The 107,763-nt window shown below is 43.1% G+C and overlaps 2 protein-coding genes across 10 annotated transcripts; one reads left to right on the forward strand and one right to left on the reverse strand.

The window, feature by feature from the left end:
• The first annotated feature begins 13,098 nt into the window (after positions 1–13,098).
• LOC102446807 (integrator complex subunit 6-like) lies at positions 13,099–85,920 on the forward strand. 9 transcript variants are annotated; one of them, XR_012906937.1, is made up of 19 exons: positions 13,099–13,713; positions 13,797–13,874; positions 44,033–44,182; positions 46,249–46,338; positions 46,725–46,908; positions 48,873–49,001; positions 52,278–52,441; positions 53,663–53,815; positions 57,451–57,583; positions 71,297–71,391; positions 72,119–72,229; positions 74,778–74,993; positions 75,447–75,570; positions 76,197–76,339; positions 76,782–77,013; positions 81,353–81,745; positions 83,213–83,306; positions 84,597–84,971; positions 85,329–85,563. XR_012906937.1 is itself a non-coding variant. In XM_075941022.1 (19 exons), the coding sequence occupies exons 3-19, from the start codon at positions 29,983–29,985 to the stop codon at positions 85,501–85,503; spliced, it is 2,691 nt and encodes an 896-aa protein (XP_075797137.1). In that variant the 5' UTR covers positions 13,662–13,713; positions 13,797–13,874; positions 29,963–29,982; the 3' UTR covers positions 85,504–85,920. The 9 variants fall into 9 exon arrangements, 6 of the variants coding, with proteins under 6 accessions (XP_075797135.1, XP_075797136.1, XP_075797138.1 ...); XR_012906938.1 differs by having other exon boundaries at positions 84,597–84,895; XM_075941022.1 differs by lacking the exon at positions 84,597–84,971 and adding an exon at positions 29,963–30,087 and having other exon boundaries at positions 13,662–13,713; positions 85,329–85,920.
• Positions 85,921–99,322: 13,402 nt separating this feature from the next.
• Positions 99,323–107,063, reverse strand: MMGT1 (membrane magnesium transporter 1). The gene is made up of 4 exons (XM_075941027.1): positions 106,863–107,063; positions 103,643–103,695; positions 102,616–102,719; positions 99,323–101,598 (listed from the first exon to the last, which is right to left on the reverse strand). The coding sequence occupies exons 1-4, from the start codon at positions 106,942–106,944 to the stop codon at positions 101,439–101,441; spliced, it is 399 nt and encodes a 132-aa protein (XP_075797142.1). The 5' UTR covers positions 106,945–107,063; the 3' UTR covers positions 99,323–101,438.
• Between the last annotated feature and the right edge of the window lie 700 nt (positions 107,064–107,763).

Here is a 107,763-nt window from a genome sequence, read left to right on the forward strand (position 1 = left end):
GCCCAGACGCGCCGTGGCTATCCTGCTGCCCCCGGGCTCCGCGGCTTTGCTCTGCTCTGCTCCCCGTCCCCCAGGTCTGCATACCAGGGGGAGGGGGAGCAGAGTAGAGCAGAGCGGCGGAACGCGCGGCCAGCTGACAGCCCAGACGCGTCTGGGCTGTCAGCTGGCCGCGTGCTCCGCTCTGCTTCCCCCCCCCCCCCCATGGTTTGCAGACCAGGGGGAGGGGGAGCAGAGCAGAGCGGCAGAACGCGTGGCCAGCTGACAGCCCAGAAGCGTCTGGGCTGTCAGCTGGCCGCGCGCTCCGCTCTGCTCCCCCCCCCCTGCAGATCAGGGGGAGGGGGAGCAGAGTGGAGCACAGCAGAGCGGCGGAACGCGCGGCCAGCTGACAGCCCAGACGCTTCTGGGCTGTCAGCTGGCCGCGTGCTCCGCTCTGCTCCCCCTCCCCCTGGTCTGCAGACCAGGGGGAGGGGGAGCGGAGCGGAGCAGAGCAGAGCAGAGCGGCAGAACGCGTGGCCAGCTGACAGCTGGCTGCGCGTTCCGCCGCTCTGCTCTGCTCCGCTCTGCTCCCCCTCCCCCTGGTCTGCAGGGGGGGTGGGGGGGAGCAGAGCGGAGCGCGCGGCCAGCTGACAGCCCAGACGCTTCTGGGCTGTCAGCTGGCCGCCCGTTCCGCCTCCGCTTTGCTTCCTCTCCCTGGTCTGCTCGAGACCAGGGAGAGGAAGTGCCCCGTTCGTAACTGCGGATCCGACGTAAGTCGGATCCGCGTAACTCGGGGACTGCCTGTATACACGTTAGGCCTCCTCACAATACCTCTGTGAGGTAGGAGAGTATTGTATCTCTTCTCAAATCTATGCAAGAAGTTTCTGGTAAGATCATCTTGCTTCTCTTTCAGTCTAACCCATATTACCTGCCTCCACACCTCTGCTGCTCTGTTTTTTATACTATATCAAGTTCAAGTTACCTTCAGGGCCCTACATAACTCTTCCTTTCCTTGCTTTTCCTTAGTCCCTTACCAGTTTGAGCCTCAGTACCTGTTAATGTCAGCTTCATCACCCTGTTTAACTGTTTCTCCCGCGACTTTCCTTATGACAACCCACATGTGGAACACAGCCCTGAACTGTTTCCAATAAGGCACCACCCTATCCCCATTTAAATTCTTCTTGGTGACCCATTTCTTCTACAGGTCTTCAAGAAACTGCTTCCTCTTTATTTATCTAGTAATATTTTAAAAATAAATCAACTGAGAAAACCTTTTTTTTTTCCCATCCCATGCATGAGCCTTTGTTGAGTTTCCAGATTATCTTATTCTCCTGTCCTCCTCCTCTGTCTACTTACATCCATTCATTTTGGGATGTCTGAAATTAGCATACAAACTCTTTAGGGCAGGTCTCAAGTCTTTTATCTTTGTTGGGAGGTGCCCAATACAGTGTTGTTAAAATGATAAATAACATTGTGCAAATGGAGAATCTGAGGTTCTGAGGTTCTGTAACTTGGCTGAGGTCATATGGCAAATCTGTAGCAGAGTCAGGGCTGGAACTCAGATTGCTTGACTCCTAGACTTGTGCTCTCGCCATTAATTCTCTGAGCTATTTTCATCCTCTCCCAAGACTTTTCTTTTTCCAAAATAATCTAATTTTAATCCAACAGAGACCTTTTGAAAGAAGTGCTGATGATAAATCACAGTTCTATTGAACACTGGTTTTTATGATGGGCATTTTTCTTGCAGCCATAGTGGTGATATATATTTATTGCTGAGGTCACAAAGGTTTAATTTCAGTGAATCCTGACATTGCCTGTTATGGTATTGGAGAATTTGGGACATTCGTCCCTACATTAAGTCACACAGCAATTTGCTGATACCAGACTAGGAATCTTTCAATTTGAGAACCTTCCAGAATATATCAGATAACACCTACGCCATAGCTGGCTTCCAGGTATTTGGCGTGAGCCAGTCCACCAACAGGCTGCACAGGGGCCCGGCATTTCAAAAAGGCCCAGAGCTCCCAGCCGCTGCTACTTTGAAAGCAATGGCAGCTGGAGCACTGGGCCCCTTTGAACTGCTGTGGAAGCACCGCTTTGCCACACAGGGTGGCTTTGAGAGCTCACTGGGGGAAGGAGGTGTCCAGTACCACAGTCTGAGTGGCGCTAAAGGCTGACTGCCTTAGGCCCCACCCCTTCTGCCTTTGGCCCCGCCCCTTCTGGGGATGTGGAGCTGGGTCCCCCTCTCACCTTGCCCCAGGGCCCACAGTGACTGTTGACCCCACTGGGTGTGAGTTTTGTGTTTGTCTAACTTAGGGATGTAAAATTTCAATTTAATTGGCTAATCAAATAGTCAATGTGATTTGCATCGAGTGTTCACAGTTGCTTCCGCCTTTCAAGTGTAGCAACAGCCCCAGGGACACCTCCTGACCAGGTAGACAGATTTGTGCTCAAGTTCATGCACTAAAAACAGCAGTGTGGTGTTCTGGCTCATGCTGGAGCTCCCAGGCTTCATAGTCTAGGGTTTCTGGTGGCCTTGGAAGCCTGAGCTTCCTCTTAAGCTGGAATATCCATGTTGCAATTGCTATTTTTACCAAGCTTGAGGCCCTTCTACTGTGAATCTGTCTCCCAGCTGCAGTGTAGATGTTCCCAGATAAACCTATATCCTCTGTGAATCAGCTACAGAAGGGGATGTAACACAGACTGAGGAGCAGGTTACATAGGCTGCTTCCTTAGGGTCAATTTCAAACTCCACCAAGGAGCATTTTTACTATAGTCATAGGGCCTGTCTACAGCACAGCATTGCTCACAGTCATGTGGAAACACAGTCCAATCAAGTTAGGGTGGGGCTGTCCTTGGCTACATGCCTTTGCAGTTCCTAGTACAATGGGGCCCTGACCTGGTTGGGGCTGCTAAGCGCTGAGCTGTAAATACTGAATAATAATTATGATGGCACTCTGTGGTTTAAATTCAGAGCTCTGGTTAAGGGTGGGGTGACCATATTTCCCTATGCTGAATACAGGGCAACTGGTAAAATTACTCTTGCTCAGGTGAATTCAATGGCAATCAATTGTACAAATGTTCAAATTCACATCAAGATGACTGAAGCCTGTTCAAAAGGAACTCTGCACAGTTGGATTCTGTTTATTTACCTTATCTTTAAGGGTTTAGGGGTCACAAAGCGAAGGGTGACACCCCCTCTCCTCAGACATGAGGAGAGGTGACATGCACACACTGCTGTACACCTCTCTCTCAGTGGGGAGACCAACTGACCAAATCCTCCCTGCCTTGTGCATTGCACCCCTAGGATGGACCTGCCTCTAATGGTACCTGGCACTGTATCGACCCAAGGCAACATTCGCACCTCCCCGATTTCTGCCAGGGTTCATACCAAAATGGAGCCAGCAGCAGCCTTTCTGCAATGTGCAGGAAGGAGGTTGATGGGAAATGCTTCCAGCTGCAGGTAAAGAGAAGCGGGAGGGAAGACCCATGTCTCAGAGTGGCCACCAGGGAAAGGTGGGGAGGGCTAGCCTCCCACTAGTTCAAATTAAGGGGCTACACACCCCTTAATTCGAACTAACTAGTTCGAACTAGGCTTAATCCTCGTAAAATGAGGATTACCTAGTTCGAACTAAGCGCTCCGCTAGTTCGAATTAAGTTCGAACTAGCGGAGCGCTAGTGTAGCGCCTATGAAAGTTAGTTCGAACTAACGTCCGTTAGTTCGAACTAACTCTGTAGTGTAGACATACCCTGAGAGGGGGAGCATGGAAAGGGCCAATGTGTGGGCAGCAAAGGGGACACGTCACTGGGGCCTCCCTGCATTAACCAACCATTACAGCGTGCAGCCAATGCAGGCAGGAAACGGGACGGGACGGGGCAGTACCCTGCCTTCATGCAATAGCTGTGCTGACAGACCTGCAGGGGAGTGGCTGACCCCACATGCTGCATCTTTACTCTGCACACCCACCCCCCTCATTGGCTACTGGACCTTCTCCCTCCCCAACACTAGTGGGTGGATGCATGGCAAGCGGCAGGACCAGCTAGTAATGATGGTGGGGAGACAGAAAATACAGACAATTTGCTCATTATTAGGAAAAAGTCAGGATACCTGCAGGAGGGTTTAAATATACAACAGTTGCTTTAAAAAACAGGGCATCGGGTCACCCCCTGAAAGGAAATGCCTTTTCCAACACCATACAACAGAGCTTTGTTGGCTGTAGGCTCTTCAAAGCTCTTTTCCTAGTTTCAGGGATCCATTAGGGTACTGATGTACTATTGGTTGTGTCTCCCACTCAGAAATGTAGGGTGTGTCTAGACTACCTAGTTTTGTCGACAAAAGTGGACTTTTGTCGACAAAACTATACCAGTGTCTACACTACCGCTGAGTTCTGTCGACATAACGTCGACAGAACTTGGCAGTTTTGTCGACGCTGGTAAACCTCATTCTACGAGGCATAACACCTTCTGTCGACAGAACTCTGTCGACAGAAGGTGTTATTGCCTGTAACATTGCGTCCAGACTACGGAGTTCTGTCGACAAAGCAGCTTGCTTTGTCGACAGAACTCAATGTGTCTGGACACTCTTTGTCGACGGAAGTTTTGTCGACAGTATCTGTCGACAAAACTTCCGTCGACAAAACGCGGTAGTCTAGACATACCCGTAGAGAGAAGTAGGTAGCTTTTCTTGCCATAGGATATATTGAGTTATCTCTTACATTGTAGCTTTGAATAATGTCACCAAAAATATGCAAATTCATTTGATTTTAAATGATTGCTTTCCAGTAGGTAACAGTACTTCATGCTTCTACTACATCCGACTACCCCAAAGCCCATTGGCTGCACTTGAGGGACTATAGAGGAGGAAGGACAGTGGCTTTGTACAATTCTGAAGCTATGTCTACACTGCCTCTTTTTTGCGGAAGAGGCAATGCAAATGAAGCGCTCATTAGCAACTTCTCATGCTTCATTTGCGTAATCTCTGCCCGAGGCTTTTTGCGCAAGAGGTTTTTGTGCAAAAACAAGCAGTGTAGATGGGTCTGTTTTGTGCAAACCTCCCCTTTTTGCACAAGATCCTTATGCTTCAAAAAAGGAGATATACAGATCTTGCGCAAAAGGTGGGTTTTTTTGTGCAAAACGGACCTGTCTGCACTGTTTTACGCAAAAAACTCTTGCGCAAAAAGCCACGGGCAGAGATTATGCAGATGAAGCACAAGAAGTTGCCAATGAGCATTTCATTAGCATACTCTCTGCCAGCAAAAGAGGCAGTGTAGATGTAGCCCTAATGTGGCTGGAAATCAGTTCAGACCCTGGCCACCTTAGGAATACTGTAATGTGTGCCTTGCTTTCCATGGTTCCTAAAGTCTGTTCCAACAGCCAAGAATAGCTGGAACATAGATGCACTCTGACCAAGCCTCTTTTCCCTGAATGCTCCTGTCCTAAGGATTGTAAGGCAGGTAATGCAGATCTGTTACATTGGTACTACACTGATCAGGATTGTTTTGTACACAGGAGAAATTCTCAGCTGGCTTTGCAGCCCCTTTGTCAAAGGCCAAGCCAGTTTTGTGTTGACAAAGGTGGTGACAAGGAACAACAGTGGACCCAAGAATTGGGTCCATCAACTCCCGATGTCCCTGAGAGAGGAGGAGGAGGAGTTACTTAGGGGGTTTACACAAGGATACTGAGTGAGAAAATAGTGGCTGAGCGGAAGTAGAAGAGACACATTAATCTGACATTAGGTGCAGTCAGATAATGGAGATATAGTACAACTGGAACAGACACTTTCTGGTTTCATTTTTGTATGTTCCTTTGCCTTTATCTTCTCACATCTGACATCCTAGTTAAATGTAATTTCTAAAGAGGGTTTCAATTTCTTTTTGTCGAGAAACCACTGAACTTTTCAGTTCCATTCTCATCAGCTCTCAACAATTTTTTAAATGCTGATTTTTTTTCCCCTCCTGAAGGGATGTTCTCTTGTACTTTGAGGCTAACTCTTCACACAAAGTTTTCCATGTCCGGGTAGCTGCTGCTTGTTTTGAAATCCTGCTATTTGGATTATTTTTTATTTCCTCGTGGGATATCTGGTCAAGGCTTTGCTTGTCTGCCTATAAAAATTATAGCACAATGACCTCAGCACATGGAACTGCCAATCTTTTTCCTATCCCTTTGTCACAGGTCTTTAAATCTAACTTGAAATTAGAGGGTTTGCTGTTATGCAGGCTGCAGTGATCTGACTTTTGCCTTTGGGCCAGGAGCAATGTCAGCCCCTTTCATGCAAAAAATATGTGGGAATGAGCTGTAGAAAAATCCTCTACTGTGGTATCCCATGTAGGAGAAGGAGTTGGCAGCTATACAAGGTCATTCATGGTTCCTCTCCTAACTGTGAAATTCAGGAAACTGATAGCAAATATATTCTCAACCATGTTGATCTCTAATTTGGGCAGTCAGTCCGTCCGTCCATATTTTCCCCTGGTAGCTCTTCAGGGACTGTGCTGTCATTAGCAGACTGGTTTATAGCTGTATATTGACCATTCCCTTCACTGGTTTGTCTGATCGGCTGAACATGTACCTGATTTCACACCAAGAAAGTGGCTTCCAATATTCCTGGACAAGGAGGGGATAACGCTGTGTACTCTCTGATCCCCCTGTTCATATGACCATTTTAGGCTGCATTTTCACTAGTGTGTGGAAGGGATGATAGCCAGTATGAAAATCTCAGTCTTTCTTTGAATTATTTACCTTGTTATATTGCTTCCATCATTTGTGGATAAATATGACAGTAACCAACGGTAGGCAGCAAATGTATGATCTGCCTATAAATCACTATAAAATGTGCTGAATTCAGGATATATTTAAACCTGCAGTTGAATCTGTCAAAAATCAGAGCTGAAAATGGAGTTTACTCTAGCTTGTGAGACCAAACTCAAAAATAGATGCATAACTCCCATGGAAGTCTATGGGAGACTTGCACGTGAAAGGTCTTCAGGACAATGTTAATTTGTGATTTGTCTCCAGCCTTTACCTGCTACCATGTACTATTATCTAAAACCTATTGAAATCAATGGGAAAAACTCACATTGACTTTAATGAGGTTTTGGATCAGGTCCTGAGTTTTTAATCAGTGTACAATGAGGTTAAGGTCTGAAGCAAATAAAGGAAAGTAAAAATCTTTTAAAGAATAAAACCTATTTCCAAATTAGGTGCAGAACGCTAATTGTTTGGAGGTCTGTAGTGTAATTACAAAGCCAGTAAAATGAGTGCAGGCAGCATGACCTGGGTCACAGTCCGGGCACACCCAGGAAACATAAGGGCCTGCTTTTCAATAGGGCCTGCATAACACACTGGCATAATGGGGCATTTCCCCTTCAACTGCCTGGTCTATAAGTGGCTAACTATCTACTGCTACTATCAGATAATAGAACACAGTGCTTTTCATCAGTCTCAGAAGCATTTCATAAAGGAGGTCAGTATCCATTATCTCCATTATGTAGATAGGGAAATAGAAGCCCAGAAAGGTGAAGTGACTTGTATGAGATCATCCAGCAAGTCAGTGGCAGAGCTGGAAATATAACCCAGGTCCCCTGCATCCCAGTCCAGTGCTCTATCCACTCAACAACACTACTGGAGTTCAAGTAGCAAGGCCCTGTGACTTTGGTGCTACAGACTCCAAGGTCAAGTCCTACTGATGTCACATGCAGGATCACTAGTTATGTGCAGTTTATGCAAGATCCCATTGGGTGCATCTACACTGCAGGGCTTACCTTGAAGTAAACTATGCAATTTGAGCTAAGTCAGTTGGGTAGCTTGTTTAAAAATTGGGAGCGGCTACACAGCACTTATTTTGAAATAGAGCACTCTTCCTTCGACTTCCCTTACTCCTCGTACAATGAGGGTTACGGGAGTCAGAGTAAGAAGTCCTCCAGCTTGATAGTATTTCGATGTTATTTCAAAATAACTGCCTGCTGTGTAGGTGCAGACTAAGTTATTTCGAAACAACACTAATTATTTGAAAATAATGTTGCTGTGTAGACGTACCCATTGTGCTTGTGCTGTTCACGCCCCAGAGAGTTGATAGTTTAAATACACGACACATAAAGAATGAGAAAATATTTTCCCCATTTTGCTGATGGGAGAACTGAAACACAGAGGGCTCGTCTACACTGGCCCCTTTTCCGGAAGGGGCATGTAAATTTCATGAGTCGTAGTAGGGAAATGCGCGGGGGATTTAAATATCCCCCGCGGCATTTAAATAAAAATGTCCGCCGCTTTTTTCCGGCTATTAAAAAAGCCGGAAAAGAGCGTCTACACTGGCCCCGATCCTCCGGAAAAAGTTCAAAGTAGGAATAAGATCCTCCGGAAAAGGGCACTTTTTCCGGAGGATCGGGGCCAGTGTAGACGCTCTTTTCCGGCTTTTTTAAAAGCCGGAAAAAAGCGGCGGACATTTTTATTTAAATGCCGCGGGGGATATTTAAATCCCCCGCGCATTTCCCTACTACGACTCATGAAATTTACATGCCCCTTCCGGAAAAGGGGCCAGTGTAGACGTAGCCAGAGCAATTAAGTGACTTCCCCAACTCACACAGGAAATCTGTGGCAGTGCCATAGAATGGAATGTTGATATTCTGAGACACAATCTAATATAACAAGATCATCCTTCCTCTCTGGTTTGCTTACTGTCACTAGTAGCTTCTTTGTAGTCTTTAAATACTCCAGAATGGGCTGCTTTGTATTCTCCTCGTTGCTAGAATTGAGGGAAGAGGTATTAGCTAATTTTTTTGTTCTTGCTCCTCAAATGGGAGAAGCTTGTTCAGCCACAAACAAATCTTTTAGTTCACTTTGTGTAAATGTATGATTTCATCCTCCCATAGAGGAGACAGAAACAGGCCTCTAATGACTATAGTAGTGGGAGTGAGAGACTTCTGAATTCTAATTCTGGCATTGATGCTAGTATCTTGAGCAAGTCACTTATTTTCTGTTGGCTTCCCCATCCTCATGAAAGGAATAATACCTACCTCAGAGAGGCACTGTGAGGATTAATTAATATGTTTAAAGTGATTTAAAGATTAAAAGTTCTACATAAATGGTCTACGTGTTAATTGTTTAGGGCCACTGGACCATACAAGTGGTTGGGGTGATTGGATTGTAAGGCCAAGATTCGGAGCATAGAGCAGTAACTGGCTGCAAAAGGAGATTTAAATTAGAATATTTCTTCCTGAGTGATCCATCAAATACTCTTCAAACACTAATTGCTCATCAGGTGCCAAAGTTGGGCTCCTTTAATACTCAAGTGTATGGCTCATGACTTTCAGAGCTTTTGATCTTGTTGGTGTCGCTGTCAGAGAGCAACTTAGCTGAGAACAAAATATCCTATGAAGCAATACAAATGTTGAAAAGCAGGGAAAGTTTAGAGCTAAAATCTTGTTGAATGTTAGGATAGGGAATAGAAAAATAAGAGCTTGTCTGTGTGGCTAAATGGACAAGAATAAAGCACACTAAATTATTCTGGAATAAGGTACCCACATGCTGCTGCTGTTGTCTCTGTGCACATTAGCAACCATAGTGTCCATTATGTTCAGCTATTATCAAAGTCATATCAATCTAAACCAACTCCTTGCATTGTGCCTGAGTGTTGTTAGACTTCAGCTCAGATGGATTTCCCACTTGAGCAAATTCCAAATGCTGTAGCTCTTATCTCAGAAACTAAGAGCAAGATGCTTGTGACTTGACTCATAACTGCTGTGATGAGGGAAGATGGGACAGGTCTCTGAGAAATGAGTTCCTGTCCACTCAAAGTCAAAGGAATCATGGGAGTTATGTTTTATGGTATCTTCTAGCATCTTACTTGACCTATAGATCATTACAAACATAGAACCTTTAACCATTAGCTTGTTAGTTTAAATTGCTTGAGGTCGTCTGTGACCAAAGTTTACCATCTGATTGCTATTCATTGGTGTGAGCAATTAGTATGTGGTCAGTCATATTTTTGGTGAATGAATGTGTACATTGCAGTAGGCACTAGCTAATATCTTCTAGAGAAATTAAGGACTGAATCAAGACTAAACTGTCCTTTTCATGCCTAAAATGTGTCCTTGTAGATCAAGGCTGAGAAATGTTGGCAGGGAAGTGTGTGAAAGTGTGCACTATGGCTGCTTGTGTTGAATTTGAATCCCAAATTATGCAAGCAAAATACTGGCTCTATCAGTCTAGCTCCACTGATGTGTGCTAAATTTCCATCCTCTTCTGTGTTTTCATCATGATTGCTAAAATTCAGAAACTGTAATGATAGTTGAACTTCTATTGCACATGTGACTATTGGGTAAGATTCTTGAAAATGGGGCATCCAAGTCACAAGTTTGAATGTAACCTGTTTTTGTTGCTGTTGTTGTTTTCATCATACAAGCTTTTTCATTGGTTTTCCCTCTAATGGTCCATGACTGTTAAAATTACTCGCTAAATTATGTGTACAACACAGAAGCTAAGCTAGTTATTGAAAAAAGCTGTGTGTGGGAGTGGGTGGTGGTGGGGACACATCTATAAAACCAGTATATAGACAGGAATGACATTTACCAGTTTTAGGTCCAAAATGTAGATTGTGTGTGAGGAGATGAAGAGGGAATTTACAATACAAAGCAGGCCAAATTCATCCCTGAACTTAATGGTATTACACTAGATATGATTCTGATCAATAGAAATGCATATTCATGAACAATATTTGCCAATTAAAATAGCTTTGGAGGGGATTAACTCCTCTCCATCATGCCATTGGTATTGGTGAAACTAAACATTGTTCAGTCACATCAGAAAAGCCAACTGAAATGGGCTAGAAAAAGTGAAGCTGACTGCGCTATTTTAATTGTGCAGGCTGTGTGATAAGGGGATGTATATTGTGACACGAACATTTGACTCTAAACATTACTTTCATTCAGTGGAAGTGTTAACTGAATTATTTCTTTTGAAATGAGATTAGTTGACAGTACCTCTTCAATATTTTTTGCAAGCACTTATTAGTGGGCTTATCTGGGACCATAAGTGCTACATAGCTTCATGTGGAAGCTATGCATGCTAGTTAGCACACATGGGTAGCAGTGTTTGGTAGCATCAGGGTCTGAACTACTGCTAAGTTCCAGTCAGGGGGAATGCATGCATAAGGGTCCAACTGCGCAGAGTTTATTGCAGAATGGTGTCCGCAGCAGCATTTTCTTCTCTTTAATCAAGCATTTCATCCCTTCTCCTACAGAAGTTTTTCCTCTCCCTCTTAATTGAATCTCCTTGCTTTCTGATACCATTGTAGTTGCCAATTGCATGCATAAATTCAGTACATGCAGTAAGATATATCTGGCAGCTTTTGGTAGCCCAGATAAACACTATATGAACAAATGGAAGCAATAAGGATTCTTTTAAAAGCTTTTAGAATACAAAAAAATCTCCTGGTCCTGAAATCCCATGTTTAATTCAACTGCTCTGGGCATGCTCATGGGCCAGTGCATAGCTCATTGCCTTCATTTGGAGCCAGAGATGAAAGTAAGCAGGTGTGTCCTGGTGTGCAGCTCCGGCTAAAGCTGGCTGAGTTGTGGCAAAAGCCAGTAGGGAGTTATTTAAAGAGCAGGCAGGAACCCAATTTGCAATAGGACAGTGCCTGTAAGAAATTGTTACTTTCACCATGTGGCGGCTTTGCTACTCAAACAGCATAAAATGGTTGAAACCATCATGAATTCTACCAAGGCAGAAGAGCTCACAGGGTTCTTGGAAGGTTGGCATATTAGACGTCTATCACACTTGCATGCAATGCAGGGAAGGGTCAGAGTATTCTACATCCTTGCTCTTCTGGCCTCTCAGGTGGCTCAGTGGAAGCAATGTGTAGATGGCATAAATATCAGTGGTGACCAGGTTCAGAATTGGAGAGATGTAAAGGTTGCTTACCCAACATTGGTTCAGAGTTGGGGCCAGGGTTTGTACTCTAGAGCTGTGTCTAGACTGCCCCGTTTTTCCGGAAAATTAGCCACTTTTCCAGAAAAACTTGCCAGCTGTCTACACTGGCCGCTTGAATTTCCGCAAAAGCACTGACTTCCTACTGTTAAGAAATCAGTGCGTCTTGCGGAAATACTATTCTGCTCCTGTTCAGGCAAAAGTCTCTTTTGTGCAAAGCTTTTGCGCAAAAGGGCCAGTGTAGACAGCTCAGATTTGTTTTCCGTGCAAAAGTCCCAATCGCGAAAATGGCAATTGGGGCTTTTTTGTGGAAAAGCATGTCTAGATTGACACGGACGCTTTTCCGCAAAAAGTGCTTTAGCAGAAAAGTGTCCATGCCAATCTAGACGCTCTGTTCCGAAAATGCTTTTAACAGAAAACTTTTCCGTTGAAAGCATTTCTGGAAAATCATACCAATCTAGACGCAGCCTATATTTTTAAAAGTTTGAGAGACCACTCTGACTTGTAAGAAAATATAAATAATAATTAAATTGATCAGTTTTTCCAAATTAACATTTATTTCCTTTTTCTTTGAGGACTTTAAATGGAATCAAGTTTCTAATTGTAAAGCTGGGAAAGTTGCACTTTTTCTTTGGAAGTGCTGTTTGTGAGTGCTCTGAGCCATCTGCCATATCCTGCCTTAGCAGTTCATGTCAATATCCAGTCCCTACTGTAACACCAGATCTAAATTGAAGAGGGGATTTTCTCGATAGGGCACTGGTGAGATCAATACTAGAACAGTGTGTTCAATTCTGGTGTCTCTTTTTTAAAAGATAACTTAAAGATGGAGACAGTGCAGAGTCACAAAAAAACTCCACCTGTTTATGGAACAGAGGATTGACAGATGACTAGAGTCTAAGTACCCACAAAGGGAGAAAATACCAGATATTAAGGGCTTTTTACTCTAGTAGGGAAAGACATAAGCAAGCAGCAATGGCTGAAATCCCAAGCAAGACATTCAAATCAGATGCAATATTTAACATTGAGGATAACTAACCATTGGGATCGACTACCAAAGGAAGCTAGAGGTTCTCCATCTCTTGGCGTCTTCATCTCAAGATGGATGCCTTTCTGGAAGGCATGCGTTAGCCAGCCACCGGTTATGCTCTCATGAGCAGACAAGTTATTGGATTCAAGCCAAGGCTGACTGGTGACATATAATGGGGCCTTACTGGCCTTCATGGTGAAGCTACCCTCCTGCTAGGAACGCATGTCGTTCTGCAACCCTAGGAATAGCTGAGCCCCTGCAAAGGGGCAGGGGAGATGCCCACTGCCTGGAGCAGAAGCGCCTCTGTCCGGGAGCGTGGCATTGCTGCCCGCCTGGCCAACGCGGCGGCACTGCTGGGGGAAGTTCCCAGCACAGCCCCAGCCAGTGCCTCGCCGTGCGCAGTCTGCTGCTGCTTCCTCGGCCCATCGCCGCCCGCCCCGCCGCCGCCAAGCTCCCCCTCCTCATGAATATGCAAACGATGGAATAATGGCCAGCCAATGGCGTGCGGGCTGGTCACATGGTGCCGCCGGAGGCTGAGGGGAGAGAAGTTGGGTCTCAGTGAAGCCAGGCAGCTCAGGCGGCGGCCACGGGCGGGGAGCGCTCGGGCTGCAGGCGGCGGGGGAGGCTGAGCCGCTCCCCCCGCGGGGCGCCCGGCCGGCCAGGGCGCTGCCAGGACCATGCCGATCCTCCTCTTCCTCATAGACACGTCGGCCTCCATGAACCAGCGGGCGCACCTGGGCACCAGCTACCTGGACATCGCCAAGGGCGCCGTGGAGCTCTTCATGAAGGTGAGTGCGGGCCGGGCCCCGCGCCCGCCTCGCGCCCCCGCCGCCCAGCGCCGCCTAACGCCGCCTCTCTGCTCTCTCCGCAGCTGCGGGCCCGGGACCCGGCCAGCCGCGGGGACCGCTACATGCTGGTCACCTTCGACGAGCCGCCCTACTGCATCAAGGTAACGCCCGCCCCCGCGCGCCGGCCCGCGGGGCGCAGCCGCCGGCGGCAGCAGCCCGTGAAGATGGCGGACATTTTGCTTTTGTATGGAGGAGCGAGGCTGGCGGAGGGCGCTGCTGAGATGGAGGAGGGGGCGGGGCGTCAGGCGCCGCCCCGACGTGGGGCGGGGCCGCTACCGGGAGCCCGGGCCGCGCCGCTCCGCCCCCGCCGCGCCGCCGCCCTGCGCGGTTCCTCGGCCGGGTCCCGCCCTTCCCCCTTCTCCTCCCGCCCGGCACCGGGGCGGGGTCCTCCAGCCCTTCCCCCGTGCGCCAGGACCCCCTAGATAGGACAGCGTGGTTCCTGCTTGTCCCTGCGGCCAGGACAGGGGTTCCTGTCTGTCCCACCCGCTACTGGGTCCTGCAGCCGGGGGCCACGGGACAAAACAGCCTTGGACCTCTGTACACACAACAGGGCACTGTGTATCCCGTCTCCCTCTCCCCACTATCCCTCTCCCGGCACGGGGACCACATAGACCAGGTCCGTATGGGTCCTTTCCCCCCCTCACACTGAGCTGCTACTACACAAGGGTTGGAGGAAGGGCTTTCTGAAGCTTTTTTTCCCCCCTCCTCTCTCCCATGATCCCCTGCTTTTTCGTTGCTGCTTTCCCCCTCCTTTAGCTGAGTTTGCTTCTGTCTTCAATTCCATTGCTGTAGTGAGTAGTAGACTAGTATGCACGTCTCTTTATTATCTCTGTCACATTGCAGTGCCTAGTGCACAAGGATGAGGGCAAAAAGTGGTGTGTCTTCACTCGCTTGCCCTATTTTGTGCATCAGCATTAATCCTATGTATTGGAGCAGCAGCCTGGATGTGATCCTTTTCACTGTATGCATGTATAGCTTCTGTTGCAGCACAAAGATTGGGGCAACTGACTATCTCTTCCCGACATTTGCTGCTGCTTTTCCATGCCTCACCTTGGAGTGTCTACCTCGCTAGTGACTGAAGCAACAGACTGGGCCTGTCTCTTCCTTCCCTGGCCACACCTACTGCTAAACATGTATCTCAGGAATTGGGGAGACAATATAATGCTGCATTGTCATGGGTTGTGACTTGTAGCTGTTCAACATGGGTGTAAAACATTACCATTCTGATTTGATATTCTGATTTGATAGTGTTACTTTACATAGGTGTATGTGATGAGACACGACGGTGCTGAATTTGGCCCAGTGTGTCTCTTTCTCTTGCCCTATTTTTATAATTTCTCACGATTGAGGCAAGACAGTGTCTCTGGCTCTCTATGGCTGCTGTTCCCCATAAAATAGACCACCTTACTGATATTTCTGTTTCTCTGACCATGAACTTGCAAGTAGCTGAGAGCCAAATGAACATAATTTTAAATGTCTTGTTAAAGCACACCACAGAAGTCTTCATTGAGAGGTTCTGAACACTCCTAAAATGGATCTATTGAATGACACTTGGCACATAGGTATTCCATTACTGTTCTTTTCTAGTTTAACATGTCATCCATTACCAGTATTTATCTGGCATCAGCCCAGCGTAAATTGGGAGATGTCCACATAACAAAACCCATCATCTGTTGGCAGTTCCAGCAAAAAAGCTACAACCGATGGTCTCTGCAGATTATGACCAAACCATGTTGGTGGGACATGGGTATGCTTGTGCTGATGTTATCTATGTTGCACAACTTCTGTGTGAACAGAAATTGCTTATCTGGGGCCATAAGTCTTCCACCTTTAATCACTAAATTCATACACTTGAAATATAGTCTGCTCTCTGAAATGCTGATAACACTTGTATATTTTGTGCTAACTACACCACACCTTTCCTCCTCCTTCTCAGAAGAGGTCATTCTGATGTGTCTGCATTCTTGAAGATCCATCCTGACCTCTGGGTTAAAATTTCATTAACTCTGGCAAAGAGATGTTAGCTGGCATGCTAGTCAGAAAATCTTTCAGTGTTAGCAGCAGCACAGCATGAAATACATTTCCCTCCTCTTTTCCACTCAGGACTAAAGACAGCAATCCCAGTCCTGGTTATGGCAGCCTTAGCTGTGAGAACATATCTTGCTATTTCTGCTGTATTGCATACAACATGATGTACTTAAAACATTTATGGTTTTCCAATGTCAGTGCATCTACTTGTAACTCTGCCATTAAAAATACTGTATAGGCTATTATCGCATCATGCCAAATCTCACACAAGAAAATCCCTATATTTGGAGTATTGTACCAGTGAGTGGTGTTTTACTATGTACTAATATTGGTACAGTAGCAATTGAAATAGGTGGGAGCTGGTGTGTTTTGTCCGTAGAGATGTGACACAGAAAATGTATAGTCTAAAACAAAAATAACATGAATTAGGTGTTTTCATATGTACAATAGTTTCTGAAAGCTTGCAAAGATAGTAAGAGGGAAGAAAAGGAATAAGCAGACTTATAATTTTAAGGATCCACCTGCAGGTATTTATTTTTTATTTCAATAGTTTGCATATCATCAAAAGCATCTGGAATATGGTCATAGTAGTTAGATGGGAAATCTAAGGACTTAGATCAAGTCTGTTTTCCTTGATCTATAGATCAAAAGTAGCCAGATTTGTGTGTTACAGAAACTGCTTGTAAAGGAAATACTAATATCAAACTACAATAATAATGGTAGATAGGCTTAGTTACCCTTTTTCTGGGTTGGGGAAGAAGTAAATTTATGAATGGAAAAAGTAAGCTTACTAAATATATTCCAGTATCTCCGCAGTAGCAGATGATGTCCCTTGTCAACTGCTTTGCTCTCTTGTTTGTATCTTTTATTGAGTGTGAATCACTATCTTGTGTCATTGGTAATTTCGGGAAGTAATTGTTTAGCTCTTTTCATCAACTCCAGCTGAGTTGTCCCCACCATTAGTGGACAAAAGGCCATGGAAACAGTTCCTTTGGTTATAGGAGGGCTGTCACTTGTGTGTAACTTAATTTTACTTAAAAGTACTTAAAATCAACTACCTTGCATGACCCTGCTCAAAGTGGGTGCCTGTTATAAAAGTACTGCCATGGTCTATAATGCTTGTACCAGTATAGGCTTCCCAATAAGCAGAAAAGGTCACCTGCTGAAATCAGTGGAACTTGCTTTCTTTTCCATGCCCCATGTGTTGTACAGAAAGCAATGCAGTCTAAATATGATCTAAAATAGATGTAGCAATCTGTTGGGTTTAATAAAGACTAACGTTTTAATTTTTCATATCCAGTTTTTGGGTCCCCAGAGATGCATAAAACGGCACCTAAAATATCTTGTCAATAGATTTTGTCCTAAATTCACTAGAATCTGTGGAAAAGCACACCTGATTTCCTTCAACATTGGATCAGGTTCTTTGGCAGGCTTTCTCTTGGAAAATTACAAGTTATTTATTTTAAGAACAAGGTACAGTAAACTTCCGATAATCCGGCACCTTTAGGACCCAGGGGGTGCCGGATTATCAGATATGCCGGACTATCAGAAGGGGGGGGGGCTATGAGGGGTCTGGAGTGGGGTGGGAGGGGATGCCACCCCAGACCCCTCATAGCCCCCCCTTATGATAGTCCGGCTCTGCCCCAGGCGTCCCTGATTCAGCCACTGCTGGTCAGTTTCAGCAGCAGCTGAATCGGGGATGCCTGCAGTAGAGCAGCTGGGGTACTGGGGCACTTCAGCTGCTCTTGGGGATGCCTGGGACAGAGCAGCTGGAGTGTTGCCGGGTTGGTCCTGCAGCACCAAAGGACGGTGCTGCGGGACCAACCCGGCAGGACCCCAGTTGCTCTGCCCCAGGGTTCCCCGATTCAGCCGCTGCTGAAACAGATCAGCAGCTGATTCCAGGAAGCCCGGGGCAGAGCTGCTCTGTCCCAGGCGTCCAGATTCAGCCTGCTGGTGAAACTGACGCTGCTGGTGTCAGCAAGAGCAGCTGGGGTGCTGCCGGGTTAGTCCCGCAGCCCCGAGGGGCAGCGCTACGAGACCAACCCGGCAGCACCCCAGCTGCTCTGCTCCCGGCTTCCTGGATTCGGCTGCTGATCAGTTTCAGCAGCAGCTGAATGGGTGAAGCCTGTCCGGCTGCCCCAGCACTTCTGGGTTCCTGGTGGTGCCGGACCATCAGGAGTCCCAGAGCATTGGTTGCCGGACTAATGGAGTTTTACTGTAGCAAGGTTTATTTTTAGTACTTCAAAAATGTATAAAATTTATTGAGAAAATCACTAATTTCCAGATTAAAAACCTTTAATGAGATTCTAAGTGAGTTGCTAATAACACTGCTAGACAGGCTGGTAGCTATGCAGAGACAATAGTGCAAATTAGGTTAATTCTAATTTACTGTGTCATGTCCAGGATTTGGTTACACTTAATTTGAGGAATCTCGTGCAACCCCCACACACTTATTACCAGTTTGATAGAATGGAATGTGTGTGTTTGTGGTTCCTACTTGTAGATCTCCCCATTGTCCAAAGCCAGTACAACCAATTGAAGCAGTTATTTTAATCAGTTTTATCTGACTGTTACTGATCTGGCTGCGCTTTGAGTAGTAGTATAAATCTCTCCTGGAAGAAGAGGATGAGAGAAATTTCTTCCCATACCTCCAGCAACTACTTTTCCCACTTTCCCTGATGGTATAGAGAAGTAAGTTGAACATTGATCAAAGCTTACCAAAAATGGCTACAGACATAGGTTCTGTAGGATGCTGAGATCTCCAAATTGTTGTCCAATCATGCAATCCCTGGGCATATGTATAGACTTGTTTCCTTTTTTTCCCCTACTAATAATATTTGTTAATAACTCATCCTACACTTTGTGACAGTCCCAGATTATTTTTGTGGCCTGTGCTGTGGGTAACCAGTCTCAGGATAAAGTACTAATGCAGTCTTATCCAGGCTTACTAGTTTCATGTAGGGATGTAAGCAAGTAGCTGACTCCTCTCGACTTATTGGGTAGTCGAGTGGAGTACTCAGCTATCGCTTTCTCCTCCCCGCTGCTTGCTATGAGAAGGCAGCAAGGAGGGGAGAGGAAACAGGAACTGTTCTCTTGCCCCCCCGCACCATCTCTGTGGTGCTGCCTGTGCCCTCTTCTCTCCCTTACCCCCCAGCCCTGGCTGCTTCTGTCAGAGGCAGCATGGGGGCGGGAATAGGGGGAGGCTGCTGCAATTACCTCAAATTAAGTGTAAGCAAATCTTGGCCATGTTGTATCAACTACACGATTAGCCAAATAACCACTCTTTAACATCCTTAGTTTCATGGACTCTTACTCACTTGTGACTCATAATTTCAGTGGGGCAGATGACCATAAAGTTTGCCTTCCCTTGGTTCTTTGGTAGTATTCTATATATTTCCCCAGAAATGGTGGTTTTGCGAAGGGGATTACAGCATGTGACCTTGTTTTGACATGAGCTTTTCCATAAATGATATGTTCACAAGTCTGAGTATTGGGACAACTTAAAATTGATTGATTAATTTCAGGGACTGAAGTTGGGAGCTCTGTATTCCTGTTTGTTTGTGATATCGGGTATTATATTGACTTCAGTGAGTAATCTAATATGTTGCGCCAATAGTTGGTGTCCAGAGACTTACTGCAGTAATATGTACATATGATTTTAGAGCTGCTTCTAAATTCCCTTAGTTTTAACTGCAGCACTACCGTCCTACTAAATTGATCTTGTATATAGCCCAAAATTCTAACTAGCGCTTTTTGCTCACCTTCCTCCCCCACTCTGACTGACTGTTTTGTAGATGAGCTCTCTAGCCTTGGTGGATGGTGACTTCTCTGACTAGACTTCCTGGGTCTTTCATTGGTTAACCTCTTTTGACTCGTTGAAACCATTACATAAGGGTATATGACCTTTGTCAAGGTTGTTTGTGTGTTTGGCTGGAGGTGGTAGAAATATTTGGAAGGCTTCTATGTAAGTGTGTATTGAAGGGTACCGGACATCCCTTGCAGGTTGATTACTTTTTCAGGAGGCTGTTGAGGCTTGTAATTGGTTTCACTATTGTCAGTAGTCTGCCTTCTGATATGAAGTCTGTACACTTAATTGTGTTAAGCTAATTAGCTGATAATTCTCTTTGAAATGATTGCTGCATGAAGACAGTGGACACTACCATCCTCTGCCTGTCTCTGTGGTGGAAAGTAACTGAATGTACTGTGGTGCAGACAAAGACCTTTGTAAAATTTTGGAGGCAGAGAATTCAGAATTACAGTTGTTGGGTCAGAACTTGCTCTACCTTGTGAAAACTGTTGGGCCTGAAGGTGGAGAACAGCTGGAAAGCTGTTCCAGATGGCAGGTGCTGCACTGAATAAAGGCTATTGTGTTGGCAGTAGCCAACTTGTGTAGAGTCAAAGGAGGTTTGTGTGGAGGTCAACAGAGAGATAATCTATATGGGTAGGTTTTAGCAAATCCATGCAAGGCTTTTAATTTTGAGTAGCCTGACCAGGATCTTGTGAATGGAGTTAGGAAGTGGCAAGTGAAATAGTTATGCTTCTCTGTACACCTAAGTTTCTAAGCTGCATAGCAGTGTGGCCCGGCAGTTTCCCATTAAGCCCTGTACAGAGGCTCAGGGCTGCAGTAGGGTGAGAGAGATCTCTCCCCAAGCCCCAAAGCTGCCTGGCCAGCAGGGAGCTGCCAGGAAAGCCTACCCCACCCTCCTGCACCCTAAAGCCCTCATCCTTTGCCAACACCCTCATCCCAGAGCCTATAATCCTCTTGCACGTCAGCCCGAGCCCCTCCCCAAACCTGGCTCCTTGCTCCTGCGCTCAGGCTCCTTATCTTCAATCCCACCCCAGATCCCGCACCTCCAACTAGATCCCTTGCACTCTGACCCCATCCTAGAGCCTTCATTCCCCCAACACTCACCTGGAGCTCTCTTACTCCTGCAGCTCAGCCCTCTCCCATAGCCTTAAGCCTCCTCCCATGCTCAGAACTTCTTGGCCCTACTCCTGCCACATGAATCTTATTACATGCACCCATATGAAGGTGATGTGTTGCATATCACTTCCTCATTGGTACACATAAGAAAACTCATTCTGCTCAGGGATGGGGAAAAAAAATTAGAAGGAACAATACACATATAAGAAATCTGGCAGAAGCAGTGTGCTCATGTGGGCATGTGGAGCTCTGATTTAGAGCCAGGGAGAAAGGAGAGCCAATATTCTGAAGTAAGAGGAGATGAAGGATGGTGATTTCAGCAGAGTTGTGGCAGTGTTGTAAATGGGCAGCATTGTGCAGATGGTCCTAGACAGGCTACCAGTTAAAGATATGGAAGGAGTATTTTGGATCAAAGATTAGGCTGAATTGAGAGTGAGTTGAGAGAAATGGAGTTCTGAGTTGGGGTGAGAAGAGGAATTTGTTTCCCTTGGGCAAGAGGAACATTTTTCTCTTCAGTTACAGCTGAAGTAATATGACTTCAAAATTATCTAATCAAGAAGCTGGTCAGATTTGTGAGTAGAAAGAATCATGCATCTTAATAAAGTATTTGTTATAAGGGTGTATAAAAGGGAAAATGTAGAGACACGACTTCTGATTTGTTCAGTTAGTCAAAAGTTGCCTTGTGCCATTATTGAAGTGCCTTAATATTTTCCATCATGTGCAAAATCTTCAGCCAGCCCTTAAAAACAAGTCCTAAATTCAGTGAAGAATCTTGCTCTTTCTATTTATTCATTGTAGCTTCCATTACCCTGGCATTTTTTTACATAGTCTTTTTTTTCTCATTGGTGACTTTGAGCACAAACAAATAAATTACAGTAGGTAGTTCTTGCTCTGTTCTCTTAAGCAAATGAATTTAACAGAAGTAACTTGGTGTGAAGGAAGATTGGGGCAGATCCCTAATGACTATTAGCCTTTGAGAACAAAATAGGTTTGGAACCACTTGCTGTTACTTGGGAATAATTTGTCTGCTAGCTGAAATAGTTTTCCCCCATAGTTATTTCTTCCTCTCCAAGTTAATTCTCAGTATATTTTTGGTAGATGGATTCATTATTCCTAAATAAAGGTGATCAAGTAGTGCATCTTCTTAATTTTATTTTTGGTTGGGCAACTAAGATGAAAGCAACATAAAATGGTGAGTGTTTTTGGTCAGAGGGGAGGGAGACTTGTACATGCTGAATCCTGATGGATGTATTTAAAAATCTAAAACTGCCTACTATTTCTCTAGAACTTTGGAAGGATTATGAAGTTCTCTCTAGTGGAAATGTCATGGAATAATGACCACTTTCAATGTAAAGATATAGTACTTGATTTAAAAAAAAATGTTTCTGGTATAGTAGCCCTTTTTAAAAGTGCTGCGTGTGTTTTATGATCAATACCAAATGTTGTAGGGTTCTTTTTCCCTATTTTCAGTACACATTCCTTCTTGCTATTCCTATCTCCACACTCAGTAGTGGTTTCTAGTAAATACCCTCTTCTAGAACTTGGGGAAAAGGTACAATTGAAAACAATGGTAAATTAGACATACACAGTGCTGACAATTAGAAAAGGTAGAATTTTTTTCTTACAATATGAGTTAGGATTACTTCTAGCAATATTACATTACTTTTAGATGGAAATCTGAGGATTTATTTTAATTGATGGATTTCTCTAAATTCCAGTTTCTTCAGGAAATGTGAAAAAGCACTGTGTTCTCATAAGGACTTGAATTCTAAATGGAAAGAGCAGTGTAGAAATGACACTGGTTCCTTGATGTAGTTATATCCATGCATATTCAGTCAGCTGTCAAAAGTGTTGTCATTCGTCTAACTCAGGGTGGGCAAGAATTTTTTGGTGGGGACCACTTCAAAAATTTCTGGAAGGGGTGGGGCCAGAATACTTCCCTGCTTCCCCACCCCCAGAATAATTATGGTCTGGGGGGGTGGGGGAGCAGGTGAAGTCTTTGCCCTCATAGGCGCCCATGCCCCTGGAAGTGGGAGGACTTTGTGCACTGCCCGGTCTGCCCCCAGGCCAATCATGGCTTGGGGGGGGGAAGGGGAAGGAGAGCGCACAAAGTCTTTTCCCCACTCTGCCAGGAGTGTGTGCTATTTCTAAATGCTGTGTGCTCCTTGCAGGGTGGAGGAAATGCTCCCCCCCCCCCCCACCCCCAGGCTCTGATTGGCCAGGCTCTCCAGTTAGATTTAGTTTTCATTGTCTGTTTATAATCTGTGAAAAGGAGAGTCTGTAGATTGCCACACTAGTCTTATTTAAAGAATCTAAGCAGCTCTGTGTATCTACTTGAATTTGCAAATTAAGGCCCTGATCCTGCATACGCTTATGAGACACTGATGATATAAAATGGTAGGATTCCTTGGAGAAGTCAGATTTGACACTAATCCCTTCCACTAATAACTACTATGGCCATTTATTTTTTTGTCTTTTTACTTGAGTCTGTATTCTTATTTTAGGTCTATAGACAACCTGATGTCTTTAAGAGCTTACTAGGTAAAAGCAGTAATGCCTGTATTAAAGAGGCTTAAACAAATCACAAATGCTGAAGTCACTTGTTATAACAAGTTTTAAATTGTAAAACCATAATACATATTTCTACCTATGACTGTCTGTAAATAAGTGGAAAAGCCTCTGTTCTAATTAGATAGTTGGTCCAAGCTTCTTTTTCCAAGTGCTCTTTTTCTTGTTACATGCTGTCTTTCATCAAAATACAGGGGTGACATCCACAAGAAATGATTAAATTATGATCTAGGCTTCAGAGCATGGTTTAAAATTTATATAAATATGTACATAGCTTAGATGTACATAGCTCTTTGGGGCAGGATCTCTATCATTATGTTGACTGATAAAACATGAGTATGTGTATGTATTAGCTTTTGCAATAAGGAATAGTAAATGATTGCAAAGACTTCTTATTCTTAATTGCTTATAGTATGTTCATTCTAATTTATTGGGTTTTAGAAAAATTTCTCCCTGAGGAGAGTAGTCTAATTTTGAACTAGGATAGAAAAATCATATTCTGAACTTAGCGTAACAAGTATACACAGAATATAAGGCTGCCTGTGTTTGCATGCAATGGTAATATTGTTAGTGTGAAAAGCTGCTTCCCTGACAAACTTGTTTCATGACTTTAGCGACTCCAGATATGCACTACTTTTACACAAGAATATAGTGACTTAATTATCTAACATACTCTGGTTTCAGCTTTAACTGTGGAGCATAATAAATACACAAATGGCTATTTATTGCTAAGAATGTGATATACAGAATAGTTAGCGAGAGCTCCACTATCCAGTGATTCATTGTCTTCATACAGTGTTATAAAACTAGATGAACTTGTTGAGTAACTTGCATTAGGAAAACCAACAGGGGAGGAGAAATACTTCCATTTTAAATCAATTTTTTTTCAACTTTATTTTAACTTACACTTAAAACTAACCATTTGATTACTAATGTGGACAGAGTTTGGGAACTTGCTACTGTTCTCTCTCCCTAGGGATGTTAAATTGTATTTAATCAGCTAAACAAGTAGTCTATGGAATTCCATCAACTAGTCAATAAGGGAGGAAATTGCAGAGCTGCAGTGGGGGGTCCCCCGTTAAGCCTCTCCTGGTTCACACCCAGTCCCCCCTTTATGCCTCTGCCTCTCCGACCCCCCACAAAGATGGTGGTAGGGAGAACCGACTTTTAAGCCAGCTCCCCCCCAACACTGGCTCCTGCTCTTCCTCCCCCTCCCCTTGCTGCTTCTCTCTGACAGAAGCAGCAAGGGGAAGCGACTAGTCAAGTCATTATTCAACTACCTGATAAGCATATGCTTATCAGGTAGTTGACTAGTCTCTTACATCCCTATCTCTCTCTACTTCCTGTCTTCTCTGCCTTATTAATGAGTTCGCTAATCAAATATTGTGATATGTCCACCACACAATACTACTATTTCCAGCATCTATAACATCACCTTATAATGGTATGTATAGATCCATGGTGTCCAACTAGTGGCTACTGCTGAAGAGCTGTAGTGGCAACTGCTATAGTGAACTAGCCACACTCACTGGCCAAATGGCCACATGTGGCTAGCATGTTGGATTCCACGAGTACAGATGATTTATTAGCACTATCACTTAATTATATGCCAACTGTCACTTTAATCTTTGTGTTGAACATCTTGAGTAGAATTTGAATACTTAACTGCATTTGATAAGAGTATAGTTTTTTTCATAGATTTTGCTTAATATTTGCTGGAGACTCAACCTAAAGGTGAAAAGGATCACTGGGGAGCTGTTCTAAACATAAGCAAGTTAGAGACGAAGTTTAGTGAAGCGCTTGGTTCATGTCTACAAAGATACCATTTAGAAAGCATATTCTAATCTCATTCTGTGTGCAATTAAAAATCTGTATTTGCCTTGATATTTGTATTGATCTCTCCATTTCTCTTAATTCTCTATAGAGATTAAGGTACTTGCATTTTCTGTTTAAGGCAGGGGTGGGGAACCTAAGGATTTTCTAGGATCAGCAACCCCAACCCCAAAAATCCCCCCTCCCACTTTAAATGTTAAGAAGATATGTCTCTGGGATCAGTAGTTTTAGTTTCATACTGAGCATCTACATTTTTCTTTCAAATATTGATTTTATTTTTTAATTGGCTCCAAAACAAGGTATTAAAGTTGTACATTCCTGTTTAGGTTAAAAAAAAATTAACTAGAGAGTATTGAGGTAAACAGTTTCAAATTCAGTTGCCCTGCACTTCTCTGTTCTTTAATGTTACAGCTGTGCTCTTTTTTAAACAAAAAGTGATATTAACAGTGTTACTCAAAGGGTGTAAAGCAAGTATCATCCTCATACTAGTTATTGAAGATAATGGCACTTGAAATTAATTTTTAACAACTTTTTCAAAGGTGCTATTTAAAGTTCAAACAAAACCATATAAAGATTGCAGGTTTTTTTTAAATTTGTGTTGCCTAATGACCTTTTTTAGTGTAAGAAAAGGGCAGCAGTTTAATAGTATTGTTAGTTTTCAGTGGAACTAACCAGTGGCCAGTTTCCGGTCGATCAGAGCTGAGAAATTTTGCTGAAGGCAGGGGCAACAAAGTAAGCCTCTTAGCTCTCTTCCCCCCCCCCCCCCCCCCCCATGGTGAAGCAGAGCCCCGTGGAGCAACCTGGTCAGCACACAGGCAGGGGGAGCATGTCTCAGGTTGCAGAGCTGCTGGCTGGGAGCTGCCTAGATAAGTGCCTCCCAGCCAGAGCCTGCCTCAGGCCATCACCCAAACCCTCTGTATGCCCTCTCCCCACCTTCTCCAGGTCATAACTCCCTCCCAGATCCTGTATCCCCTTCTACATCCCTCCCCCCTGGCCAGAATCCTCTCCTGCACCCCTAATTCTTTCTGGACCCTGCATCCTAAGCCCCTGTCTCAGCTCGTAACCTCCTCCTTCACCCAAACTCCCTTTCAAACCCACACTTCCTCCTGCACCCCAGTCCCTTTATCCCAAGCTCCTTTCTACAACCCATCCCAGATCCCGTGTCCCCTCCACAGAAGTGCAGCTCTTGACCACTTACCAAAATCTTGACATGGCCCCCCCCATTAAAAATTACTGCCCACTCCTGTTTATAGAGAGTTGTGCAGAGTACCTTCTTCTTACAACAAAACTGAAGTGGAGTATGAGGCTCTCCTCCATTTCCTCCTGATGCCTTATAATGAGATGGTCCCAGAAAGCTTCCTGATGTCTTTCATGTAATTCTCACCACTACTGCTTCCTTATTAAAAAGGAGTGAGTGTGTGTGTGTGTGTGTGTGTGTGTGTGTGTGTGGAGGGGGGGGGGGGAGAGTTCCCAAAAACTCAGTGCACTTGACATTCTGGAAGAGTACAAGGCATTGTTGAGCAACCTTGACTTTGTTTAAAGATTTTGTTCGGTGAATGTTATGTGCACTATTGGGAGTGTACTTTGATAAGTAAAGTTTCTAATACATAATAATGAAACACTTAGCTGGTTTAAATACAGAAATGAAGGTAGGTACTGTAAATTTCATACTACAAAATCATACTGATATGGCCGCTTGTTTACTGAATGGAACAAATTCTTGATCTTTTTGTGTTCCTTGTTTAAATACAAATGAATTTTGAAATGATGGGTTACGATTACCTCTTTATGTTTATATTCTTTTTCATTTATTTAAGCATGTATGTATGGTGGCCTTGATGCAGTAAAAATATAGCCATCTAAATGTCTAAAATTGCAGATTAAACTGTGGAAATACGTTATATTTAAAAAAGAAGATACTAAACAGGTAACAACACTTGTCTCACTGACACTTTGCTCTTTGATGGCATTTATTTACTTTCCTAAGTAATATTTGAATATAATACTTTAAGACATACATATATTATAAACAAATTGGACAGCCATATGGTATCTGTTCTGCTTTCCTTGGTGCTGTGTTCTACTCTGAATACCTGCAGTTTCCATTAATCTGTTTCAAACTTGAATTTTACAGTATGATCTAATGATCAGAAGCTTTTTAATAATAGATTTATGCATGTCAGTACATTCGAGGATTAACTTTAATGCATGGAAACAAATGTTTAGATAAATTAGAACAAGTTGCGAATCAATTAGGATTTTGAGAATATAGCTTGTATTTCAGTATTGCAGAAGAGGTAGCTTTTACAAATGAATCAACATGTTTAACTCTTCTGATAGAAATTAATATTTTAAATGTCTCGTACCTTAATGCCATAGGTCCCTCTGAGAAGGGGGACCATGTGTACTGTGTTTTGTTCACAGCAGAGCAGGGTTTAAGTGGCTGCAGCAACTTGAGTTAGTGTATGTTGTGTGACTTTTGAAATGTCATGAAAAACAATAAAACAGAATTAGTAAAAAGAATCCGCACTGAAAGAGAGCCTATTGACAGGCTACCAATCACAGTAACCAGTATTTATGTGCTCTGATGTTAAAACCCTGCTTTTGATCTGTTGTCACCCATTCAAGAAAGACTGTCTTGAAAAAGCAAAGCCTGTCTGGCCTTTTTTGTATTTTGTATAACCATAATTTTGTAGGTAGGAATCAGCACACTTTTTTTAAAAAAACTTGAAATTACTAGGGGGATGTGCCCCTTTCTTGATACGCTCACCAACTCCCCTCTTGCGGCAGGTAGGCAACCCTGGCTCTCCCCCAGCTCCTGGGGGAGGGTTAGGCTGCGGCCCTGCCAGCTCAGGCCCCTTCCCTTCCTCCTGCCTTCCTGTGCCCACACTGCCCAGGCCCCTCCTTCCCTTCCCAGCTGTGCCAGCATAGGCCCTTTCTCTCTCCCAGCCACGGACTAAACCTGATCTCCCCCCCCCCGTCCCCCAGGTGAGGAGAAGCTGCAGTGCAGCCATGCCCGGCTCTTCCCTTTCTGTCCCAGCTCTTGGAGGGGGTTAGATTGGGCCAGGCCCTCAACCTCTGAGTGGGGGGTGGGGTCTGTGGCTGGCAGCTCCATGGGGGTTCATTCAGCTGAGGGTGGAGGGAGGAGGGTCTGCAGGAGGCAGAGTGATGCATGATGTCTCGCTGTCATCCCACAGGAAAAGTGTGGTGTGTGCGTGTTGTTTTTTGAGAGAAAGATTTAAAGAGTTTCCATTGGTTTCTGGAAGAAGGAGAGATTGTGAGGCAGAGCTTTTCCACCATGGAAAAATTCAAGCTAAGCTCTTAGGTTCTGTAACATCAGAGTCAAAGAATATACAGATGTTATGGGAGGAGTTTGAAAATAAATGAAGTTTCTGCTGAGAGGAAGAGAAGGACAAGTGTCTGGGATGTCTTGGTACAATCCCTGATGTAACAAAATGGGTGGCTAGGCTGGCTGGCTGGCTGCTTCAGTGTGCTGAGAAGTTTTTTAAAGACCTATGCAAGTTGTTTATACTTGTGCATTTTTGGAACAGAGGTGAAATCTTACAATTACTAATAGAAATATTTTCAGTTAAGTGAAGTTGATTTCAGTTATTGAAAGCATCATAGGAGTGCAGTAGTGAGTAAAGAATTTAAATAGAAATCTTTTAATATTGGAATTAAAGGCAACAACATTGTGCTGTAAGATGGGAACCCAAAGATGAAACTGACTGATGTAATTTCACTATTCCTAGTTGAGTGCCTAACCAAAAGCAAGATCTTAGGAGTAGTGAAAAATAGAAGGTTAAAACTGAAATATTTTCCATGTCTAGAAATCCTGTAAATAGCATAGGCAAACTATTTGGTCTATAGGGTACTTGGCCCTGCTATGAGAGCAGGGGACTGGACTTGATCATTTCTCGTGGCTCCTTCCAGTTCTGTGATTTTGTTTATATTGACTTTCTCTTAAGACCATTTTTAAAGCAAATGACTCTTCTGCAGATCTTTTTATTGTGCGAGTGTGTGAATACATTGTGGAGATTAAATCAAATTATTTCAATCTGTGAATTTACTACACTTTTTTTGGCACATTAAAATTTAAATGTGCAGTGCTTCCAGATGGCAGTTACTCTAAGGTGTATAAGCATGTGTCCTGGAGAAGCACCTCTCTTGACTGGCCTAGTAATGAAGGTCACTACAAGCCTGCCAATATATTTGGGAAGCCTGTAGTCATTTCTCTGTGGGTAGGTATATAACTTAAAAAATTATTACCTCTTGCTGCTTTTGAATGTCATTTTTTAAGGGATAATTCAAAGATACACTAGATCACCATCTAAACTGTTTTTTGTTCTAAGGCAGGGGTGGCCAACCAATTAGAGACAAAGAGCCAAAATAGCTGTGGATAGAGTGCGAAGTGCCACGTATTATATATTTATTTTTATATATTTAGCTATAGTACACAAAATGTACTGATAAAAATATCACAGGACGTTTCGGACAAAAACCAATAAAATAGTCCCATGTCACTTAACTTCATGGCTAGTCCATAGATCTTCAGAGAACTTGAAAAGGAACAAATACCAAATTTAAAAAAAAAACAAAACCCTTAAATAGAGTAATATTCTCACACTTAAAAAAAAAATCCCCACCATGTGTATTTAATTTAACACTACTGCCCTATTATGTCCTGAGTTTCTTAAAATTAAACTGAACTGACAAGTAAATTAGCACAATTTAAGGGCCTGTTTCACTCCAACTTGTTGATCTCTGTTATGGTTTCCTCATTTTTATTGTTTTACTTATGAAAATTATTGCTTTTTTATTGTTCTAAAAATTTAGGTCTGTCCCAGACTGCAAATATGAGAGGTTCAAAAACAATGAGAGACTCATATCTCAGAATAATTGCTTCAGCCTGGCAAACAATAGCCTTTGAATTTTCTTTAAAGAAACACAGTGTAAACCAGGTACATGCTGATTCTTTTTTTGCCCTGCAATTTAAATATGACATGTGTTGGCTGCCTTAATCTGCATGCTACAGCTTCCTCCTCTTCCCCCTGCTCTAACCCAGTCCACCTCCTCTTCACCAGAGCCAGGCACCCCCAGCCCCTCTGCTTTAATCCAATGCCCTCCTCCTCCCCCCGCAGAGCCAGGCATTCCCATCCCCCTGTTCTAATCCAATCCCTCTCCCCTCGGCCAGAGCCAGGCACTCCCAACCCCCTCTCCTCCCCTCTGCAAGAGCCAGGCACCCCGGCCCCTGCTCTAACCTAATGCCTGGGTCCTGAAGCTGCTGCTACGCTCTTCTCCCTCCAGGCAGTGGGGCATTTGCACAGAGCAGCCAGCCGTGAGCAGGCACTGGAGCGCGTGCTCAGAACTAGGAAGAGACACATTTCTTTATGCAAAGAGCTGCATGCGGGCTACCCCTGTTCTAAGGAATAGTAGGTGGGTTTAGGTTGTAGTGTTTAGGGCTCAGTATGGAGTGTTCACCATTAGCACCTGGTGAGTGCAGCTCTTGGGTGCTGAGTGTTCCAAATGCTGGCTTGTGTGAAGATCACAGGCAGAGTAAATGGTAGGTAGTTTAGCACCCCAAATTAAATTGCTTGCTATCTCGAAGAAAGCCTTTGTGTAGTGTCAAAGAACTGATTTTAGAAATTGGTTCTAAATTGAGAGAGAAGGACTGGAGTCCTTGCATTCCAGTGGAATAAAGAATATATACTTACACAGTGAAGCTTTATCTTGCAATTTTGTGATCTAACGTTAATACCTTCTCAGGTAACGTTACTTAAATTCCTACTTTATATTACATTTATTTTTGGCTTTATATTTAGAAAGCCCTATATCTTTGGGGTGGTCTGAACCTAAAACTTAAGTTACCCTGGCTACCTTGCTCAGAGATGTGAAAAGAGATGTAGTTGAATGTTTAAGGGTGTTTTGTTTCCTAAAAATGTTGTATGCCATTTTATGTATTTAAATTCTGGTTAATACTCTTAATGCAGCTTGGCACAAATCATGAGCAAAAAAATAAGCAGTTTATCTAAAAGTATGTCATTCACTGTTGTTTAACATACTGAAATGTACAATTAACAGGAATTTGAAAATACTAAGTTTATAATTGCTTAAATGTATGTAGTTACAGCATATCCTGCTAGATAGCAAAAAGATGCACAAATCTAGTGTAAAGCCTCTGTTTAGTTGTAAATCAACATGTTTTAATGGTTTTATCAACCAGTGAAAGAGCACCTTTTGTTAGGAAATAACTGAAGTATGCAACTAGAAAAATTTATTAAAATCAGTTATTTAAATCAAGGTTTTCCACCTAGTTATTTAAATTGCTTTAAATCAATTCCTCCTGCTCTGTACAGAACTAAAATCCATGGACTTTCTCTGCTTGCTATTACAGATTGAGAAATGAGGATAGTGCATGTTGTCTTAACTTATAAAGTGAACAACTAGGAAAACCCACTTTTTAATTTTAAGTCAAACATTTGTTTTGGAGATTCTCCAAGCCTCTGAACTGAATCCTACACCAGTTACCTTTCCTGGTTATTAAAACTATTTGTTTAAATTGACTTTTAATTTCTTATCTTTGCTGTACTGCTTAGTTCTGCTCCTTTTTCTGTTCACTTAAGCTGGTGGGATCAAAAAGTCCTTCTCTGGAGAGACGTTGGCTTTTGTCTGGAAGGAGACAGGATAGTTGTTCTGTGTGTTCAGATGTCTTTGAAGAATTATACTGCATAAGACAGACTTCATAATTCCAGAGGATGATATTTGAAAGTTCTGTTTATTTCCATGGCAGTCTGTGTCCCTTTTGCCCAGGAATGGCTTGGGGCAGCAGGTGTGTGATATTTCTCATAGTCACCAGAAAGTAGTCCCGTTACAATTCAGTTTTCAGTTTTTCCTCTAAATTCTACGGTAATGGCAGATAAACTGAAGTGTCAGTTTGCCAACATGTAGTCTACTCCATGTTAAATTCTTCATATGAAAATGATCCAGTAGGAATATGGTACTCAAAGACCTGGAAAAACTGAAGTCTCACAAGTGGAATTTATGTATAAGAAATCCAGAGAATAGCCATTTTGGCTTTTTTTATTGTCCATTTCCACACATAGACTCCTTGTTGCTCCTTGTTTCTGTGCTTGCATCTCCAACTCCCTTTCTTTCTATGGTATTCCTACCAGCAGCTGACAATAACAGCACAGGTGCAACTATTTCCCCTCACAATAGCATTTTCCAAGGCAGCAATTTATAATCCTAACCACTTTGAAAGGCTGCTGCTGACATAAGAGCACAGAGATGATTACACTGAATAATTCTAAAGGATTCCTTTAACAGTATATTGAGGGGAAGGAAGAGCAGGAATATAAAAATCCTTAATCTCTCTGGTCCAATTTCAACTCCTGGAGTACTTTGAATAGCACTGTCATTTTTTCAGTGTTCTACTCTTAGGGCAAAGTCATGAAGAGAACCTTATTACTTGAAGTGATTTTTTTTTTTGTACTATTCACATTGATTTTTTTTTAACGTCCTCCAAAGCTAGTCTTGCACTAGCTGATGGAAAACATTACTTTCACTTCCACAGACATTTATTTAACTGAAACATAGTTAGGGGAATACCGTATACCCTGCCCCCTGCACTCACATGTAATAGTCCAATTGAATCACTCATTACAAAAGAGAAATATACAAGAGACTTGCTTTATAAATTGAAGGAAATCTAGCTGGGCTCTCAAGTTCATATCTCTTTTGTGAGGGTGAGGGATAAAACAGCAAAGAAAAAGTAGGCTGCTTGGAGGACAAATAATGGAGATGAACTGTTTCTCACCTATATTTGCTAAATTATGTTGCTGAGAAGTAGAAGTAGTGTTCTTAAGAATCCCTGGTTTCAAGAGGCAGCTTTTTGAGGGTTCTTACAGCAACTAGTCTAATTGCTTATCATTTCTCATTATCTACATGCATCTCTCTCTCAAAGCCTTTATTAAAAATAAAAGCATGAAAATCATGGCATCTATAAGTTCCATGACACAAAGCATCCATAACTTGTTGAAATAGCTGCGGGCCACTGGATAATGCCATTCAGCATTATAATTAGAAAAATGTCAGTTGTTTTAATTGCACTTTCTTTCAACTGACCAAACCGCTGCTGGAAAAGTAATATGACTGTAGTTCTCACCTGGGGGGAGGAGAAGAAAAGGGGGGCTCAAAGAAAAAGCTTGAGAATCCCTGATCTAAGAGAAATCCTGGAATGAAGAATGTTAAGTCACAGTATTGTTTTCAGAAACAGAAAACCTTTGAACTCAGCATTGAAGAGGGTGTGTAAACAGAGGTGGTTACCATTAGTATTTCCTCTAAACTTTCCCATCCATGCATGAATTTTTTCCATCCAGGTGCGGAATACACTTTTCCATGTGCATCAAGGCATGTGTGACTGTGCACCACCTGTACAAACAAAAAACCTAGCTATGAGCACTCTTCTGATCAGCTGGGTGTCATTTGAATCTTTCCTAAGTGGCTGCACAAGCTCAGAGTTTACAGGAAACACTGGTTACCATGCAGTTCAATTATGTTTGTTGTCATATTTCATTTGGAAGTTATGACATGAAATAATTATGTGTGTTTTGTCACTTTCCTAATCTATATGTTAAAGGAGACTAGGAACTCCTTGCATGTATGACACCATTCCTCAGAAAACATATCTTGAGCTGCGACCTGGTTTACTACCTGAAGTTTAGCTCATTTGGCAGATATTTCTACCAGATGACATTTAGCAGTTCTGAAGAGTTGGGAGGATTGAGAGATCCTTTATAATCGTTCAGTTAAGTCAAAAGAAGTGGAATTAATTTCAACTCCCCTTCTCTCCCAAAAAAACTCTTTGTTCAACATTAAAGGTGAAAAAACTATTGGACAAATAGCTTGTTTAGAAGCAGCAAACCAGGGGATTTTGAAAGATGGGGATTCTTCTAGCTGTTTGTTAGACTATCTTCAAATATCTGTGGGGCAGATCTTGGAATGCAGGATGACTCTTTGTATTGTTAAGTTTGGGAATCTGTACCCAATTCATACTCTCCCTCCACTTTTGATGCACAGAATGGTGACTTTAAAGACACCAAGGAGTTCAGAATAGGTCTGAAAGTTATTAGCCTTGGTCTTTCCCTGAGCTTTTTATTGACCTACCACTAAAGACAAATTTAGTTTATTAAAGAAGATGCATAGATGCTGCTCCTTCTCATAGGTCTTCTAATATAGTGCTTTAGGGCACATAATCCAGTGGAGATTTCTGCTTCGAAGAATAGCAGGTAGGGTAATAGCATCTCTTGGGGAGTTCCCTTATGACACCTTAAGATCATTTGCAACGCTTACATTACATCAGAACACAAACACCTTTGGGGGACCCTGAAGTATGGAAATGAGCGTGAAAGGATGAAATCTTCAGTTGCAGTCAGTTCTACAAAAGTTACTGTACCAAAACCTGCTTCTTTCAAAGGCTCTGGTATTTTAGCTCTGCTGTCTTTAAGACACCGTACCATCTACAAGTTTGTTAATGCATCTGTGCAATAACAGAGCGCCAAACATGAAGGCTGTGTCTACACTGGGCCACTTATTCCGGAAAATCAGCCGCTTTTCCGGAATAAGCTGCGAGCTGTTTACACTGGCCCTTGAATTTCCGGAAAAGCAATGATGCTCTACTGTACAAAATCAGCCGCTATTCCGGAAAAACTATTCTGCTTCCGCTCGGGCATAAGTCCTTATTCTGGAACACTGTTCCGGAAAAGGGCCAGTGTAGACAGCCCAGTTGTCATTTTCGCGATCGGGGCTCTTTTCCGGAAAAGTGCGTCTACATTGGCCACAGATGCTTTTCTGGAAAAAGGGCTTTTCTGGAAAAGCAGCCTGCCAATGTAGACGCTCCTTTTCCGGAAAAACTTAAAATGGAATAGTATTCCGTTTTAAGCAGTTCCGGAAATTCATGCCAGTGTAGGGTGATTCACAGCTGAAATGTGTAGGGTGGCTAGGTGGAGTTCAGGGTAGGGAAGTTTGTCACCAAAATCTATGCACATTTGAGGAAAATTCCCACGCTGCAGTGCCTGGCATATTTCTGTGTGGGTGTAAATCTGCTTTGTACCAGCAGTTTGTTTAGGGAATGGTAGAAGTCCCAAACTTGTTTTACCCTCTAAAATATTTTGTAAGTTAAGTGAGTTTTTTGGGCCTCATCCCTTTTTTAGTCCAAACGAATGACACTTAATGCTTCAACTTAATGTGGTTTCTGTTTAGAAAACAGATTATCCTGTGGATAATTTTTCTTTGCAGAACAGGTACATCGCAGGCTAGTAAGCTTCCCTGTGTGGCCTGCCAGTGTGCTGCAGTTTCTGTAATGGGGAACTGCTGTTAGCGAACTGCTGTTAACCATGCCACAGAAGCTCAGGCTCTTCTTCCATTTAGTTCTAACCCTTTTTAAGACTGAGGGCTTCAGCCATGGTGGGGAGCTTAACTCTCTTCATATAGGCGTGGGGTTCTCCAACTTTTTGTTTGAGCACTCCCCTCCTCCAACGTGTATAATATAGTTTGAGTAGTTTGTGGATTTGTGCAAAATAAAGTGATACTTTGGGATTCCTTTCAGATATAAAATGTTGCATACACAATCCTGACAAATTATCTGAATGCACTACTTTTTACACTGGAATATGCTGAGTGAAAGGTTTAAATAATTATTTTTGTTTTTCATTGGAAAAAAGGCACAACTATTATGATTAGAGTTCATAAAAATACTAGTTAACACATTTAAAACCAAGTTACCTATTCAACTATCATGTTTGTGGAAAGAAAATTTTTACTTTTACAAATCACAAAATATTTCAAATTAGTTATGGGAAGAGTACTGGAAGCTTCTGATTCAGATGTACAGTAATGAGTTTCTGATTCAGATGTACAGGTCAAACCTCCCTTGCTTGGGAGCTGAATGGTCCCGAACCACAGAATTTGCTGGACGAGGAGAGGTCAAGGGCTCCCTATCTGGGTGTAGGGTTCTGCTCATGGCTGGGGCTGCCCTTTGTATGGGCTGCACTCTGTACCACCTGCCCCGCTGCCTCCAGCATCCTGCCCCCTGTTGCCTTCAGCCCTGGACAGGGGCCATCCTGCCGCCTGCTGTGCCTCCCACAGCTTCGGCCTGGGCTGCTCGCTCTGGTGCTGGCCATGTTGACTCCAGCCCTGTCTGAGGCTGCTCTCCCCGCCCCAAGCTGGGACTGCTCACAGCCACTGCACTGGGGCTGACCAGCCTGGGGCGCTCTGGTCCAGAGAGTTTTGGATTGTAGAGGTTCAACCTGTACTATGTATGGTATTTATTCAATAAAATGAATAGTGTTTGAAGTTGAAATCCTACAAATTTAAAACTTCTTTTGCTTCCCTTTTGCAAGCACAGTAATAAATTCTATTACATATTTAATTTCTTTCCTGTAAGTGTAGTGTATGCAAAATGACTTCGCCTGGTCAATGATGGGCCTCACAAGCTAGTGTTCTATAAAAGCCAGGGCTGATATTACAGGGTAGCAAGAAGGGCATTTGTCTGGGGCCTCATGCCACACAGGCCCCCACAAAGCTATATTTCTCAGGGTTCCACTTCAGCCTCATGAGGTGTGGTTTTGGCTTTCTGCCTTGGATCCCAGAAAGTCTAATGCTGGCCCTGCTTGGTAGATCCCTGAAACCAAGAGAGCCCCAGATGCCTGGTTGAGATTCACTGATATTGGCCGACAAATAGTCCTTTAAGATAATCAGGACAAGGAGAAAGTTATGCTCATTCATTTAGGGCCATGTACGTTATCACCTCTTTTAAAATAGCTTCTTACAGACTGTCCCCTGCATGTTGTATAACACACTCACTTTGATGCTACGTAGAATTACTCTGAAGCAGTAGTGCTCAAGCGTCTGTATCCCTTTCACGAGCTGATTAGTCTTGCATTTCACTCATTTTTAATTATTCTCATATAATTATAGAATAGTACACACACATGCCTCCTTCCCGGCTGAGAAACACTAATAAAGTATATAGAACAGTTTAAGCAAGTCTTGGTCAGTTTGAAATTTTATATTGCTTTTGTAAAACTAGATTAATATTTAGAAGAGCTGATATACCCCATGGAAGATCTCTGCCCCAGTTGATATGCATACCCTGGTTAAGTGCCACTTCTCTAAAGAAGTTAGTGACTCTTTTGTTTACATATAACATATTTCATCTAAACAGATCTTGCATTTAAAGTTAAGGATGAAACTAAATTCTTTATTCTTCCTGTTGTGGCTGGGGGATACAGCAGATAAAGATCTCAGAACATGGTTACCGCATATACAATATTTGCTCTTTTCTCCAAAGTGCTCTACAAACAGATACTTGAATGTGACCTCACTTTGAAGTAGAGTATTTCACTTTGAACCTGCAGTAAGAACTTACTTAGGGCAGAGTGTAAATGCCCTTGTTGAAGTTTGGTGCCTACTTTGCTGAAAGAGGAGTTTTCCAGGACATCAGCACTCAGTTTAATTTTAAGATTTTAACTATTTCTAAAAACTCCTAAGGCCTTCGCAGCGCACAGATTCAGTCTGCCCTTTTTAAATTGCTTACACCTTTCCTGCTGCAGCTAGATGTTGCATTAAAATGATCACCTAGGAGCTGAACCCTGTGAGGTTTGAGTGAACTGAAGCTAGTACGACTGCTGGCTTATCTTCCCTTTATTGATTGATTGCTGCAACATTGCTATTTATAGGTTTGTTTTAGATTCTTTTTGGAGCATTTAGGGTTAACACAGTTCAACCATAATTTGTCAATGCCATTCAGATTTTTAAATAGCCCCCAGAATCTTATTTTGAAAGGTAATTTAAGACACTTGAGATGAATTATTCTCCATGCTGTTCAATGGTTCCTTTCTGATATGAAAATTTGTAGTTACTCGGGTTTTTTTAGAATTTGAACTTTAGAATTGTTTCAGTAAGAGTACTGAAGATAGTTTGAACATCAGTTTTTTAATCTGGTAAGAGTGGTTGAACTCAGCAGTGATGGGGCCCTTTACACCAACTCTGAATTCTGATCCATTGCTGACCACTTCGTAAAATGTGAACTTGGCATCTGTATTGTATTGGAATTAGCAAATGCTAATTGGAAGTCAACAGTTACTCAACTAGTCGCTTCCCCCCCACTCCTTGCTCCCTCTATCAGAGAGGTGCAGCAAAGGGGGCGGGAGGGGGGAGCAGGATCCGGTGCCGGGGGAGCTGGCTTAAAAGCTGGTTCCCTCCAGCACCATGTATGTGGGGAGAAGGAGCAGGGGTGCAGTGGGGAACTGACGGTGCTTCCACCTTTGAAATGTAGCAAGAGCAGGGGTCTTGCTACATTTCAAAAGCAGAAGCACTGCCAGGAGCCTGGGGCTAGCTGGGGACTCAAACAGTCCCCTGCTGGCCCCACGCTCCCTGCTTCTGAAATGTACAAGAGTCCCAGCAGCGCTCTGCTTTTGAAATGTACAAGATCACTCTCGGGACTCTTGTACATTTTAAAAGCAGGGAGCGCAGGGTAGTTGGGGACTGTTTGAGTCCTCCGCTGGCCATGCTCCCTGTGGCGCTTCCACCTTTGAAATGTAGCAGGAGCTGGAGGTACCCTTATTGACTAATTGAATAGTCGATGCAAATTACATCGACTGTTTGATTAGTTGATTAATCTAAATGTAACATCCTTAATTGGAATGTGGGTGGTGTGCTGCTCTTGAATGATTACTACTGTTTAAGCAAGTATCCCAAGAGATCATGCATTTCTGTGGTGTTGCTGAAGGATAAATTACTGTTTCCATCCTCATCCTTGGGAATTGGAACTGGATATGCTCAGGGTGCCTGGCGTGCAATAGTAATAACCACCCAAATATATGGTTTTCTCCTTCAGTACCCCATTAAGAAATTGTTCCAGCACCACTGACCCCACTCCGTGCTGGAAGCAAGCTGAAATTGTTCAGTGTTACAGAGAAACAAACAGGATGAATCTTTCTAGTTTGGCACCCTTTAGACCTGACCAGTGCTGAACCAGAGAATTTGCTGGACCATGAGAGGTCAATGTTGTCTAGCAGTATTACCAACCCTTCTACTGCTTATTGGGCTCTTAGAAGACATTTGGGATAAATCAGAACTAAATAACAGCACAGAATGCTGAGAGCCAGTGCTAGTAGCTGTAAAACTTTATGGGACCATAGGAAACTTGGCCACACCCATGATAAGTGGACATCCAGTTAACTAAAATCATGCCGGACCACAGATGTTGCTGGCCCAGAGAGTGCCGAACTAGAGAGGTTCAATCTGCACTCCTCACTTCAGTTTAAACATGCTCAGAAGTATTACTAAAAATATTGTCATGTTTTTGTGGAGGTTAGAGACTGGAAGATAGTGCCCTAATGGAGAGAATAGTACTGAAGATTTGTTTTTAAAAAAAAGTGTGGATACACTTGGTTGTTGATAGTAATGAAGGTTTAGACCTGGGCTATATTTATTCAAAGATCGGTGCTCCAGAGATTGATCTTCTGGGGTTTGATTTAGTGGGTCTAGTAAGGACCACTGAATCAACTCCTGACTGCCCCCAGCAACCCCAGTATTCCACAGGGTTGTGAGGAATAAGGTAATTTGGTAGGAGAGTTTCTCCCATTGACCTCCCACAATGGGGGTGCCACAGAGTTTCGACTTAAAGTATGCCCACTCCAGTTACAGTATTTTCGTATCTGGAGTTGCATCTGGAATTGCATCTCTTCAGTTCACTTTTTCCCCCAAGTATAAACCTGGCCTTAGTTCTTTGGAAATGCAGAAACTGAACCATTCAATAATGTGTTGCAACTAAAGTGAATTTAAATTGTCTGTAATAACCAATTAAGAGCCTGATGTTAGCCAAAAGCTAACATGCCAGTATCTTGAAAGTACCAAATGATGCCTGGAGTGGGGACTTTAAAGTTTTAATCTGAATGCTTTACCCAGCTGCACTCCAAAACTTTTAACTCTCCAACATAACAAAAAGACAAGAGAAAATAACCTTTATTCCTATATAAAACTTCTTATTAGTGGATTTCAGTGTCTGGTAAGCATGCAGCTCATCTGAGGCATAGAGGACAGTTGCAGAATCAGGAATAGAAACTGAATTTTTTTGCTTCCCAACCTAGTGCTCTGATCATGCTGCCTCTCTGCAGTATTCATTTGACTAGTTTTTTTTTTTGTAAGTGCACACACAAATACACGATACTTATTTTGTTTCTATTACAGCATGGATCTGTAGTTGCTCAAGCCTTGTGTCTTGAAACTATTTTTATCAAAAATCTGTAGTGTTCTAGATATTTAACCAAGTAGTGGAAAGATGTAATCAATTTAAAAGTTGTAGAAAATGACTTTTCCAGAGTTTTCAGCTCAAAAGAGAGATCTTGTGTGATTATTACAAGATTTTGTTTCTTCAAGTTTTCTATAGATCTTTGTAAATGCCTTGTTAATTATTGAAATGCTAGTCATTCAACTAGTCATGCCCAGTGCTTATCAGTTGAAAAACTCTGCTATACAAGTACCAAGAAGGAAATGAACTCAGAAGCAACTGAAGTTCTATTGCAAGCTGATGACAAATGCAAGTCTCTCTCTCTCTCTCTCTCTCTCTGAGAGAGAGAGAGAGAGCTTTTGTTTAGAGGAATGGTCTGAGCATACAGAAATGGGAGCCACGTTTCTGATTTCCTTCTCTGGCACTGACTTCTGAGAGTTTAGGCAAGTTACTTAACTCTATCTCAGTGCTCCATTTTGTGTTTGCCTCTCAAAACAAAAACGATATCACCTGATTTTTTTAAAATTATTATTCTTGTGCACCCATCCCTATATATAAATATTAATCAGACCTGGAACTTCACAATAACTGACTAAAATTTACACCTATTACAGAACACTTGAAAAATAACTGAAGATACTATAGATTTATTAAATCCCCTAACTTTGCAGGTGAACAAGCATATTAAAAATGTCTCTACAGTCCCTTACATGTGCATATATGCTCCGTTACTCTTAAGATCAGGGCTTGAAAAGTTATTTGAACAAAGAGTCCAGCCTTTCTAGTTATAAAGGTAAGTTTCCAAGTCATAGTGTAACTGGAATAATGCTGGTTTCTGATATCTGCTGGCAGTTCTAGTATGTCTCATATTGGTCTGAGCTCTAAGTTACAGCGGCATAAACTAACAGAAGTCATTAGTTTTCATAGACTGTAAGGTCAGGAGGAATCATTACAATCATTTAATCCGACCTGCATAACACAGGCCACAGAATTCCACAGAAAGTGTTGAATTAAGCTCAATTTCTTGTTGAGCTAGTGTGCATCTTCTAGAAAGAAATCCAAATTGGGTATACAAGTGACTGAGAAACCCAGCACATCCTAAGTCATGTCAGTTATTCTCACTGTTAGAATTGTGTACCTTTATTTCTAATCTGAATGTTTGTACCTTTGTTTCCACCCACTGGATCTTCTTTTGCCTTTCCTGGTGAGATTTTCTCCCTGTATATACATAGTGATTGAGTTGCCTCTTATCTATCTTAGATAAATTAAATTTAGCTTCTTAGTCTCTCCCTGGAAATTGCAGCTCTTTTTGGAATCTTTTTCAATTAGCGTATGTCCTTTAAAAAATAATGAACATCATTTTAAAACACAATATTCTAGTAATGATCTCCTGCCACCCTTCTACTTTTACTCTACATTCCCTGGCTTAATGTGTGTAAATGGGGATAATGATACTGACCTCCTTTTCAAAGTGCTTTGAGATCTGCTGATGAGAAAAGATAGGTTGTTACTGTTCTCCCTGAGGATTGCATTTGCTCTCTTCACTACTGCATCACATTGAGATCTTATGTTTGGTTGGCTGTCCACTGTGATCAGCCTGTTAGTCCTTTTGAGTTGCTGCTTTCTAACTTGTCTACCATCTTTATAAATGTGATCTACGTTCTTGATTTCTAAAATGTATGGCTTGCATTTAGCTATATTAAAATGCATGATGATTAAGTTAACCCAGTTTGCCACGTGACCTAGATTGTTCTATAGGATAAACCTGTCCCTATCACTATTGCATTTTGGCAGTGAGTCATCTGTGAACTCTACAATTATTTTACAGTTTCTTCAGTGCCTCTCTTCAAAGTTTTGGCTGGTTGCTGATGGGCCAGTATATGAGCTGGGGAATGTGAAATCCTACTGCTTAGCCCTTTTTCTCAAGGCTTAACTTGGAAGGAAAGCGCCAAAACCAAAGCAACTCAAACAAGTCCTCTGTCCTTAGGGACTTCCCTTAGCCCTCATCACCAAGATTTCCCAATCCTTACAGCTCTTCCCAAAAGCTTTACAGTCCTCTTCCGCTGAGTCTTTCTTCCACAGTCAGCTCTTGCAGCTATCTCCCACTCTGGCTTTCTGATGAATAGCTTTAGAGATCCTTCCTCTCTTCTTACGTCAGGAAGCCTTATATGCAAGTTTCTCTAGATCACATGACTAGGAGCAGGCCTACAATCACTTTGGAGTTTCAAAGGGCAATAATAGGTGCAGTGGGGCACAAGCATGCCTTCCAAGGCCCGGCACTTTTTTAGGTGGGCAGTCTTGACACTAACAAATTTAGTTTCATTCTGCTGCTACTCATATTAAACATGAATACCAAAGGCAGGGGAGTGAACACAGGAGCTGCTCTTGTGGTACCCTGTGGGGAGCAGGGATTGGAGCTATTTAGTGTAGCTGATTCAAAACTGAGGCTTAGGGTAAGAGGTGTAATAACACTTGCACATGCACACACCTGCCTCCCTTGGCCAGAGAGCTGAGGGAGTGAACTATAAATACAGGAGAGATGTTCTCTATTCCCCATTTCAGCAATCAGGAGTCTCAAGGGTGCAGAGGACAAGACAATGTCCCTTCTCCCATACAGCAGTGGTGTTTGGGGGATTGGGACCTTGCAATTATCAGTTTTCAGTTTCAGGGTAGCTGCCTGGCAGGAATCTGAGCCAGTTTTCAGTAGTAAGGAAGAAATTGCAAAAGCAGAGTTAGAAATTAAAGGGTAGGACATAGGAAACCAGGGTAGGAGAAAAGTGTGTTTTACAATATGGGTCTGGAGGAAGAGAATAGAGGAAAGCATAAAAGAGACATGATCTTTAACATAAAGGAAGCACAAGAAAAGAGAGTGAGTCACATTTCTGAAACTTGTCTCAGTTGGTTGACTATTCAGTTTTTTTAAAAAAGTCCCTAGTAAGTAGTATACAACTGATATCTTTTGAGTTGTGGAGTGGACATCGAGTTGGGAGAGAGAATGTGTTGGCACTGGTATCTTTCCCTGGCTACTAGGATTAGTCCTTGAGCATGTGTTGCTTATGTTTTTTTCTAGCCCTGGGTGAGGCAGGTTCGGAGCGGAATTGCAGGATCCCACAAGTGTAGCTCCTTGTGTTCTCCCTGCCTCTCCTTCGTCCCCCCCCCCCCCTGTATTAGGTATTCATGTGTGATTACTAAATGCCATTCATTTGACACACTTTTTAAATCAGATGTTCTCGTTCTCATGGAAGTACCTAAATAGTTCCATTAGTCACTTCTGTTCTGCTGCATCTTTCATAAAAAGAGCTAAATAGACACAGTCACTGTTTCAAAACCTTAATACTGTGTGAATACCTGTCAGTCTTCCACTTTGTACTTCATATTCTTTACACATCACAGTTATGTGGGAAGATACTTGTGTGACTCCTGTGTGTGGTGTTTTTGTTTTTTTTAAATGTGTGCTTCATACAAGCACAACAGCATCTACCTGCTGATGAGAAATGTAATTTGCCTTTGAGAGGAAAGGTAATAATCAAACCTTTCAGTTGATGATTGCCAGATCACTACTAAAATGACCAATAATCTGTCATTTTGTGTCTCTTTGCATAACTGCATAACAGGCTGGATGGAAGGAAAATCATGCAACCTTCATGAATGAACTGAAAAACCTGCAAGCTTCAGGTTTGACTACCCTCGGGCAGGCTCTCAGATCCTCGTTTGACTTGCTAAATCTCAATAGATTAGTGTCTGGAATAGACAATTATGGACAGGTAAGAAATGTGTGTTCTTTCTTCAAATAGTATCAGCACTCTTTATAACCATTTTTGCTTTGTGGCTGTTATTAAATATCGGGAGATGGGGAGAGTGATAGAGAATGAGTAAAATGAGGGGTCTGCTTTGATCTGTAAAATGGGTACTTTCAATCAGATCAAAGGTCCATCTAGCCCAGTATCGTGTCTTCCAACAGTGGTCAGTGCTAAGCACATCAGAAGGAATGAGCAGAACAGGCACTCATCAAGTGATCCATTCCCTGTCACCCACTCCCAGCTTCTGTCAAACAGAAGTTAGAGCAGGCCTGGGCAAAATACAGCCTGTGGGCTGTATCTGGCCCACCAAGCCACCAGATCTGGCCTGTGGAGGCAGCAGGGAGCCCCAGGCAGGCTCGCCTGCTTGTCCCGCAGCCCTGTGCACAGTGCAGAAATGTGGCTGCAGGACTTCCTTTCTGTTTCAGAACTGGAGGGAAGGAGGAAGTCACAGGAGCTATCCTACTCCCATCACAATCCCATTGGCCGGTTTCTGGCCAGAAACCAGCTAATGAGAGCTGCTTGTTTGAATAAAAGGCAGCCAGGAAGAACCATGCCCCCTCTCCTTGGTTCAGTTATTAAGTGAAGCACATAGCCAGCCTGCCAGCTTGCCTGGCTGGGAAATGTTTTAAGCTCTGCAAGCCTTTGCTTTGGAGGCAGATAGGCTGATTTGGCTGCTGGCTGGTAAATCTCCTGACCACAGCCTACCTCTGGCACCCCAGCTCCTCCCTGCCTCAACCCCTCTCCTACCACTTAACATACCAAACCTTCTTCTTTCTCCTTCTTGCAGCCATACCCCTCCCAGATCTGGCTCCCCAATCTCCTGCCTCAGATCACAGTCCCCTTCTACCCTAGGTCTCATCCTAAATCCTTGCACTCCAGTCCCCTGCCCTAGGTCACAACTGCCTCCGTCACCCAAATTCCCTCCCAGCCTCCAGTCTCCCCCCAGATCCCTTACCCTAAGCTCCCTTCTGCACCCAGCCTCTCCTCCATTAATATCATGGAAGAGTGCGACCCTCAACCACTTTCCAAAATCTTGGAGTGGGCTCCCCCCAACCCCCATCAAAAATTATTGTCCACCCCTGAGCTAGAGCCACTCAAAGCGTGGGATTTCATCCTGGCTAATAGCCATTGATTGACCTATCCTCCATGAACTTATCTAGTTCTTTTTTGAACTCTGTTACAGTTCTGGCTTTTGCAACTTCTTTTGCCAACGAGTTCCAAAGGTTGACTGTGTGTTGTGTCAAGAAATACTTCCTTTAGTTTGTTTTAAACCTGCTGGCTATTAATTACATTTGGTTACCTCCGGTTCTTGTGTTATGTACTATCAGTCTTCATAAACTACACATTATAAAAATAGAGATTTGATTTTTAAAACTCAAGTTCTCGTGTCAACAGCAAGCCACATGCAAACATTTCATGCATATATTTATGTTCATTTTGTATGTGCGGGCCCATACACTTGGAATCTTAAAATTTTAGTCGTTTCTCAAATATCTACTCCAAACTCTGTGTTTGTTTGACTTCTCAGTTTGGTATTTTAATAACGTGTTACCATCTGTGTGTTTTAAAAACAACAAAAAAAACTCAGTTTGAAAGATTACTTTTTCCTCTAAGTCAAGTCTCCGGAATGTATTTTACAGTGTACTGATCTTTTTATTTTTTTCCCTGCAAGGAGAACCAGCTAAAATACAAATGCTAGGTAGTGTCACAGAGGTTCTGTTCCTAACCCTCACCTTTTGCATAAGTGCTAGTAATCTGTGACTCTGTGGGTGGGGTATCTGAGTTCTGTCCTAGTGGTCAGACTGAAGTATAAGTGGCTTTGATGTTCAGTATTCTCAGCTGTGAAGTTCTCCATGTCCACAGATTTGTCAACAACATCTCAAGCTTTTTTAAGGATTGTTTGAGAACTTAGTATCTGCCTTTGGCATCTTGTGTTTTATGTGCTGTAAATTGTGTTAGTTTGTAAATGTACTCATCAAGTTTAACTGAAGTATAGTTACTGTTTTACATGGTTTTTATTCTTTCTCTAGGGAAGGAACCCTTTCTTTTTAGAGCCATCTATATTAATTACCATCACAGATGGAAACAAGTTAACAAATACTGCTGGTGTTCAAGAGGAGGTAAGACATTGTATTTGTTTTACTTTTTAAAATGATTACAGAGAAATATTAACTTTTTTAGGTATCTTGTTAACTATTGACAAGTATTTCCATTTTAACATCTGTGAACTTGGCAATATGCTTAAAGAATTCTGAACTAGATATATATTGGTGATTGTTTAGCTTCATTCTGCAGACAACTTCTTAAGAAAGGTGGACCAGCTTCCCTCCCAGTGTCCTCCTGCCTGTTTGCTTAGGTGCTGGGAGTCCAAAGGCCACAGGTTGAGAACACTACTTAAGAAAACTGGTCCTTCTGTTTCCCTTGTTTTGATGATGATTAGTTTGGGTACATGTCTTCAAATGAGTATCTGATCCCTTTCAGCTTTCTTCAAATCTCTCTTTATTAGCTTCATCTTCCTTTGAATTCTCCTTTACCTGGAAGTGAACTAACCAAAGAACCATTTCGCTGGGATCAAAGGCTGTTTGCTCTAGTACTGCGTCTGCCAGGAGCCTCTTCTGTGGAACCAGAGCAACTAGGGAGCGTACCCACTGATGAATCTGCAATCACACAGATGTGTGAGGTGACAGGAGGTAATTGGATATTGTTTTGCTTTGATTTTAATATGGAATTTGCCTTTCTAAATTGTCTTAATGGGATACTGGCGGGGGAGGGGGAGAAAGGAGGACGAGAAGTAACTTTGCATCTAAATTTTCTCACCATATACACAACGTTCCACTCACCTGTTTAATGTGTCAGCATAGCACTGCTGAGTTTGGGTTTCTACCTTGTAAGATAATTTTTAAGTTTAAAAAAATATGGCTCTTTTAAATCTTAGACAGCTTTTTTTTTTTTTTTTTTTTTTTTTTTTCATGTTCAGCTTTGTAATCCCTTCTGCTTTCTTTATAAAAGGCTGGTCTTCTTCGAAGAATGACTAAAAATGAAACCACATCACCCATCAGATCTATTCCTTATGTAGTCAATAAAATCTACTTCCTTTAATAACTATTTACTTCATTAACCCTCTGGTGCTAACGCAGCTAAAAGGAATGAATTACACATGAATGAGCAAAAGTATCAACCACAGTATTGAGCTGTGCAAATTCATGGCCATGAAAAATGCATCACAGACTGAGATGTCTGGCGTGTCGTGCATCATCCCCCTCCCCTCCAGTGAAATCGGGTCATTTGTGTGCTTTTACCCTATATTATATAGCTGTGATGGGCAATCACTAATAATAAGTGGGCTGCATGAGTGGCCCTTCTTTCATCTCAGTGGACCACAGACTGGCCACAGCAGTCTGCAGCCCACTGCAGTTCCACCGGTGGCCCCAATGAGCTCCTCTCCCATCCCCCACAGTCTGCCTGTGGGGCACTGGAGCCCCACTTAGCACCTTCTCCTCTCCCTCCCAGCACTGATTCATATTCTTCCTTGCTCCTCCCTCTTCCTTCCGTAGCTGGAATGCTGTGAACAGGTGAGCTGGTCCCTTGGCAGGTGGAGCCCTAAGTGATCTACAGGTTGCCTACCTCTTATATAGAGTTCATAGGGGAGACTAATGTTTTTAAATTGAGGGTACTGACCCAAAAGAGAGTTGCAGGGAGGTTGCAATGTTATTTTAAGGAGGCTGCAGTATTGCCACCCTTACATCAGCAGTGCCTTCAGAACTGGGTAGCTGGAGTGAGCAATCGTGCCTCACCAGCAGCAGCACAGAAGTAAAGGTGGCAATATTATACCATGCCACCCTTACTTTTGCACTGCTGCCTTCGGAGCTGAGTGGCTAGAGAGGGGCAGCTCCTGACTAAGGGCCCAGCTTTGCAGGCAGCAGCGTAGAAGCAAAGATGGTAATATCATTTAAAAACAGCAAATAGTTCTGCAGCACCTTAGACTAACAAAAATGTAGATAGTATCCTGAGCTTTCGTGGGCACAACCCACTTCTTCATCTCAAAGTGGGTTGTGCCCACGAAAGCTCAGGATACTATCTACACCTTTTGTTAGTCTCTAAGGTGCTGCAGGACCATTTGTTTCCCTGCCTCCCCTCCCCTGTTAGACTAACATGGCTACCCCTCTGATTCTATATCATGCCATCCTTACTTCTGTGCTTCTGCTGGCAGTGGCTCTGCATTCAGAACCAGGATCCCAGGCAGCACTGCTGCCAGCAACAGTGCAAAAATAAGACTAGTAGTTCCACAGCTCCTTTTGGGGACAGGATTCCTACAATTACAACACATTGACATTTTAGATTTAAATAGCTGAATCATGACACTTACGACTTTTAAAATCTTATGGCTGTGAAATTGACCAAAATGGGCCATAGTTATAATGCACAGGGTTGAAAAGGCCAACTTGATTTCCAAAGTCTGTATTGTTTGCACCGTGGAAGTATTGTGCCACTTCTGTTGATTTGGATTTGTTGCTAAAGCAACTCTGCAGTGGTGATTCCATGTAAAGTTGAAAGAGCCTTGACACATATTATAACTTTTTTAATAAACAGTATCCTTCCTTCTAGTTAAGGTTTGTTGAAACTTAGTTTCACTGCATTGCTCTCTTACTTGTAGGTCGCTCCTATTGTGTGCGAACACAAAGAATGTTGAACCAGTGTTTAGAATCTCTAGTTCAAAAAGTTCAGAGTGGTGTTGTTATTAACTTTGAAAAATCAGGACCAGACCCTGCTCCCATTGGAGAAGGTACAGTAAATATTCACTTTCATCTCTGTGGCCATAATTATATGCAAATGTTTTGTAAGCTCAGTGTAGATCTTTATTGTGTATAGGATCTGAGATTTTTCCTTAAACTAACTTGCTTTGGGAATGAAATGCCTTTATTGCTTGTTCTTTCGTTGACTAAGGAACCGTAGCTCAAAAGACAGAAAATGTCCAACATTTCTACTTATTCCCATTGTTAAGTAGTGGATGCGGTGTAGTTGTAACTCTGTCCCAGGCTATTAGAGAGACAAAGTGTGTGAGGGTAATACCTTTTTATGTCACCAGCCTTTGTTGGTGAGAGACACCAGGTTTTGAGCCACGCAGCTGAAAAGGAGCTCGGTATCATATACAACAAACTTGAAAGTGTTTGTCTCTCACCAACTGAAGTAAATAATAGAGGTATTAATAACTTTGTGTTGAAATAATTGGAAAGTATCCAGGATGCATTATGCACACTAATCTTGAGAATGCTATATAAATTTTCAAAGCAGTATAGGGATGAAAATATATAAAGCTGTTAGATTTTGAGGTACAGGCAGTCCCCGGGTTACGTACAAGATAGGGACTGTAGGTTTGTTCTTAAGTTGAATTTGTATGTAAGTTGGAACTGGTACATATTGTAGGGGAAACTCTAGCCAAACATTTCTCCAGAGCTCAGTTTTATTCTCCCACACCTCACTTCCCTCAGTCCTTTATTCTCAAGCTGAGGTGTCTGCTGAGAAAAGCCGCTCCGCGTCTCCCTGGTCTGCTGGGGGGAAGTAGGTAGTGCGGGGTTGCCTCACCCCGTTTGTAAGTAGGGATCCGATGTAAGTCAGATCCATGTAACCCGGGGACTGCTTGTATTTAAAAACCATCTTAACTTTTTTTAAAATACCTTTGAGTTGTGTGTGCTTTTTATTTGGCTTGTCTTCAGTAGACTTGACCAGACTCACCTTCAAGTAACTTGAGATCTTCAGCATGTTTGTCAAGGCTCGTGTATTTACTCTCTTCCCTCCACCCCCCCCCCCTTTTTTTTTTGTATATACCATTGGGCTCAGCCTAGGGTTAAGAGTAATGGATTATTCTGAAACAAATACTGGGGGAGTGTATGCACTAACCTTTTGAAATGAGCGAACTATTTAGAGTTAATTGCCAGTCAGTGAATTTAGTTTAAAATGTCTGGTATTAACAAACCCTTAGCACACAGAGGCTGTCTCTTCTCTACTCTAGAAAGAAGGTGTATTTTAACATTTGTTGCATATGTGAAAAATATACCTTTGTATTACCTGTTGTAGATGAGGCTTTTGAAAGCTACTGCATCAGATACCTGCTAGTTTACAGTTCTTTAAGAGCAGCACCATTGATCATGGTTAAGGATTCTTCAGTATGTTACAACAACAGAATTTAATCAGTCTGGGAGATACTACCTATTTAAAACCTTGTAATTTGAAGAGAGGTGGAGGAGTGAAGAGAGGGCTTTCAGCTTCTGCACATGTCAACTTTTGTGACTTTCCCTTTCACAATTTCTCTCATTTGCTTCTCTTTCTGCATATTCAATGGGGTGAACCTCACAAACGGAGGAAACTGTCAAATGCACAAAATGAGTGAAAAAAGAAAAAACATTTAAATTGATACATTGTAAAGCTGTCTGATTTTTAATGTTTTTGGCATTGTGCTGCTTGAAATTGATCACTCTGTGATCCATCAAAACCTTTCTTTCCTAATTGCAAGTGAAAAATTACGTGCTAGGACAGGAGACAGAATGTGGGAAAAAATATATTTGTTACTCATGGGGCAATTTGTTGAGGCAGAACTCCTAAAAGTTGTACACCAAAAAATGAGAGAGCTGGTCCCTTTACATGCTTATGAAGACCCTTTTCTCCAAGAACTTAGACACAGAAAATCATACACTTAAAAGCAAACTTAAAGGCACTTGGAGTATGCAAATAGAACACAAAAATAAAGTATTTCTTTTGGGGGCCTTTTAGGCATTCATCTTATCACCTTTACTTTCACCTTTTCTTTCCTCTTGCCTTTCTCTCCTATTTGCCTGCCTGTTTGCTTTCCTCATAACACCTTTTCATTGACTTGGGAGACTGTTTTAGACTTGCCTCTGGCATTTCATGTAGTCCAAGTTGGCACTAAGCAAAGCCCCTGATATCTGTCAGTCTGGACACTGGAGTCTCAAAGTTGCTGTTGTATGGGAAAGCAACTGGATGAACTTGGCTTAGTATTTTTTCTTTTATCTGAAACTATAGAACAGCGGAGTATATGCATCAACATAGCACAAAAGTGTCAAGAGAGCTCAGACTTGGCAAGCATCAAGGAAGCAAATAAGTTCAATCTGAATCAAGAGCAGCGGAATTTTCTGCTGTGGGGAGATGGAGCAGTGTTAGTGCACTTGACATTGTTGTACTGCACACCAAAATGGAGAAATTAATTGAGAAGGACATGTTCTCTAATACCAGTCAACCATTTTTGAAGTAAAGCAAATCAGTACGATATACCAGTAACAAATGCTGGAAACTAGACAAGCCAGCTTAGCTATTCACCTGTGCCTTGTATGGCCATGTTGCCGATCCACATCTACATTTTGTGACCTCATTGGAGCTTATCTTAAGTGGGGGAATATACGTGAGATAATATGGCAAAATGCGCTGATAGAAAACCCTTAAGCTTGCATTTTTGTGGTGAAGGAGAGGAGTGAATGACTTACTAAGAAGACATTGGGAACATAAGAGTACTGAAAATTAAGACTGAATATGTTGCTATAGCGTCCATTTTACACCTGTAAAAATGTTGTCTTTCCCAGAAGTTTTCCCATTTAATTTCAGCTAATATTAACGCTATTGACTGTACACTGTCATTTTCAAGACTGTAAAATGTAAGTGATCTGTTTTTTGTTGCCAGGGCAGTTCCAGAGATTGTGGACTTGTATATTGTACCATTCTTAAAAACAGCACTTAATAAATACTGACTCTAAACAAACTTCATTTTGTGTAGTAAACTGAGCAGGCAGTGCTACACTTAGCAATTAAACTATGTAGCTGGAGTAGGATTGTAGAATGTGGCAAAACGTGTTCTTAAAGTGACTTTAAATTATGCCATTTTACATGCTGATGCAGATTTTCAGCCTTGATTTTAAGACACACATTGGTGTCTTTGAAGCAGATGGAATGGGACATTGGTTGTTAATAAGAACACTTCCTGCAAAACAAATGCGTGCCATGTAGCTTTTTATTTTTTCATTTTATTTATTTTTTTTGCTTTAAATTTTAGATGGACTTGTTGATTCATCCAGGCCCATCAATTCATTTGCTTCTCAACCGTGGCATAGTTGTCATAAACTCATTTATGTACGACCTAACCCTAAAACTGGTGTTCCTGTTGGGCACTGGCCAATCCCAGAGTCATTTTGGCCTGATCAGAATTCACCAACTCTGGTAAGTAAAACAAGCTAAAGAAAAGGTTTCCACATCTCCTGATCGGATAGAGAGCTTTTACATGAATAGTAAATTAGTTTCTTGCCCATGCTTGCTTATGATCTAGCTTTCACTACAAAAATGAATTGACTATCCTTGATGCTGAGTGGTGAAAACAAGTCTAGAAATTGCATCACTCCTGGATCCGGAAAAATTAGTGCAACAAATTTTTCATTCAGTAAATTAGTTCTTTTATAGTTTTCAAATATTGCATCAATCTGGTGTTTAATTCAATATTTTAACATTTGGCAACAGTGCAAATGAAGCTTTCAAAATGTAGAGTCAAAATTATACTTTGGACTAAATTATTTAAAGCATTAAAAAATGGATCTAGAGAATAGAGCCATGGAATCTTAAACTATCCCAACAAGGGGGGTTAGAACATGTAGTGCATTTTTTTATGTTCCTTTTTTATGGAGTCACTTTTCCTGGTACGTAGCAGCACACCGTGTATAGGATTTTTCTCTTTCTGGCCAGGAAAGTTGTGGTTGGGAAGGAAGCAAATAATTGCATCCTCTAGATAATCATGAGAACATGCAGCATGTGCTTGCTCTTTTCTGAAACAATTAATCATTTTGTTGCTTATTGGCTTGTCTTATCAGCCTTTTTTTCCATAGATATATCACATAAGTGGGCAGGTTATGTTTCTGCACTTGTGCTGTTTGCTCAAGGTGCCAGTTTTTCCAAGGGGAGGGGGAGGCAAATCAGTTTCACTCCGAACATTTTGAGCAATCATATTGGCCAAGTGGATTGGTTTCAAACATGGATTTCTGTGAAGAGAAGGCTGAGAGGAAGAGTTCATAATCTTGATTCACCTGGATCACATAGTATGAACGTAACTTTCTGCTAATGTCAAAGCTTGATGACTAACTTGTTTAAGTGTTGAATTGAGGAATAAAGGGTGTGTATAGGAGGAGTTGAATTGTTGCATGTCTTCTGCTTATTTACTCAATAACTTCACTTCTCGGTGTTTTAGTAATGCAGGCTTAATTTGCTTTATTTAAAAGAACATAGTATTAAAAGTGGAACACTATTAAACTGTTAGCTTAGACAGGAATTGTATTAAATAAAAGAAAAACAAAATTCTGGGTGGCAGTTACTAGCATTAAAGAATTAACCTGATTATTTTTAATACCAGGCAGTTGAAGTACTCTGTCATGAATCTTTCCTTTCTCCTCATAGCCTCCACGCACAGCTCATCCTGTTGTGAGGTTCTCCTGTGTAGATTGTGAGCCAATGGTAATAGACAAGCTTCCTTTTGACAAATATGAACTTGAACCTTCGCCGTTAACACAGTATATCTTGGAACGAAAGTCTCCTCATGCCTGCTGGCAGGTAATTGCCTTTGTTTGATGATTATAAAGTTAATAGGAATCCCTAGGCAGTGCTACATTAATCTGAGTAAACCTGCAGCAAGGTAAGAGATGCGTCTAATGTTACACGGTTCTGCTGAGTTCAGGAAATATGTAAAGATGACAATTGCCTCAATTCTGACTAAATTTTTTTAAGCCTTTGAAGAGGGGATGCCCCTACAGGCTTCATCAGTTAATTTAGCTCTGTTTCAAAGTCAGAGTATTTCAGTGGCAAATGTGTCTCCTCTTTCCACTGTCAGATGAAATGTAGTTTGCCATTTGTGTGTGGGAGAAGAGAGAGATATTATTGACTTAGAACTCTTAGATGGTATTTAAATGACATACATTCTAATGTACTGTGGTAAGTAGGGCTTTTAACTTCTCTCATCCAATTCATACTTAATGCACTGGATTGGTCCTGGGAGGCCTGGGGCAAGTCATTTAGGCCTGGTCTAAGTTTAGCGCTTGTGTATACTTGAAGTTCTGTAGTGGTGCATCTGCATGTGTGCAGTTGTGCCACTTAGTGAAGAAGCTACCCACTCTGATGGGCACTCTCCGTCCACGTGGGTGCTCCATCTCCCAAGATGCGTAGCTGTATAGAAGGGAGAAGCCCTCCAATTGACAGAGCACTGTCTACATGAGGAACTTTGTTGGTATAACTTCGTCACTCTGGAAAGTAGTTATACCAGTGTTTCTTAAACTGTTCCGGGGCACGCCGGTGTGCTGCGAGGCAGTTGGAGGTGTGCCGCAGAGAACAACAGAGTTCAAAATGGCTGCTCTTAAAGGGGGCAGGTAACCTTTATTTTTGCTCAATAACACTCCCCTCCCCCACACACATACCTTTTTGTGTGTGGGGTGGGGTTTTTTGTTTTTGTTTGTTTTTTGGATCAATCACAAAAAAAAAAATCCTCAGTTTCTCATTTTAAAAAAAAATTGTTTCGTGTTCCTCCGTCTTAAAAAGTTTAGGAAACACTGAGTTACACCAACATAAGTTTTCAGTGTAGACCAGTGTTTGTCTATGGCCAGTGAGCAAACCAATGCTGATCCTCAAGATTCCCAGACACAGTTCAGGAAAGCAGTAAGTTGGTCTCTGGTACTGAAAAAGTTGAGAGATGCTGGGATATACCAAGTCCTGGAATGTAGGTTGACACAACTATGGTGCTATAGAAGATCCATCCCTTGAGTGCTGTAGCTATGCTGACTTCACCATCAGTGTAGATGCAGCTAGATTCACTGATTTATACCTTTTGTTAACCTAGCGACTGTTGCAGCCTATGTTGACACGCAGATTTTGTCCTGTGCATCTATGCTAGAGTTATACTGGCATAGCTGTGGTAGTGTAGCTATTCCACTATAGTCCTCATAATGTACAGAAGCTCTTAATTTCTCTGTACCCTAGTTCCCCATCTTTAAATAGGGTTCTCCCTAACAGGGATATGCTGCAAAGATGAGTTCATTTAATATACCTGAGGCACTATGGTAATTTGGGATCTCGTAATCACCCAGGTAGAATCCAGAAAGAATTTAGAAATAGCATTCCAAAGGGAAGAGATGTCACTCACTTCAAAATTACATTTACCATTTACTAAGGGGCTGTGTCCCCTTCTTGCTATGCTCATCCACCCCCCTGTCTCTTGGGGGGTAGGCAGCCCTGGCTCTCTCCTGGCTGCTGGGGAGGGCCCGGCCAAGGCATGGCAGCTCTGCTCCCCCACCTCCCACTGGTGTAGGGCACGCCCGAGGCCAGGCCAGCCCCAACTCTTCCTCCCCCCAGCCATCAGGCAGGGCGGGGAGGCAGGGCTTTCCTTCCCCCACAACCTACACTTCAATTTGATTCCCCTGTCTCCATTCCTGTACTCCCATCCTTCCCTAATCCCTTCCCTTCTGCACCCCCATACTGTCTATCCCCCTGCCTCCATTCTTGGATCCCCCTCACCTCCACCATTCCCCTTCACCTGTCCCCACGTACACTCGTATCCCGTTTCCTCCCTTCCTACATGCACTCTGCCCCACCCACGAATTCGTTGAACTGTGTGCTGCCGCCCCCCCCCTTGTGTCTGTGTCCCCCCCCCCCTCCTACCCCCCCCCCCCCCCCGAGCACCACAGCTCTGGCCACTGCAGCAGGAGCCACAGCCTGCCCCCAGCCCAGCCTTTCCATACGGGCCTGTTGGGGCAGATTTGCTCTGTAGCAAGCGTAGGGAGCCTGGAACACAGAGGGGCCACTCTGGAGAGCTGGGGAAGCAGTCAAGGTGCAACACCCTGCTCAACTCACGGCGGGCCGGGAGAGCGCACCTGAGCCTGGGCCACACAGAGCCAAGCTGTGCGGGAGGCACGTGGGCCGAGTAGGCTGAGGGCAGGACCCAGAGGCAGGTGGACGTTGGTCTGGGGTCATGTAGGGATGGAGGTCCCTATTTCATGGAGCAGTCATGAGGCCTGTGTTCCTGAGGCCACAGAGTGACGTGCTGATGTCACTCTTTCATCCTGCAGGAAAAGTTTTCTTTAATGTATAGATTTGTAAGTGTAAACTACAACAAATTACAGTGGTGCCTAGGGGAAAAAAACGAGGGAATGCAGTTAGTTTACAATCTGGTAAATTGGAAATAATGGGTTTAAAGTATGCTTGCCTATCTTATCTGCCCCTCTGTTCCCCCAACAAATTTTGTGAATGTACCTTTCTATTTTATTTAAATTGCTTTCCTTGTCCCAGTTGTATGAAAGACCCACACAGACAAAGGAAATTGACTAATTATAGTAGAAAATAATAAAGTGTACTCTAAGCGTTGTCAAATGAACAAAAATGGGAAGGAAAAAAAAAACGGGAAAAATATTGGAGTATTTTTTTTTTCATTTATCTGCAGATTTAAAAAAAAAACCTACAGTTGTTGTAAAATTGCTTTTTGTTGATTGTCTCTGTAAGAGTTTAATATTAAATTCTAAGTGGGACTTTCTTATACTTCTGTATATTGCTAGAAATTTCTTAGCTGCCAAATACAGAATGCTTGTTCCTCAAGCTTTGTACTTCACTCCATTGTTACAAGTTTAACTTCTTGAATAGTGGCATCCTCTAAATTTTAAGAGAGGTGTGATTTTTAATAATTGATCTTCTGAGGATTATTGCTGTGTTTAACTTGCATGTTTACATATTGGCAATATCTCCTTTAGTTTGAGTTTGTCAGTGTCTTGAAAGATGAAAAATCAGGCTTGTTATCAACGGTGCATGATTTTTAGGGAGATAATGTAATAAATCAAATTATTAGAAAAATCTACATGCAACCGAGATCAGGTATAGTTAGTCAAGCAATGGAACTCCCCTTGCTTCCCTTGAGAGCCATTAAATATAGTGTTACAAAGCACTAGAGAATATACTCTGGAGAGTAGTTTCACCCTGGCAGGGGATGGACTAAATGACTATGTAGCTTTGCATCTTTGACACATGTAATTTACAAATCTAAGTGCATAGTCAGTTGTATGCATACAGTTAAAATCAAGCTCAGCACTTGTCTACAATTATCCTTTTCTTCCCTTAAGGAATCAAAAATTAGATAGTACATGCACATTTATCAGAGTAACTTTTAAAAAAATTTGTTTTAAATATAACAGTCTCTCTTATTTTTTAATCAGGTATTTGTGAGTAGCAGTGGAAAATACAGTGAACTTGGCCATCCATTTGGGTATTTAAAAGCAAGCACTACTTTAACCTGTGTAAACCTCTTTGTGATGCCTTACAACTATCCTGTTTTACTTCCTCTACTAGGTAGGTAATATAGTACATGATACAGCTTAACATAAAGATAAGGATGGCTAATGTGCTGCCTAAATGTATCGGTTAAAATAATGGAGATCAGAGAGTATAGCATGTTGCAAACGCTTAAATATAATTTGGGAGGAGAGGATTTTCATACCCCCTCTCCCTTTTTTTTTCTCTCCAGCAGAGGAGGAGAGCTACCTGCTTCCAGTGCATGTTTGATGCTGTTCACCTCCTAGACACGTAGCCTCTTCCTTAACCTGGAGTAAGCTTCAACCTCCATTCTTTTCCCTCATGTAGGATGTGGTATCTCCATTTTTTTTGCAGTTGCTCTTGTGGCATCCTACTTTTGGCTGGAAGGTCAGGTGCAGGACTTTTTAGGGGTAATGGGGAGAGAAAAGTCAACTACTGCAATTTAGAGTAGCAACCAGCAAGCAGGTCTAGAGCAACGAAGCAGCCAGCATTTCCCCTCAAGGACCAAATGTTTCATTTTCATGATGAGCTTGCTTTCCACAGTCGAGATGATACAAGAGAAGTGGTGCATGAATAGGTTCTGTAATAGCTACAGTGTAAAGACTTTGGTTCCCATGGCAAAGTGCTAATGGCAGAGGGAATTGCTTCTCAGGTGCTATTGTTTTTTATTTATAGAGTGCGAGTGTGTGTGTGTGTGTGTGTGTGTGTGTGTGTGTGTGTGTGTGTGTGTGTGTGTTTAAAAAAAATTATACAAAATAACAGCGAAGATTTAGTATAAGGAAATATTGAACTTTAAAACATTTCTCGTATTGTATGGAACAGTCACATGCACCTTTTTCTTTTCAAAATAGCGTAAGAATGTTTGTTTATACTCCTAATATACTTTATCACCTCATCATACATCCACCAGCAAATCAGCACTTCTTTTAGCTGAAAACATTAGCTCATGGTTTGTATGTCAGCCTGGTAATGATTCTAACATCTTATAGGATTTGGAATTCAGTCTAAAAGCTCCCACTTTCTGAGAGCTGGTTAACTGACAAATCAGATGAACTGCCACTTCTGATGCAGATCTACTAGTCCAGCAAAGGCCATCAGTGGATGAAAATACATTTGGTGTAGTCATTTTGATCTGGCTTCCATCTCTGCAGTTCAGCTCTGCCACTTCTTCCCCCCTTCTATTTTAAGAGGTGAAAAGGGGGAAGGAAAATGGGAATGTGAGAGAGGTGCCTCTGCAACATGTGCAGTACTGTTCAGCTGCTCAGTACGTCAAGTATATTGTCTATACAATTAAATTGCACAATGCTCTGGAAATGACAAGGTGGGGCCTTTCAACAGCATGAGTTGTAAACAGGATGTTTTCCATGACAGTGATGACACATCCAATGCATGTATGTTAAATGTTTCTTACCAATATTTTGAACACTTCCATTCCTGGAATGGGATGGGAGGCTTAGTGAAATTAGGTTAAGTGACCATTCCGGATGAATCTAAAATCAGGGCTTCTTTGCTGAATTTGTATCCTCAGATCAATAGAAGAAATTGCCAAGTACTTAGCAACTGACCGCACACTCTTCCAGTCTTTCCAAAGACACTTGTAAAAATACTTAACATCTTTGAGATGTGGATTTTTTTTGTATTTAAAAAAAAAAAGGGAAAAACAAAAAGGCTGGCTTGATTACATAGACCAGTCTTTCCTTTTTCGGATTAGCAGGGGTTTGGTGTTCTGCAGGGGAGAAGGAGAGTCTCTGGTCACACATGTCTTGTCTTGATCCTATATTAATGTTTCACGTGTCCACCATTCTGTTGGAAAAGCATATGGAGAATGAGACTAACAGTGCTCAGGATGGAATGCAGATCAACTTTCTCTCTCCCCTTTTTTCCATGATTGTGGAGGGAAAAAATGTACAGTACGAGCAGATAAATTGTATCTGAATCTCCCTATCTAATTTATTGGTCCTCGGTCTGCCAAGAAGTTTTCAAGAACATGTGTGTTTTTAAGTGTTGCTAGTTGCTCACAAGAGTATTCTTTCTTGCGTTCGTTAATTCTCACTATTCCATTGGTGAATAAGGGAAGGTTCTTCTTTGAGTGATGTTCCTATTTGGTGCTCCACTGTAGGTGTCGGGTTGCCCTGATGCCGCAGATCGGAGTTTTACATAGCAGTAGTTGGTTGGGCTGCGCGTGTGCGTGAGGTGCCTCATGCTATTGCCCTCCACCCCCACATTCCTTCATTGTCACCCTCAGCTGCAGATGGAACTTGCCTTCTCTCCTCTGAGTTACCTCAGGCTGTTTACCTCGTTAGTTGTGTTAGGGCTCTTCATTTTAAGTGTTGTTAGTTTAGGAGAGTTTAGTAGTTTATTCCAGTTTAAAACAAAAACAGAGCTGCATGGCCCAGCCTCCCACAGCTTCTTCCTCGGGACAGACAGGGAACTGGGGAGAAGAAAAGAAGAAAACCTCAGGAGGGGTAAACTCAGGGAGACATTTTTATACTGCGCACAGAAGTTTTTTCATGACTTCTGCCATGCCAGGCTCTCCAGGCTTTAAAAAAATGCGACATCTGTTGTGAAGCCATGTCTGCCTTCAAGGGGCAGCACTCCTGCATTTGGTGCCTCAATGAGGTGCATATTCCTCAAAAATGCCTTCACTGTAGCAAATTGACTGCCTGGGCTTGCTGAGATAGGGAGATGTAGCTCTGCTTGCTCGTCTTCAATAAGGCTCTTCAGTCTTCTGAGACATGGGACTCTCCCGCTCCCCCTGAGCCACCCAGAGCCGAGAAATGCTGGGCAAATTTGCCAGCACCAAAAACGGCATCAAAAAAGAATTTCACTGACAAAGATCATTGCCAGCCTCTTCATCTACTCAAGCCAGCACCGGCAATAAGTCTGGCACCATGCCCAGCTGCTCCACAAAGACCAGGTACCAAAATCCTGGCATGGGACGCCACCAGCACCAACAACCCAGGCCCTTGCACCAATATCAGTGCTGATAAAAGCTTGTTCCAAGTCCAACCATAATTGTACATCTCGAGTGCAGAACCGACTTTCTCACCAGCACTGATATTATCTGCATCAGTTCCACACTCGCAAGCATCGAGGGAGGCATCTGAGCATGTTCGTGAACTTTCACAGCGACATACCTCCCTGCTGCCAATGGCACCGTGCCCAAGACCACCGAGGCAGATCTCTCCATCTTTGCCCCCTTTATCTAGAGGCTCCATAAGATCCCAGTGCCGTTGGTCCTAAGTGTTTCAGAAAAGTGCATAAGTATCTTCTCCTCCAGACTTTCCTCACCAACTAGATTTTGCTGCAACAAATATAGAGGTATACATTCACATGATCACCACCCTCTGTGGATGACGGAGTGGAGGTATTCTCCATGGTACTACCAACACTGGTCACTATGTTGCTGATGATTTCTATCTTGACACTGTTCTAGTGCCCCTCCAACACCACCACCTGGACGACCATCTCCTTTATCCCACTCTTGCACCCCACTGGCTGCAGACTACCAGGAGACAGAGGAGGTCCAGTTAATGGCCAGATAACAGAGGAGGATGAGCCCTGCAACCTGGAAACATCTCCCACCGACCAGTCTGTCCTGTCCAGATGAGGCAGTCAGACCTGGAGATGTTTTCTCTGTTGACAACCTCAAGCAGTTCGAAAAACTGTTCAAGAGTGGCTGCAACCCAGCAGATGCAGCTCTCTGAAGTCCAGGAGAAAAAGCATTGACTTCTCAAAAACTTCCAGCCCACCCGGAGAGCTAAAATCATGCTTCCTATGGACTAAGCTTTCATGGAGGCTGCAGACGATATAGGGCAGATACCTGCATCTGTACCCCCCACCCAGTAAGAGGGCAACAAGAAATATTTTGTCCCTGCTAAGGAGGGGTGGGCAAAAGGACCTCTGCGAGCCGGATCTGGCCAGTGGAGGTCCTGCCGTTCCTCCACCCCAGGCCAATTAGAGCTGAGGCTATGTCTAGACTGCAAGCCTCTTTCGAAAGAGCCTCTTTCGAAAGAGAGCGTCTAGACTGCACGCGGAACTTTCGAAAGAGCAAGTCGCTTTTTCGAAAGAAAGCACCCAGTGAGTCTGGATGCTCTCTTTCGAAGAAGCCCTATTTACATTCAAGAACGCCTTCTTTCGAAAGAAGGCGTTCTTCCTCGTGAAATGAGGTTTACCGCCGTCGAAAGAAAAGCCGCGTTCTTTCGATTTAATTTCGAAAGAACGCGGCTGCAGTCTAGACGCAGGTGAAGTTTTTTCGGAAAAAGGCTACTTTTCCCGAAAAAACCCCTGAGTCTGGACACAGCCTTAGGGACGGGGGGGAAGTGCATGAAGTTTCCTCTGCCCTGTCAGGAGCGAACACTGCATGCTTCTGGCATGGTGGGAGGAAACTTTTCACGTTCCCCCACCCCAAAGCCCTGATGGTCCTGGGGGCGGGGGGAGCACACGGACTCTCCTCTTACCTCCAGCGACATGGGTGCCCAGGAGGAACCTGGAGGGAGAACAAAGGTGCTCCCCCACCCCCAGACCAATTATGGTCTGTGGGTGGGGAAGCAGAGAAGTGTGTCCCATCTCTGTCCCTTCCGCTGGAGGCCCAGCACCTTCCGGTGTGGCCCTGGTCCACTTGAAAAATTTCTGAATTGGCCCCCAGCAAAAAATTATTGCCCACCCCTAACAATTTATTCACTGATCCCTAACTGAATTCTGTGGTGGTCAGTGCTGCTCAACAAAGGTCAAAACTTTCCCCAGTACAGAAACACACCACATGATAAGGAATCGAAATGTATGGACCTTTTTGGGAGGAAAGTGTATTCCTCTTCTACACTACAATTACGTACAGCAAACTATTCTGCCCTTCTTGCGAATCGTGACGTTAACGCCATTAGTCTGGAGTAATAACTAATGGAGCATCTCCTGGACAATAGGAGACGGGTGTTAAAATCAGTAGTACAGGAGGGATACACGACAGTTCAAACAGTGCTGCAAATAGCCCTTAAATGTTGTGGACACTGTGGCAAGATCATCTGCAACCTCTATCATTAGTATACAGTGCCTGGCTCCTGTCTGCTGGTATACCCAAGGAGCTTCAGGGAAAGGTTGAGGACCTCTCGATTGATAAGGACAAACTATTCGCAGCAAGAACAGACAAAGTTCTTCATATGAGTAAGGACTCCGGAACCACACTTAGAACTCTAGGGATGTACACCCTGGCATATCGATGTACACGCCCTATCAATAACACTGTGACTTTGCATATTCTAGAAATCAACAAAGAACCTTCGACCGGAGTCATTCCAGACCACGGGTATTAAAATAATCACTTCTCTACTCCCAGGCCAACAAGCAGCAGGTTTGAAAACATTGGTCAGGGGCCTGCACAACCTCTCCCAAATCTATCTTCAGAGTCATTCTGCTGTCTTTCACCATCGTCTGTGTTCTTTCCATCATCATTGTGGTACCATCACAACAGACCTCTGGATCTTGGAAATAGTCGCATCTAACTAATTCCTCATGGAGGAATGCACGGGAGGGTGAAGACCCATCCTAGATTTACGAAAGCTCAACAAATGCCTCTGAAAGCAGCGTTTCAAGATGGTTACATTCGTGTCCAGAATTCTAGCTTTGGACAAGGGAGAAAATTGTTTTGCGGGCCTTGACCTACAAGATGCCTATTTTCATGTGATGATCTGCCTGTCCCGCTGATAGCTCCTGCATTTTACTATAGCCTCTGAGCATTTCTAGTACCGCGTCCTACCGTTCAGCCTGTCTTTGGCCCCCAGAGGTTTTTTTCAAGATTCTGGCTGTAGTAGCAGCTTTTCTGCATCGTCAAGGTATCATCATCTTCCCTTACCTCAGTGACTGCTTCATAAAAGGTGCATCTCAGGTAGAGGCTCTCCAGCTGATATCTACAACAAGAGACCTAGGTCTAATCCCTAGGTTCTTCTTCGAGTGATTGCTCATGTCCATTCCAATTAGGTGTGTGCGTGTCGCGTGCACCAACGACCACAAGTCCACCTTTCAGCTAACAGTCTCTAGAGTTCATTGGTGCGTGCCTTGATTTTCTCACAGCTCATGCCTATCTCCCAACGCAGAGGTTCCAGGCAATACATATCTGATCAACATACTTAGCATGAATCTGTCAGTCATAGCTCTCACATGCTTACAGTTGATGGGCCACATAGCCGTCACTACATATGTGGTGCAAAACGCTTGCTTACACCTCTGCTGCCTCCAACGTTGGCTGGCCTCTGTCTGTTTCTTCAAAACATTAGGTCCACAAGTCTGTCTCTCCCTCTTCACCTCCCGATGCACTAACCTCTCTGAAGTGGTGGACTACTCCAACCAGTCTCTTAAGGGTGCCTTTCCAGTGCAATCAACCATCAGCACAGATTGCACATTTAGAAGGCCTTTTTACCCAGGGTCGATGGGTTAATCAAGAAACAAAACTACATATAAACCTCCTGGAGTTTCAGGCAGTCTCCAGTGCTTCCAAGCACCTTTGAGCACACACTGTCAGCCATGCGGTCAGGACACTGGCAGACAACATAATGACCATGGATTACAGCAGCTATCAAGGGGGTGCCTGATTCCGTTCATTGTGTGTGAAAGCAGTCTGCCTCTGGAATTGGTTCATTGCCAAAAACATAACGTTGACTGCTTCATCTCTGCTTTGGAATTAACAACATCCCGGCAGACATTTTGAGCAGACATTTCACCATAGTCCTCAAGTGGGAAGTCCTCAGAACCATACTTTGAAAATGGGGATTTCCTTAAATCGACCTCTTTGCCTCCCGCAACAATGCCAGATGATATCCCCTTTATTGTTCCAGAGCTGGTCTGGGACAGGGATCTCTAGTCAGTACTTTCCTGATTCCCTGGAAAGCCCATCTCCTCTACACCTTCCCTCCAATCCCACTTATCCCTAGAACCCTCGAAAAGATCAGGAGAGACCATGCTTGAGTAATTTTGATAGACCCCACTTGGCTCAGGCAGATGTGGTTTCCCTATCTTTCTTGAATGTCTCTTCCACCCTTCCCCCCCCCGGTTCATTCCCTAGTCATCCAGATCTACTAACCCAGAACAGGGGGACCCTACTGCACTCCCATCCTCACAGTCTACACTTGACAACTTGGCTCCTTGCTTGTTTCAGTATGCTGTAACATTCTGCTCTGACAGTGAAACGAGTCCTCCTTCATAATAGGTGCATTACCACTTGTGCTGTTTATCTCCACAAATGGACAAGATTCTCTAAGTGGTGTGAACAAAGGCATTCCAATCTGTACATGACTCCATGTCATCCTGGATTATATCCTGGATTTGAAACAATCTAATTTGTCCCTCCCTTCATTTTGAATTCATCTCGCTATCAATACATTTCACCCACCCGTGAAAGGACATTCTATATTTGCCCATCCTATCATCAGAGACTTTCTAGAGGATCTCCAGAACCTTTTCCCACCACATAGGTCACCACCACCCTTATGGAATCTAGAATTGGTACTGGATACATTATCCTCTGCTCCATTCGAGCCTTTAGCTACATGCCCTCTATCTCTCGTGACTGCAAACATAGTTTTTCTACTAGCAATAATGTCCACTTGCAGGGTTGGTGACCTTGCAGCACTTACAGTAGCTCCGCTTTATACGATTTTTACCAAAGATGCTGTTGTTTTGCGGACTCACCACCCATCCTTTTTACCCAAAGTGTCCTCAGACTTATATGTAAATGAGCTGATTATTCTCCAGACCTTTTACCCTAAACCTCACTTGTCCGCATAAGAGGTTCTCCTGCATACTGTGGACATTCCGAGGGCTCCTGTGTACTACATTGATCGTACCAGAGACTTCCGCACTTCCCAACAACTATTCGTGTCAGCGGCGGAGTGGTGCAAACGCAGGGCACTTCCTTCACAATGCATATTCACCATCATTGTCTCCTGCATCATGCAATGCTACGCTGTACGGGGCAAGACTCTTCCTGCCCTGCCCATGCCACATTCCACAAGGACAGTTTCTACCTCTATGAGCTTTCCACAAGGGGTTCCTCTTTCGGACATTTGCTGTGCTACCACATGGTTATCAGACCATACATTTATGAAACACTATGCTGTTCTTAGGCATCTCTCCAACGCTGTCTCAGTAGCCACAGTAGTACTCTCCACTGTCAACAACAGGTGACTCTGAAACCCACCATCCTATCATATGTGAGAACTGCTATAAAGTCACCTACAGTGGAGCACCCACGGGGAGCATCACTTGAAGAGGAAGAGAAGGAAGCTACTCACCTTGTGTAGTAACAATGGTTCTTTGAGATGTGGGTGCTCCACTACTCATCCTCCTCCCCTGTTTTTGTAGGGGCTCTTTGTTTCCTCTCTCTTTCGAAACTGAGGGGGTAGCGGTTGGGTAGTGTACTTGATGCATGAAACACCAACGGCACGAGGTGCCTCATGCGCATGCACGGCCCAAACCAGCTATTGCTGTGCAAAACTCCGATCTGCAACACAGGGATGACCCAACACCTACAGTGGAGCACCCATGGAGACACACATCTCAAAGAACTGTTATTACTGCACATGGGTGAGTAGCTTCCTTTCTTTAATTTGACGTTCTGGAACAGAGTGGACAGGACTGAAAATGAGGAAAAGCAAGCATGGTGTGAGGAAGCCCCTGAACACCAGTGTTGAGAATACTAAAGATTTTGTCAAGATGGTGAAGTGAGGTGCCGGGACCAATGACTAGAAAATGTAAAATTAAACAATAATTAAAGCAGGGCTACTCACCTTTGGAAGCCCCGGGGGCCACAATGATATTCACAGCACATGCCATGTGCTTAAGTGTAGTTGCATATACATGCAAATATATATTAAAATATATACAAATAGCTTATTTCACACTGATGGGCATGAATACAAAGAGTAAGGCAAGACTGCAAGACTACACAACACACAGGTTCCATTGTCAGTTCTGCTGATATTAATAAAATGCAACATTTACCTGATTTCCACCCATATGACAGCACTTTTAATGAGCAATGACAGTCCAGGAATTTAACTACTAAAACACACCTCAACAGAAGACCATTATATTGACTCATCATTGTGGAGTGTGTTCCCAGTGGAGGCCATGTTCAAAGTATGGGCCGCATGCGTAAACCCAAATTGCACCATGGGCTGCAAGTAAATAGGCTGCGTGTTGAGTAGCCCTGAGTTAGAGACTTGATCATTTACTATTTCTGCTTTCTCAGGATCAGAAATGTGGATTCTATATTTGGCCCCCATCTTAGAGAGAGTGCATACGTCAGTGGCACCTGACGTTGGGCAATATAGGGGCCTGTTGACAGCAAGAGTTAATTTTAAGACTGACTTTGGAATCTGAAGCTTTGCGGGAAACTAGTGAGTGCAATTGACAGGGGTGGCCATTCATGTGATAGTGAAGCCAGTATGATGGTATAATCTGAGCAAGTTAGTATATTGGTATCTGGCTGAGAAAACTCTGGTCTATTGTTCAGAAAGGGATGCTCTTGCTTTTACAAAGCCAAAAACTGACACTCTGGGTCATGCTAGTGCATGTGGCGCATGCATACTCCACTTCCTGCTTGCACTGAGTGCCAGAGAACTAATTTGGCAGGCTGTCCTCTCTGAAGACCAGAAGAACCCCTGAATAGCAAGTCCCAACTCTTTCTGTTTCTTCTCCAAGTTTCTCTGAACAATGAAATAGAAAAGATTTGCTTCTGAAAGTACTCTTCACTTGGATGTGTCCCTGGTGATATTATATGTATTGGGCCCAGGGCTGGAATTCTCATGTTTTCCAATAGAACTTTAATCCTCTGACCTGTGCTTAGCAACTGTTTGTCTTGGTAATTGCGTAACACCACTTTCCAATGTCTTCTAACAAAGAAATGCTTCCACTGAAATAGAATAATCAAGGCCCTTGCATTTACGGATCTCATCCTTGTCTGCAGAAGAGCAGGCTAATAGAAAAGCCAAGGCATAAAGCATAAACAAAGCCAGGAATATAAAATTGAAACGCATCAGATCAAGGATATTGATGGAATCTAGGGTTTTATCTTGGCTGAGCAATTTGCACAAGTCTTTCCTGACTAATCCTAGTCACTGAGGCTCTAGCGTGGAATGCTAGCTTTGATGAGAGAACAGGGCCATGGATATTCTTCTGAAGAGTCATTGAGGTGATGGAGAAAAAGATAATAGGAAAACATGCCAGAAGGAAATCAATTCAAGCCCCATGTTTGTGCTTAGATGCACTTGACTGAGTGTTTTGGAACGTATAGGGTTTCTGTGGAGAGCTGCTGACTTGGGACAGTTCATATGATGCTCCTACTGACTTCTTGAGAGTCTGCAAGAGGTGACTTTATTCTTGAAAATCCAAAAATGGCCTTTTTCTAGGCCGTGAAGTAAACAAACTGTTTTTGCACAGTATCATAGAGCCAATACTACTTTTACATTAGTAGGAATTAGGAAGTACCTCTGGGATGGATTATTCCATACTTGCATAACAGTGCCCTTGACTTGTCTATCTATGGGGATGGTCATGCCATGACCTTTGGATGTAAATCATGAACCTCTACTGTTTTTAAATTAAAGGACTATGTCCATTAGTTCAAAGGCAGTAGTATGCTCATAAATGTCTATATGTAGACTAGTCACTAGAGGAAGACAAAAGTCACACTTTCAAAGGTGTAAAAGACCAGAACGTTACAGCAATATGGATGCACTGTTTTTCTTTTTACCTTAATTTAATCTGTTAAAGCATTTTTATATTGACATCAGGTTATGCAAACTTATTATATGAACAAAATTGTTATCTCACAGGCTTCCCAGATAGTTGGGCTCCTACTGTATAATTAAATGGTGTCGACCTTTTTGCCACATTTTTTAGTTAAAAGTAAGCCAGCATCCTGATCTGTTACTAATAGAGAATTTTAAAATTATCTAATTTGCCATTCACCATATGCTGATTTTGGTGGAGGTGGGACAGAGAGAGGAAAGAAAGAGCGTTTTCTGTGTCTAAACCAAGAAAAGGAAAGATTGGTCAATTTCATCTTTGTTGACACTCAGTCCCTAGTCAGTTAGATCTCTTGAATTCTTATAGTATTAGCTTGCAAACAAGTGAACCTATCCTGAAGGTTGTAAGCCTTTCTTGTAAAATATTCAGTGTCCTCAGCTCCCATTATCTTCTGTGGAAACGAGGACATTCAGCACACTGTAGGTTCTGCCCCACTGTCTACTGGAGACTAGAGGAAGGCAAATTTGACATGTCTTTAAAACAAATACAATGAATAGGGTTGATAAATTTTAAACTGCTTGACAGTATCCTTTGATGAAAGGAATGATTGTTATTGAATTGTTAGGTTTCTTTACATAGAGACTGGCATACTGCCCTGACTGGGCACCATGGCAAAGTACACTTCAGAGGCTTAAAAGCTCTGGCTTGAAATCTGAGGATATAGAAATTCAGATAATTTCATACCAGTCTTAGAAAATTGTTATGAATTTTTAGCAGCTCAAAGCTTACTCCTCCCCTTATCACAGTTATGAACAAACTAATTATATTGGAACTCTTCTTGCCTTCAATTATTTTGGCTTTTATCTTAGACCAAATTATTTCACCCAGATATTGGAACTTTCTCTTGTAACCTACTCTGTTCTCTTTGAAGTCTGAGGGGATGGGAGGGATAGAGATCAACTCCTATGTACTGTCTGAAACTTGTAGCCATTTTATTTCTCATTTGGAGGGTAGGAATTATTACTCTGGCTTTCCACTCTACAATATTGGCAATCCCAAAATGCTAGGCCCTAAGTATAGACAGAATGAAGATTCTGTGGTGACTCTTAAATGTTGGTGTCAAACTCTGTTTATATTTCATACAGTCTTGTTGAAACAGCATTTTGCAGCTTTGATATCCAAACATTTAAATTTGCAAACTCTTAATATGGGTTCCCTTAACTAGCTGAGCCAATGGATATTGTAAATATTAAACATACTATTTATGAATGGGGAAGAAGCTTTCTCAGAGCTGATGGGAGTCTTCACCACGCCCTCTTCCTCAACGCCCTGCTCCCCTGCCTCCTGAAGAGGCGGGCTGTGGCTATTTAAAGGGTGCTTCCATTGCCAAGGTAGCATTGGTAGTGGCTGGGAGCCCAGAGCCCTTTTTAAATCATGGGGCAACTACCTCCCTCCCATTGGTGGCCCTGAACCTTCTTAATAGGGAGGAACTAAACCACTAATAAAATAGATCATGGGCCTGTGGTTCACACGACAATATTGATGTCACAACACTGAACGCTTTTCAGGGTTTTTTTTGTCTCTTCAGTGTGTGTGTGCAATAGAAACCAATAAAATATACCGTGATATCTATACTGCAGATAGCAACTTCTGATAGAGTCTCTTGTTTTTGTAGCTTGCATTCCACTGAGTTGTTGAATTCATATAAGTGGACCATATGGTCAAGTTTATGTGAAACACCATCATATCGCTATGAAATAATTAAATACATATGAACATTAATAGACCTCTTTTTGCAATAACTAAAAAGGATTGTTTTGTATTTGCAATGAACAACAGATATCCAAGCATAGAAAGTTCACACAGGTTTAATTAGATAATACTGCCAATTATTAAATGTGCTCAGATGAAAAGGGAGCTTTAACTCTTTGGAAACATTCACCCCATTTTCTTCAGGCCAGAAAATAGAGTAATTGGAGCTGCTGTGGCGGGGGGGGGGGGTTGATGCAGAATTAAGTTAGATTGGAAAATACCTGTAGTTAAGATGGACTTGAGTGTGAGAAGATAGAAAATATGTGAAACAAGTTCCATTTATGCACATCCCTGAGCAAGTAAAATCTGCCTCTTCAGATAGAGCCTCCTGAAAGTTCAGCAAGGAAAAAACACTTTCCCTGAAATACCATGTCTTCTTACAACCTCCTTCTGTGTCCCTGTCTCCAGTAGCCTTGCCCAATCTTCTACTCGATGTCCGTTCCCCAAGTCATCCAAACTCTCTAGCCTCCTTTCTGCCAGCATTTTTTAGATCTGCCGAGCAGAGGTTATGAAATCTCAAATCAATAGTGTCAGGGCAGGGAATGATAATGTAGCATATGGGCTAATCCAGAGCAGCACAGGAATTTTGAGAGCTTTACCTATGCTGCAATGGCAAATGTTCGGAGATTGTGATTACAAATTATAGCCTGTCTGGCAGCACAGCATATAAATCTGTCGTAGCGCTTGCTCCTGCTGTGAGATGCAGCCACAATTCCATATCTTTCATCTTCTCATGTTAGGATTGAAGTTTTAGCATAGACTGAATGCATGAAATCTTCTTGAAATATGAGAAATAGCCTTGATTAATGTAGATTGGTTTGAATTATTTTGGGGAATCCTTACTTGTATTGAGGAATTCTGATAAAGGACCTGAGGGAGATAAAGCTGCTCTGATGCATATCTTCTCTCCCTTCCTCCAGCTAATTATCTGTGTGCAGTATTTAAACAGTCCGGTTTACTTTGTGAATTCATGTAGGCAACATCCACTGTAAGATTTCTGTAATATTATCGGGCATGGTTTCTGGTGTCAAAACAATAGTTTGTATGGGGGATGCAAACCCTTTGAATCTAAGATTAAGAGTAGTTGTTATGGGAAAGCCCTTTGGAAAAAAACAAACAGGAAAACTGACTTATTGCAGTGATGTTCAAAAATTAGTGTTGGGGCTATGTAATCAAATCTTGTGTTCTCTATTGCAGATGACTTATTTAAGGTTCACAAACTTAAGCCAAATCTGAAGTGGCGACAGGCTTTTGACAGCTACTTAAAAACAATGCCTCCTTACTACTTACTGGTAAGTCGTCCCCCCCCCCCCCCCTTCGTTTTTAATTGTAGAAATAATCGTGGCTGGTAACTAGAATATTATGTCCCTTTTTTCTAAAATTCTTAACACTATCTGTGAATTTTTAGTTAGTAAACCTTATATGTTTGTTTTATGTGTGTCAAGGATAGTACATTTAAAAAAAAAAGCAGTAAACGTTTTAAGATTAATTTTAAATATCTAATAAAAAGTTTTACCAATCTGAAAATATACTTTAGATTGAATTGCTTTGTCAGAAGTGAGTATTACACTTACCTTTGTAATTTGGTAGAGGGTTTGCTGATTACTGTTTATACTTACTAATGTGTCTGAATTCCTAGTCCTCAGGAACGTGATTCTAACAGAACTGGCCCAACAAGCCAGATGAGGGTGGGCACAGCATAAGCTTTTGTACGTAGCTTGGGCAATGCACCTCTATGTGGACTTGCATCATCCCGGCTATTCCAGTACTGAGCCTTTGAATGAAAATTGCCAGTGGTACCATATTGCATGGTGTGCTGGTAATGTGGCGTAAAGCCCACTGCAAGCTAGCTAGACCACCAAACTCATCATACGTGTTACCTAAATAGACTTGAACTCTAGTTTCCAAAAGCAAAAAGCTAGAGCACTAAACCATGTGCCCTAGTTTCCTATAATTGATCTTTTAAAAACTTTTTGAAGATTTATTCTCTTACTGTTGTGTATTTTGTTTTCCTTATAGCCATTAAAGAAAGCCCTAAGGATGATGGGAGCTCCAAATCTGATATCAGATAATTTAGATTGTGGACTTAGTTACAGTGTTATCTCTTACCTTAAAAAACTCAGCCAACAGGTAGTATTGATAAAACCTTTGCAATTAGAAGTGCATTAATTATTATTTAGTTTGTGTTCAGATTATACATAAATTAATCCCTCTGGGGTTTTCCACTGTTATATCATACTTTCTCTGTAGCTCTATGGATAAACGCCTGAGCCATTTTGGAGCCAGTCACTGTGACTTCTGTGTGTGACAGAAGGGGGTGGGAAGAAGTGGGTGTTTGTTTTTGTTTTTGTTTTACTTTTCTTGGTTATCTTTTTAAGTATCTGTTTGATTTCTCCTCTAAAGACTTGCCAACTACACTTCATATTTTTACTGCTAATAATCATTAGGTTTTAAATCAGTTGCTTGTTCTTAGCCATTTTAAACGGTGCCTCCGCTGGTGACTGAGGCAAAAAAGATCTATTCTGGATGTGCATTACTAAAATGTCTGTGGCTTGACCATACAGAATAGCACTCTTGTCTATAAGTTGACATTAAAAGAAAAGGTCAACATGAGGCAGGGTCATCTGATACCATCCCCCACCCATTCAACCCCCTTATCTTCCCATCACATGGATATATATATATGAGAGAGCAGTAGAACACATCAAATCTGTATCTTCAGTTCGTTCTTGAAAGTTCAGCAGGATGAAATCATTTTACCTGTGATGTCCTGTTGGCCAGCCCTCTTCTCTGTGAGGCTCTGTATCCTCCCATATGTCCAGTAGACTGGGCTGTTATGCAACATCTTTTGGTATTCGTCTAATAGCATAAGATTATTTAGAAATAGATAATTCAAAGCCTATGGTCTATGTTGGGGAAATAATGCGGATTTAAATATAACAAAAACCCCTCCACCTCAAAAAACGCAGTTTCAAGCAGGCTTTTGATATGAGTGAACATCCATCCACTACATATAAATTCACCTGTGGATTTTTGATGAACATACATGTTCTTATGTACTTGGCATATAGGATCAAAATGGCTTGAGGTCACTATTGTGATTTTCACAGTAGGGGTGTAAAAGCCTGCTTAATCATTTAACCTGATTAAGCAGGATCCCTCGGGGGGTTGGGGTGCAGCTCCAGCCCAGTTGGGTGCTCCTGGACCTATGGGGATGCCAGTTAATCAGTTACTGGTAAGCATCACCCATTAAGGTTCCTAGTTCAAAGAAATGTACAACAGGTGACTTGGATGAAAATGTATGTGCATTTTATGTAGGGATGTGAACGACTAGTTGACTAATCGACTATCCGATAAGCAAATGCTAATCGGATAGTCGACATGCTAGTCAGCTAGTTGCCTCTCTCTCCCTCCCCCCACTGCCTCTATCAGAAAGAGGCAGCAAGGAGGGGGAAAAAGAAAAGGGTGCTTCAAAGTGGCAGCACCACGTGGAGCCCAGGGTCTGCTGCTTTGAAACGCCGCGTGCAGCTCGGGGCCCAGCTGGGCACTGCACACCCCTGCTGACCCCAGGCTCCATGTGGCGCTGCTGCTTTGAAATGCCCCGGGGAGACTAAAATCAGGCTCCCCGTGGCGTTTCAAAGCAGCAGCGCCATATGGAGATTCTGGTGATTCTGAGTCCCTAGCTGACCCTGGGCTCCATGCAGTGCTGCTGCTTTGAAACGCCACTCGGAGCACGGGGCCGGCTGGGGACTGCTTGAATTCCCCATTGGCCCTTGCTCCCTGCAGCGCTTTTGCCTTTGAAGTGTAGCAACAGCTCTGAGGCTGTTGTTGCTGCTACACTTCAAAGACGAAAGCTTATTGATTAATTGAATAGTTGATGCAATTTGCATCGACTTTGATTAGACAGTTAATCTAAATTTAACATCCCTAATTATATAGACACTGGTATAAAGAAATGTCCAAAATGTTGTGTACTTGCTTTGTCTTACATTAAGAGTTCTTCCCTAATACTGAATCGTGAGGGAACCAGCCCATAAAAAAGGAAGTTTCTTTGGGGGAACAAGTTATTACCTTGTAAATATGAAAGTGGATGCAGTTACACTCTCAGAAGTAAAAAATGCTTAATGTAAACATCTAAATAAGATCACGCCTCCAATAAAATCACACTAAATTTCTGTGTAAATAGCAGACATAATTTGGGTTTTTTTTTTTTTTTTTAACTTACTAGCTTTCAGTAAGGAAGCAAATGGCATGCCATTTTTTACATTTCAATCTTATCACTAAATGTTACTTAAAATAAGTTGTCAGGCAACCCCAAAAGTTGGAAACCATTTAGTTTTTCCGGTGGTATAACGCTTATCTTTAATGTGTTCTGACTTCAACTCAGGTTTTTTTTCCTTAAACAAATTCCTCAGTGACTTCCTTTTTATGGCTGCTGGATTTTCAGCAAAACTAGCAGTGTTTGTAAATCTCTAACTCTGCAGCAGAAATGCAGTAACTTTCTGTGTTGGCATACTTTAGTTATGGTTGCCTGGAAACTGACTCTTCCTGGATATTTAATTCTCAATTTCTTGAGCAGTTGCGAGTCAAACTATAGCTCGGTTGACCTCTTAAAATAATTGAGTTTTATACTTGCACTTATTGATTGTTTCTTTAACACCATGCAATTCTGTTTTAGACAAAAATTGAATCGGAGCGGATAATAGGTTTGGTGGGTAAGAAAGTTCCACAAGAGACTGGAATTAAAGTGAAAAATCACTCCAGTGGCCTCTCCATGGTTCATAGCAGGGATTTTAAGCAGCTACTACAAGGGATCACTGGTGACTCTTCGATGAGACTGGCTGAAATGAATGTTAAAGAATTTGCTGGCTTCCATATAGGACTCTTAAACAAGGTAAACATTACATTGTGGGTATGCACGACTGCTGTCTCCTTGTGCTTGTCTCTCACATAATGCAATTATTCTTAAAAACTTCTTTCTACAGTAAAAGGAATTAAGTTACTGATATCACAGTTTAGGTATACATATGGATAAAAGTAGATAAATGTTTTTCTGCAGATGCTTTGAGGATCTGATTGAAAGTGAACAAAAGACTAATTTTCAAGTGACAGTCTTGGCAGAAAGATACATCCGATAGTTCTGGAGTTTGCATGGTTGTTAGTTTGGTGGAGCTGAGAGCGTGTTTTGTACTGGTACTGAGGCGTGTTTTGTACATAGTTGCTAACGCGATTATGTTATGTCCACCAGTGGAGAACACAAGTTTCATAAATTTTAACCTGTTAAAATCCCCCATTGTAGGTTGTCTGGTTGGCTTAATTGAAATATATATGCTTTGTTTAAAACTAGGATTTGAAGCCACAGGCATTCAGAAATGCTTACGATATTCCTCGTCGCAGTCTTCTAGATCAGCTAACTAGAATGAGAACCAATCTGCTGAAAACACACAAGCTTATCCTTGGACAGGATGAAGGTAAATAGTTACCTTTCTCTACCTACCAGTGAACATCTACACTGGGGTTATAATGAAGTAAGATGATGAGCTTGAGAGATGTTTGTCTATGCATAGTGTGCTGGCTTGCTCAGATGCTGTTCAGCATGCCTGTTGTCTTCCTGGGGAGTGGATTCAACAAAGGGACACTTCAGCTTCAATTTTGGAGAATTCTATGCTGACTTTAAATTTAAACATAGGCTTCAAGGAGAGTAGGGTTATCCAACTGCCTGTGGTAGAAAAGTGTGCATGCGTGCGTGCCTGTGCACGCACGTGCCTGACATTGGGATGGGCACACTATTTACAATTTGCCTTACAGCACCCCTCAAAGCTGGTGCTCACGGGCACTTCCCCGAGGTGGCTGATAAATGGTCAGCCCATCTTCAATGTTATAAGAAAGATTTCTCTTCACTCTTTCTATCCAAGTCCAGTAAACTGTTTGACTGCCTTATCACTCCCCATGGTACACATCCTTCATTAGTCCCATAATGGCGCATAAGAATATTTAAGAACATAAGGGTTAATGTCACCCATTTAAAATGTGTGTGCTCTTAATATCATCGTGGTTTTAAAATAGATTTAAGTAATGGCATGCTGTTCCATTGCAGACTGCCTTCATAGCGTTCCTGTTGCTCAAATGGGAAATTACCAGGAATACCTGAAGATGATGCCTTCGCCTCTTCGGGAGATTGATCCAGACCAACCAAAAAGGCTTCATACATTTGGCAATCCTTTCAAACAGGATAAGAAGGTAGGAGGAACAACATTCCTGCTTCCCCCCACCCCCCCACCAGTACTTTATATGGCAGGCTTTTTAACTTTTTCAGACAGGTCAGGTTAGAGTGGAGTTATTTCTCCATCTTTAGAACTTTCTCTAGGTACATTGTCTAAGATGCAGCATAGTTGGAGAATACAAAGGCTTGTGATGCTTTTAAGTGCTTTCCATTCCAAGCTGGGCGCAGTATTTCAAATGCAGACTTACATTAGAAACTTCTGATTGCGTTTTCAGATCGCTACAAGGCGTAGTAAAAGCTAGCTGATGAAGTGGGTTTTCCCATGAAAGCTCATGACCTAATACATTTGTTAGTCTCTAAGCTGCCAAAGGATTAGACTGATTGTTGAGTTGAGGAGAGTTACTCTGTTTATATTAGTGGAAGATCTGTTTCAAATAGAACTTGATGGTTTGTTTCCAGGGTATGATGATTGATGAAGCAGATGAATTTGTTGCTGGGCCTCAGAACAAAATTAAGCGTCCAGGAGAACCCAACACTCCAGCATCACTAAAGAGAAGACGCAGTATGTCACCACTGTTGAGAAGACCACAATCACCGCCTGTTATAACTAATCACGTTGGCGGGAAAGGACCACCCTCTGCTTCAGGATCACTGTCTTCTCCTAACCTCAAAGCCATCCCAGCTCACAAAGGTATGCTAAACGGCAGTTCAGAATGCTGCCACTTTGGTTACACGTGTAAGTGTCAGTTCAGGAAACTTACTTAAATAAGTTTGAGAGAGTTATATTGTCATTTTTATAAGTGTTTTAATTTCAGTAAGAAGATTGTAGTTTCTTCGACAGAGTGTTCATAATCGATTCCAGTCGGTTGTCATGTGCACGTTTTTCTCCTACCAGCGCTGTAGCTAGCTGTGGAGTCCCCTGAAGTGGTGCTTTCGTGGCACTTCATATATGACTCCACCAACCTGACCAGTGATGGCTGTTGGAACTGTGATGGTTTGCGTAGCAAGGTCTCCTTTCCCTAGCCTTTCAGTTACTGTCGTTAACATTAGTTATAATTTTAGTTGGTGTAATACATCTGTTAGCTATTGGGAGTGGGGAATTTCCCCTTCTACATATTCTCCCTTGGGAGCTCGGAGCATATCTTGCAAATAGTGTTCCCTGCAATATGTGCACTTGTGCAGCCACTTGAGAGAGACTCAGATGCCACCCAGCTGATTACAAGGATCTCCACAGCTTGTTTTTTTGTTTCTGTTGGTGGTGCACATTGCACATGAGAACATTTATTCTGCACACATGGAAAAAAATCTGCATATAAAAGATTACAAGGAGCATTACTTGCAAGTCCTGTTTTAAGCCTATGCCAACTGGCGACCCCTCACAATGCTTTTCTCAAGTGTCTGGAGGAGGTGCATCAGGCAGACAGGAGAAGAATTTGTGAAGAGTTTTGTGCAAGAACAAAAAGGGAGCATGACTTCCATTTGAAGCAGCTCCTTATGGGGATGATTCTAAGACAGCAAGATGCCTCAGCATGGCAAGTCCTGGCACTGACGTGGCAGAACCAGCACCATGGAAGTAATTTGGGCAAAAAGTTCCCACCTGGTTCTAGCACGTGGCCTATTCCCAGACTCCACAGAGACAGCACCAGAAGCAAGGAGAAAGTGGATCTGCAACTCAAAGAACCACTCTGTTGGAGGCAGCAAGTGGGGTATGTCCCAAGGAGGAGTGTCCAGTGCCAAGACTTAAGGAGTCGGCACCATCGGTATCAGCCTGGTAAGGGGGAGCCATTGAGTTCAGTGCCATTGGACTCCCTGTCCCAGGTATTAAGAAGGTGGAGCTGCCTTCCACCCCAGACACCTTTTGAGTCCACAGGGCACTGTTTTCTAGCTCTACTCTGCACTGCCTTGGCCGTTGTGGTCCCTGTCCTCATCTTTGGAATTTGGGCTTGGAGGCAGGGTCTAGATACAGGGAGTGCAGCAGGCTTCAGTCAGCTCATAGAAGACCCAATGTTGGTGAATAAAAAGGAGGGGTCAGGTTAACAAGGCCCTGCACCTAAGTCTAAGGTGTCCAAGCTCCTAGATTTGTTTGGGCAGACTAGGGGGGTTGCAATTCAGTATTGTCAACCAACCAGCAAACTACGGCCTTTGGGCAGCATCTGACTGTCAGCTGTTTTAATAAGGTCCATAAGCTTCTGCTGGGGAGCGATATTTGGGGCTTAATCTGCACCCTGTGGCTCCCAGAAGCAGGAGCCAGCTGGAAGGGGGACATGCCACTGCCTCAGGGAACTACTTAAGGAGGTGAAGGCCAACCAAAGACTGTGCCCCTCAGCCTCAGTCTAGAGCCCTCTCCCACCTCTGAACCCCAGTTCCAGCCCAGAGCTCCCGTCTGCATGCCAAATCTCGCATTGTGAGCCCCAGCCAGAGCCCTCACCATCTCCTGTATCCCACCCCAATTTCGTGATCATTCATGGCCCTCCATACAATTTCCATATCCCAGTGTGGCCCTCTGGCCAAAAAGTTTGCCCACCTCTGAGAGAACTTTAATTCCTGGAACTCCACTGGCACCAGCTCCTTAAATTTAAGCATGGAGTTCCTGAGAGAAGCGTGGAGCCATCATTGAGAGGGCAAGGCAGTGGCACAGATCTCTTTCCAAGTTTCATTGGATGCTGCAGACTTGACAGTGTGCACCTTGGCCTCAGGAACCACCGTGAGATGTTGCTCATGGCTCCAGGCCTCAGGCTTCCTCCCAAGATATAACAGATCCTACAGGGCCTATCCTTTGGCTCCATAGCTTAATGGACTCTCAGGCCACTATGAACTCGCTGGGCAAGCACACCCCAGCAACCCAATGCAAATGTTTTAAGCCATAGCAGCAGCACTCCTGTTCCCCTGTAAAAAAAAGACTTTTATAGGAGGGTCAGGAACGGGAGGCGTAAGCCTTTCGATCCACGACCTTGGCAGGTCCAGGGCCTGACCAACTATCCTCAGGTTCAAATCAGGCCTTTTGAAGGTACATGCAAATAACTGGATCGCTGGGTTTCTTTACATGGTAAAATTGGGGCATTCTTACCAATTCTGCTCTTTCCTTATCTCCCCACCCTTCGCCGTCTCTCTTCAGGGACCCTTCTCGTGAGCAACTCCTTGTATAAGAGGTGCACACGTTGCTTGCCACAGGAGCGATGGAGGAGGTTCCTCAGGATCTAAGTGGAAAAGGATTCTACTCCCACTATTTTCTAAGCCCCAAAGGTGGGGGGAGGTCACAGACCCTACCACCACTGCAAGAGACTGTATGAGACTACATGGCTTCTTGCATGTTCATGGTGCAGCATACCAGCATGTGAATTGGATCTCTCCAGGCGTGGTTCATGTGAACCTTTCACCCAGGACATGACAGTCTGGATTCAGTCATTGCCATACGGGCACAGGTCCTCCAGACCCTCAACTGGTGGCTGAATCAGCAGGAGGTGTGCAGAGAAGTCCCCTTTCACAGGCCGCAGCCTTCTCTGTCACTGGTAATGGGCATGTCAGTGCTGGGTTGGAGCACCATCCCCAGCAACCGGCAAACTCAGGGCCTCTGGTCCCAGGATGAACTTTCAGCTCCGCTCCTTTGATGTTGATAAGAAGTGAAAGTGGTCTGGCTAGCATGCAGGGTCAGTGCATGAGAGTCACGATGGACAGCACAACCGGCAGGGCCTGTTCCTCTCCCCAGTAGTAGGAAGCCTTTCAGCTGGGGCAGTTTTGCATAGCCCACTCCATTTCCAGGATCTCAGAGTGAGCTGTCGGACTACCTCAAAGTCCTTCCACAACCATGAGTGGTCTGTCCAGTCAGATGTCATTCTCACCATCTGTCAGAGGTGGGGAACTCCCCACATCGATCTCATCACCCCTCCGGCTCCATCACAAATGCCTTCCTGCTGTCTTTGTTGGAACACCTGCTTGTATGCATTCCTGCCATTTTTGCTTGTGCACAAGATCCTGCTCAAGATCTACAGGGACAAGGCAGCAATCCATATTCATAGCACCAGTGTGGCCATGCTGGCACTGCAGCACCCTGCTCATGGAGCTGTTAGTGGAGGCCCCAGTTACTTTGCATCGCTCCTGTATCTGATCACCTAGGACCACAGCTGCTTTTGTCACCCTAGCTGCCAGTGTCCATCTGATGGCCTGGAAGCTTCATGGAGTTCACGTACTTTCAGCAGGCAAAGGAGGCTCTGTTCTGTTGGAGGAATCTAGGCTGGGCAAGGGTGGCCAATCTAAATCTGAGAGAGAGCTGGAATTTACCAATGCACGTTACCAAAGAGCAACAGTTATGTCACCAGCCCATATCACCTCCCCATCACCACTCTCAGCCCATCCCGCCCACTGGCAGCCCCACCGATCAGTGCCTCCTCCTCCTTTTCCTCCTGCCCACTGGGATCAGTTCTTTCTCAGTGGGAGACACTGGAGGCGGGGAAGCATGGGTGTGACAGGCTCAGTGGAGAGGGTAGGAAGTGGCAGGATCCTAGGGGGAAAGGGTGGAGGGGGACAGTGCCTAGGGCAGAGCTGGGGGTTGAACTGTGAGCACCCTCCAGCCCAGTGGAAAGTTGGCACCTGTAGCTCCAGCCCTGGATTGGTACCTATGTAAGGAGCTGCATATTAACTTCTGAAGAGCCACAGGGCCACATTCCTACCATTCAAGCAGAAAGGTCTGGCTGCTTCTCCCATCAAGGTCCACCTGGCAGCTAGCTTGCCTTTTCACCCTGGAGCTGATGGGCCCTGCATCTTTGCCAATCCTGTGGTTGTCCTGCTTCCTCAAGGTCCTGGGGCATATGTACCCACAGGTTTGGCAGTCAGTCCTTACATATGACCTTGTCTTGATTCTTTCCAAATTAATGGGGCCTCCCTTTAAACTTCTTAAAAGTATTGTTGGGACCGTGCTGCACTGGGAGGGAAATAAGAGATCATTTCCATTTCTTGTTTAAAAGTTATCTACAGGAGTCTGCATTTAAATGATAGACTTATGGACTGATTATGATGTATAATTTAACTTACAGATGCCAACAGCAATGTAGTTCAAGATGGTAATGGAGAGAAAAAGGCTGAAAACTGTCAGTCCCTAGACAAACTAATTGATGGATTGTCTACGCAAATGGTTCCATCCGTCCCTGCTGCTCTGGTAGATGATGATCTGCTACCGAATGACTTGGATGCTTTACCTGATGAATTCAATTGCTTAAGTGAAGATGGATTGGATCATAAAGCTGCTACCAATGCACTTGTTAGAGGACCTCTAAATTACAGTGGGCCTGTTGATGACCAAAAAATAGTGGTAGAATCCACTTCTGGGACTGTGCCAAACTCATTACAAATAACACATTCTATGTTAGAAGGAAACAATGCTGATATCAAAATAAAAGTGATGAAGGAGGTTCGCAAGCCTGGAAGAAGTAAGTATCAGCTGTCTATCTTGGGAAGGACTACTTTTAAAATAAAATTAATTACTTTAGATTACAAATTTATACCTTGAGGCTATGTCTATACTGCAGGCTTCTTGCGCAAGAACTGTTTTGCTCAAGAGTTCTTGTGCAAAAGATCTTCCACAAGAGTGCGTCCACACTGCCATGTGCGTTTGTGCAAGAGCGTCCATGGCATTGTGGACACTCTCTTGTGCAAGAAAGTGCTGGTGGCCATTTTAGCCATAGGGCTTTCTTGCACAGGAAATTCATGTTGCCTGTCTACCTTGCCTTCTTGTGGAAGAGACTCCCCCGCTGACCCTGGGTTCTGTGCGGTACTGCTGCTTTGAAACACCGCAGGGAGCCTGGCATCAAAGCCACTACTCTGCATGGAGCTCAGGGTCAGCGGGGGAGTCCCCAGCTGACCGTGGGCTCCACTGGGAGCTTTTACCTTTGAAGTGTAGCAACAGCTCTAGGGCTGTTGCTATACTTCAGAGGCAGAGGCGCCCTATTGACTAATCAAATAGCCGATGCAAAATGCATTGACTATTCTGTTAGTCAACTAGTTAATTTCCTCAGATTTCTAGAAATGTGGTGCTGTCCTGTGAGGAAAAGCAACTCTAGCTTGTGCTTCTGATTGTGATTATGCCATCCTCGCAGGACAGAATGAGCTTCAAAACTTAGTTCTTGGAGGGAAAAACACTTGAGTAGTATATTTGAAGTTATCAGTAGACTGATCTGTATCTCGTATGATTCACATACACTCAACTCTTCCCATTTCTCAAAGATTGTAGCAGCATGCTGCTGTCGTTGACTAAGAATTAAGACTGACTTCTCCAAATTATGCTACAGAAGCTTCTAGTGATGCATTGTGAATTATGATTAATACAGTAATTAAAATACTGGGAATTTTGAGTCTGTGAAGTACTCATAAATCTGAAAAGACTAGGAGCAATGGCTTAAACCAGTCATGGTTTAGTTTGGTGGGCTGTAGAAGTCTGTTTCAATGTGACTCTGCCAGTGTACCCAGGTCCCAATTTATAAATTCCACTGCTGGTCTAGTCTTGGATCTGTTAATCCTGCCAAAATATGTAGCTTTAAAATATGACAATAGCTGGGAAAATGAGAGCTTTGCCTTTGTTTTCACTTCTGATTGAATCTAAACTATTACACAGCTCTTCCATGTGATCTTCATGCAATGGCTAAAATATCTTTAATAAACTTTGGTTAAGTGGCAAATGCTTCATAAATGGAGAACCTTCTAAAGGAAGAATCTTAAGTTGCCTCACAAACACAAATTGGTGTTCTGTCTTTAGTTTTGCATATATTTTCAGACATCCCAGAAGGGTGAAATTCTGAACTTCATTTCATCTCATGTCTGATCTTTATTGAAGCCACATTTGAAAGATTAGTTTCTTAAATCTGCACTCGTGACTGACACAACTGTTTGGATTATTTTAGATTATGAAAAAATCTTCACTCTTCTTGAGGAAGTGCAAGGACCTATGGAAATTCAGAAATATTTCATTGAATTTGCTATCAAGGAAGCAGCAAGGTTTGTATAGACTGCAAATAAATATAAAGCCCATATTCATGTTGTGTGTCAACTTTGATCATGGCAGTAAAATCAACTTTTTCAGGATTATTTAATTTTTTCTATTACAAAATATTGGTCATTTTGTGGACTTTGTTTTTAGAAAATAAGTTACTCCATAAGAAATATTTACAGATTGTCTTGATGTACCACAGTTTAGTAGTAATTTTTTTAAAATGGAGAAATATGTCCTTGAAGAAACATGGTCTAAGTTTGGGCCCATCTCTAATTTAAAATATAATAAATTAAAAAATGTTATACCTATAAGAAGCACACGGGATCTTTTCTAGGGGAAAAGGCAATGCGCTGCATTTATTGCAAATACAAAATTAAAAGAGCTCTTTCTTTCTTTCTTTCTTCCTTCCTTCCTTCCTTCCTTCCTCTCCTCTCCTCTCCTCTCCTCTCCTCTCCTCTCCTCTCCTCTCCTCTCCTCTCCTCTCCTCACTGGCAAGGCTGACTGAGCAAGGAGTTGGGGTCCCTCCTGAGACTCCTCTAAGGCTTGGCTTGCAGGACCGAATCCATATTTCCAATGGCCAGACCTCCCCTTCTTATACGTGTACATTGCTATTTGGGTCTATGGATATTGCAGTGTCGTGCTTAAGAGGTGTTAATCTGTGTTCTCCAGAGTTATCTTTTGATGGCGATTGTCAAACTTCCCCCCTAGATTGAGACACAACGATGGGGAGAGGGTCATCTCTGCCTATCTCCGAGGTTGTCAATGCTGCTAATTTAATTCAGCCTCAAGACACAATGCATGTTTCCTCGTTATCTTCAAAGTTTCCACTTCTTGTTCAACTGGGCATCTGTGATGGCTTTCACACACGCTCCTCCTCCACTTACACCACACATTTGTACAGCGTTTCAGACCAGATTGATTAGTTACTAGAAGACACAACTGAGTTTGTGATGCAGACAAGGGGTAAAACTTAATTTGTAATGCTAGGAGGAAGCAAGGCCTTACAGTAAACATTATCTAATCATGAGAGAGAGAGAGAAATGGAAGCAGACAGAACTTATAAGCACGTCATTATACATGGAATCATTATGCATCATATTTATTGTCTTATAACCAATACTAATATATACACTTTTGCTACAAAATGTACAATGGATCTCTGAAGACGTAGAGAAACTCTGGAAAGGTGATTTATATGCTGAATGGGTGATTAGTATGAAAGTCATTAATTTTTTCCTTACAAAAATACTGTATGAGCTTAAACCAACATTAAATTACTCCCCTCTCTTCCTTAGGTTTAAAAAACGGGTCTTAATACAACACTTAGAGAGAATACTAGAGGAAATAGAGTTCCGCAGTCTACCCAACAGAGTTAATCATGTCAACAGTAGATAACAGTGTACCGGCGAGACAAACACGGATCAGGGAAGTTGCTGTGCCACAGAAGAATGAAGGAAGACACGGCTGATGCGCTCACCATCTTGGCAGTCAAGTGGTTTTACTGTCAGAGTCTGAGAAGAAGCAGTGGAGCTTTAACTTTAAGAACATCAGTTGGCAGAAGCTGGGCTATAACCTTAAGGATTTGCAATGAAAGGTGTGGCTTTTTTCCTGTGGAGGGTGCTATTCGTTCAACAGGCTGAAGAAAATAACCATTGCTGCCCCTCCTGCAGGTGATGAGAATTTACTCATTTGAACATTGTCATTATAGACATTTTACGTGCTGTAGGCAGCAGGTTGCATTAAAAATGGTGCCTGTCAAATACGCACACTGTCTGCACTCTTTGGAAAGATCCTGTGTGTTCAGAAAACCTCCCAAAAACACCCATGTGGTAATGTTGCATGTTGCCACCACAGAGACAAGGGTCATGTTCCCAGGAACTGATAGCCATGCCTATAAACTTGAGTTTCAGTGTAGATTGAATAAACTGCTATTCTGTGTTAATGAAAGCTAAAGACAGCCCTGTGACTGTTACCACCTGATGGTCACTAAACAATCTACCTCAGACTCTCTTCTGTTTTGTCTACAGACATTATGAAAGTGCACCTGAGGCCTCCCAGGTCCCCGACTTCAGTTCTCTTTCATCCTGTGAAGAGGACGGAGATTCTTCAGGTGGCCTTGGCACACGCTGTGCTTTGGAAGCACTAAAAGGAAACGCTTTTAAAACGTGTATTTTAATGTTCATACAAAAGAGATTATTTTGAACAGTATTGTTACCAGATCACTAATTTGATATTTTAACTGTATAAAAAGAATTTTTGGAACACGTGTGTGTATATATAAAATAAACAATTTATTAATTTTTAAGAAGTGCACAATCTGATTGAAGAGTCTTTAGCAAGAAGTGTTTTTACCAATCAGAGGAACCAACAGAAAACTAGTAACGTTTCAGCAGGTCGTTGAGCCGATATGAATTGAATGCAGATAACATGGCAACACTAACCTTAAATTCTTTTCCCCCTGAGTCACAGATCATGGAAATAGCTGCTGAATTTGTGTGTATTTCATAGCATTTTCCATTTGAAAGAGTTTTCTGTACAATACAATTAGAATTAGTGAAACTTCTATGTGAAAAATTTGCTTATCCAAGACCTCATTTATTAAAATTAATATCTCCCTCCGTTTCATTTGTAAATGGCTGTGCTGTAAATTGAATATCAAGCTTTAAAGAACAGATCTGGACAAAAGATCGCTTTTTTCATGAAAACAAAAAAGGTGGACCAAGGCAACTGCGACACCTACAGTCAGGTTTAGAGAAAAGAGATAGTAGCAATTATGGCAACAGGTGGTGACTTGTACAACAAAGAACATGCTAAATTATTGGTCATATTATAAGGTAGGAACCACACCAAACTCCAGCAATCCCATCTACAATTGTTTTGAAGGAAGGACTGAAGAAAATGAGGTCAACTTAAGTATCTGGCAGTAGAAATGTACTTTGGAATCTGGCCATCCAGGCAGAATGTGAAGGAAAATGGATTTCAGCTAGCAAGGCTACACTTTGCAGCCAGCAACTCTTCCTCAAACTCCCCCAAGTCCCACCAGAAATAAGTCTTCCTCATCTTCCTCCTCACTCCAAAAGATACAAGTTTGCTACCTACCACACCCTGTCCGTTAAAACATCAACAATGAGATTCCACCAGCAACAAGCCTCCACTACAGAGTAAGATTAAAGAGACTTACCTTCGCATAGGCCCTATGATAACAGTAACCGGATGGACACGTATAAAACTGCTTTGAGCAAATGTATCTCTTAAGGATTTGTTATGAAAGGTTGTCTGTCTTCATGCTAGGATTTCAGTGCCTGTATCTTGTCCTGCTCAGAAATACAATCAAGTTCCTGGATTAAAATAACTGATTTCTAAAGCAAAATACCCATAGGGTTAGTCAGTAAGAGCATGAGCCTTACTCTCTGGCTCTTTTAATAAAACAAAGGGAAAGGCATCCAGAATGTTGCTTTATATTTGTATCCAGAATTTTATGTTTACCGTGACGAGATGGCCACATGATGCTGCTCTCTTGGCTTTTTAACATGTTCTCATATTTAGAATCTGCTGCCTGCCCAAGTGAATGATATCTTTTCTTCATTTCCAACTAGCTTAGTGAGTTGTAAGTGGCAGGCAGAGAATAATTTTTTTTTTACATGTCACATTGATATGGGTGAAGGGTTAAAGGAGAAGAGTTCTTGGTAAAATCAGATCTAAAGTTATCCAAGAGAGATGTGCGACATAGCACCTTCAAAAATAAACCCTGCTAATGAGACTTGTAGACTAATGGTAAAGTAGGAGAAATCCATGCAGCCAGGCATCCAAAATACACATGGCCTCAGCTTGGTCATGAAAGTGAATGTAACTCTAAGGCAACCAGCTATGAATGCCAGAGTGTTTGGAGAAATAAAAGGCAGTGCTTGCATAGAAGTCCAATTTGCCTGGTATCAGCTATGAGGGTCTTACAATGTGTGGGGAAAAGATTAGTGGAACAACTAAAGAAGAATCATCAAATACTAGAACTGAAAGGAACCTCGAGAGGTCAAGTCCAGTCCTCTGCCCTCATGACAGGACCAAGCACCATCTTAGATTATCCCTGACAGATGCCTGTCTAAGCTGCTCTTAAATAACTCCTGTGATGGGAGATTCCACAATCTCTCTAGGCAATTTATTTCAGTGCTTAAACACCCTGATGATTAGGAAGTTTTTTCTAATGTTAACCTAAACCTCCCTTGCTACAATTTAAGCCCATTGCTTCTTGTCCTATCATCAGAGGATAAGGAGAATAATTTTTCTCTGTCCTCCTGGAAACACCCTTTTAGGTACTTGAAAACTGCTATCATGTCTACTCTGCCTTCTCTTTTCCAAATTAAACAATCCCAATTCTTTCAGTCTTCCCTCATAGGTCAGGTTTTCTAGACCTTTAATCATTTTTGGTTGCTCTTCTCTGGATCTTCTCCATTTTCTTTACATCTTCCCTGAAATGTGGTGCCCTGAACTGGACATAATACTCAAGTTGGGGCCTACTCAGTGCAGAGTAGAGGGGAAGAATTACTTCTTGTGTCTTGCTTGCAACATTCCACTTAAATGACACCATAATGTTTGCTTTCTTTTGCAACAGCGTCACACTGTTGACTTGTATTTAGCTTGTGGTCCACTATGACCCCTGCATTACTTCCTAGACAGTCACTTCTCGTTTTGTATGTATGAAACAGATTGTTCCTTCGTACGTGGAGTACTTTGCATTTGTCCTTTATTAAACTTCATCCTATTTACCTCAGACCATATCTCCAGTTTACCCAGATCATTTTGAATTATGACCCTGTCCTCCAAAGCACTTGCAACCCCTCCCAGCTTTGTATCATCCACAGATGTTATAAGTGTAATCTCTATGACATTATCTAAGCCATTGATGAAGATATTTAATACAATTGGTCCCAAAACTGGTCCCTGTGGAACTCCACTTGTTTTGTCTGTCCAGCGTGACTATGAACCATTGATAATTACTCTGAGAGAACAGTTATCCAACCTATTATGCACCCACCTTAGAATAGCTCCATCTATATGGTATTTCCCTAGTTTATTGATAAGAAGGTCATGTGAGACTAGTAAAGCATTTTATGCAAAGTCTGGGTAACATCTACCACTTCTCCCTTACCCAAAAGGCTTGTTATGCTAGCAAAGAAAACTGTCAGGTTGGATTAACGTGATTTGTTCTTGACAAATCCATGTTGTTACCCATCACCTTCTTATCTTCCGTATGGTTGCAAATGGATTCCTTAATTATTTGCTCCATTATCTTTACTAGCACAGAAGTTAAGATGACTGGTCTGTAGTTTCCTGGATTGTCCTTATTTCCCTTTTTATAGATGGTCTCTATATTTGCCTTTTTCCTGTTTTCTGAAATCTCTACTGACTTCCTTGACTTTTTAAAGATGGCTAATGGCTCCGATACCTCCTCAATCAGCTCCTTAAGTATTCTAGGATGTATTTCATCAGACCCTGGTGATTTGAAGAAATGATGTTGCAGAGTACAGAAAGTAGATCCACAAGACAAGTAAGACCACTAGAAAAGTAATTCTTGGCTCAGGCCAGTCATTACGAGTACACGTCCCCAAAAGCAGCAGCTGCATCCTTAGAGAAACCAGTAACTTGTTTGCCTATTTGGGTAGTCTTCATGCAACATTATGAGAGCCCCAAAGAAGGAATCTGGATTCTGCCCAGGATTGCTAACCTTATATGCAGTAAAGAAATGGAATTCTGAAACCCACAAGTGCTTCCTTGTTGGCAACTTGTGGCGTTTTGGTGGTTGTGTTTTTGTGTGTGAGAGTCCTTTGCTAGGTGGTTGCACAGTTAAAGTGAAATGTATTGGGGAAATATGAAAGTTCTGATAACCTTGCCACATTGTTAAAAACAAATACCTTGAAATATGTTATGCAGTCTGGCCAGATTTTGCATGTATTGCTTACAGTTTCTAAGTGTTAAGTATATCAATGGGCTGTTAAGTGTTTTGGAGCTTGCTTTTCTGCATGTATCTTTTTTTCATTCCTAGACTTTTGGCTTTAATATGCGCACTCAGTGGTACATGAACATGTTTTCGTCCTTTAGCTCCTACAGTTTTCCCCCCCATGGAGACAGACAAACAGTTCTGTCACTAGGGACAAAGCATCTATGGCTGATACTCACCCATGACTGTGGTTTGTAATTTGGGCACTTACAGAGAAACTTAACAAGCACGCTACGCATTTGTAAAATTAGAATTTACCTGTGCCCAAATGGTGTTTTCAAATGCCCATAACTGTTAAAAGCATATTAAACCTAGCAAAGATCTTATTCGTCACCTGAGGGATCCTATATGCATGTTTAGCACGAAACTATCAAAAGTCTAGCTTATCTGCGTTTTGAAGCAGTGAGATGGAAACTGCATTCCTCCCTTCCCCCACCCTCATAAAATCTTAAAGAAAAAAAGACTGACATTTAATACATAATTACCTGGAAAGCTTCAGTTCAGAAGAGCCCACAAGGAGTCCGGTGGCACTTCAAGGAGTCCGGTGGCACTATCAAATTTATTAGGGTATTCGAACATAAGCTTTTGTCAGCTACAACTCACTTCCTCAGATGCTGAAGAGAAAAAGAAACAAAGAACAAGGGGGAAAAAAACAGATACAGAGATAGGACCATGACATCAATGCTAATTAAATCAGAATGGATGGATGTGGCTCATCTCCAATAGCGATGAGAAGATGAGAGTACCTGAATGGAAAATTACCTATTGTATTGTGAGAACCACTCCATGTGTATGTTTAGACCTTGGTTCAGAGCATCAAAGACTCTTCAAAGTTATGAACATGAAAATCCATGGACACCAATTGGTAGATTTAACTAGGATTTGCTACCAATCAGCACAATGGCAACACCTTAGGGAAATGTGTTTTTTGCAAAGAGAAAGTCCTTTTTGTAGCCAGCCAGCCCAATTCTTCTGAGCACAGCATACCAAACACCATGCAAGAGGAAGACCTGGAGATAGAAACAGAAAAGAGGAGTGTAGGCTGGCTTTATAAAAGGAGGGAGTGGATGGGTATATTCAGCTCCCTGATCTAGAGCAAGTCTTACTCAGTGCCTGAAAGCAACGACTTCATTGTAACTGAAATGGAGAAAAGCGGCTTTTTTGTCTTACATCATTGTCCCTATGACCAGGTGTTAGGGGGAGTTTTGAGCCTGGATCCACTTGGTTGCCTTGTATAATGTTATTACCCCCTGTCCTCCTTTGTAGTAAAAGGATGTGATATTCCAAACATTTTTAGATTATCAATGTTGCCTTGATAAAGGCCAACCAAAGAGCAAGTGCAATTGTTAATGGAAAAATGACTCTTCCCATTGGACTGCTTGCCCAATCATATCTCAGTTTTACTCTTTTCCACTAAAATGAGACCATTTTGTTTTGTTTTTACCATGAAACTTTCCACAGATAGTCCTTGTCTGATATTACTTCCTCTTCATAGCAGGTACAGTACTGCGGGTACAGTAAAACTGTCAGGAAAAGCAGCTGTGTTAAAGTTTTTTCCACACTCAGGCATTTTTAGCATGTTCTTTAAAAATAAAACATGCCAGCTAATTCTTGGACCTAAATGTACGGATGTGATGCCTGCAGCAGCGGATAGTGTGAAAAAGGAATGTGTTCAGAACAGAGTTTTCATGAACCTGTTAATGCTACATAGTTATAACTTTGTTTTGAGACAGTTGGCTAAGGCACAAGATGGTTGTAGTGTCCCAATACTTCATAGTCAGTTGGGACCGTCCTGCGATCTTATCAGGAGAGGTGACCTAGAGTAAATTTAACACAATAAACCTGTCTGTGATGCACTAAGAAATAGACTGTTGGGAACTGGTTATAAAATAGAGATGTAAAATCCCGTTTGATCATTTAACTGATTAAGTGGGAGCCCAAGTGGGGGACTGTTCCAGCCCAGCTGGAACATCCACCAGCAGTACTGCGGCCTAGAGAGTTGTTTCCTACTTTTGTACTTGGGCATTTGATTTTTCCTTCTCACATTACTTTGTCTTTATTGGATTTCATCTTGTTGATGTCAGACCCATGCTCCAGCTTATCAGGATCATAACAACCACTGTTGAGAGAGTGTGAGCTGGAACAGCTTTCCCCCCGATCCATTTGCTTCATCACTGCTACGTTGATGGTCATTAGAGGTTGAATGGCAGCGGTGGGTAACCTGCGGCTCAACAGCTGCATGTGACTCATCGAGGTTCTAGATGTGGCCCACAAGATATTTTGTTTTGCATTGCCCACGTGCAGGGTTGCCAGATTCCACTAGTTTCAATACGTGTTGGGTTTTTTCCCCTAGCGATGTTACTTGCTGACACGCACGTAAACCAAGAGCATGTGAAGTGAGGTGCGTGCTGATTTTGCATAATGTCTGTAAGAAACATACGCTCTTTCTGCATTCAATCGAAGTGCTGCTATGCTTCAGTCACCACCCCACAAATTCTAGGTACGCAAGTGCAGTTAGCAAAACTACCCTATGCCAGGAAATCACCTTGGTTACAACCATGTTGCAACCCACTGAGAGGAAGGAGGGACACTCATGTGGCCCACTCACTAGCCTAGTTTGCCCATTGCAGCTGTATAGAGCTGGTGGCCTCAGATTTTCCTAACAGGGATTCTGTCATGGAACTGTCCAAATGACTTTATGCCAAGAGGACATATAGCTACGGGAGCTGCCTGTTGGAGGCTGGAGCTGGTGTTTGGTCAGATTTATGAAAATGTCTTTCTCCTCTGTAGTGGTTTACAATGTCTGATGGTAACAGTAAAGTTTGGGGTGGCTGTTTGTGTTTACACTGGTCTCAGACTATGTGGTGTGTGATTAGGTCAGGGGTGTCCAAGCTTTTTTCAAAGAGGGCCAGATTTGATGAAGTGAACATGCGTGAGGGCCAACCATTTTGCCTGACATTCTTTGAACCATTAAAATTAAATGCAAATTAACTATTTTATGCAAAGTTTATTGCAAACGGCATACTTTTCATTTCGTCACATGGATGACAAATCTAAACAGGTGTTAAATCACTCTGCCTTTCATATCTGAAGGCCAGATGAAAAAAAAATCCAGGAAGCTGAAATATGTCAGGAACATTGTAAAGTACATTACATATTATTGGTAATAAAGGTTGTCTGTCAACTTTTAAGTTCAAAAAAATATGAACAGGAACATAACACCAAGTATACATGTTGTGTCCAAATATATTTATAACTGATTTAGACCAACTGACGTTAACTGAGATTTTACAATGTATTCATCTCAATACATATGGATTCGTTGGGGGCCATAAAAGATAGATATTGCCAAATTACCTGTGGGGCCGTATTAAACCGGAACACGGGCCGCAGTTGGCCCGCGGGCCGGACTTTGGACATGCCTGGATTAGGTTAATTAGTATTCATGATGATATTCAACTGCCTTCTGACGTGTGCCACGCTGTTAGTTGTTATAGTGGAGGGCATAGGGATGAGAATGTATTTAGAAAGGGAGGAAATGCTTTTAAAAAAAAAAGACAAGATTAAAAAGCGATGAAAATGTTTTGCTACTTGTGAGTGTTACTGTGCAGCTGCACTGTAATATGATTCCTGCCATGAAAAATCAAACAGGTTCTTCACAAGCTATTTTCCAAGCTTTGCAGCATGTTACATTTCTCAGTGCACAGCTGACACATTAATTGTTTTTTTTAATTTTTAAAGTGACTTGTCCTACTGCAGCCTAGCTCTCGAGTTGTTTGTGGAATAATGGGTGGAAGGCAAATTGTCCAGTTCTGCTAATACATGACTCTTCCAAAAGGAGATGGTAGGCAGGTCAGTGTTGGCCTTGCAGCTACTGTTTGGCTGATGCACCTGGAAACTTATTCTGAAGTTACACTTATCTAGTGAGCAATAATGAAAATCTGTCTGGACTGGGTTGCTTTTTGCTTCTTGCACAGGATTATCCCTCGCCTCAGAGCTGGCCTTAAAGGGGGTGCTTTGTGTTGCCAGGCAGGAAAATGGATCCCATTATAACACCTAATTCCGTCCTCATTGGAAATAGTGGTGCAGCATTCACAGCCCCTGATGGCCTTTGTTTCCCCAGCCAACTGATTGGTGATAACAGGTGCCCCTGCCTATAGACTCTTTGCTGTACTGTTGTGGGGTTTTGTGCAGTGGTAGCTGTGGCAGGGGGCGAAAACAAGTCCCTTTTGGATTGTTTGTCAGTGTGTTTATTGTGCCACTGAGGCCCGCTGCCTTGCTCTATGGCGCTCCCCACCACTGTCCTGCTGGGACAGATCCTTTGGCCTCCCCAGAACAGAGTTGGGGTAACCGCCTCTTTACAGAGCAATGCAGACACTGAGTCACTTCAGCTCTGACTGGACGCAGTTCTAGGGCTCAGTACCCAGGAACCCAACCCCCAAATGGTACCAAAACTCTCAAAATAAATCCATCTTTTACCTAGTGAAAGCTCATCAGCTAAGCCCCCTTTATCAATGGAAGAGACGCATAGTGGCTGCTGCCCCCCAGCTAACAGTTATTTACGCTGGGCCTCATAGACTTTAAGGTCAGAAGGGACCATTATGATCATCTAGTCTGACCCCCTGCACAGTGCAGGCCACAGAATCTCACCTACCCACTCCTGGAATAATCCTCTGACCTATATCTCAGATATTGAAGTCCTCAAATCATGGTTTGAAGACCGCAAGATACAGAGAATCCTCCAGCAAGTGATCCGTGCCCCATGCTACAGAGGAAGGCGACAGTAAACAAAAGTGTTTTTATTAAGTGTACACAGTAGGATTTAAGTGGTTGCAAGTGAAAAGAGATCAAAGTAACTAAATTAAAATGAAATGAAAATGCATAGCTAATTCAAATTCGCTAAGAAACATTGCATACAAATTCTTAGTCTAAAGAGCTGTTCTTATTTCTGGCATAATCTTCAAATCAGAGACCACCTCTTGGACTGGGTGCTGCAAACCTCTTTGCATCCTTTGAGTGTGTCAGGCCAGCCGAAGACAAAGGGCTGCTAGCTTCCCATTGCTTAGACAGACATTCCCCATGGTGGGAACCCTTTGTTTTCCATCCCCCCTTCCATGGAAAAATACCACGGTCAAAATGGAATTCAGTACCAGGTGATAGGGTCACATAGTGGATTTAAAGGACAAACAAGGCTGTTTACAAGTTGTTGAGTTGATCAAGTTAGGCTTCTGGGGCACCAGTAATGGCTCTCATTAGCACATTTAAAGCTATAAACAGTTTCATACTTCCTATTTCTAACTTCACATGCAAGAATGATACATACACTAAAATAGGAGATAGCAGATCATAACATTACAATTAACAGGTTACATGAGGCATTTTGGCTAAAGCACCTGAGTTACACACATTTATATTCATAAGCCAGTTTCCATAAAGTCTGGAGGAAGGGACTGTCACATCTTTGTTTCCCCCTTAGCCAACTGATTGCTGACAACGGGTGTCCCTGCCAATATACTGAGATCTCTGTACCGTTTGTGGTTTTTTGTACAGTGGTACCTTGTACTCGTAGTCTTGCTGCTAATCCTGGCTTCACGTTCTGCTCAGCCCAGTGCATGTTTCAAAGTGAGGTTAGCTACTTCAGTGCAAGTAACTGTATACATTAGAGTACCATGTCTACACTAGGGATTTGCAGTAACGCAGTTACAATTAGCGCAGACCAGGTTCCAGGGTGCAGAACAACAGAAATGGAAAGGTGGGGACAGTTCAGAGAAAGACAGGAAACCCTTAAGGAATTTTAAAAACCTGGGCATCTGCACTTGGGATTTAAAATCAAGATGCATCTACTTTTATCCATCAATCAGTCCCTGCCCAACCACACTTAATATTTCTCAGCCCTGGCAACTTTGTGTGAAGAGCCAACTGGATTATGTTATGCTAGCTCAGCTGCTTTTCAGTCTGCCATGAAAACATTTAGATCATGGGTTCCTAAACTGGGGGGGTGTGAAGTGACCCATCTTCCCCCCATCAATCTCCCCCCCCAAGTTTTGCTGCTATTTTTGTTTCTCATCTCCCACCAGTTCCTTTTTTTCCCCCCTCAACAAGTTTTGCTGCTATTTTGGGGCGGGGGAGTGAGGGTTTCTCAAAAATCAAAAAGGGGGCGTGATGCTGAAAAGTTTGGGAACCACTGGTTAGATGTATAGTGGAAATCGTAGAAAAGCTGAAATTGATTGGCCTTAATCTTTTGTTTCAATTCAAAATACTTTTGGTGGGGGGGTGGTTTAAATTGACTAGGATTTTGTAGAAAATGGGGAAGCACAAAGTGCTTGTTTGGCATCCTGCTGGATGATAGCTGGTGGGAAGAGCCTGGTCCATTGCCAAGGAGGAAGGGTCAATTTCTGGTGACTCGTTGAAAACTGTGTGGTCTGGCTGTGCCTGCCTGAGAGTGACACGCTAACCAATTACTGTCCCTTCTCTAACCTCCCTTCAGGAGTATTGGATCCTTGTAAGTCCCTGGGATATGCCAGCATTGGTCTGGTCAGTGGCCTCTGCAGGGCAATGGAGAGAAGTCAGGAGGTCATGCCAATATTACTTGGTCTATCAGTAAACTGCCAGGCTCTTTTTTGTGCCCTAGTGGAACGTGGGCAGGAACCAGCGAGCAGTGATTGGTGGACCTTTCCTCCTGAGGAATGTTCTAATAGATGGTCACCATTTGGCTCCAGCATGTGCCCTCTTGTTCAGCAGGTCTGAGCAGTGGTGGGAGAAGCGTTCCGTGGTGGGGATGTTCTATAGGCACGAAAGGAGAATTGAGATGACTTCAGAAAACTATTTAAAGTTCATGGTATATTTGTCCTTCCCGGTTAGTTCAGGGTTCAAAAACGAACTACACAAGTTCATGGAGGACCAGTCCATTGATGGCTGTTAGCCAGGATGGGCAGGGATGGTAGCTTTAGCCTGTTTGCCAAAATGGGATGGATCACGTGACGATCCCGTTCTGTTCATTCCCCTCGGGGGGGCAGCTGGTACTGGTCTCTATCAACGACAGGACACTGGGCTAGATGGACCTTTGGTCTGACCATTGTGATGTGCCCCGTTCGACTCACCTTTCTCCTGCCTCGATGGGGTTGTGATTGCCTGGTTGTTCTGGCCATCTACAACATGGGAGTCTAACCCTTTTGAGAGAGAGGAGCCCTGTCCAATGCGGAGCTTCTCGGCCAGGAGCCGAGCCAGTTGTAGAGATGTGCTGATTAACATACATGGTAACTGCTACTCTTTCTAAAGATGAGATGGACCGAAGTCACCGGAAGCCTGAAGAGTTGTAGCAAGAATGGTTTTTAATCTCTGGCACAGACACTTCAGCATCCTCGTTAACTCTTCCCTCAACTGTTTCTTCTAGCTAGAAGAACTCCAGGGAAAACTGATCTTTGCCAGCAGTTTTCCCTGGTGACGAACCCTCCTGTTTCTAATGCTTTGAAAACTGCAGTTGCCCTTCTAGGGCCCTGGCTGCTGTTTCACTCCTGGGGTTCAGCTCTACTGAAAAAGGCAGTTAAGAAACTCCAGACCCACAGCCCCAGGAGCAGACCCAAGGAGATAAAATGTGGGTTGTTTGTGTCTGGGGCAGGTTGCTCAAGCTGCCAAATGTATTCCTGGGCCTTGGTCCACCAGGGATGGCTGCAGGGCAGGAGAACGTTGGCCAGCAGTCTGTGACATGCCTGCTGCCTGTGCACGCTTATAGTGTTGTGTTTTTACCAGCGGGAGATCTGAATGATGAAAGGTGAGAGTGGGTCTCCCAATGCTCTCTATAAGTGGGTGAAGAGCCCTGCTCACTGGAGGCGTCAGTCTGTGACCCAATAGCCAACATGAACATAATTGCGATAAGCCCCCCGCCATACACACACACACATTACTTTTTCAGCCACTAGACAACTGTCACTTTACACCATGCAGGAAGCTAGCTTTTAGGGATCCCTCGAAAACTTCATGTGTTTAAAGTATTGCCAAGGTTTCCAGGATGGTCCTAAGTTTTGAAACCCAGCTCTCTGCCGATTGCAGCCTGTTCTGGTTGGTACACAGAATACAGAGTTCCATGGCAATAGCGCTAAGCCAGTGCAATGAACACAATCCAAACCACCCAAGTTTGGCGATAGGATGAGCAGAGGCCCTGCTGTTGTCCTGGGACCGTCCCCTTTAGCTTTCTGATCGCTTTTTCTTATCTGGTTCTGATATACTTTTCCCCACAAGCTCTGTGCCAGCTAGACCCAAGAACTGGGGGCTGGATTCTTCCGTGTCATTGTATACGCCAACACAAGGTGAGTGACTAATGTGATCTGGTGGTACTCGGCCTCCCACTTTGTACTGTAACTGGACAGTTTAAATGGCCAAGGCAATCAAGCTGCAGGTTTAGTGCCATTGGGTTGGTGGGCAGGGCATACGAGTAGCAAGGTCTTGTCTCTGTTCCTCACTACTGTGTCTGAGTTGTCTAGCACACACCATGGTTGGGCATGGGCAGCAGCGCTATCATGTGAGCTAAAAGGGAGCCTGCCTTTGGCAGAGGCACTGAGAATTTGCTCTTTGCCTTGCTTCATCAGTTGTTGTGTAAGCCTGGTAGTTACCCAAGCTTCTGTGGCTATTTCACAATTCTAGCAACGCTCCTTTCATTGTGCCTGGCCGCATAGCTTAAAAAGGATGGTTCTGGAGCCTGCGGTCAGCTGGCAAAAACACCAGAAATTGACTCCATGGGGCCAGTTTTGATATAACATCTGGCTGGGACTAATGCATTTTAACATGGCCCCCTGTAAAATTCCCAAACACCTTGCAGTTGTGCAAGGGGACATTTAACTCCATTTCAGGCCTATCTTTGAATCAGATGTCGAGCTGATGGGCTGTACAGATTGCTGGCACCAAGGTGTGATCCATAGCTATGATTGTGTGGTTCCTTTCCCCATGCTTTTAGCATTCCAGTAGGCCCTGGTGAGCAATTGTACCTCACCTAATCTGCACTAAAGAGAAAGCGGGTAGTACGTCTAGCCCTTCTACTCTCCTGGACATTTCATTTGTGAACTTTCATTTTCCTTTCTTGGGTGAAAAGGGAGGATTAAGCTACCAGGACAGGACAATGAATTAACTTGCTGAGGTTTTAGGGATTTAGCTTTTGGTTCCGTCCAGGTTTTTAAAAATGATTGATCTGTGAACAAAACAGAGTTGACATGCTCTGGTGTAGTTCGATTGAGTACCAGTTCTGTCCTCTTTCCCTCTCCCCCATTGTTATGCTGAATGATTTGAGAGGCTTCAGTGTGAACTACAAGGCAAAGTAACCTGGCTCCTCAGGGCTGTTTTGTCATGCAGGGAGCAGGTACAAGTTTTCTGCTTGTGTTAAAATTTAAACAGTCAAAATCTCTCCTCCCCACTTTCCCTACCTGTCCTCTGGGCTCACTAGAAGTGCTAATGATGACAAGGCAGCTACAGTTCTTCCTGCCCCTTTGAAGCAAGGGAGGATGCTGACTCCTAGGATGTGTTTATAGTAGAAAAATGTGTATTCCAGCCACGGTGGAGCTGCACTAGGGGAGGTAGAGCTCATGCCATCGTAGGCTTAGTTGCCCCTGAATGGATTCCAGCCACCTAAAAGGGGAAACAGCTTCTCTGCAGGGTAGAAGCCCTGAGAGACCATAAACCCCTGGGCTACGTCTACACTGCTGTCTTTTGCCAGCAGATTATGCAAATTGTGCAACAAAATGCTAATCAGTGCTTCATCAGTTTGAGCCATTTTTGCACAAAACCCCCTTGAATAGATTAGCATAACCTCTGCTGGCAAAAGTTAGCAGTGTAGACAAAGTCCTGGAGAGCTTTTGGAGTTGTAGGGTCCCTGTTGAAAGTGCTTGAGATATTCATGGCTAAAGTAGTTGAGGCATGGTAAGGTCCTCTCCCCCTGGTTTGTTTACAACTTCCATCTGAAGGATTTCTATAGAACCCTCACTGCCCTGGCAGTGGCAGGGTGCAAGAAAGTCAGGAGAGAAATTATGACCAAAAGCTTCGTAAGGATATCGATTCTTTATTGGGCATTGCAAGATAGGAAAAAGTGTACAGCTTTATGATATAACCATTGTTTCCTAAAGAGTAAGGCTACGCCTCATGTGATTAACAGGCCAGATGCAACCACCAAAGTGCTTTGCAGCTCTCAAACTGAAACATTGAGAGTTGAGACACAAACATTTTGCTCCAAGCAGGACGCCAGACTTCACACTGTAGCACCTCTTGCGCCAAGTAGGTCTAGACAGCCTGACAGCAGCATGAACATGGCTTCTGAGATACTAAAAGGTGAGCAGCCCTGCTCTAGAGCTGTTAGGCAAATGGTATGCTGCCAAACAATTGGCATATCAGTCTTCTAGGCCAGTAACATAAGCTCAGGTCTTCTTTCTTCACCTTTTGTCATTTAATCCAATGGCATGAGAACCTCATTTCATTTCCCATACCACTTGTGCTCCTCCATAGCTAGCAAGAGTCTTGATGGCTTAGATATATCTATTTCCTCCAGATCAGCTGTCAGGGCAAAAAGCAGTCCTTTCCTTATATACCAGCCTTGTATGTAAAAATGAAGTTAAAAGGGACAGCTCAAGGATTTCAAAGGTAGCAGCGATCAGTTAATAGAGCTTATTTATGACTCTGGGGGAAGGGGATCGAAGACTAATGTTTTAACCACCACACTAATCCTTCTGGATATTTAACCAGCCCAAAGAACCTCCTACTGACATTCTTAAAACTACTCCAAGCAACTACCCATACAGCTGTTCTCATACAGATACTAGGCCCTTAGATGGACCAGCAGAAGGTGCTTAGTTTTCTGTGGCTTTCCTATACTTTTTGCTTTTGAACTTTCAGATTGCTGGGTTGAATAAAAAAAATTTTTTTTTTTAAATAGGGTAAAAGGCTGAGTTTTGCATGCTGAAGTAAGAGCTCTTCCAGAGGGAATATACAGCAATCAATGTGGGCCTTGTAAAGCATTTTACACAATACAAAGGATCTCTGCTATGTCATGGAAGCAGCAGAGAAACTTTCAGTTACCAATTTGAAATGCCACACCTAGACAAAGTTAAACAGTAAAACCAGCCTTTAAAAAAGTTAGTAAAGGTTAAAGGCTAAGCCATGCTTTAAGAACATGTGCCCTGAAAACAGTTCTCAAGTCAGCTAATGGCTCAGAGGTAAGTTTCATTAGCTTGATTTGATGCTTCAGGGCCTAGTGACACCACGCACATTTAGCCCCCTAATCCTTAAAGCACCCTATTGGAAAACATATACAATCTGTTAGAATGGATATTTCTTTATAATACTTATGAAAACTGCTCCTCAGAATGCATATGAGAGAAACTAGTTTCTGGGGCTGTGTATGGTATTGAAATATGACTGAGCCATCTTATGAACATTCTTGCATACATGCACAGAGATCAATACAAATACAGTGGATAAACAAGCTGAACATATTTGATTATCAAAAAAACACCAAGCAGTCTCTCCTGTACATTTACCAGCTGTAGCATTCTTGACAAATTTGGGAGCAATAGAATAGTATGTTTTTAAACAGGAGAATAACTTGAAAATTAAGACTTAGAAAACCCGTCCAACACAGCCACTTTTCTAGCATTGTGAAAATGACAGCAAACAGACCCAAAATGTGCATCTCAGACTTTCTAGGAACAGGAGACAGCTTCTTGTCCTAACTTTTCTTGCTGCTAAATGCTGCAATGCATCCATTATATCTGACGGAGTTTCTTAAAGGGTAATACAAGAAAATCAAGAAAATAAATAGCATTAAAGCATTCCCTCTCTTCAAAGAATATTCATTAAAATTAAAACTTTGCCTTTTCTTAAGGATAAGAATAGTTCTAACAAAAAAAATCAACTGCAACATTAATATATGAAAGTTCAAAGATGTGTTTCACAGCATAATTGTAGCAATAACTTACACTCCACTGCCCACTCACAATTCAGTCATTTGCATTAACGGTGTACAAAGAAGGTCCTTAGTTATATATATATATTTTATAAAGTCTGGAAGATCAATATAAATACTGCTCCAGAAATTAAAAAAGTGTTTACATCCCCCAACTCCAATATTACATCTCAGTGTCCTGTTCTATTATAATCTGTAAAAACTTTAACGGCGCAGAGGTTCAAGTTTTCGTAACTTCAATGACGCACTGGACGACAAAGCATCTTGGTTTGAAGAATTCACTATGTCTGGAGACTGGAACAATACTCTACCACGATGATTAAATACGTAAAAAGATGGATGGTTCCTTAATGTGTCAAATGTCCTTAAAATAAATATGAAAAATGAAATTAACATGGCTTTAGATGGATCATTTGACAAAACACTCCTGGAAATACCAGATTTTTACAAACAGAAAAATAAATGCTGTTACCAATTATGGGGTGCCAAGTCTCTAGCTGTTACCCACATTTCCTATAGCATAACAACCATTAAGAATTTTAGCTACAAGATGCTACTACTGGGGAGATAGTTATGCCAATTGCTTAGTATACAGAAAACATCTACAGCATTAATAAGCTTTACTCTCCCTTCCATCTGCTTCTTTATATACACATGTTAACTACCTATGAAGCATCACCCTCCTCCCTTTGACCTTGCCTCAGCACTAATAATGCTCTTAATTCACTCTCACTTCTTAGCATTTTACTTTCAGCTCCCCCTGTACTGCCAATCTTATACGGATTTATTTAAGTCCAATATTATTCAGACTGCTCTCTAAGAGCAGGTTTTCTGCTTCTCATTTCCTAGCCACAAAATTCAATTCAAAACCCTTCACAAGATGTATACAATTCCATCTATAACAATTTGGCATGTCTATAGCATGTAACCAATTCAACAAATTTGGAGGGGATATGTATTATCCCTATTTACTGATGTGAAAACAGAGTTGATTGGAGCTAAGAACTTCTGCCTCTCAGTCTGCCACTGAGCCCACTGGACAAGAACAGTTCAGTGTCCTCATACCTCCCTAATCCTCACCCACTCACACCACTACTTCTACGCAGTGGGCTTTTAGGAGGCTTAAGGGAGAAGACAAGGAAGGGCAGAAAGTGTCCCATTCACTCCTGTAGCTTCATCCTGTCTAGAATACCAGAGCCAGATAGGTGGTAGCTTCCTGGCCCCTCCTGTCCTTCCCAGCGTCATATCTACAGCATATAGTCAAGCAGGCGTGAGCTAAAAACCAGAACGTTTCTGGCAGTGCTATGTCACAGGATGTGCCAAGTTTATTTATAGAGCAACAGGAAAGTGCATGTCAATGAACAGTAAAACCCCAACATACTTATTTTTTAGTTCTGAAGTGGCATCCATGTCTTTAAATTCTCCTGCAATATGTACTATTCCATAACACGTAAGTGCAAAGGCCAACAGTGTTTGAAGAACTATCTGCAACAGAGAGAGATACAATACACAACACAGAGGTTGCTAAACAATGACATCAATTGTAAAGTTATTTCACTGGTTTGCTCAGTTTTACACAAGTGCACACATTTTTTCAACCAGGAACTTATGAAAATGGGCAAGTAACTTTTACCCCATTTTACTGGACAGTGAGGGAGACTGAGTTGGATTAAGTAGCTTGCCAGTGAGGGTAACACTGTAAGTCAATATCAAAAGCAGGACCACAAGGGAGGTTTCCTGGCACCTACCCTGTCCCCTCCAAACTAGATCTAGCTGCCTTGGACAGTTCTGCAGGCAGATTCTATATTCCTCAGAGCACTTAATCACCATTTTGTGCACTCAGATTGTGGCTGTAAAAGAATGAATCTAATACTGAGATAAAATTGTGACCTCCAGAACTGTGAAAAATGACATCTAGTCAAGTCCACTTCTACATGTCATTTTTATATTTGTCAATGAAGAAAGACAATCAAAATCAGAAATAAAAACACTGAAGTAAACAAAGCAAGTTATGCTGGGTTAACAGCACTGAATAAACAAGTGTCAGCCAACAAAAGCCAGAGGGAGGTGGATGTTTATATTGCAGAGTACAGAAGACTTATGCAAGGATTTTCCAAATTCTACCTACAGAAGCCAGAGAATTCCTAGAGGGGCCATTTCACCAACAGTTCTAAAGAAGGAGAAGAATGTCTAACTCATTCTCATCTGCAAACACTTTGTAAGAGCTGTAATGCATCACTTGGAGTTAGAACTGCTTGGTGAAACATCCTCCAGCAGAATGAGAACTTGAAAGATCGTGTGATTAAAAATTCAATTCTGTTCAACAAAAAATATGAACAGAAATAAAAGCAAGAGACCAAGTTATCTAGTCTTAAGTCTTCTAAACATAATTCAAATGTACAACTTACATCTATCGGCAATGTTTCATCCTCTTTTTCTGTTAATCTCATATAGGAACGATCTACAAAATAAAGACGTACTAAGTTAATTTTTTTTTTTAAAAAGGCAAATGAATTTATATTCCAGTCGTGTTTGTGTTCCTAGGTGTTGGAGTAACTGCCACTTTTAATCTTGTTTCCACAATTACTTCCTCAGATCATATTTGATCTTCCAAGCCTGCCTTGAAAAATAATTTCAGGGATAACTCCATCTCTTCTGCATAAGAGAAGTCTGTGGAAGAGGGCTGGTGATGGAGTGCACATACGCAGAAACAATTCTCTATTTATTTCCGATCTAGCTAATCAAGCTGTAGCATAGCCAGCATTATACATTTCTTCATAAATCAATATGTTTTATTTTTATTGCAATGTATATAGCTACTGTTCCTATTGAACTTGACTAAACTGGTCATCATTACTAGTAAACTGAAGAGCAAATTTCTGCACAAGACAATCTGCAATTTTTTACTACTTCAACAGCAGACTACTAAATGTAATAAATGATTCCTCCTTATACACCCTTAAGGTACGTACATAATACATATATGGAATATAGTACCTGTAGCACAAACCTCTTACAGAATTCAAAAATGAGTAGCCTTTATGGATGTGTTGGTGAGAATTCATTAAGGTACAGGAACTATGTGTAAAAGACTCATTATGAAAATCTAAACTATTATAAAAAGGAGAGGTATCCGTCACACCGTCTGTCACAGAGAACATTTGAGAATACACTGGAAGACTTGAGAAGATTCTAGAAATGACTGGGTATCTCTTAGCAATGCACCAACACACTTTGCTTCCTGCTATGGGCTCCTGCCCGGGACACACTTTCTTTCCGTGCTAGAGCTTTCTTGGCCACACTCAGGGAAGGGAGTTCTAATGCCTGCCCTCTACCCAGAGGTGGAAATTAGGTGGCATGCCACTCTGCTAAGAGTCTGGGGCTTTTGATCTGGAGTAGTCAATTCACAGGGGCCATCTGGGAGTCTCAAGGGGAAGATCGCGGTCTCCCAGTCAGCTTAACTGTGCGACTACAGAGGTTCAGCCCCAGCTGCAAGAAGGGCTGGTGGCATTCCTGCTCTGCCCTTGCTCATGATAGGGACAGAATAGGTCCCTCTGGGGATGTGGCTGCAGCGGCCCACCCCGATCCAGGCGTGGGCCTCATGGTCTGGCCCCCATCTACTGCAGAAAGGGCTGATGATCCTGGCTTGGCCCTTGTCCAGTCTTAGTTGCCCGGCTGCAGCAACCTGGTCCAGGCCAGGCAAGTTAGCCTAACTCCCCTGCTTTTCCTCCCATCCTCAGGACCCTGCCCCTGTCTCCTGCAACCTGTCCTCCACCCCCCCAGCCCCAACCAGTGTTCCCTCTAAGCTGCGTGGCAGCACAGCTTTATAAGTGCTTAATCAGTCCAACCCAGTCAGAGGCTTAGGGCTCCATGCAGAGAGCTGACTGACTGAGGGGGGCTGATTAATCACCTGTGAAGCTGTCCTGCAGCAGTTTAGAGGGAACATTGCCCCTAGCACCCTGACCTGAGCCCCTCATATACCTCAATCCTGACTCCTGTACAGGAATCTTGCAACCGAAGTTGCAACTCCACACCGGGCCAACCAGAGTGTATGTCTATTGTCACAATGCTGCCATTTATAAATGCTATACTTATCAGCCTAATTCTACAAGACATTACAGGCAGAAATTTAGCTCAATACAGTTAATTATTTTCATTCTAGTCAGAGGTATGCAGTAGTGTGGAATTTTGTAAGCACATTTTGCATTAACTTAATCTGTCCTAAAATTCAGATAACTCTGGGTTGTAAAACTAAAGGACATCACCTTTTTCTGAATTATAAAAGTAAGTGGTTTAAACAATGAGCAGTCCTGTGGCATCTTAGATAATAACAGATTTAGTTTAAAAAAATGGATAGTCCTTTAAATCATTTTATACACATTGTTGGCATGTGTGAGGCAGCAGAAAAAGGAGGTCCCAGTGTTCAAGGGGTTAAAGAAAGCCTCTGGGCCAACCTACCCCCTCTGGCTTCATCTGCAGCCAATACCAGGCCTGGAGGAAGTAGAGAAGGAAGGAGCCTGGCTCATTTTGGGGCTGACTAGCAAGGATGCAGGAGCTTGGTTCAGCAGAACCTGTACACTCAGCAGCCATGGGAGTAAGTAAGCCCACACCCCTATCCCTCCAAGAAAAGGTTGGAAACTTACTGAGAAGCTCCAGCTAGGGGGAATCTGGACTCTTAGGGCTATTCCCCAAAAACTTCCTGGGCCAGTAGCACAGGGGGCCAGAGTCCCTCTTTCCCCACTTGCTTATTCAGTGACCTAGCCATAGCCTGTTCCCGTATTGCCCCACCACAATCCTGACACGATTCTAGCAAGTGGTGTCTCCAAAACCCACTAGAATTGAAAAACAGTATTTTAAAAAACGGAAAGTTAGGAATTTGAAATAACCTTAGACAGGCTTCAGAAACGTGTAATATTTAGGTTTGCCACCTACCACAGCTAGAACCATGCTGATGCCTGCGTGTAAATGTTTTCAAGGGGTTATTAATCTTTCCAAGCCAGAGTCCTTGACCAGGACTTTCTGATCCTGGTTACATAAAGTAACTGGATCCTTGATTCCCAAAGCAAGCAATTTGGGAGAAATTATACCATTTTGCTTTAAAGGTATTGAGGATCTCTACAAGAGAGGCTTGAAAATTAACATATGGGCTCAAAAGAGAACTGGCTACACTTTACACACTCTTTTCCTCCTCTAAATATACTTAAAGCTCTGGGCGAACCTACCCCCTCCGGCTTCATCTGTAATCACAGCTCTGTGTGGTACCCCCCTACCCGCCCTTCCTGGCCCAGGCCCCCAGCTCACGGCTGGCAATGCGTCCCCAAATCTCCCCCTCGGCAAACGGCTTGAGGCGCAGGGATTTCCTCAGTAAGAACCGGCCCCGCTTTGCCCCCGGAATCTCTCTGCCGCCTTCATCTAACTCCGCCTCGTCCCGGCTGCCACCAGCACCCGCGCCCCGCTCCTGCGCGCCACCCCCACCCCGCGACGCCCAGGCGCCCGCACTGCCCCTCCCCCGCTGCCCGAGCAGCGTGTGGGGAAGGGGCCGCGGGGACGAGGATGGCTACGTCCCCGCTCCCCGCCCGGGCGACAGCCCCTCACCCCCCGCGCCGCCTCCAGGTCCCGCTCACTCACGCTGCGCCGCGGAGAAGGCCGCGTGGGCCAAGGCGAAGAGTCCGATCCCCACCAGCCCCTTCCACAGCGAGGCCGCCGCCATCGTCCCCCGCCGGCCACGGGCTCCCTCCCTTCAGTCCGGCCGGCTTGCGCCAGGGGGGCGACCGGCGCACGGAGATGGCGTCACCCCTGAGCGGCGCTAGAGGGAAAAGAGCGGGAGGGGGGGGGAAGACAGGGGCAGGGTCATAGGTCGAGAGGTGTGGCCTGAGATGCTAGAAGGGACGGTCGAGGGGCGGGGTCAGCGGTGATTGGCGAAAGGGCTAGGGCTGTAGTTGAGGGCGGGGCCAAGGCATACAAACTCATATAGGAGGGGGGCATTCATAGGGGCCGACAGTGATAGGCAGGAGGGACAGTCATAGGCTGAGGGGCGGGGCCAACAATGATAGGCAGGAGGGGCAGTCATAGGCTGAGGGGCGGGGCCGACAATGATAGGCAGTAGGGGCAGTTATAGGCTGAGGGGCGGGGCCGACAGTGATAGGCAGGAGGGACAGTCATAGGCTGAGGGGCGGGGCCGACGAAGATAGGCGGGACAGGCAGAGTCATAGGTTGAGGGGCGGGACTTAAGGGTGAGCTTTGCTCCCAGGTCCTTTGGGGAGCGGCATCCCGTTAGCCCGAGTGGCAGGCTGCTGGGCCCACTCCTCTGGCAGAGTCCGAGGCCTTCCCTGCGGATGGGGGTTGTGCGGTGTCCTTGCTGTGGCAGCCCCTAGCTACCTTCCCTCTCCCCGGGAGCCGCTTCTCCCCTGGCTGGTGGGGCAATAGCACTGGAGTACAAATGGCGGCCTGGGGAAAACTTGTATTTTGCACAGCTGCCCTGCTGCGCGTTGCCGCTTGGCCTCCTCGATATCCCCATCCGCCTCTCACC

The sequence above is a fragment of the Pelodiscus sinensis genome, chromosome 13 (genome assembly GCF_049634645.1).
Source record: "Pelodiscus sinensis isolate JC-2024 chromosome 13, ASM4963464v1, whole genome shotgun sequence".
NCBI classification, from domain to species: Eukaryota; Metazoa; Chordata; order Testudines; family Trionychidae; genus Pelodiscus; species Pelodiscus sinensis.

What these genes read in the sequence shown, in the direction of transcription:
- LOC102446807 (XM_075941020.1), top strand. Translation starts at nt 13,603, where the DNA reads ATGCCGATCCTCCTCTTCCTCATAGACACGTCGGCCTCCATGAACCAG. An exon ending in CTCCTCATGCCTGCTGGCAG is followed by an intron (nt 53,816 to 57,450) that starts GTAATTGCCTTT and finishes TTTTTTAATCAG; the next exon opens with GTATTTGTGAGTAGCAGTGG. An exon ending in ATATAGGACTCTTAAACAAG is followed by an intron (nt 74,994 to 75,446) that starts GTAAACATTACA and finishes GTTTAAAACTAG; the next exon opens with GATTTGAAGCCACAGGCATT.
- MMGT1 (XM_075941027.1), bottom strand. Translation starts at nt 106,944, where the DNA reads ATGGCGGCGGCCTCGCTGTGGAAGGGGCTGGTGGGGATCGGACTCTTC. An exon ending in GGCCTTCTCCGCGGCGCAGC is followed by an intron (nt 103,696 to 106,862) that starts GTGAGTGAGCGG and finishes TTTATTTTGTAG; the next exon opens with ATCGTTCCTATATGAGATTA. An exon ending in ATGAAACATTGCCGATAGAT is followed by an intron (nt 102,720 to 103,642) that starts GTAAGTTGTACA and finishes TCTCTGTTGCAG; the next exon opens with ATAGTTCTTCAAACACTGTT.